Raw genomic sequence first — 144,179 nt, forward strand, 5'->3', positions numbered from 1 at the left:
TTAAATAAGTTAACGTCTGTAAAGCTCATAGAACCAAATCTAGCCCAGTGAAAGGCATTTAAGTGTTTATTACCATTACTGTTATTGATATTACTATTGTCATTTCTACTATTACCACCATGCTTCAGGCACTTAAGTAAAAGTGTTCTTCTTAGAGGTAAGAGTCTAACTGAATCTCTGCCTTCTTCCTTTACTATTGATCTCCAACTGCTCGATGTTTACTACTGGATATCACAAGTGCCAATTGCCTCTCTGTCTAAACTCTCTTAGTTTTTTCTGCTGAAAATTATCCTCAAGTACTTCCAATATCCTGAAGTTAGTCTGTCTTTATTTCAGGATCTATTGACTACATTCTTTGTCTACCCCATTTTGAGCTATATAGATTTTGACCGTTCCAAAATTAAACGGTCCCTAGATCAGTGTGTGTGTGTGTGTGTGTATGAATACATATTACCTCTGCTGTCATATGTTTTGTTACTCTCTGCTGTGAACAGTCATTTCTCATTTCCAGATAGCAGCCCTTCCTCTTCCAATTCATTGTCTCTAATCTGCTGTGGTTCTGTCAACCAGGAAAACCTAGCTTCTTTGAATTATGAATATAGTAAATATAAAGAGACTCTTACAGAGAGCCTCTGGGGATCTCCCATGAATCAAGTGAGCGAGTGTCAGTGTGTGAACATTGTAACATATAGTGTGGCAGCTTAGAGGATTCTTCTTAGCTCACTTTCTTATTCTTGGTTGTGGTCCAAGAGAGGTGAGCCTTTTCAGGTATTTGAGTCTTAAAGAGGTGGAGCATCATCCCTTGTCTACAGCATCCAGATGTTCTGGGCCATATAAGAGCATAGGAAGTGTACTGTACACTTGCTGGGTGGAGGTGTGTGAGAGTGAGGTGTGTGAGAGTTTTAACCATCTGACTTCTGAACCTCCTTCTAGTGTTTAGAAAGCTCTGTACTACCTGAATCTAGATGCAGGACAGATAGTCACTCTCCCTGACTTCCTGGCCTCAGAATCCAGAGTGAAGATTACAGGGCAATAGTGATAGCAACGTCTAGTGCCAAGTGGCCAGCGGTGCCAGTGGTGGTATCCAGAGAATGGTACTGGTGGTGGCAGGGGTGCACTGCAGTGTTCAGGCTGCAGCAGCAGCAGTGTCAGTGCTGTCCCAGGTGTGTTTTTGTGACACTTTAGGTTGTCAATGAGCTGACCTCTTCTGGTCCCCTCCCATTTTCCAAGTCTGGTTCTTCATCCCTCCCAACAATATTATTACTATCCAAGAATTTTCCAGATAATTGCTTATATGCTTAAGCCAATCAGCACCAGTTCTGTTGTTTTCCACCAAAAACCCTGTGTTGGACACATGGCTGATTTATTATTTTTCTGTCAAACTATACGTAAAGGAAACAATTTCAAATGATAGTTTATTCTTTGAATTGAATTAGACCACATATTGGACTATGGTCAGTAAATTTAATTGTCATATCCTTATTAACATAATTATTCAGAGAAGGTGACAAAATTCAGTTTTGACTTACCACTTCCTACTTAGTTTTACTCCCCTGAGTATCTTATAACCTAGCAAATAGTGTTCAAATCATTTTTAAAATTCACTTTTTCCCTCTGTTTTCTCCTAGGGCTTTTACAATTTCAGGTCTTAGGATTAATTCATTTTGAGTTGATTTTTCTTCATGGTGTAAGATAAAGGGACATTTTCATTCTTCTGCCTATGGATATCTAATTTTCCTAACACTATTGAAGAGACTATCCTTTCTTCATTTTGTATTCTTGGCACCCTTGTTGAAGATTAGTGGACTGTGTGTACATGGGTTTATTTCTGGGCTCTCTATTTTGTTCCATTAGTTGAATGTGTCTGTTTTTATGCCAGTGCTGTACTGTTTTGATTACTACAGTTTTGTATTATAATTTGAAATCAGCAAATGTGATTTGAAAAACAAATGTGCTTTGTTTTTCTTGCTCAAAATTGCTTTGGCTTTTTGGAGTATTTTGTGCTTCTATATGAATTTTAGGATTGTTTTATCTATTAATCTCAACAATGGTTTTTTTGCATATGATGGCAAAAACACAGGCAACAAAAGCAAAAATAAACGTGAGATTACATTAAACTAAAAACTTTTGCACAGCGAAGGAAATCATCAACAAACCAACAGAATGGGAGAAAATATTTGTAGGCCGTATATCTCATAAGGGATTAATACCCCAAATATATAAGGAACTCATACAACTTAATTGCAAAAAACAAATAAATAAATAACCCAATTAAAACATGGACAAAGGAACTAAATCAATAGTTCTCCAAAGAAGACATACAAATGGCCAACAGATATATGAAAACATGCTCAAACTCATTAATTATCAGGGAAATGTGAATCGAAACTACAATGAAATATCACCTCACACCTATTAGGGAGGTTGCCATTTTAAAAACAAAAGACAAGTGTTAGCAAGGATGTGGAGAAAAGAGAATCCTTGTACACTATTGGTAGGAAGGTGTAGTGGTACAGCTTTTCTGGAAACTGATATGGAGGATCCTCAAAAGATTAAAAATAGAACTATCGTATGATCCAGCAATCCCACTCCTGGGTATATATTCAAACAAATTTATTTAAACTCTCTGAGCCTCTTGTACCCATCTCCAAAACTGAGATGTTAATAGAACTAAAGGATATGGAATTTAGCTTCTGCTCAGTAAAAATGTAAAAATCAATGTAAATAGGCAATGTAGCTAACATTGCCATCCAAGTAGAATGTTTTATACCCCGTGTTATTTGGTTTTCCTAACAACTAGCATAGAATGTATAGAAAATACAAATGATGTTCATCGATTTGGCCAAATGATCTTGTTATACATTGGTAGCCACGGGATATATTGTAATTAATCTATAGTTTGGTGTTCAAAGATCTAGTTTTGAGACTCGTCCTGCCATCCAGCAACTGAATAAACTTGGACATAACATTCAAATTGCTTGACCCGCTTTTTTAATATTAGAAAAATGGTGACGGGGGTGGAGTATAGTTAATCCAGAACCTACCTCATGGGTAGAATCAAAATGAGTTAACAGATATGAAAGTGCTTTGTAAAAAGTAATTCTCCAAATAGGTATCAGATGATGGAAGAAGAGAGAAGAAGGTGTCTAAAGTTACTGTATTTGTGACTAATGTCATGAGGTAGAAAAAATGTGGTGATCATAAAACAAAAATAAAATAATTTAGAAATATTAAATAACCTACAAATTTTTATTAAGAAACTTACCTTACTTTCTTCTACTTTGTATGATGCTCATAGTGCTCCCATAACAATGTAATTGTTTAGAAGGTTGTAAGAAGCAGACTGCTCAAAAAATACATTAAACAGATTTGGAAGGGGGTGGATATAAAGTTAGAATTTCTGAGTCATGAAAACATCAGATAGCAATTTCAGAAAGGTGTAACTTTATTTAAAACCAAGCTGCTGTGAATTCTTTCATGCTGCAGACACCTCTGAATCAACAATCTCTGTTGGCAAATTGTTATGCTGACAAATTCTCACATAAACTGAAAATTTCCATTTTGGTAAACAAGTAAGTGGGTTCCTGATGGTCTGCATTATATTCTGAGCTGGAACTTTGGAAAACGGACTCTGCTTGAGTGGCCCTGTATAATCCATTTCTCATTTTAGCAAAAAGGTTCAAATATTTATCACCCATATCAGGGAGCCACTGTGAACATTAATGTAACATGAAGTCTAATACTCTTCTACACAAAAACACAAGGTTGGCTTCACTGGCTAGATTTTATAAAATAGAGTAGTATGGTGTGTTAATTTGGTCATCTTTATAACACTAGGGGCTCTATTTCCACTTCTATCCACAACAGGACAAATGCAAAACTCTAGTCCAGAAGAATCCAGGCCATAATATTTGATGTATAGAAATGTGAGTGTACATGCAGGTAAGTACAGTTTGAATGATGGATCTTCCTTCTGCTGGTCTGAGTCAGTCACAGGAACTCTGGTTATGTCCTTCACGATCACCACCCCCATCATCTCAGCAGAATGAACTGAACATGTGACGCAGCGATGCAGCTGGGTGAAAAATCAACAGCCTTCACAGGGAAGGGAAGTAGGTGAAGCACATTTGCATACCATGGACTTTGGAACAAGCAACGTGCACGTACATCACAAGAGGTATACAATGGACAACAGTGTCCAAGAAGGGGCATCAAGTTGGAAGACAAGAGGTGTTTGGCCCAGACCCCAGATACAGTGGGATTACATGAGATACCTATTAAAAGCCTTATACAGTGTCTAGCTTACAGATGTTTAACATATTAATATTATTAGACGTTAGTTTTCTTTCCTCCTGTTTTATAAAATTACTTTGTGGAAAGGGCATTATCTATAAACTAAGGGGAGTTGGATTCCTTGACTATAAGGAATCCTTCTAGCTCTATGAGTAGAATGAACCTGGCAGTAATTTTATCTTTCAGCAGCTCTGTTTTATCAAGGGCTGGCATCACTGTTTTATAAAGATAGGAACATCTTTGTGGTCCTCTGGCCTGCTAATTGGGGTGAGAGAGAGGATGGAGAGGGGAATACCTGTTCCTGATCACAAGCTTGGCCCCAAGCCCATTTTTCATGTACTTTTATTTTCCTATTTCTATTTCTAGGTGCTTTTCTAGATGCTCCAGCCAACTTCAGGGATGATATGGGTTTACTTGCGATCTTATGAATAAAGACCAGGACCCAAGAAATACAAGGAATTTGGACGTTTTTGTTTTCAGATCAATATCCTACAAGTTGGAAGAGTCTAGTCTTGTGTGATCTTGTGGCAGACCTTTTTTCCTATTTTCCCTATGATAACCAGCCTTCCACACCTGTGAACACAGGCCTGAACACTTATTTTTCAGGTTACTAATGATATCAGCCAGGGCCAGACCTGGGCAAAACTAGAAAACAGAGGTGGTGTATTGCAAAAACTACCGAGACTGGGGCCCCAATACCCAGATCTCAGCTGAAGCATTACTAGTTATATGACCTTAGACAAGTCGTTTCTCTTTTTTGAGCCTTGGTTTTCATGTGTGTAAAATGGGAGTAATACTAACATGTTTGTAAAGTGTTTAAAACAGATAAAAACAAAGCAGTCTCCACACTATAAGTCAGGGCCTGCCTTCCACATTCATACCCACTCCTTCCCTTCCCTTTCCAGTTTCTCTCCCTCCCCACACTCCATTTGTATAGCCTAAAGTTCCTCAGGGTGAGAAATACATCTAGTTAATTCATAACAAAGTGTTAGCACCATGAGTGACTCTTCCTTTATGCCATTTGCATGTTAATGAATGAATCTCTGTTTTTAGGCTATCCGATGTTAGCAAGAGACAGGATGGAAGAAGGTAGGTGTGTGTGTGTGTGTGTGTCTGTCTGTCTGTCTGTCTGTCTAGGGGCGAGGTCGGGTATCCTTAGGTAGAAACCTCCTTGGTAACCAAAAGACAGCAGTCTGCTCTACCTGACACAAAGATGGCTGTGCTGGGAGCCTTCTGAATCTTGGCCCGACAGATAATGTGAAACTCTCTCTCCTCTGCATCCTTGGTCTGCAGTGACACTGGCAGATGCTAAACTTCGACCTGTCTAGAACAGCTAATTAGGTTACAGAGGCTGCCAAAAATCCCAAAGTCATCCTAAGAAAGTGAAACACTTTGAGATCTGAAGCAAAGGTCAGAAGACACAAACACTAATTTGATTTTTAAGAGAGACACCAACAAATTGGGGGGCGGGGGGGGGGGCGCGTGAGAAAGAAAGAAAGGCAGGAAGGTCCATGACAATCTGGCAAACTCATTAGTCTCATAAACAACGTTGAGATCAGGCATAAAGTGGTCCTGGCTCCTTTCTCCAGTAACAAATATTGCATGTTCATAAAGAATGGTACTGTAATAGACACTCTATATTCATAACCTCTTCCAGAGAGCCCAGTCCCCTCCTGGGACATCAGGAGCGGTTTCAGCTAGTTTTTCTTCCTGCTGGAGAAAGTTCCCACCAGGGAGTAATGAGGCTGGAGCGAGGAAGGAGATAATCTGCTACATGGAATCAGTTGAACTAATACATGGGCATGTTCAAAGTTTCTTTATTGGTTGCATCAAATTACTGCAAAGTAAGAGCTGCTGTCTGTCCCCTGGTTCTCAGTACTGAAGAAGCAGCCTTAAAAACCTAGAGACCCAATTCTCCAAAAAGGTTACCCCAGGAAAGTGTGTATTGGTGATACGGTGGGGTAACAAAATAAACAGCAGTGCGTAGGACTTCACTGCCACCAGCAGGGCCCAGAAGAAGTGCAGGCCAGGAGGAGGCCAGGAGCTGCCTACAGCAGAAGCCCCAACCGAGAGGCTAAAACTAGCAGCTGAGCTGCCTTCACCCCCACCCACAGCACAATCACACTTACTTCGTGCCCTGGGATTTACAGGATTTTGGAGGTGCGGTGAAGTGTGGCCCAGAGACGGCAATTTTATGGCTCAGTCCCTTTACATCTCACGTTACCCTGGAAGTGGACCAGACCCCTTGCACTGTGCACCTGACGCCCCGACCCCAGGTAACAGTCCCGCATCCGCTCTGGCCACGTTGGATCAGCATCAGGTGGAGCCAACTCACGCTCTGCATGGACTTGGAAAAAGCTGCTCCACGCGGACTCTGATCGCTCGCACCTGGCTCCAATCCGTGGCCACCTGCACTTTGAGGGACGTTGCGCCGGGCGGCGCTCCCCGGGGCCCGCACTGGCCCGCGGGGCTCCAGACATTCTCCCTTCCGGCGGGCGCCGGAGCCTCCGGGCTGGCGGAATGGCCCGGGGATGCGCCGGGGCGGGAGCAGGAAGTCCCCCCAGGGAGCCTTAGACACCCCGGGAGGGCTCCCCGCGGAGATCGGCTCTAGGAAAGGTTCCGTGACCACGCGGCCAGGAGCACGTGAGCGGCGCGCTTAGCTATAAAAACCCCCGCTCTGCCGCGCGTGGGGAGTGAACAGAGCTGCAGGACGCGGCCACCTGCGCCAAGAGAAACGGCGGCGGTGACACTCCCTCCGGGACGCCCGAGACGGTCCCGAGTTTTGGTGCTTTCGCCCCTGGGAGTCCAGGCTCCGTGGCGCGTCTAACTTTGAGGCGGAATTCCCAGCACTTGGGCAAAAACGCGCAGACGCCGGCACGCGTGCGTTTTTGAAAATGCTCAGGGCTTGCTTGACCTTTAGTAGAGTTGGAGGAGGAGCAGCAGAAGCCTCGGGCTAGTTTCTTTCCTGTCCTCCCCCGAGGAACAGCCAGGAGCACCCAGGCTCGTCCTCAGAGAAGCCCGGGAGACCCCTGGCAGCCCTAGGCCCCCGCGCCCCAGCCGCCCTTTCATTAAGTCGCAGCATCTTCCTGCGCCCCGTCGGAGGCAGCTGGCGATAAACCCCGGACACTTCCTGTAGACAAAGTTTGGCCCGCTCCACCGGGCAGCCCCGTCCCGGCCGCGCGGACGGCCCCCTCCCACAGCGGCGGGCGCGGGCGGGGAGATGGCCGCGGGCTCGGCGACCGGCGCGGGCGCATCCCGGCGCAAAGGGGCGCCGCGCGCGTAGCCGCCGCCACGCTGACCTCCCGCTCCCGCCCGCTCCTGCCCGCTCCTGCGCGGAGCCCCAGCAGCCAGCGGAGGCGGACGCCCGGAGGGGCAGGAGGCGGCGGCCAGCGGGGTCCGAGGGTCCGTATGGCCGCTCTCCGCCGGCCGGCGCTGTGCGCCACGGAGCTCGCCCGCGTCGCCTCGGGCTGGGAGCGGCTCTGAGCCGCGCCGCCTGCGGGGATCGACCCAGCCGTTCCGCGGAGCCGCGGGCAGGAACCCGAGGAGCAGGAGTCGGCGGCTGTTCCTCGCTGAGGGCGATGTGGCCGGCCGGCGCGGGCACCAGGCTGCCCTGTCCCCGGGACTCTGCGCTCCGGCGGGCGGCTTTCTCTGGGAACCTCACCGCCCTGCCTTCTCACCTCGTGCCAGCCGGCCGCAGCGTCCGGGTCTTCATCAGCGCCAACCCTGAAGGTAAGTCCCTCGCCTGCGCTTGTCCGTCTGTCCTTCTGTCCGTCTGCGCGGCGGGAGCCAGAGAGAGAGGCATGGCACAGCCGGGTGCGCCGTGCGTCCTCCGCGCTCCCTTTCTCTAATACCGAGGCTGTCCTGAGCGCGTGGGACTTTCATTTGAATCACTTTCCTTCTTCCCTCTCTCATTCCTTCTGCCTGCTGACTTCCCCTAGGACACCCCTTTCTCGCCCCCTGGGTTATTTTCCCCGGTCGGTCTAAGAAATGTCCGAGGTATTAACAGACGCTTCTGGAAGCTTCATCCTGCTGCTCCCCACCCCCACCCCGTTTTTCTTCCCTTCAGCGGCTTTTTCTCCGGGGTTATCATAAAACGTAAATAGTAGATCCTCTCCCAATCTTGGCTCCGCGGCACATTCCTGAATGGGGGCTCCCTCCTTTGCCCCATGTTCGGGCCAGACGAAGTGAGAGCGTGGAGTTCCCTGAGGCTCGCCTCTTGCGGGTGTGCTAGTGGTACCCTTTGCCTTCGGAGCTAAGGAGACCCTTGTGAACCCAAGATCCGCGGAGATCGAGGGGAAACGCTCTGCGCAGTCCCGAAGCAGGCTGGCGCTCAGCCGAGCACTGGTTTCCGAGGTGGAGCGTTCAGGATGAGCTCATCTCTACAGTCGGGTCTTGGGCTAGATCGCCCCAGTCTAGAACTTGGCCTTCTCAGTCGTGTTCCTGCTAAAGGCTGGGCACCTGGTAGCTGCAAAATGAAAACTTGTTGATTTATTGTATTCACAAACCACATCGGCTGAGCGCTGGTGGTCAATGTCTGCTCATCCCCACCTTTCAATTCTCAGTCCTGAATGTTGTTAACTTTCATTCCCCGTAAGTGAAGAAAAAGTAGGATGAATTTGACTTGGGCTGGATAAAACTGTAAGAATTGCTCTTTTCTAGAAAAACGTTTGGCCCTAAGATGAGTTTATAGGAGACTGAAATAGACGTGTGCGATCGGAAATTTACTTGTGCCGCGCTGTAACAAGCTTGGGGTCTGACAAAGAAGTAAAACGAAAAAAGAAAGTTAATAATCATTGGATAGAATCATCATTTGAAAACCCAAAGCTCTGGTTGCTTGTGAAAAGTATTCAGAGGACCAATAAAAATTGGTTTTCTTTTAAAAAAAAGTATTGTTTCAAAAAAACACTAGCAGAAATTTCAGGTAAAATTCACCTTATGACAACGGGATTGGGAAAAGAACAAGATAACCCACCGTGATTAGCATTGAAGGGGTATATACTTTTGACGGAGGGCATGACTGTCTTTTTATCAGTTAACTCAGATTCACTGAACTTAGTAATTAAGGAGGCTTTTCGGAAGTTGCAGTACATTCTTTAAAATTCCTTTCATCTGAAATATGTCTTACAGGATTTTTTCACTGAAATCTGGATAAAGAAAACTATGGAGCTGTGCAGCCGGTTGAAAGACCTAAGGAAGTTTGCCACCTAAGTTTTCAGTGTTTTTAAAAATGTTGCTAGAACAGTTTTAGAACATTTGAGAGAATTTAATTTTCCTGAGCTAAAAGAAACCTCATGAGATGTGTTCAAGTCTGCTGATGTAAAACCAGCTAAATAACACTTTAAACAAGTTGTTTTTAAAATACAGGGGAAAATCTGTTAATATCATAAGTAGTTTATTTTTCTTTAAATTTGTGATTTCTGGGATAAAAATCAGTGACAATGAATTTATATCAAGTCAGCTTCATATTGAATTAATGTTCAGGATTAATGTCATTTTTCTTAAGCCTGTACATGTGATTCTATAAAGTCTCCAGTTTCTTGAAATACAGTAGAAGCTTTAGCATATATTAATCTTAGGACAACAAACAAGAGGGGGTGGGCAGATCGTGTGTCCAGTCACTGAGCTGGGCAGCTTGCATATTGATCTTAAAAGACCAGAAATGTGAATCTTACCTGAGAAATCGCAGTAGGGGCAGGACTTCAAGTTTTATCCCAAATGGAGAGCCGAGGGTATGTTAAATAGGAAAGATGGAGATGGGTATTTTTTTAGAGCCTGAACATGAAGCTTTGCAATCTCCGTAAACGCTCAGTCAGACAGCACTTTACCGCAAGATCTTTATGGATATGACTAAGGAAGCAAATGACTGTGTTTTGGTGCCAGCAAATATTAGATTGTTGGCCAATACTCAAGAGCCTCTACACTGTCAAACTGAGACAAAGAATATTATCTCGTGCTTTCCTTTACAAGTGGAAATCCAATTTATGCCCTAAATAAAAGCTTCTCTGTGTAGAACTCATGGCAGTACTTTTAAGAAACCAGTAAGGGTCTCCCTTAGATTGCTTTACAAGGCTTATATGGAATTTTGCTATCAGTAATTAAGATAATACATGTCTTTAGGACATAGATTAGCTCATTCAGTATTTCAGTTTTCATCCTCAAACCCTGTGAGGATAGCTGACCAGAGGATGTTCTCCCTATAGATGATAAAACTGAGGCACCAGGTTAATCTAGTAGCCTGAACTCATGCAGCAGAATGAAACAAGCTAGAGCCTGCAGAGGCTTCAAAACATCTCTCTTGGTACTCTTTTTGGCCCAGTCTAGGTTCTTGCCTGATTTCCATAAATGTCTTACACCAGATGGTCAAGAAAATCAGCTGGCTGTAGTCAACAATGCTGGCCTTCCTGTTGAAGCCTGACAGCCACAAGAAGCTGAGTAGCAGGAAGGGGCCATGGCTCCCCTGACCCACTTCACCCCCATGAAAAGGTAGCCATAGGAGCATTCAAGGAAACGTCACGATTTTCTAAACTCTAATGGACACATTCCTATTCAAAAGTATATCTACATCTGACCTGTCTCCACTGTATGATAGACTCTGGAGAAGAGCCAGTGTGGAGGAGGCAGTCACTGTCCCCGATTCTCTTACGTGGATAGGCCTTGGACTTCATCTAGTCCCACTTCCCACCAGTGTAGCAGTCCCATCTGTGGCATCTTTATTAATCCTTGGAATTTTTCTAGTCACTTAACCACTGTCTCTCTGCCAGAACGGCACTTATACCTCCTTGGAACAGTGGTTCTAAAACACGTAATAAAATTCTCCACTGTGATTAGCCTGAATTGAATTGTCCATGAAAATGTGGAGCCTGCACAGTTCTCTCCCTATGATTGAAACTGAGAGGGCCTGTTAAATAATATTCCTGTTTTCTGCTTCAGTTCTTACCCAAGGCTCCTTTTCTTATAAGGACACTAATCTCACCTTGGGGACTCCACTTTCATCATCTCCTCTAAACCTGATTTTACCTCCCAAAGGCCCCACCTCCAAACATGATCACATTGGGGGTTGGGGCTTTAACATATGAACGAGGGGGGGGGGGGCGGGCAAATGTTCAATCCGTAACATTCTGCCTCTGACCCCCCAAAATTCATGTCCTCCTTGCATGCCAAATACATTTATTTTATCCCAACAACTGTAAAAGTCTTGTCTTGTTATAGCATCAGCTGTGAAGTCTAAAGCCCAAAGTCTCTTCTACATAATATGTGGGTGAGACTCCAGATAGGATTCATCCTGAAGCAAAATTCCCCTCTCGCTGTGACGCTGTAAGATAAGGTATGTGCTTCCAAAGTACAGTGAGGGACAGGCATTGGTTAAAGTTTTTCATTCCAAAAGTAATGAGAAAACTGGAAAAATTGGAAGGAAGAAAGGGATGAAGGGTTCCAAGCAAGTCCAAAACCTAGCAAGGCAAATACCATTAGGTTTTAAGGCGCTAGAATAATCCTTTTTGATTTGATGCTCTGCCTTCTGGACCTGCTGGGGTGGCAGTCTCACCTTTGTGGCTCTGCAGGGAGGGAGTCACCCATCGAGGCTCCGGGAGGCCCTGCCCCCAAGGCTTTAGGTAGAGGCCATCTCCCCTGTTGAAGCCCAGGTGATGCCCTCCCCCAACTTTGAAACCAAGGAGGCAGCCCAGATAATCTCTGAATCTTTGAGGTCATTCTTCCTTTGTCTTAAAGAATAATACATGTTCACAGGCAATAGACCTGTGTTTCTAGTCCTGTAGGACCTAAGATATCTGACAGCCTTTCTTTCTGTCATCCTGTCTCCTCCAGTTCACATTGGCTGTTTTTCTGCTTTGGGTGGGGCTGGTGCCGCGGGGAAGAGGGTGGGCGGAGGTAGTCCATGGTTCACACCCATACTCATTTCTTTACCAAATGGTGGTGACCAACTCCTTACTGTTCTTTTCAGAACAAACCTCCACATGTTCTTCGCAATATGAATAGGCTGAGAGCTTTCAAGATAATCAAGTTCTGCTTCCTTTTTGCTTAATAATTATTTCTTCAATTCATCTCTTTTTCTCCTTTTACTGTATACAGGAGAAACCAAGCCACTCCTGCAATACTTTCTAAGAAATCTCCTCAGCTGAATATCCAGTTTCATTGGTTCTAAATTCTACCTTTCACAGAACACTAAAACACTGTTCAGCCAGTTCTTTGCTACTCTGTCACTTTTTCTCCATTGTCCAGTAACATGTTTCTCATTTCTGTCGGAGAGTCACCAGAAGGCCTTTGTCATTCATAGTGTGGTCATGATTGTTTATGTATTCTCCGAGAAGCTGTCTCTCCAGCTCTCCTCTTTTCTTTCTGAGCTCTCACCAGGGTTGCCTTTAAAGTCCCTTCGTGGCATCCTTGGCTTTTTCTAGCACGCACCTCAAAACTCTTCCAGCCTTTGCCCAGTTCCAGAGCTGTTTCTCCATTCTTAGATATTCGTTACAGCAGCACCCCACTTCTTGGTACCAAAATCTGTCTTAATTTCCTAGAGCTGCCATAACACATTACCACAGATTGGGCTTTAAACAACAGAAATCTACAGTCTTATGATTCTGGAGCCTAGAGCCTGAAACCAAGGTGTTAGCAGGGCTGTGCTCCCACTGAAAGCTCTAGGGAAGAAACTTTCTCTGCCTCTTCCTACTTTCATGCCAATCCTTGGTGTCCGTGGGCTTGTGGCTTTATCACTGCCGTCTCCGCCTTGTCCTCAGATGGTAGAGAGAGAACTCTTGTGTCTCTTCTTCTAAGGACAGTAATTCCACCATAGGGTCCCACCCTCATGACCTCATCTAAACCTAATTATCTCCCAGTGGCTTTACTGCAGAATATCACATTGGCGATTAGGACTTCAACATGTGAATGTGGGGGGATACAACCCTTCAGTCCATAATAGGTAAAGTCTAAAGCTGAAGAGAGACCAAAATATTGCCTTTATTACTAATAAAAGCTAAAGCAAGCCAGTACTCCTTATCTGTGACCCTTCAGGCCAGATGTGATTTTGCAGTTTCACATTTTTTAGGTTTAGGGGGAAAGTGGTGCGTATACTGTTTATTATTATTAATATCCGAGAACCAGATATGAATATGTTTATAGGAAAACATGACTAAGTCAGGGCTGTACAGTAGAACTTTCTGCAGTACTGAGGGTTTTCACCTGCATTATCCTCTGTGAGCACACTAGTTACGTATGGCTGTTGAGCTTTTGAAACGTGGCTAGTATGACAAAGAATCTGAATTTTTTAATATCATTTCGTAGTAATCGTCTTAAATTTAAACAGACTTGGCTACTGTATTGGACACAAAGCTCTAGGTGGGGGTAATAAGGACTGTAAGTGGCTTCATGTCCTTCAGGGTCAGGTTTTGCCACCCGGGACTCAGGTTACTTCAGGTTTTACTGCCAGATAAATTGGGGAAAAAATCTGTTTTTACACTTGGGGGATTTTTTAATTGCAGGTAAGGGCTGTGGATCTTTATTGGGGAACATGGCTTTTAACTTTAGGCAAGTGAGTTTCCCAGTACTGAACCTCAGAATCATGCAGACTTACCTTCCCTGTCACATCAGCAGTGGACAAAGTCTAGACCCCACCTCATGGACAGAGTTAACCCCTTTAAAATTTAAGACATAGAGGAGCCGGGAAGAATGACAGGTTTACTTACAAGAGAAAAGAAGGGACTGGGCTATTTGTGCTCAGATTTTCCTTCCAAATGCATCCATCAGATAGACACTTGTCCCCTGAGGAATAAGTGCCAGCCCTGTCCAGGGCTACGGGTGGATCCCTCTGTGTGTCAAGAGACATCTGGAGTGGAGAAAAAAGATAGTGCTAATGCCTTTTTTGCCTTTTTCCCTCAGACACACACACACACACACACACACACACACACACACACACACACACACACACACACACACACACACACACACACGTTTATGCACTGATCATCTCTGAAGATTGTGCACTTTTGTCCACAATGTTAATAATCAGATGTTGATTCCCGCTTAAATTTTTTACTAATCTTTGCATCTTCTCTTTCTTCTCCATTCCTTTGGAGTCTCAGTAGGAAAGCTTATTCTCAAATTGGCAGAAGCCACAGTAACAAGAGAGAGAGATTCCCTACAGTTGCTGCAACCAGTGGCCGTGGGCTTTAGCTTGTGCTCCCAGACGAGAGGCAGAACAGTGTGCGTTAAGAAATGCACAAGAAGCCTGTGAACATTCTTCACCACAGTTCTTCTTACCTTTCCTGCAGTGCTCATTCCCAAGCTCCCTATTTTCTCATTGTTTTTTATGAGTCATTGGAAGAAATACAGTTAAGTGCAGTAAGAAGCACATATATATATACTCTTTGGATACTCCAAGAACATCTTTCAAAGTTAAGAGTCTTAAGCATATGGTGAACTACTATTTTACGATAAATGCACACAGGACATTCATGAGTTTTAAAAGAAATGTTTTAAAATTTTAGTGGTTGAATATTCGAGTCCTTCCGCAAATATTATTCAGGCAGGAGAGAATATTAGATACAAGTACAGACTTGAGAGCAAGACTAGCAAGGTTTGACTCCTCCTCAGTCTGCCATGTAATGCAGTGGTTTCTTAAGTTATTTAACTTCTTTGTTCTCGGTTTCATAATCTCTAAAAGAGGACAGTAGCACCTGCCTCACAGGGTTATAAGATTAACTAAGCTAATGGAACAGCTAATAGAATAACTAAAGCACTTAGAACAGTGCTGGACACTTAGTAAACATCGTTTGCTATTATTATCCTTAGTCTGTGTATCACTTTCCGCTGTGATCCAGACCCTGTGCAGGTGTGGATACGCTGAGAGGAACAAGGCATTTCCTGCCCTCAAGGAATGCCGTCTGCGGAGGCGTCAGCTAGAACTCAGTAGTAAAAACAAAAACCATTCCAGATACTTTAGGGAACTAGAAGTTCCCTCCAAAACATTGCAAGCATTGGAGGAGTGAAGGTCAGAGGCATTTAGGTCACATTGCCAAAGCTGTCACCCAGAGGGCAGGGAAATGTAGAGGCCACTGCCGGGGTCACAGCTCTCATGGGGTAGCTGGCTGGCTTCTTCAAGCACACGCATCTGCTAAACCCGCGTGTCCAGATCTCATACAGGTCATCTCTCTAGCAGAACACCGTTGCATTTGGAACCAGGCAACAAGTAGGACTAGGAACCTCCAGGCTCCCAGCCCCTACACCACAAGGGAGAGAGTGAAAGAAGTTGTAACAAATGCTCACCCCCAAGAAACAGTGTGTGGCCTGGGGCCCGGGGTGGGGGTGTAGTGGGAGGGAAGACACATTTGCTTATTCAACCTGCAGGTATTCACGAAGCACGCACTCCATGTGGGTGCTGTGCTGGTGCTTAGAATTCAGCAGTAATAAAACAGGCCAGGTCTCTGCTCTCACAGAGTTTACATGAATCATAAATTATATGTGCTGGGCACTGAGCTAAAATATGAGCAGAGCATTAAAGAGACACTGAGGAGGAGTAAGCCAGCTTGGGGCTGAGAACTAGGGGTTGGGACGGCTTCCCAGAGGAAGGGGTAGAGCCAGGGTGTAGAAACGGTTCTACACGATAATTGAATGTGAGTCAAAGAGATGGTGAGATCGCTACAGGGAATAGAGAGGGATAATCTTGGTTATTCAACACAGAGCTTTTATCCTTTTGAATGAGCAGAGCTGATGGTATCGTTTGTCCCTTGAAATCGGCTCATTTAGAATGACATTTAAGAAAGTATGGCTTGGACCACATAGGTATTTTGTGTCCAAATAGGTCATGACTTTATGGTTTAATAAATCATCTACCAATCTTTAAAAATTCTTGTTACACCATAGCAATGATGCTCTTTGCTGTCTTAAAGGGTGTCTGCAAGTTTGCATCTTGTTTCAGTTGTCTGTTGCCGTGTATCAACTCGCCTCAAAACTCAGTGACTTAAACCAGCGATTTACCATTTCTCACTCCTGTGTCCGGCTCCTCTGTGCTCCTCCATGAGGGCTCACTCACTCCAGCTTTTTCTCCTCATTTAGGATTCATTGTAGGGGATTGGCTTCCCTAGAGGAAAAAAATGGAAGCCGCCAGGCCTCTTCGGGCCTGGGCTTGGAAGTCCCAGAATGTCACTTTCCCTAACCATGTCCTGTCTACGGGAGTCATTAAGGTGAGCCTGGAGTCAAAGGGAGGGGAAGTAGACCCCGTCTCACGATGTGAGGCGAGGCATGTGTTTGCAGGGAGGGGAGGATTTCTTGATGCTTAACTATGAAAGCGACTGAAACCCCCAGTTATACTGTGTGGTGTCTTTGGCTTGTCTTGGTCATAATTTGATTAAATGAGATAATGCATGAAAATGTGATAAACGGATAGCCTGACACATAGCAAGTGCTCAACGAGCGTTACTAGTAATAGTAGTTGTTGTGATGATGATGATGGAGTTGTTGAGGCTTGACAGTGACTCTATAAATTATACCCTTCTAGACCCTCCCAAATTCTGAACTGAGGGGAAAAAAGACCAAAGAGTTTACAGATAGGAAATGAAATCACCACCACTTTTGCTGATAAAGATAACAGAGGAGGCTTTTGTGCGTTCCTCACACTGAACACCGGAATGAGACAATCTTCCACCCCCACCACTGGCAGCGGGGCTGCGGAGGGTGGGATGGAGGGTCTGCTCGGGTAAACATGGAGCCTGGAGCACAGCCATGCTCTCTGTGGACGGACAGGTCAGTTCCGCAGGGGAGGGGCGAGCAGGTGGGTTGAGCTTGCCTGGTTTATCCTTCCCACATTTTCCAGTCAAATGAGTCACCCTTTAACTTCCCACCTGAGTTCTAGGGAGGGTAAGTGAGGCAGTAAGGAGAGTCCAGGAGTCTTCTGCTCCAGAAGAACCTTCCAACTGGGGGAAGAAGGGGCTTCTCCCTTAGCACAAATATTCACTTATTTCGATTTTAACATTTGTACGTGGTGGAAGCCTTCAGTTTTCAGGATCATTTAAATTAGATATCTGGTTTGACATAACCCAGATTACATCACAGTGAAATCTCTTAATACAAAGGAGACAGTGAGCTATAGGGTGTTTCATACCTTATATATAAAAGCAGAAATTACATGCAAATGTTCATATCAGAATACTTTTATAGGATAAGTACTTAGCATGGCTTTGGGAAAAGTCACTTTATTGCTGTGGAAATAATTTGTTTTAAACCACTGAGTTTTGTGGTACCTTGACGTCACAAAAGGCAACTCAAAAGAAAAAAGTACAAACTCACAGACACCTTTTAAAATGGCAAATGATAGAATTCCTACGGAGTAATAGGAACTCAGGTACAAAGCAGTTGGGTTTGATAAAGTGAGCAGACAGTGCTTTTCAACTCAGAAAATTCCTTTAAGTCTTGTTCTTAATGGTCATATGATTTAAATAAAAGTAAAAGTTACAGTAGACGGCTCACAAGAATACACAGGTGCTGAGTTATGTACAATCTAAAAGACAATGTGATATTAACTGAAAGATTCCTTTGTGTAATGTCCTCAGAGCTTTAGTTTCCTTCATACTTTTGTGGTAATTAAATAGAATTCATTCTATAAGCTAAAGTGTGTTGAGTTGTATAATTAGAAAAAAGGTTTATGTGATGCTAAGTTAATGAAAGGATAAAAAACTGCAGCTTTGGATGCAATTCAAAGGGGGCAATACCTACTTCCAATGAAATACTTCCTTGAAATCTCATTTCCAATCCAGAATATTTCAAAGACTTTAACATGGAAACACTCAAAACAGAGAGCAAAGCCCAGATGTCAGGTGTCTTATTCCAAGAGTGATTACAGAATCTACCTCAGAAATGAAATCACAACATCGAAAGGGTGTTCTTCATAATGCTTAATCTGATCCATTATGTAAAGTGTCATTCAGAGAGATTCTTGCCACTGACTATATTTTCTTCAGGTTTTATTTTGAGCATCAGCTGCAATATTTACCAGATTGACATTATATACACCAAACTCCTAACTGATTGGTGTGGAGAGTTACGAAGGAAGTAAGAGATACTGATACATACTGCTACCTTTATTTTCTTAGACTCATCCATCTAGGAGGCGGGACCAACACAACTGCCAAAAATATCAGTACTAACACCGGCTGTGAGAGGGATGTTTATGTGCAAAGGTCAATTGGAATAATTGGAATCAAACTATCATCTCTGATATCCCAGGCAGACATGAGTTGGTCAAATTTAGTTAAAAGGGAAAGGCCAAGATGTATCAAATCTGAGAAAGAGACCTCTCCACTGTAGTGGAGTGGCCAGCGGGGAAACGGGTCCAGCTGCAGCTGATGAGAACCAGTCTCTCTGCTGAGAGCACTGCAAAGAAGACAGGAAAATAAAAGTTCTCTCTTAAGCCCAGGGTCACTCTCTTCGGAAGCCCAAATAATCTATATAGAGAATCAACTATAATAACAATAAAAGGAACATGTAGGGAAAATGTAAAAAATCCAAACCTTCCTGCCTCTGAGAAGCTACCATTTGTAGGTATATATCTGCAAACTTGTGAGGGATGACTGCATTCATAAAACAGGAATTTCACAATTTAATCAAATCACTCTGAACTAGAAAATCTTATAAAATGTGAGGCTATTGTCACATGGCCCCGAAATTTTTTGGCACACCTCCCATTGACAGGTGGAATCTATGACTTCTCTCCTTGAATCTGGGCTCTCTGACTGGTTTTGGCCAATGGGATACAGAAGAAATGGAACAGCATCTGTTTCTGGGCCCAGGCTTCTAGGAATTGGTCACTTCATTTTCTGTCTTTGAAACACTTGTTCTTCAGACCCCAGCCACCCTTGGAAAGATCACTTAAGAGAAGTGAGCGGTAGCACCACGTTGCCAGCAAGAAGGAGCTATCTTGGAAGATCTCCACCCTGCTTTCCATGCCACCCCACCCCTGCACCCTCCCAACACAGAGTCCTCCCAGCTGACAGACGTTGTATGGAGCAGAAACCCCTTCCCCACCAAACCCCGGCCAAACTGCAGATCTAAGAGAAGAATGAATGATCATTGTTTTAAGCCAGTGATTTTTATTTGTCATGCAGTGATAAGTAGAAGTAAAATGAAACAAATGCACTGTAGTGTGGACTGGCTAAGGTGAAAGAATTTGGCAGGGGGGAGGGGGGAGCAGATCTGGAGTTGCATCCAGAGATTTGTTATAATCTTGGGAAAGCATTTAATTTCCTCAAGCTTCTGAATGTTGAGCATAATGTTGGGTTGACCAAAAAGTTCATTTGGGTTTTTTCCATAGCATCTTACAGAATAGTAACAACTACCTTACAGGGCTAGCATGAGGAATAAATGAATTATACATAAGCACCTAAGGCAATGCCTGAAAGATAGGGAGGACCTCAGCATTCTAGATCAGAATTTGCTAAAAGCCCTCGGCAGTACAGAAAAGAAGAGGTATAAGGTTACAAGGGAATGAGAGTTACTTGGATAACTGCATTTTTGTAAATTGTGGCGTGAAATGGGTCATTATTCCCAAATTATGCCACCTATATAATCGTGTACGCTTTTAGCTAGAGGGGATGATGTTAAACAGAGTATTTTTTAAATGTTGGTTTAACACATAAATATAAATTCAGCCCAAATTATGAGGTTATTAAGTTAATAAGTTCTATCTTTAAATAATAAAGCAGCCACACTTTGTAACTTATTTTCAAAAAACATTATCTGGCAAAAAAAACCTCTTTTGAAACCAGAGGTAGCAAGCAGATTTCAATAAAATGACATTCAGAGAGAAAAAAAGTTAGCACTTTCTCCTTTTAATGTAAGATATGCTAAAATCTTATACTAAAAATCGTCATTTCTTTCACACATTGAGTCCCTTTAATGTTGCTTTAAATCTACATGAGGGTTCATAGGTCATTTTTTTTAACTCCTGTTAATCTTTTAGACCTTGATGCACAGTTTGCTTGCCACAGATGTTCCAGAGAGCATGTGGTGCCCACATTTGTGTAGGAAGGACCACTCTTGTTAAAAAATGAGCAGCTGTCTTTATCCAGGAAAGATTTCAATGCACATCTCATGTATGATTGAAAACTGTCTCATTCCAAGTGGCCACTGTGGTAGGATGGCCCAACCCTTATGTAAGTTGATCATTCTTGTGTGCCTGGAATGGTTATTGTAAGCCCACATTATACTGAGGAATTAATGTAGATGTTCCTGTCGATGTTTGGGGTGGAGAAGACTAGAGAGGAGGCATGAAGAGAAGGGAGGAGATGGAGTTCTTGGGTGAATCAGTGTATAAATACAGCCAGGGGTAGATGGATGATAACTTGAATCTGGAAAGGGTTAATTCATCTGATCACTGATTCTACCCTGTAACGATGAGAGTAGAATGGAATTGAGAGAGAGGGCCCTGGCATCTAAGAATTTTGAGAGAAACAGTTTTTGTTTGGTGCTGCTTGGAAAGAGCTAGGTCCTTCGGCAGTCTGGTCCCGCTGGGGGCAAGGCAGCCAGAAGGCTGAGCATCAGCAGGGCGGAGGGAGGCCAGGAGCCTGCCGTCCTGGATGGACCTCGTAAGATTATTTAAGGAAAAGGAAATGGAGGGCTTAGCCAAGTGCTTTGGTTCTTCTACCGAGATTTTTAAATACTTGAAACTCATTCTTTGGATTCAGTACTTATTTTCCAATCTTTTCTTTTTGTTGTTCCTGACCTTTTTCCTTTTGGAAACTTACAGTCTATCTCAACTGTGTCCAAAAGTAAAAGGTTTCACTTTTGCTGGTAATCATGAGTCGGATCAGAGCAGACCCCTGCTCTGCGGGCAGCTCCAGTGGGTGTATAAGCAGGAGGGAGGGGTCCCTGTTTACACTCTACTGACCTCAAAATGCGTATGTAAATTGCCTCTCTGCCAGCACCTGCTCCTGGAGGGAGGGCAGTACAGGTTTCTAGGCCACGAGTTTCATTTGCTACCAGGGCATCCAAGAATCACAACACTAGCATCCTAGATTCAGTACTGCCACGTGTTTACCAGCTGTGACCTGGGGCAGGTTCTAGAATGTCAGTTTTCATTTCTGTCAGAACAAAAACACCTACATTGTGTAACGGACGGAGTTCTGAGGATTCAATTCTAATGTCGTATACACACAGTGAGCCCTACATAGAAACAAAGCAGCTTTCTTTTTTTTTTTTTTTTAATTAATTAATTAATTTATTTATTTATTTATTTATTTATTTTTTTGGGGGGGGGTACACCAGGTTCAATCATCCGTTTTTATACACATATCCCCATCTTCCCTCCCTTCCTTGACGCCCCCCCCCAAGCCCCCCCCACCCTCCCCGCCCCAGTCCTCAAAGGCATCTTCCATCCTCGAGTTGGACTCCCTTTGTTATACAACAACTTCCCACTGACTATTTTACAGTTGGTAGTATATATATGTCTGTGTTACTCTCTCGCTTCGTCTCAGTTTCCCCTTCACCCCCCGCCCCCTCCCATACCTCGAGTTCTCCAGTCCATTCTCTGTATCTGCATCCTTGTTCTGGTCACTGAGTCCAACAGTACCATTTTTAGATTCCATATATGTGAGTTAGCATACAATATTTGTCCTTCTCTTTCTGACTTACTTCACTCTGTATGACAGACTGTAGTTCTATCCACCTCATTATATATAGCTCCATCTCATCCCTTTTTATAGCTGAGTAATATTCCATTGTATATATATGCAACATCTTCTGTATCCATTCATTTGTTGATGGGCATTTCGGTTGCTTCCATGTCCTGGCTATTGTAAATAGTGCTGCAATAAACATTATGGTACAAGTTTCTTTTGGGATTATGGTTTTCTTTGGGTATATGCCCAGTAGTGGGATTACTGGATCATATGGTAGTTCTATTTGTAGTTTTTTAAGGAACCTCCAAATTGTTTTCCATAGTGGCTGTACCAATTTACAGTCCCACCAACAGTGCAGGAGAGTTCCTTTTTCTCCACACCCTCTCCAACATTTGTTGTTTCCAGACTTTGTGATGATGGCCATTCTGACTGGTGTGAGGTGATACCTCATTGTGGCTTTGACTTGCATTTCTCTGATGATGAGTGATGTTGAGCATCTTTTCATGTGTTTGTTGGCCATCTGGATGTCTTCTTTGGAGAAATGTCTATTTAGGTCTTCTGCCCATTTGTGGATTGGGTTATTTGCTTTTTTGGTATTAAGCTTCATGAGCTGCTTTTATATTTTGGAGGTTAATCCTTTGTCCGTTGTTTCATAGGCAATTATTTTTTCCCACTCTGAGGGTTGCCTTTTAGTCTTGTTTATGGTTTCTTTCACTGTGCAAAAGCTTTTAAGTTTCATGAGGTCCCATTCATTTATTCTTGATTTTCTTTCCATGATTCTAGGAGGTGGGTCAAAAAGGATCTAGCTTTGATGGATGTCAAAGAGTGTTCTGCCTATGTTTTCCTCTAGGAGTTTGATAGTGTCTGGCCTTACATGCAGGTCTTTAATCCATTTGGAGTTTACTTTTGTGTATGGTGTTAGGAAGTGTTCTAATTTCATTCTTTTGCATGTTGCTGCCCAGTTCTCCCAGCACCACTTATGGAAGAGGCTGTCTTTTTTCCATTGTATATTCTTGCCTCCTTTGTCAAAGATAAGGTGCCCATATGTGTTTGGGCTTACTTCTGAGTTCTCTATTCTATTCCATTGATCTTCCTTTCTATTTTTGTGCCAGTACCATACTGTCTTGATCACTATGGCCTTGTAGTATAGTTTGAAGTCAGGAAGCCTGATTCCACCAACTCCATTTTTCCTTCCCAAGATTGCTTTGGCTATTCGGGGTCTTTTGCGTTTCCATACAAATCGTAAGATTTCTTGCTCTAGTTCTGTGAAAAATGCCATTGGTAATTTAATCGGGATTGCATTGAATCTGTAAATTGCTTTGGGTAGTACAGACATTTTCACGATGTTGATTCTTCCAATCCAGGAACATGGTATGTCCCTCCATCTGTTTGTGTCGTCTTTGATTTCTTTCATCAATGTCTTAAAGTTTTCTGCATACAGATCTTTTGCCTCCTTAGGCAGGTTTATTCCTAGGTATTTTATTCTTTTGGTTGCAATGGTGAATGGGAGAGTTTCCTTAATTTCTCTTTCTGCTCTTCCGTTGTTAGTGTATAGGAATGCAAGAGATTTCTGTGCATTAATTTTGTATCCTGCTACTTTACTAAACTCATCAATTAGTGCTAGCAGTTTTCTGGTAGAGTCTTTAGGGTTTTCTGTATATAATATCATGTCATCTGCAAAGAGTGACAATTTTACTTCTTCTTTTCCAATTTGGATTCCTTTTATTTCTTTTTCTTCTCTGATTGCTGTGGCTAAAACTTCCAAAACTATGTTGAATAATAGTGGTGAGAGTGGACACCCTTGTCTTGTTCCTGTTCTTAGAGGGAATTCTTCCAGTTTTTCTCCATTGAGAACAATGTTGATTTTTGGTTTTGCATATATGGCTTTTATTATGTTGAGGTAATTTCCTTCTATGCCCATTTTCTGGAGAGCTTTTATCATAAATGGATGTTGAACTTTGTCAAAAGCTTTTTCTGCATCTATTGAAATGATCATATGGTTTTTATCCTTCAATTTGTTGATATGATGTATCACATTGATTGATTTGCGTATATTGAAGAATCCTTGCATCCCAGGGATAAACCCCACTTGATCATGGTGTATGATTTTTTTAATGCGCTGTTGCAGTCTGTTAGCTAGTATTTTGTTGAGGATTTTTGCATCTATATTCATCAGTGATATTGGTCTATAGTTTTCTTTTTTTGTGACATCTTTGCCTGGTTTTGGTATCAGGGTGATGGTAGCCTCGTAGAATGAGTTTGGGAGTGCTCCGCCTTCTGCAATATTTTGGAAGAGTTTGAGAAGGATAGGTGTTAACTCTTCTCGAAATGTTTGATAGAATTCGCCCGTGAACCCATCTGGTCCTGGGCTTTTGTGTGTTGGGAGATTTTTAATCACTGCCTCAATTTCCGTACTTGTGATTGGTCTGTTCATGGTTTCTATTTCTTCCTGGTTCAGTCTTGGAAGATTGTATTTTTCTAAGAATGTATCCATTTCTTCCAGGTTATCCAATTGATTGGCATAGAGTTGCTTGTAGTAGTCTCTCATGATGTTTTGTATTTCTGAGGTGTCCGTTGTGACTTCTCCTTTTTCATTTCTAATTCTGTTGATTTGCATCTTCTCCCTTTTTTTCTTGATGAGTCTGGCTAATGGTTTATCAATTTTGTTAATCTTCTCAAAGAACCAGCTTTTAGTTTTATTTATTTTTGCTATGGTTTCTTTCCTTTCTTTTTCATTTATTTCTGCTCTGATCTTTATGATTTCTTTTCTTCTGCTCACTTTAGGGTTTCTTTGTTCTTCTTTCTCTAGTTGTTGTAGGTGTAAGGTTAGGTTGTTTATTCGATCATTTTCTTGTTTCTTAAGGTAGGACTGTATTGCTATAAACTTCCCCCTTAGAACTGCTTTTGCTGCATCCCATAGGTTTTGGGTTGTTGTGTTTTAAAGAAGCTTTCTTAAAACTCTTCTAAATACAATGAGCCTTGAACTGAGTCTAAGCCGATATTAAATAATTAAGTTCCAGTAAAATAACTAACATTTGGTACTCACACAGAGTTCAGTGCTCAAGAAAGACTTGTGGAATTCAAAGATGTCTTTAAGAGAAGTGAAAGTGGGGGCAGTCTACCCGCAGACCCAGCCTTCCCAGGCATTCCTGCAGGGACCCGCTCTGCCAGGACCAACTCTAGTTCACAGAACCCATCCCCACCCCGCTTGATCCAGTCCCTGTCATCTCCCACTCCCACCGCCAGCAGCGCTAACCCTCTGTCTGTCAATATAACCAAACTCCTCATACCTGTATGACAGCGGCCCCCAACCTTTTCGGCACCAGGGACCGTTTTCCTGGGAGACAGTTTTCCCACGGAGGGGGGTGGGGTGGATGGTTCAGGCAGTAATGCAAGAGATGGGGGGTGATGGGGAGTTGCAGATGAAGCTTCACCGGCTCTCCAGCCACTCACCTCCTGCTCTGCGGCCCAGTTCCTAACAGGCCACAGGTGGGTATTGGTCCACAGCCCTGGAGTTGGGGACCCCTGCTGTATGGCTCCCCTGCTCCTCTGGGTGAGACTAGATCCCCACAGGGATGGTTGTAGAGACCCAGCCATAGAGACCCCGTCCCCCAGGCTAGAGCTTCCATTAAGCCACATTGCATGAATACAGCTCCTGATTTTTCGCTGTAGCCACCCAGGGGAGAGGAAAGTTGGTGGAGAAGGGCATCTTCCTCTCAGGAAGGCAGGAAGCTGCAGGATGATGAGGTGAGAAGAGATTTCTGCCCTGAAACCAGACAACAGCAGTGCAGTTTTATATTCCCGTTCAATTCTCATAAAAAACATGAGAAATCAAATGCTGCTGATGTTATGGTCTAGCTGCATTTTGACTTTGGGGACCAGTTAAGAACGTTGCCACTTTCTGTAACATTATCTTTGTGGCAGGTTTCACTTTGTGTTCCCTTTAGATCATGTGCAGTCAGGCTTGTTTATCAGTCATTTAGAAGTTGGAGAGATTTGAGCATTTTTGTTAGAGAACTTTCTCGTTTTCTAATAGCCTTGTGTGTGTGTGTGGTATAACATTTGTGTCCTAGAGGTGACATGAGGTGGTAAGGGGGCATGAAATGGACTGAAACGTCTTGCCTTCTGCTTTTGGTTTAGACAGTACCTCTGTGCCCTTGGGCAGTTCTCTCTGGGACTCTTTTCCTCATCTGTAGAATGAGGTGGATGAAAAACAGGACTTCCGGGACCTCTTCCAACTTCAATATTGCATCACTCCATTTCTTTGAAACTCCCCAACAGCTCCATTTTGTGTTATTTCTTTTTTGAGAAGAGGAAGTGTGCCTCTAGCTCTTCCTCCTGCCTTTGTGAACAATTACTCTATCGTCTGAAAAATGATCAAAGCATTGTCCTCCTTGACTCAGAAGTTTGTCATGGTAATGGATGGAAAAACACTTCTGAAACCGCAGTGTACGACAGAAATGAACACTTGATTGTTTGAATGTGGAAAGTACAACAGAGGACAACCAAGTCAGTGGGAAACATCACTGAATTAAGAAACCTTTCCCAATTGTTCAGTATTAAAACTGGAGATGATGAGTAGGATGAAATAAGCATAAAGGTCCTCTTCTTCAGGCCTGCAAATGAGACTTTTAGGTTGACAGACTTGTTGGGCCTTTGGGTGGGGTGGTTGAACATAAACTTCTGGATGGAAGAGGCTGCATCGCTACCCTGAGTGTGTGATGAGATTCACCCTGTGTGTACACCCTACACATGATGTACATGGGGACTAGTGAGTAATCGAGGTTAAAGGTTCAGAATCTGGAGTTGGAAACACTTGGGTTTGAGACCTTGCTCTGTGCCATTTTCTGACTCAGTGACCTTAAGCAAGTTAGTTAAGCAAATCTACAATTAGAGAAATTCTCTCTAAAATTGAACATATCACAGGATTCTTATGAGGCTTAAATGAGATAAAGCTTGTGAAATGCTTATCACCTGCCTGGCACATAATAAGCTCTCATTGTATTAACTAGGTTTTTCTTTTTTTAATCATTGTTATTTATTACCTCCATTGTTTCCTGGAAGATGCTGACCACTCAGCTAGTTAAAGAGGTGACATCAAGCCTGGCTCAACTAGTTAGCAATTATTTAAAAAAAAAATACTCATCTGCCAGTGGTATCTTTGTTGCCCACTCAATTAGAAGAGGGAAAGATATGTGACATGATGATACAGTTGGGAAACATTTGTTTTCTACTTGTTTGTATTAAGCCAGAATGTTTATTTCCAACTGTCTGTCAAGGTTGACATTTTAAGAGGCCATGATTGTTATAAACAGTTTAAAAAGTGCTTTTATAGAATTATCATCAGAAATAAGTGTATGAGCTAGGAGACTAGGCATGCCTCCTTACTTTACAGTCAGACCCTGTTTTTAATCAGAAATTCACAACAGTCATTTAACAAGTATTTATTGAGGGCTTTCTACATGCAAGACACTGTTCTAAGCCCAGAGGATATAGAATTTAACTGTGTTAAATAACTATGTTTATTTAATGTACACATCACCCCTACTGTCATGGATTTCATGTTCTAATGGAGGAATCATGAAAAAAGCAAATTTAAATATCTTTAAGTATCTTTGTAAACTCTGTAAACTCCTTGGGGTGACATATACTATGAAGAAAAATGAAGCAAGGTAAGGAGAAAGAGTAATGGGCAGAAGTACTCTTTCCCAGTAGTGAGTGGACAGAGAGGGTCTGCCTGACACTTGAACAGAGACACGCACGGAAGGGAAGAAGAGAGCCAGTGAGATAACGTGGAGGACAAGTATTTCTGCCAAGAAGTGTGTGCAAAGAAGAAGTAGTACGTGCAAAGGTCCTGAGGCAGAGCATGCCTTAGGCGCCCAAGGAGCAACAAGGTCAGTGTGGTGGGGAATAGAGGGAGACAGAGCACTTTTCACAAAATGTAACACCCCGGTATAGCAGATACCGACCCGACCAACCAGAACAGATGCTGTCTATCAGCAGCCAGTAAGCTGCTGCTGTGTGTGTCCCTGCTGAGCGTCAGCCTTGGTAGAAAATGAGATCGGGAAACATAAGGAGGCAAGATCACATGCAGCCAGCGTGTTCTCTCTCGCTGTCGTTTCTAGAGGTGGTTCCTTATACCAACTCTACCCACAAAAGATGAGGATTTTCACTATTTGGATAGTATCTCATCCATTGAGTCTACTTATTTTTAAAAGTGATTCTAAGAGAAGGTTCCAAAAGTATCTCCAGCATTGTTAGAAAAGACTGATCACCTGGGTGTATGTGTAGGTTTGTTAAAAATGAACCTGATCGGTGTTTTGTTATAAATTCAGCAGTTGTTCAGTGTCCTAATGAGGTAGAAAGATGTGGAGCCTAACCCATGTCTCCTGGCTGCCTGGGTCCCTGAGAACCAGAATGGAAAGAGATGAGAGACACAGTAATCAGATCTTTAGAGGAAGCAGGTGGCAACTGGCCAAAACCTTGGAAATAATACCCATACAAGAGAGGAAAAAGCCACGAGCACATATGGGACCTGGTAGACAGGGCATCCTCTCTGAGGTGGCAGAGGGTGGGGCCAACCTTAGTCTCTGGGCGCTAGAAAATGGCATTGGCTCTGCTTGGTGTAGCTCCAGGTGGATCCCTTAACCAAGGCTCCTAGGAAATCTGTTACAAATTCTTTAAAGAGGGGAAGCAGAAGCAACAATTCTGGAGCCCATTATAAAGTTGTTGGGGCAAGGACCACCAGCACTGTCTTGTATACCTCAGTGTGGGCAGCAGTAGCAGTGAGATGGACGGGGGTCAGTAGCTGAGGCTTAAGCTGTTGGGTTCACCTGGGGCAGCTTACAGCCCAGCAGTGGCAGCCGCTGTGATGTGACCTCCATCAGGAACAGTGGGCGTGCATGTTACAGCTTTCACAGCGGCTAACAGTGCACTGTGTACACATTGGAACCTGTACGTGCAGCAGCAAGATGTAATGACACACAAAGAGAACGTGTGTCACATGTTTCGTGGCAGATCCCCAAGATATTCAAGAGTCTCATACTAGCTATACATGTTTTCACTCCAGCATGCGTCCATTCACTCAAGGAACAGCGGGTGCGTGATGGGAGCTGTCCACTGCTTCCCCTCCCCCAGGCTGGTTTGGAAGCCAAGGGAGCGTGGTTTACACACACTTTCAAGATGTTAACAGTGGACTGGAGAACTCGAGGTATGGGAGGGGGCGGGGGGTGAAGGGGAAACTGAGTCGAAGCGAGAGAGTAGCACAGACATATATATACTACCAACTGTAAAATAGATAGTCAGTGGGAAGTTGTTGGATAACAAAGGGAGTCCAACTGGAGGATGGAAGATGCCTTAGAGGACTGGGGCGGGGAGGGTGGGGGGGACTCCGGCGGGGGGGGGGGAGTCAAGGAAGGGAGGGAATACGGGGATATGTGTATAAAAACAGATGATTGAACTTGGTGTACCCCCAAAAAAATAATAATAATAAAAAAAAAGATGTTAACAGTAACAAAGGATTGTGTGGCTTTGGGCTCTGGAATCCGGAAGTGCCAGGTCTGGTATCTGAATTTCACCACTTTGTAGCCGTGTGTCTTCTTTCTGTGAGTCTTGGTTTTCCCATCTTTTAAATGGGACTAGTAATAGTATTGACTTAAATAATATTTGACTTGTAAGGTTCTTATGAGAATTAATTAGATAATATGTGAAAAGCACTTAGCTCTGTGCCTGGCTAAGTGCTTTTCATATATTCAAGATGAAAATAGAATTCAAAATGGAAATAGAATTATAAACTGGGGAGGGTGGGGGAAGAGGAGGAGAAAGAAGAAGAAGAATAGAAGGAGGAAAAAAGGAGGAGAAGCAGAGGGAGGAAAGGAGGGTGGAAGAGAACATGCAGGGAAAAAATAGCCAAGGCAGAAAAATCAAATGAGTGTGCCAAGCTATGTGAAGACAAAGCATTCAAGTTCCCTATAAATTTTAACAGAGTTAGAGAAATTAAGAACAGAAAAGTGATAGCCTGGAAGGCCTTAAATTATTATTATTTTTAAAAAAGAGGAGGAGGTAGAAGAAAAAATGATTTTAACAGTAGGATTTTGGATGGTCATTGGAATCAAATGATGATTGCCTTTATTCCTGACCATTTGCTGAGTTCCTGTAAACAGATGAATAATACTTTCTGAGCATCCCTTCAACAGGATAGCCATTAAAGACAGCACTAAGGTTGTACCTGATGGTTATTAAGATGGAGATTCCAGAGTACAATTAATAGCCATTCCATTTATTTTAGATTGGACTAACCGAGCCATTCCGAACCAGAGGAGATTTTGGACCTAAACTCCTTCAATCTATCTATCCACTCCCGATTCTAAGAGGCAGCTGTCAGCTTAAAATTCAGTACCAGGCTGAATTCAGATGTGATAGGTGATTATTTTTTTTACCAGTCCCTTCCTACGTAAGAGAAAGACATGGAGAACTTGAGTGGCTTACTGAAAGTTAAATAGCTGGCATAAACCTCATTCGTTAGTAGTGTTTCAGAAGATCTTGCTTTATTCTGAATTGGTAGTTTCTCCTCCTTAGGTAAAATGATGTCTCTCTGTCCCCCCCTCATCCTAGAGTTGTTTTATCATTTTGGTTTTTTACAACTCGCTGACCTTTCTCCTATATAGGTCATTTGGTTGTACAACCAGTAAATTTCGTGTTCTGGAGATTTTTGCCCAAGGAGGTTGAATATATTTATATCTGGATGTGTCCATATTTTTCAGTCTGTATTTGAAAGCTGCTAAGGTTATATAGCGCTATGAAATTTCCTGTTCCACAAAATAAAATGAAAACAAATGCCCTTATCCTGTAACAAGACATTTTCAAAAGTTCAAAAGATGTAAAAATGAAGCTTTATTCTGTAAGAAGTAAAATCAGAAATACAGCATCTAGCCCTTTTTCATTAATGCTATTCTGTGTACATATGTAATTTCCCATTTATGTTCTATGAAAGACTGATCATATTTAGATGTTTGTAGTATGAGGGTGAGTCAAAAATTATCCGCACTCTGGCTGTAGAGTTTATTTTAATTAACTTTTAGAAAAGACAAATACATCATTTTCAACATAATCTCCAGACTTTGTCCATCCATCAACAAGCTTTTGTATTCTCTCATTAAAAAATGTTTTAGGCTGAGCTGCGAGCCACGAATGCACCACTCTCTTCACTTCTTCATCAGAAGTGAATCTGGCTTCTTCTTCATGGCTTACTCCTGTGCAGCCTTCCTTGAACTTCTCTATCCATTCATACACACTTATTCATGACAAAACACTTTCTCCATACTGCACACAAAATCTTCGATAAATAATGGCAGCAGGTACACCCTCAGGCCACAAAAAACGAACCACTGCACGCTGCTGTTCTTTCGTGCAAATCAAAAGTGGGGCATCCATTTTTGCTTGTGCCACAGTTACACATGAACTGATGTAACACATTCACACCTGCACAGCAGTGACTGGGGAGACAGTAGCCTTGAACGGAAAGTGCTGATAAGACAGTGTTAATATAACCTGAGTGCAGATAATTTTTGACTCAGCCTCATATATGTTTTTAAACACTTTAGCCACTTAATACCATTTTCTAATCAATGAAATCTGCAAGATAAAAATAAAATTTAGAACGTTTGTTTTTGAAATAGCCTTTCTGCCATTATAGCTATACTATCAAAATATGCTGGAGGTGTTTACTGCAGAATCTATAGGGTAGACTGAACCTCAGGATAGGTCTGCCAGCCATACATTAACACAAATTTCAGAAATATTCAAAACAGATCATACTTAAGATCTCAAGCCCAAGTCCAGACTTCTGTGACAGTCCAGACTATTCTATGACTTGACTGTAAACTTTTCTACCCCTCCAAAACAAGTGGGGAGGCAGAAGAAAAGTAGTTTGATAGTAGTGACAATACTACTTAATTTTAAAAAGGGGGGCAGAATCAAACCTCAAGATCCAGATATAAAATGATATGCAGCTGACCCTTAACACAGATTTGAACTGCAAGGGTCCACTTATACATGGACATTTTTCAGTAGTAGATACTACAGTACTGCGCAGGCAGTGGTTGGTTAAATCTGTAGATGCAGAAGACCTGCAGACATGAAGGGCAGACTGTCATACATAGATTAAATCGCCGTGTTGTTCAAGGGGCAGCTGTACTTCTAAGAGGGTGACCTGCGGTAAATTACACAAACTAGTAAGATTTAATTGACCCTACTCTGCACAGTCTTTGTAAAGTCATACGGAAGTTTGAGACATGGGATCTACACCCAGGAACTTACAAAACAGCTACTGGTATTGACATTTGAAAAGTTAGGAAGCCTCTAACAAACATAAAACACTTGTATTAGTTTCATATTGCTTCCATAACAAGTTACTTCAAATGTAGTGGCCTAATACAACACAAATTGACTACCTTATAGTCCTAGAGATTAGAAGTCTGAATTACTTGCCCTGGGCTGAAGTCAGGGCATTGCAGGCTTGCATTCTTTCTGGAGGTTCTAGTGGAGAATCTGTTTCCTTGCTTTTTTCCAGCTTCTAAAGTCTGCCTGTATTTCTTGGGTCATGTTCAAAGCCAGTAGTGTAGCATCGTCCACATCTCTATGACCTCTGTTTCCATTGTCATGTCTCCTCTGATTCGGCTTTCACTTCATTTCCTTCTCTCCCACTGACCTCTCATTCTGGTCTTACTGTGTTTTTTGAAAACACAGCTTTGAGTTTTTAACTTGTACCAGGAATTATTATTATTATAACATAACTAAAAGAGTAACTGATAACAATTACAACAATTAATGATAAGTGGGCTCTGCCCCCAAGGACTTCATGTCTGATAAGGGAGAGAAACACAGAAACAGAAAATAATTATTGGATGTAATGAGACTTGTGAAAGCTGCTTGACCTGGGTATTATGGGACCGCAGCATGCCTGTCTGCAGTCCTGATTCCTCAACCATCGTCTACTCTTCTTAATCTGCTTCTGCCTTACCTGCTCCTGTGACCTGTCTTATTTCTTACAGGAGCCCTCTGTGCAAAGACAACAGCTTTGAAGTCAGAACTTAACCAGGTGCTCCTCATCAACCCAGAAACATCTACCCTATCCCTTAATCACCTGTGGGGTAAAGTCTCTAAGAGCCTGATTTGCCAACCCTTGGATGATTTGGCATTATCCTACCAGCCAGCTGATTTCTTTCTGTACCTTCCTCTCACATATCCCCCCCAAATGAAGCCTTTGTGTTTCAGTTTTAAGGTTGACCATCTAGGGGAATTATTCAATATCGATTTTTTTTTAATCATAGGTATTTCATGTTATTGCTTCACTTTAATGTCTATGCCTTGCTTCCCAATTCATTGTCAACTAATTAAGGACTAGGACTCTGTTATAGTCATCTGTCAATTCTGAGCACCTTGGACAGTGCCTGGCCAGCCAGGCACCTAGCATGTGAATGTCCAGTATTACGATATGTAGCTTGAATGTTGATAAGACAATTACAAATGTAGATTGCAATATGGTCTTTTTATACAGTAAGATCGTTCAGCAGCATTAGCAATATGTTCTGTAATTATTAAGAGCTTTTAAAAGACTATTTAATAATACTTAGGGGAAAAAGCAGACCATTGGCATGGGGAAGTCAGTTTTTAAGAGAATTATTCTGACAACCATATACATGAGGGGTGGAAGAGGTGAGGGAAACTGGAGGCATGTAGACAAGCCGTAAGGCAGATGCAGTAAATCAAGCATAAGAGGTGAATGAGTATCTGGGACAGGAGTTTCCCAAACACCTAGCATAGCCTGTTAACATCTATTATTATTTTAATGTTGCTAAAGCTTATTTGACAAATGAAAATAAGTCATCGGGCTTTATTCCATTAAATGATCAAAATAAGTCCATTTTTAGCCAGGCAAGATCAGAGTGAATTCCAGATTTCCTACAGCAGTGATTTTGAAGCCTAATCTTCAAAGAATTCTTTTGCCATTATGAGGTTTATTTTTATTAGCATTACTTGGATGTGTACATCAATGGTTTTATAGGAATTAAATATCCTGCATCTTTGGCTAGAAAAAGAACACATAATTATACAACGATCATCACAAATAAGATTTTTAGAATAAAAATTGAACATATTGACCATGGGGATGCCAGTCATAACTTGGTTTGATTTTGAAGACGGCCAGATGCTTGTCTCTTTTCATGCTGTTCTCAATGGTTGGTTGTACTTTTTAATTAGGGAGAATGTGAGCTGTGCAAAACTGATGTCTAGAATAGTAAAGTAAAAAAAAAAAAAAGGCAGGTTTAGCCACAGTCTTCTTAACAATAATCTTTTTATGAAATAAAATTTATATATAATGAAACACACAGATCTTAATGTGCAATTTGAATTTTGCCAGTGGACTCACTTGTGCATCCCCACCGTAATAAAGCTGTGGAACACTTCCATCACCTGGAAGGCTACCCACCTGTGCCCACCTGTCAATCTCCACCCTACACAAGCATCATTCTTCTGGTTTCCATCACCATAGATTAGTTTTATTTTTGAACTTCATTTCCAGTGGAATCATATAGTAGGTACTTGATCTGGGTCCTGTCACTCAGCATGAGGTCTTGGAGATTCATCCTTATTGCGTTTGTATCAGTAGTTCATTCTTTTTTTTATTGTTGAGTCCTATTCTGTTTTGTAAACATACCACAAGTTGTTTGTACCTTATCCTTTTGATGGACATTTAAGTCATATACAGTTTTTTGCTCTTAAGAATTAAGCTGCTAAGGAAGTTTTTAAGTGTGTCTCTATATTTTTTCATTGTTGATTAAATACCTAAGAGTAGAATTGCTGGCTCAAAGGCTGGCTGGATGCTTAACCTTATAAACTGTCAGTTTCTGAAAATAGTTGTACCGTTTTACACTGCCATCAGCAACAGATGAGCAGTTAATATGCTTTACATAATTTGGTGTTGTCAGTCTCCTGGTGCATGTGAAGTAGTACCTCACTGAGGCTTTACTTTGCATCTTTCTGAGTACAATTGATATTGAGCATATTTTCCTATGCCTATTGGATGTTCACATATTTTTTGTGAGGTTTTTTCAAGTTTTTAACTGATTTTTCATTGGGTTGTTTGTCTTTTATTATTGATTGGTAGAATTATATATTCTGGATTCAAGTCCTTAGTCAAATATACGTACTACAAATATTTTTTCACAGTCTGTACCATGCCCCTTTTATTTCCTGAACTGTCTTTCGTTGAGCAGAAGTTTTCAATTTTGGTAAAATTCTACTTTATTAATTTTTTTATGTTTAAAGAAGTCTTTTTTTTCTCTCTGTGTCCATAGAAATCTTTTCTGTGTCCAAAGACATCTTTTCCTGGTCCAAGATAGCAGTTATTCTCCCATGTTTTCTTTTCATAACAATGTAAATTTAGCTTTTCAGTTTAGGTCTCTGATGCAGTTTGAGTTGATTTTTATATATGGTATGAGACAGGGGTTGGGATTCATTTTCTACACATTATCCAGTTGCCCTTGTGCCATTTGTTTAAAAGACTTTCTTTTCTCACATTGAATTGCTTTGACGAACTTGTTGAAAAATCAGTGAACCATAAATGTGGATCCATTTTTGGACTGTGTTCTGTTTCATTGGTCACTTTGTCCATCCTTACTCCAGTACCACACTGCCCTGATTACTGTACCTTTACAGTAAGCCTGGAAATTGGGTAGTTTGTCTTCCAGCTATGTTTTTCTTTTTCAAGATTCTTTTGGCTAGTTCAGATCTTTCTAATTTCCATGTAAATATTTTAATCAGTCCATTACAGCCCCCTGGGATTTTGGTTGGGCTTCCAAGGAATCTGTAGATGAATCTGGAGATAATTTGACATCCTAACAATAATGAGTCTTCCAGTCCATGAGCATGGATATCTCAACAGTGTGTAGTAGACTTCAGTGAAGAGGTCTTACACATCTTTTGTTAAATTATTTCCTAAGTATTTTAAATTTTGTATGCTATTTTAAGTGGAATTGTTTTATGTGATTTTCTAATTGCTGCTAGTATATAGAAATACAATTGATGTTTTATATTGACTTTATGCCCTGTGATTTTACCAGTTTCACTTGTTTGAATAATTCTTTTGTAAATTCCTTAGCATTTTCTAGACAGATATAACTTTTATTTCAAAAAGATATGGTTATCTCTGCCTTTAGGTCATTACATTTTCTTTCTATTTCTTACCTTATTGTGCAAGCTTATGGTTCTCCAGAATAAGTTGTTGAACAAAAGTGATAAGAGCGGATATTTCCTTGTTTCTGATCTTAGGGAGAAAGTGAATATTCCTAATCTTAGGGAGAAAACATTCAATACTTCACTATTAGATATTATGTTAGGTCTAGGGGTTTTTTGCCGTTGCCTTTTATCAGATTGAGAATGTTCCAATCTATTCCTAATTTTCTGAGGACTTTTATTATGACTAGGTTTGAATTTTAAAGGCTTTTTCTGCATCATTTGAAATAATCTTATGCGGTTTTCTCCTTAATTCTGTTATTGTGGTAAATTTTATTGTTTATTTTCAAATGTTAAACCAATCTTTCCTTCCTGGGATAAACCTAACTTGCTTGTGATATATTACCTTCTTATATATTGCTGAATTTGATTTGCTAATATTTTAAGGATACTCATGAAGGATATTGATCTGTAGTTTTCTTGTAATTTATTTGTCTGATTTGAATATTGGTACTACTGGCCTCATAAAAGTAGTTGAGAATTGTGCCCACCACCTCGGTTTTTTAAAATCGTTTAAGATTGATAGTCTTTCTTCACTAAATGGTTGACAGAGTATGCCACTGAAGCCATGTGGGCCAGTGTTTCTTTTGAGGGAACAATTTATAATTCAGTTCTCTTTAATAGATACAGGACAATTAATCGTTTTTATTTTATCTGTTTCATATCTGCTCTAGTAGATTGGGGTTTTCAAGGAATTTGTGTATTTAATTGGAGTTGAATTTATTAGCATAAAATTGTGCATGATATTCTGTTATTATTTTATTGATATCTGTATGATGCCTGGTGGTATCCCCTCTGTTCCTGAAAATAATAATTTGAGTCTTCTCCCTTTTTTGCTTAATCAATTTTGCTAATATTAATCATCTTAGCATGCATTAATCTTATTAATCTCTCAGACAGCCATCTTTTAGCTATGTTAATCTCCTTTGCTTTCTTCTTCATTGTTTTCTGCTCTTATTTCCTACACTTTACTTACTTGGGATCAATTTACACCTTTCCTGTTTTCTTACAGTGGGACTTAAATTACTGATTTTAAACCACTCTTGTGATCCAAGCATTTATGGCATAGCATATGGTCTGTCCTGGAGAATGCTCCAGGTAAGCTTAAAGAGAGTGTGTGTTCTGCATACACTGGGGAAAGTGTTCCATAAATGTCAGTTAGATTGAGGTGGTTGATAAGTATTGTATATCACTGCTGCTGTTCTGCCCAGTTGTTCTATCAGTTATTGAAATCTCCAGCTAATATCTATTTTTCCTTTAAATTCTCTCCTTTTTTGCCCTGTTGTTAGGTACACATATTTATCATTGTTAAGTTCTTTTGATGTATTGACCCTATTACTTAAAACAACTCTCTTTGTCTTCAGTAATAGTTCTTGATCTGGAGTCTGTTTTGCCTGATGTTAATGTAGCCTCTCTAGCTCTCTCATGCTTAGTATTTGCATTCATATCTGTTTTCATACTTTCACATTCAACTCAATTGTGTCCTTGACTCTAGAGGGTGTCTCTAATATTATATTCATGTATAATGTAATAGTCATATAGTTGGATTTAATATAGTTCAGGTTTTCCGTTTGACTGTTTTTTCTGTGTGCCTTCTTGTTCTTCTGTTCTTTGACTGCCTTCTTTTGTCATAATTAAATGTTTTTAGTATAACATTTTCATTCCTCTGTTGATTTTTAAACTATATTTTTATTGAGATATAACTAACATACAGCATTATGTTAGTTTCATGCATACAACACAGCAATTCAATAGTTGTATATACTGTGAAGAGATCACCATAATAAATCTAGTTAACATCTAGCTGCACCATACACAGTGACAGATTTTTTTCTTGTGATGAGAACTTGTAAGGTTTATTCTCTTAGCAATTTTCAAATATACAATGCAGTATTATTAGCTATAGTCACCATGTGGTGCATCATATCCCTATGACTTGTATAATTGGAAATTTGTACCTTTTAATCACCTCACCCATAATGTCCACCCTAAACTATATTTTAAAAATTATTTTCCTGGTAATTGATTTAGAGATTGTAACATTTTTCACAGTCTCCTTCAGATTAACACTAACTTAATTCAGTAAAATATAGAAATTTGTTTCAAAATGACTCCATTCCCTCCCCTTCTGTGTTAATATTGTCATATATGGTTATAACTATATAAGTAATAAGACCAGTAAAATAGTCCTATGTTTTTCTCATTTCCCATCTAAGTTCTTTAAAAGACATAAGTTACATAAAGCAATAATCATATGTCTATAGAGTATTTTATATTAACACATATATTTACCATTTCTAGTGCTTTTCCTTTTACCCACTGGATTCAAGTCACTGTCTAGAGTCAGTCCCTTTAAGCCCAATGGGCTCTTCAGTATTTTTATAAGGCCAAGACTACTAGCAACGAATTCTCTCAGTCTTTATCTGTGAATTTCACTTTCATTTTTGAGGAATAGTTTTTCTGCATATATAGTTATTGGTTTATAGGGTTTTTTAAAAAATTCTTTTCAACATTTTGATTTTGTCATTCCATGCGTTCTGGTATCCATTGTTTCTGGTGAGAAGTCTGCCGATTTTTAAAATAAATCATTTCTAGACATCCTTCAATTGTTATAAAAATATTAAACATTTTAAAGTTATCTAAATTTAAAAATGGTTGGATTTTGAATGTGCAAAACCTAACTATCACATAGAGTGAGGCTATTCCATTTACAAAGAAAAAGGCCGAGAGAGAAGATAGTCAATTTACATATTGAGATAAAGCATTTAAAAAATAAGTAATACATATTTTAGAAAGAAGCTGGTCATAATATAACAAAAGGATTGTCAGAGAATACTTACAATAGGTGCAAATACATTTCATAAGAAGCAAATAAGAAACTTTCCTGGTATTGACAAAAACCTGAGAAGAGGAGAGATTATTTGTTTTCTAGTTGTTGCCACCTAGCTGTATAATGATGAGCAAGTGCCTTCATGCCTTTGAATCATTTCTAAGGGGGAAGGGTAAGAGGATCATTAACTGCAAATATTTGGTTAGAACCAGCAACCCTCCCCTTCAATGCCATCCCTGGGCGGCCACTATTATCTTTTTATGGTTTTGCTTATTTTGGACATTTCATATAAATGGAATCCTACAATATATGGTCTTTTGTGACTGGCTTCTTTCACCTAGCAGAATGTTTTCAACGTTCATCCATGTCGTAGCATGTATCGATACTTTTTCCTTTTGTACAGATATGCCACATTTTGTTCATTAATTGATGGATGTCCCGGTAGCTTCTGCTTTTTGGCTACTATGAACAATACTGCTATGAGCATTCTGTCCAACTTTTTGTGTGTAAATATGTTTTTATTTTCATAATTACTTTTTAAAAAGTTTTTATTGGAGTACAGTTGATTTACAGTGTTGTGTTAGTTTCAGGTATGCAGCAGAGTCAATCAGTTACACATATATATATATATTCACTCTTTCTTTTTTTAGATTCTTTTCCCATATAGGTCATTACAGAGTGTTGAGTAGAGTTCCCTGTGCTATACAGCAGGTTCTTATGAGTTATCTCTTTTATTTATAGTAGTGTGTATATATGTCTATCCCAGTCTCCCAGTTTATCTCTCCCACCCCATCTCCTGGTATCCATAAGTTTGTTTTCTACCTCTGTGACTCTACTTCTGCTTTGTAAATAAGTTCATTTGTAGCTTTTTTTTTTTGATTCCACATATAAGTGATATATATTTGTCTTCCTGTGTCTGACTTACTTCACTGAGTGTGACAATGTCTAGGTCCATCCATGTTGTTGTAAATGGCATTATTTTGTTCCCGTTTATGGCTAGTAATATTCCATTGTATATATGTGCCGCATCTTCTTTATCCATTCCTCCTGCTGATGGACATTTAGGTTGCTTCCATGTCCTGGCTGTTGTAAATAATGCTGCAGTAAACATTGGAGTGCATGTATCTTTTCGAATTACGGTTTTCTCCAGGTATATGCCCAGGAGTGGGATTGCTGGCTCATATGGTAGTTCTATTTTCAGTTTTTTAAGGAACCTCCATACTGTTCTCCATAGTGCCTATACCAGTTTATATTCCCACCAACAGTGTAGGAGGGTTCCCTTTTCTCCACACTGTCTCCAGCCTTTATTGTTTGTAGATTTTCTGATGATGCCCATTCTGACTGGTGTGAGGTAATAGCTCATTGCAGTTTTGATTTACATTTCTCAAATAATTAGTGATGTTGAGCAACTTCTCATGTGCTTTTTGGCCATCTGTATGTCTTCTTTGGAGAAATGTCTATTTAGATCTTTTGCCCATTTTTTTATTGCGTTACCTGGTTTGTTTGGGTTTTTTGATATTGAGCTGCGTGAGCTGTTTATATATTTGGGGGATTAATCCCTTGTTGGTTGCTTCATTTGCAAATATTTTCTTTCATTTTGAGGGTCGTCTTTTTGTTTTGTTATTTATCCTTTGCTGTATGGAATTATTTGTTTTTCTCTTCCTGTGTTTAGAATTCTCTCTTTGGCTTTCCACACTTTTAATGTGATGTGTCCAGGTGTGAATCTCTTTGTATTTATTTTATTTGCATCTTGCTGAGCTTCTTGGATGTGTAAATTAAGAGTCTGCATCAGATTTGGGAAGTTTCAACTATTATTTCTCCAAGAATTTTTCTGCCTTTGCCTTTTTCTCTCCTTTCCTCCTGGGGCTCTCACATATGTTTGTATGCTTGACATCCCACAGGTCTCTAAGGATCTGTTCATTTATCTTTATTCTCAGCTCTTCAGATTGGATTTTCTGTTGATCAGCTGTCAATTGCACTGATTCTTCTGCCATTTCACAGCTATTATTACTTCCTGGTGAATTTTTATTTCAGTTATTATACTTTTCAACTCCGGAATTCTTTTTATAATTTCTCTTTCTTGATAATCTCTATTTGTTCATTCACTGTTGTCATACTTTTCTGTAATTCATTAAATATGGTTTCCTTTACACTTCGAACACGTAATAGCTTCTTTGAAGCCTTTGTCTGCTTTACCATCAGGGAACATTAGAGATGCTTTCTAATGACTACTTTTTTCTGTGAGTATGTGTCACACTTTCCTGATTCTTTACATGTGTCACAGGTTTTTCTGTTGAAAACTAGATAATATAGCAACTCTGAATTCTGATATTTTCCCTGAAGATTATTATTATTGCTGTTTTTTGTTTGTTTCGCTCTTTAGTAATTTGCCTGAGCTAATTCTGTGAAATCTGTCTCCCCTGTAGTGTGCTTCTACTGATCTCTCTGCTCAGATTGTATATAGACACATACATAGGTTTGTTTTCATTTTAGGTCTCACATTTTGAGAGTCATCCCATATGTCTTTGTAGCTTGGTCATGAGAGGTTGTGTTCAACACTTTGCCAGTAAGTCAGTCCTCTGTTCACAATTTATGAATCTCTATATGGGATGGGTAGTGCATTTAAACCTCAGGCTATTTTAAATTCTGCTCTGGTCTTTATCTGGGCCCTCTGAGGTATTGTACGTATATTTGCATAGCCTTAGATGTGGTTAGGAGTGTGAATAGCTTGGATCCTCTCTGGTGTTTTCTGCATGTACATGTAGCCTTGGCCATAATGATACTTTCCCCAACCATTACTGTATCCTCAGGACAGTGGAACTACTTGGCCTTCCCACTTGCCCACCGCTGAGATCATCATTTCTACCAAACATGCCACTGGGAATGGGCATTGCCCACCATTCCAAATCAAGTGAACCCCTTTCTGCAGCAGATAAAATGCCAACCCCAAGGCCTGGCCTGGCCTGCCCTGGCAGAATCTCCATGTCAGCCTTGCTGGCCAGCAGCAATTGTGAGACACCAATAATTGTTAGTGACATTTCTTCAAATATGCAACTAGAAATTGATGAAACGTGATTCTGTCAGTTGGGAAAGCTGCAAAGCAGCACTTACATGAATCTGGAAATGCATTGCTGCCCTTGTGAGGGCTTGATCATCACCTATCCCCTGAAACTTCACGGAAACGAACACCTACTTCCTTGACCATTTCAGTGTAGTTAAATGGACCCAGCCACGACAACAGAGAAATAGGCTATTTCCCAAAACACACACACCTGCAAGGTAAACATTTAATCCATTTCTGATTTTACTACCGTCTTCACCCATTACAGCCCCCTCCCTGAAAGAGGAGGGTACACAACCAGTTTTGCTAAATGCAGCTTATTGACCCTCTGAAAAAGATCTTCTGTTATTGTAAATTCTATCAAAACATTAGGAAAAGACAGAATAAAACTCACTGACTTGGTATAGGTATTTACCCCTGTTGCATTTGGCTGTTTTAAAACATCCAGAATAATGGGCACAAAAAGACAGAATGCAAGGGAAGATGAAAATAAGATGAGAAATACAGATGGTTAATATCAAACCATATTTTTAAATAGAAAAGATGTAGCTTTCACTGCTAAGCTTTCCTGGGTTTAGGTGTATTTGTGGGAAGGAGCTTTATCATCACTCTGTTTTACAGGTTTCTAGCTCCCCTATTCTGTTGTTTATGTTCTTGAATATCAGTCCCTTTGGAAGCCAAAATACATAGAAGTAGAATAAAGGCTTTGGTGGAAAATCCTCCTCACCAAATGGAAATATTGATTTACAAACAACAAGGAGTTGTGTAACAATAAGACTGCACCCGCAGAAGAAAAAAATTAACAGGGTAATTTGCTGTATGCTTTCATAATTCTGTAGCGAAATCTCCAGAAATAATATGTATGCACAGAAGTTTGTTGTAAATGAATATCAGTTGCTTACTCCCAAATGTATTTAAAAGTTGCTATAACATCTGGGCTAGAGTGCAGGAAATACATGGTGAAAAGTAGAAGCATTTCTGTTATATCTGTATTATCTCAAAAGTTATATTACATTATACTTAATGTAATGTAATTGTTAACGGCATGTTTCTAAGTCTATTTTAAACTCACTCTTATTCACTTATTTTCTTTAAAAAAAATCAGTTAAGAGCAAAATCTCTTTTGAAAAATTTACTACTTTATACTCACATTGTATTATCACCTGTAGCTAATGTTAAACATGGACAGCAGAATAAAATCAAGTGAGATGATGCCTCTAAAAAGCACAAAAGAAAACCAAAAATAAAAACAAGAAACAGAAAATTATCCCTAAGTTATAGCAGAGATTTTTTCTCTTGAAAGAATTTCCTAAGGAAAAGAATGAGATGCCTTTGTCATTTCAGAATTCAGGGAGAGATTTATATAGGAATCATTTAGGAGCAGTGAGGGCAAAGCATTTGGGTCCCAGCTGGGCATAAAAGAGGAAAAGTAGTTGCTCTCTGGCCGTGTAGTTGTTTCAGGGTTCTCGCCTTGTATGTCTGCAGTACTGCACCCATCAGGGCTCCAGCAGGAGACAGATGGCACTTGCAAACTCGATTATTTCTAGAGGGTTTAAGAAAGGGACTTTCAGCAAAACTGTGGGGAGAGTGGAGGGAAATTACAGCACCCTGGGATCCGTAAGAATAGAGCTGTTAACCACCCCAGGTCCAAAGGACCCAGAAGAAAGCATATTTACAGAGTCCTAGAGAGAAGGCTCTCTTAAGGGGACCCTACATGGCAGATCCCTGGGGAATAGAGACCCTGTCTTCTCTTTCCTTGCTGCTTCTGGCCTCATGCTGCGGCTCCCAGGGCCCACACATCACAGGAAGCTGGAGGACGAGGGGACCCATTGATAGAGCTTCTACGTATCAGCCTCCTGGCTGAGAGGAGAGAAGGTAGAGAAGGGCAGGAGCGGAGCTGGAGGGGCAAATGGAAGAAAGCTGACCCCTGTGTTACTTTAGAATGCTGCTCATATGGAACTTCTAGTCCAGTGGGGAGACGTGATTTAAAAGCAACCGCAGTAAAATTCAATATGAACACCAAAGAGAAAAGCATAAATGCAGTACTCTAATCCAAACTTCTTATGAAGGACCTTCCTCCTATCTCAGATGAACTACCTGAAGTATTCCCATGGGGCAGCCTGTGGTCCTGTTGCCATAATAACGGCTACGCTGTGCACCGAGGCCAAATAGAAATATGCAGACAGATTTTGGAGGAAGAGAGAGGTCGCTTTATTTTTCTGCCAGGCTGAAGGGAAGACACAGCAGGCTAGCGCCTCAAGAACTGTGCCCCACTCCCTCGGGAGTCGGGGAAGATTTTATATGTGTGGCTCAAAGTCCAGGTAAATGATAAGAGTCCAGGTGGTGAGGATCTTGCATTCTTTTCTTCTGCAAACTCATGGCCAAAGCTGGCATCAGGCAGCGCAGCAACCGGATCTGTTGTCCCTGAAGTTATCCGCCCATGACCTTCTTTCTGAAATGAAGAGGGCTGCAAAGGAGTGTAAGGGAAGAAATGCCAAGTGCACAGTGTAATTCATATGGAGTCAGAGAGTAATCAGCTTTGTGAAGGACAAGTCTAGCTACAAGTGTTTGTTAGTAGTAACGGCTAAAGAATAACCAAGGTTGTTTAACTCTTTCAGGCCAGGTTATCTTTCTGCTCTAGCCTGTTCCATGTTCTCTTTGATTTCCTTGCTCTCGAGAGGAAAAAGAACAACCATTTCTATTTGTATTGCAACAGTCCCCTCTCTTTTGAACGCCACCTATTTCTGGGAACAGTTGAGTTTAGTAGAATTCTACATTTTTTGAAAAGCTACTATGTGCCAGACATATGGTTTAGAAAAGGTAATATAAAGTTGGTAAAATACTTAATGCCAGCTCTCAAGGGCCTGGTAGGATGAGAAGAAAGAAAGGCATGTTTTAACATTGTCTGGATGGACCTGTCAAGGGAGACCTGAGGGGGGTGGGGGGAGGACTGGGACTTATTGCTCTTCTTAAAGCACTTTGTATGTATAAATTCCTTCTTCCCCTCACTAACCCTAGGGGATTTCTTCTTTCGTCATCTTCATTTTACATATGAGAAAGCCGAGGCACACAAAGTGAAAAGCTCGAGGTCACACAGTAAGGAAGCAGTGGAGGTGGAGGTGGAGGCGGGACGGGAGCTAGGTACTGTGGCTCTAGTCCGCAGTCACTTCTAAGCCTTCCACTGCTCCCCCAGCCACTTCCCTGCTCTGAAAGGTAACAGAAAGAGGAGGGATGGGAGGAGGGAAGTGTTTTTAATGATGATGATAGCTGTCATTTAAGGAGGAACTACAGGCATACCTTGGAGATACTGTGGGTTCGGTTGCAGACCACCGCAATAACACGAATATCGCCGTAAAGCCAGTCATATGAATTTTTTGGTTTCTCAGTGTATGTAAAAGTTTATACTGTAGTCTGTTAAGTCCAAAGTAGCATTATGTTTAAAAATGTACATACCCTAATGAAAAAATACTTTATGGCTAACTGTCATCTGAGCCTTGAGTGAGTCATAATCTTCTTGCTGGCGGAGGGTCCTGCCTCGATGTTGACGGCGGCTGACCGACCTGGGCGGTGGTTGCTGAAGGTTGGCGTGGCTGTGGCCGTTTCTTCAAATAAGACAATGAAGTTTGCTGCATCAATCGACTCTTCCTTTCATGAACAATTTCTCAAGTAGCTTGCAGTGCTGTTTGATAGCATTTTATCCTCAGAACTTCCTTCAAAATTTTAAGTCCTCTCAAACCCTGCCACTGCTTTATCAACTAAGTTTATGTAAGATTCTAAATCCTTCCTTGTCATTTCAACAATCTTCACAGCATCTTCACCAGGAGTAGATTCCATCTCAAGAATCCACTTTCTTTGCTCATCCATAAAAGCATTTCCTCATCTGTTAGTTTTATCATGAGATTGCAGCAACCCAGTCACCTCTGCAGGCTCCACATCTAATTCTACTTCTCTTATCATTTCCACCATATCTGCAGTTCTTCCTCTGCTGACGTCTTACACCTCTCAAAGTCATCCATGAAGGTTGGAATCAGCTTCTTCCAAACTCCTGTTAATATTGATATTTTGACCTCTTCCCATGAATCTCAAAATGTTCTTAATGACATCTAGAATGGTAAATATTTTCTAGAGGCTTTCAACTGACTTTGCCCAGATCCGTGAGAGGAATCACTATCTATGGCAGCTATAACCTTACAAAATGTATTTCTTTATTTTTGTGTGTGTGAATATTTGTTCTTTTTTTCCTTCCATTTTTATTGGGAGATAATTGACATACAGCATTATAAGTTTAAGGTGCACAGCATAATGATTTGACTTCCATACATCCATCATGAAATGATTATCACAGTAAATTTAGTGAACATCCATTATCTCATATAGATACATAAAAAATTAAACAATTTTTTTCCTGTGATGAAAATGCTTAGGATTTATTTTCAACAAATTTCATATATAAAATACAGCAGTGTTAATTATCATGTTGTACATTACATCCCTAGTCCTTATTTATCTTATAACTTCAAGTTTCTGCCCTTTGACTGCCTTCACCCAGTACCCCATCTCCCCACCCCTGCCTCTGGTAACCATAAATCTCATCTTTTTCTAAGTTTGTTTATTTTTGAAGTATAATTGACCTACCACACTATGTTAGTTCCTGTTACACAACATAGTGATTCGCTATTTCTGTACATTTCAAACTGATCACCATGCTAAGTCTAGTTACAGTACATCACCATGCAAAGATATTACATAGTTACTGACTGTATTCCTCACACTGCACATTTTATTCCACTGACTCATTGATTTTGCAACTGGAAGTTTGCACCTCTTAATCTCCTATTTCTTTCCTTGCCCTAACCCCCTCTGTTCTGGTAAATACCTGTTTGTTCTCTGTGTCTAGGGCTGTTTCTGTTTTGTTATGTTTGTTCTTTTTTTTAGATTTCACATATCAGTGGAATCATACAGTATTTATCTTTCTCTGTTTGACTTATTTCAGTTAGCATAATACCCTCTAGGTCCATCCATTTTGTTGCAAATGGCATTATTTCATTCTTTTTTATGCCTGTTTATATACAGTCTTCTATCGTATATACATGTACCACATCATCTTTATCCATTCATCTGCTGATGGAAGCTTGGGTTGCTCCCATATCTTGCCTGTTGTAAATATTGCTGCAGTAAACATAGGGGTGCATATATCTTTTCTAATTAGTGTTTTCATTTTCTTTGGATATAAACTCAGAAGTGAAATTGCTGGGTCATATGGTAATTCTGTTTTTTGAGGAATGTCCACAGTGTTTTCCAGTGTTCAGCTGCAAAAAATTACATTTCCACCAACAATGCCCAAGGGTTCCCTTTTTGCCACGTCCTTGCCAATACTTTTTTTTTTGTCTTTTTTTTATAATAGCCACTCTAACAGGTGTGAAGTGGTATCTCATTGTGGTTTTGATTTGCATTTCCCTGATAATTAGTGATGTTGAGCATCTTTTCATGGGCCTGTTGGCCATCTGTATATCTTCTTTGGAAAAATGTCTGTTCAGATCTTCTGCCCATTTTTTAATCAGGTGGTTTGTATTTTTTGATGTTGAGTTGTATGAGTTATTTGTATATTTTGTGTATATTTTGGATATTAACCCCTTCTCAGATATATTGTTTGCAGATTTCTTCTCTCTTTTAATAAGTGGCCTTTTCATTTTGTTAATAGTTTCCTTCTCTGTGCAAAATCTTTTTAGTTTTATTAGGTCCAATTTGTTTATTTTTGCTTTTGTTTACCTGGCCTGAGGAGACATATCCCCCCAAAATATTACTAAGACTGATGTCAAAGAGCTTACAGCCTATGTTTTCTTTTAGAAGTTTTATGGTTTCAGGTCTTACTAAGTCTTTAATCCATTTTGAATTTCTTTTTGTCCATGCTATAAGAGAGTAGTCCAGTTTGATTCTTTTGCATGTAGCCATCCAGTTTTCCCAACACCATTTATTAAAAAGGCTGTCTTTCCCCCATTGTGTATTCTTCCCTTTGTTGTCATGGATTAATTGCCCATATAAGTGTGGGTTCATTCTGGGCTCTGTATTCTGTTCCATAGATCTATGTGTCTGTTTTTGTGCCAGTACCATACTGTTTTTTTTTTTTTTAATCTTTATTGAGTTTGTTACAATGTTGCTTCTGTTTTATGTTTTTGGTTTGTTTGTTTTTTTCTTTTGGCTGTGAAGCATGTGGGATCTTAGCTCCCTGATCATGGATCGAACCCACAGCCCCCTGCATTGGAAGGCGAAGTCTTAATCGCTGGACTGCCAGGGACGTCCCAGTCCCATACTGTTTTGATTACATAGCTTTGGAGTATAGTTTTATTTATTTATTTATTTATTTTTATTTTTTTGGGGTACACCAGGTTCAATCAACTGTTTTTATACACATATCCCCATATTCCCTCCCTTCCTTGACGCCCCCCCCCTCGAATCCCCCCCACCCTCCCTGCCCCAGTCCTCTAAGGCATCTTCCATCCTCGAGTTGGACTCCCTTTGTTATACAACAACTTCCCACTGACTATTTTACAGTTGGTAGTATATATATGTCTGTGCTAGTATAGTTTTAAATCAGGGCGCATGATAGCTCCAGTTTTGTTCTTTCTTTAGATTGTTCTGGCTATTTGGGGACTTTTGTGTTTCCATACAAATTTGGGAATTATTTTTACACTTACCAAGCCTTCTCCATGAGAGGAATCACTAGGAGCTATAGCCTTACAGAATGTATTTCTGAAGTAATAAAACTCGAAAATCAAAATTCCTACTTGATCGATGGGCTGTAGAATGGATGTTGTGTTAGCAGATGTGAAAACAACATTAATCTCATTGTATATCTCCATCATAGCTCTTGGGTGACCAGGTACCTTATCAGTGAGCAGGAATATTTTGAAAGAAATCTGTTTTTCTGGGGAGTCTGTCTCAATAGTAGGCTTAAAATATTCAGTAAACCATGATATAAACAGATGTGCTCTCATCCAGGCTTTGTTGATCCATTTATAGAGCACACACAGAGCAGGCTGAGCCTAATTCTTAAGGGCCCTAGGATTCTAAGAATGGTAAGTGAGCATTGGCTTCAACTTAAAGTCACCAGCTCCATTAGCCCCTGTAAGAGAGGCAGCCTGTCCTCTGAAGCTTTGAATCCAGGCATTGACTTCTCACTAGCTATGAAAGTCCTATATGGCATCTTCTTCCAATGTAAAGCTGTTTCATCTGTGTTGAAAGTCTGGTGTTTAGTGTGGCCACTTTCATTAAGTATCTTAGCTAGATCTTCTGGATCACTTGCAGCAGCCTCTGTATCATCACTTGCTGCCTCACCTTGTACTTTTATGTTATGGAGATGGCTTCTTTCCTAAAGCTCATGAACCAGCCCCTGCTAGCTTCAAACTTTTCTTCTGCAGCATCCTCACCTCTCTCAGCCTTCATCCAACTGAAGAGAGTTAGGACCTTGCTCTGGCTTTGGCTTTGGCTTAAAAGTATGTTGTGTCTGATTCAGTCTTCTATTCTAACCATTAAAACTTTCTCCATAGCACAGACATATATATACTACCAACTGTAAAATAGATAGTCAGTGGGAAGTTGTTGTATAACAAAGGGAGTCCAACTCGAGGATGGAAGATGCCTTAGAGGACTGGGGCGGGGAGGGTGGGGGGGACTCGGTGGGGGGGAGTCAAGGAAGGGAGGGAATACGGGGATATGTGTATAAAAACAGTTGATTGAACTTGGTGTACCCCCCAAAAAATAATAAATAAATAAAATTTAAAAAAAAAAAACAACTTTCTCCATATCAGCAATAAGGCTGTTTCTCTTTCTTATTTGTGTGTTCACTGCAGTAGCACTTCTAATTTCCTTCAGGGTGTTTCTTTTGCATCTATAGCTTAGCTAATTGTTTGGTGCAAGAGACCTAGATTTCAACATGCCTTCCTCACTAAGCTTAATTGTTTCTAGTTTTTGATTTAAAGTATGACTCTTTCTTTCACCTGAACACTTAGAGGCCATTTTAGGGTTATTAATTGGTCTGATTTCAATATTTTTGTGTTTCAGGGAATAGGGAGGCCCAAGAAAAGGGAGAGAGATAGCGGAGTGGCTGGTTGATGCGGCTTTCAGAACACACACATTTATTAAGTTCATTGTTGTTTGGGCAAGATTCGTGGCTCCCCCAAAACAAGTAAATACTAACATTAAAGATCACAGATCACCTATCAAATATAATGAAAAAGTTTGAAATATTGTGAGAATTACCAAAATGTAACACAGAGACATGAAATTTGCAACTGCTTTTGGAAAAATGGTGTGGATAGATTTGATCAATGTAGGGTTGCCACAAACCTTCAATTTATAAAAACATGTAGTATCTTTGAAGCACAGTAAAGCAAAGCACAATAAAACGAGGTCTGCCTGTACTGTGTCCCAGCATTCTGTTAACCACTTTATACTCCTTTAACCAGTACTAAATAATTGGTTAATGTTTATTTAATCTTTTCAAACTACACCTGCTACTATAAGCAAGTTAAAAACGTGGAGTAATGATTCTCTGAAGCCTCCCATCTTTGCACTGGGTACCTTCTGTCTATCATACATGTTGATACAATCAAATTCATCACTGTCTAAAAATAGGAAAAATTATAGAATAGTAAGATCGGTATAAAAACTTTCATTATACTATGGTTTTATTATGTCCTATTATCTTATATTTTAATCATCTGATATAAAATATTTTTATTTTAAACTAACTTATGGGTATAAGAATCATAACTTAAACTCTCTCCTTTACACAAAGACAGTAACATTCTTATAACTAAATCAAAGTGGTCTGACTAAACATAGCTTCCTAAAGTCCCTACAACAGGGGTCCCCAGCATCCGGGATCTAATGCCTGATGATCTGAGGTGGAGCTGATGTAATAATAATAGAAATAAAGTGCACAATAAATGTAATGCGCTCAAATCATCCCAAAACCACCCCCCCCCCGACCCCTGGTGTGTGGAAAAATGGTCTTCCAGGAAACCAGTCCCTGGTGCCAAAAAGGTTGGGGACTGCTGTTCTACAACATTGTTAATTCCCTAGGCAGAAATTGAAAGCTCTGTCTTTTCCATGCAATTTCTCTTCAGTACAGTGAGTAGAATGTTGCTTATATCAGGTAGTATTTTAGAGCAGTTAGGCCTAGACTTTTGTATTCAATAACATAAGTTAATAGTCTCTCAATTTAAAATCACCAGCCTATTTCTTGTAGAAGCCACAGTTCTTTTAATGGAAGGCTATTAAAAATGAGAAAAACAAAAAAAGACATCCCAAGACCTTAAGCATAGGATGTGTAATCTCTTGCTCAGACTGGAAAAAAAATATTGCTTATAAAATGATTACATTATGGCCATATTTTTATTTCTTAAGTAGGAAAAAAATTGCAGAATAACAATGGTTTTTCTCCTTGCTTTTTCCTGGCTTTTCTCCTGAGCCTTGCTTTATTTCCTGCCTTTGAAGTAATTTAGGTGCTTATGAAAGCCTATTGAGAACTTTAGTCTACTTGGATACTATTTCTTGCACAGTGAATGCAGTTTGGGCTGTAAAAATAGTAAAGCCTCTCTCCATTAAACATCAGTAATTCTTTAAGCCAGACTTGTTGACCTTTCTGGTCAGTCTGAATCCTTGCACAGTTTGAATTGTGGAAATATTCGGGTGCAGTCCCATCGTTCATACTCACCATTTATTGGATTTGTATTTGGCTCTTATACTAGGTATGTTCACATACTACCTCTCTGTTTTAGGTTTTGAGGTGTTGATTTCTCCTTCCCAGGGTTCTACTTGTATGGCATTTATTGATAGTGTGAGTAAAGTTGCACCATGAGTATCCTTGGAAAATTACTTTCCCTCTCAAGACTCCCATTTCCATAACTGTAGAAGTTGTTTCATAGTTCCTCTTGTTAGAACTGTTGTGAGAAAGTGATGGATGTCAATAATGTAATTATAACAGATACCCTCTAATTAACCCTTACACAGGACCTTGCATGATTACTAAATTATTTTCAGGTTATTAGGAACGCACTACTATCACTTCTCTTTTACTGGTAAGGAAAGCTAAGCTCAGAGAGGTTTGGTAACTTGCCCAGCGTCACACAGCTGGTGTGTGCCGGAGGCAGAACTCACATCCTCATCTGCCTGCCTCCAAAACTCCTAACTACTTGCTGTGCTGCACTGCAATCATTATAGAATCACCTACTGAGCTTGCCTCAAATCCAGCCACTGGCAATCAGTGAAAAACCTTTCTCCTACCCAAAATGTGTAAACTATCAGAATTTATATTGGTAATATTTTAATGTAGAAAAATCTGTTTTATCCAACTATGGAAGAATGTTAGGCTCAATACATGTGGCTTTAGGGAGAATTCTCGATGAGGACCAACCAGCTTTTTTAACAGACAAAATAATTTCTAAAAGATAGCACTTATGTTCTCTTTAATGTGTTTACTTTTAATTCCATGTGCTTGTATATGTCACCTGAGTTCTTAATGACACTGGAAGATTTTAGTTCTATATTATGATAATCATAGTGGTCAATGTTTTAATCAATTACAAATGTAGGATTGTATTGTTGCCACAGTTTATTGAAATCCTAATCTTCCTGTTTAGGGGTATCACATCTTTTTAGAGACCTGGTGTATTTGAGTGATCTGACACTTAACAGGATAAGATTCAGCAATGTATAAGTCTTAAGATTTTTGTAGTATTCCTAAAGAATTGGAGCTTAAGTGTTACTAATGGGAATCATATGGAAATGTACATGTAGTGGAGGAATCAGATAATTTGACAAAGATTTTTCTTGATACCTCGATAGTATTTGAAGAGTATAAAGTGATCAAGAAAACTGTCATCTCTGGGAAGGGTATTTGGGATCCTTCTATGAGCTCTTGAGTGGGGTTAGGAGATGAAGATTCTGGAAAATGTCCTCATTTTAAGCTCTTGGGGCTTAAGTTTTCTCATTTAAACTAAGAAGTTGGCTCTTAATCAGTTTACGTATTCTATGAGACTGAAGGATCTCTGCAAATGTTTTATTTAAATTCCTTTAAAATATATTTTGGCAACATCCTCTGGAAGGCCATTAGCGCTGAGTTACTCTAAATTAATATAGCCCCTCCAATCCATAGCCTAAAATGCTCCTCCAGCCTCAGGACCTCACAGTCCATCTTGGGGGACTTCCCTCAATTCCTTGGCTCTACTAGTGTCTGTTGGACTCCTTTTTAGGGCCCCAGACCTCCAGGTTCTCCTTCAGCCAGAGTGACCCCATGCATCTGATGGCCCTATCTCTACAGCTCATTTATAGGAAATTTCCTCTTGTCACGAACCATATAAAAGTAGGGAGTGAAAGAAGACAATTCAGTTGGAAGCGTAGAATGGGAATGAGGTACACATACCTCTGCCCAACACCGCGAGTATCTGGTACTCGGCTTGCTGTGATATCGCTTGGGGTTGGCTGTCACCTAGAACCAAGGCTGCACATTTGTCTTTGCAGCCATGCACTCTCCTTGTATCCCTTCAATGACTAGAGACCTGTGGTTGGGGATATCAGGGAGGGTTGTAGACAGAAATATTGGGAGCTTGTTTGCCTTCAGGGATGACACTCTTAATAGTTGTTCACTAGTGAGGTACCTCTCTCTGCCAACTCCACTGTTAGAGATTTTCTTCCATGCCTAATGATGGGCAGGACTGATTTAAAAAAAAAAAAAAAAAAAACCTTGGAACTGTACATGATCTTGGATACCATCTTGGATACCGTTTAATTTAATACTCCTTCACATACCACCCCCCCCCACCCCACAATACATTCATTTTATCAGTGAGGAACAGAAGCCTATTGAAGCTACAGTCATTATTGCAGAACTTGAATTTAGTTCATGGGTCTTTCTAGCCAGCTTTACAGCACACTGTGTAACTTTTAAGGAAGTAAACGTTGTATTTTGTGGGGTTTCTTTTAATGATCTCTGATAACGTGTTCCCTGTAATTCAGTCACATTTGTTTATTTTTCCAAAGCTCTGAAATCATTAGAAAAAAGGTGGCTAAAACAAATTTATAAATAATTATCCTAAAAGTTTCTCCTATATTTTGAAATATGATTTAATTGGTTAATCTCTAAGACATTCTGTAATGTACGATAATGTATTTGTAGTAGTATAGAAGAGACCAATAAGGGCATCCCGATTTATAATATTTATAAGTACCCAAGAATCAAATCAAAAAGATACTTTGGCATTTTCACAAATTCATTTTTATTATATTAACTGATATGCTGTCTGCATGATGGATGCTATTTCCTAACATTTAATTTTCTTTGAGAAAGCATACGTGGTTTTTTAAATTTTTCAACCCTCAAATTTGTTTTATTTGATTATAAAAGTAGTACATGCTAGGTATGGGAGGGGGCGGTGGGTGAAGGGGAAACTGAGACAAAGTGAGAGAGTAGCACAGACATATATATACTACCAACTGTAAAATAGATAGTCAGTGGGAAGTTGTTGTATAACAAAGGGAGTCCAACTCGAGGATGGAAGATGCCTTAGAGGACTGGGGCGGGGAGGGTGGGGGGGACTCGAGGTGGGGGAGTCAAGGAAGGGAGGGAATACGGGGATGTGTGTATAAAAACAGATGATTGAACTTGGTGTACCCCCCCCCCAAAAAAAAAAGTAGTACATGCTTGCTTTAAAACATTTTAAGACACTACAGAAATATGCAAGGTAAAAATGTAAGTTTCTTCTCCCCACTCCCTTCTAGGAGTATCTACTGTTAATAGTTAAGTATTCTTCTAGACTTTCTTACTTTTCATACAAACAAAAGTAAGCAATGTTTGGCTTTTAACTCTTTTACCAAAATGAGGTGATAGTACAGTGTAACATGATTCTGCAACTTTTTTCAACCAACAGTGTATCATGGTACTTTTATCAAGGTATAGTTTTTTTTAATGACTGCATAGTATTCCAGTAGTATGGCTCAATACTGTATTGATTAACATTTAGGTTTTTTCACCCAATTTTCAACTTTTATTTTTGTTCATTTGTCTTAACTGTTTTGTAAATTGAAGTATAGTTGATTTACAGTGCTGTTAATTTCTGCTGTATAAAACAGTGATTCAGTTATACACACACATGCACACATTCTTTTTCATGTTCTTTTCCACTGTGGTTTATTACAGAATATTAAGTATAATTCCCTGTGCTATACAGTAGACCTTGTTGTTTATCCATTCTATATACAATAGTTTCCATCTGCTAATCCCAAATTCCAACTCCATTCCTCCCCCATCTCCCTTCTCCTTTGGCAGCCACGAGTCTATTCTCTGTCTGTGAGTCTGTTTCTGTTTTGTAGATAAGTTCATTTGTGTAACATTTTAGATTCCATATATAAGTTATATCATATGGTATTTATCTTACTTTTTCTCACTTCACTTAGGATGATAATATCTAGGTCCATTGATGTTGCTGCAAATGGTATTGTTTTGTTCTTTCTTTATGGCTGAGTAATATTCCTTTGTATATATGTACCACTTCTTCTTTATCCATTCATCTGTTGATGGACATTTACATTGCTTCCATGTCTTGGCTATTATAAATAGCTCTGCAGTGAACACTGGGGTACGTGTATCTTTTTGAACTATGGTTTTGTCGGGATATATGCACAGGAGAGGGATTGCTGGATCATTTGGCACCTCGATTTTTAGTTTTTTTGAGGAACCTCTCTACTGTTTTCCATAGTGGCTACACCAACTTACATTCCCACCAACAGTGTAGGAGGGTTTCCTTTTCTCCAGTACCCTCTCCAGCATTTATTTGTTGACTTTTTAATGATGGCCGTTCTGACCATTGTGAAGTGGTACCTCACTGTAGTTTTGATTTGCATTTCTCTTACAATTAGTGATGTTGAGCATCTTTTCATGTGCTTATTGGCCATCAGTGTATCTTCTTTGGAGAAATGTCTGTTCAGATCCGCTGCCCATTTTTTTAACCAAGTTGTTTGTTTGTTTTTGTTATTGAGTTGTATATGTTTGTATATTTCAGAAATTAAGCCCCTGTCAGTTGCGTCATTTGCAGTATTTTCTCCCATTCTGTAGGTTGTCTTTTCATTTTATGGTTTCCTTTGCTGTGCAAAAGCTTGTAAGTTTGATTAGGTCTCATTTGTTTATTTTTGCAAGAAAGCATCTATATTTTGGTTTCATTTGGACTTAATAATATTTTCTAAATTATCTTTAGTTAACCATATTTTTACTTTATTTGAGATTCTAGTATATATCTCTGTATTTTATCATATCATTCTGTTGAAAGTTTTATGCAGAAATTTAGAGTAAGCTGATTTTTTCCATCAAAACTTTTATATGCAGAAAATTCTCTCCCCTTTAATGCTCAGAATATAGGGCATTCTGTTTATTAGTGTCACTATTTATACCAGTCAAGTGATAGCACTTAAAAAAATTACTTTATCAAACCTATGCTGAACAGAATTTCACTCTGATTTTTTGAAGACTCATCAGGTATATGTAAGGATTTTGAAGCAGCCTCTTAGAATCATGACATCAACTGGCCTTAGGCTGTATGTGTTGAGGAGAGTCAATTAGAGGTATTGTCCATAGAAATCTGCAGAGAACAGTTTTCTGTATTTAGTTGACTGAACAATAGGAAATAGTGTCTGAGTATTATTTAATACATAGTGGCTGTTTTCAAATAAAACTTTTATTGCCATCTATAAGAAAAATTCTTAACTTTCAAGTATGATTGGTAAGTTCTTCATTATTATGTAGTGTTTTGTTTTCTCTAGCATCAGCTTTAGAGACTCCTTTACTTAGCACTTTTGTTAACAAGAACAGCAGTGATGATGAAATCCCCAAGATACCCTAGTGTTGAAATATCATCCAAATCACACAGGTGCTTATTGAGTCAGGTTCCCCCCACTGTCAGAGTTGGAGAAGTACATTACCTTTTTCCTGCCTTGTTATATTACTGTGAAGAGGCCCTTGCATTCTGGAACATGAAAGTAGCTTCATAAGATACTTACTAAGATGTTAATCAGTTGCCGTTGCCATTGAGCTGTGCATGTGCAAAGACAGTTACATGGGGTAGAAAGGGTGAATTAGAATCAGCATTGTGTGGCCGTAGAAAGAGTGTGGACTCTGGAGTGTGTAGCTCGGATTAAACTGCATTGGCCAGTACGACTTTTGTGTACTCGGGCAAGTTTCTTAGCAACTTTGAGTTTCCTTGTGTGTGAAGTAGAGATCATGATACCTACTTCAGGTGTTATTGTGAGGTGTGGTGAAACAATATATGTCACAGCAGCTGAGCATTACTGAGGAGATCTTAATAAATGTTAGTTAAAAATGAATCTTTACTCCTTGTATTCTCGCAAAGCTTAACTTGGTTTAATGACACTGAAAGAAAAAAAAATCAGTATAAAATCAGATTTTCTAGTGTGCAGTGTTTTGTGTGGATCCTTTATGTCAACAGGAATAAAGCCAGTGCGAGGAAAATTAATTTCACACATTAGCCTTCTGCAAATGCCTCCTGTTCCATGATCTCTTTGGCCAGTATCACTGAACCCTGAGGTGAAAATGAACATAGTAAGAGGGAGAAACAGTTGTTCAATTTATTACAGTAGCCAAGCTATCAAATTAAACACGTTATTTATAGTGTTTCTAATTGTCAGCCTAATTTGTATATTAATTTTTCAGGCTAGCATGTGCAGAATTTAAGCAGCAGCCCATTATTTCCATGGAGGCTTAGTGATTGTATTCTGGACAAGAATTCAGGCATCAGAATCTCTTCTGCGTCCTCTGGTGGGCTCCACGTGCACAGCAGCAGGGTTCGTAGAAATTGCTGTAAGCTGTCCATTTGCATTTGTTACACAATACCAAACAATAGAACTAATTTGTGGTTGGTTTTCATGGGATTAACTGAGCCCAGTTGTTTTAGGAACATAAAGGAATGGACATGATTACACTAGATGAATCGTTTGCTAGCAATTTAAATAAAACTGAGCTCTAGAAAAAAAAATTATAAATTTGTGATAAATTATTAGTAGCTGGTTTTTATATTTTATGTTAATTGCACATATGGTTTGCATCAGTATTTTAGCCTTGGCTTATTTTCTTTCTAATCCCTGAGGTTTCCAGTGACTATTCATGATGAGTCTCTTAACCTAGAATTCAAGCTGGTGCCTAAATATTGATGGATTTTTGGATACATACCTCCAATATATTTCCATTATTTCAATTTTACTACCTCAATTAATATACTCTAGCTTTGGATGCTGTAAATTGGAAATTTCCACATAACTTCTATATTTTTTCATGAGTCATCAACAGTTTTCATTTGGAATATGCTTATACCACATATTTGTACAAAAGCACCATTTTTCAAAAATAACCAATTTACTAAGAAACTAATACTTCGATTTAATTCATTTATGTCAGAAATTCCAACACTAGTGAGAATTCTTTCCTGAATAAATAGGGTCATTTCATCCATTTTTTTCCAGTATATTGTTTTGTATGAAGAAGTACTTTTGTAAGTGAATTGATTAAGATAAACAGTTTTATTCAGGAGACAGGTTATTTTGATAGTTGCATTTTTCTTTCATTTTTTCTTCCCTCGCTTCCTTAAGTGCATTCCAGAAAACACCATATAGTCTGTGATTAATTGATGTCATTAGTACTCCATGGTTTGTCAACTTTTCCTTCTTTAATTATAAAATTGTAAAATTTTTAATTCTGAAAAATTTTAGATATGCCAAAAATGCACTAACGTTTAACCAATGTTTTGCCATATAGGCTTCAGATATTTTTTTAGAGGAAATGTTATTCACTCTTCCAAAAAATTGCAGAGGAAGGAACACTCCCAAACTCATTTTATGAGGCCACCATCACCCTGATACCAAAACCAGACAAAGATACTACAGAAAAAGAAAATTACAGGCCAATATCACTGATGAACTCAGATGCACAAATCCTCAACAAAATACTAGCCAACAGAATCCAACAACACATTAAAAGGATCATACACCATGATCAAGTGGGGTTTATCCCTGGAATGCAAGGATTCTTCAATATATGCAAATCAATCAATGTGATACACCATATTAACAAATTGAAGGATAAAAACCAAATGATCATCTCAATACATGCAGAAAAAGCTTTTGACAAAATTCAACAGCCATTTATGATAAAAACTCTCCAGAAGGTGGGCATAGAGGGAACCTACCTCAACATAATAAAGGCCATATACGACAAACCCACAGCAAACATCATTCTCAATGGTGAAAAACTGCAAGTATTCCCTCTAAGATCAGGAACAAGACAAGGATGTCCACTCTTGCCACTACTATTCAACATAGTTTTGGAAGTCCTTGGCACAGCAGTCAGAGAAGAAAAAGAAATAAAAGGAATCCAAATTGGAAAAGAAGTCAAACTGTCACTGTTCACAGATGACATGATACTATACATAGAAAATCCTAAAGATGCCACCAGAAAACTACTTGAGCTGATCAGTAAATTTGGTAAAGTTGCAAGATATAAAATAAACACACAGAAATCTCTTGCATTTCTATACACTAACAATGAAAGATCAGAAAGAGAAATTAAGGGAACAATCCCATTCACCACTGCAACAAAAAGAATAAAATACTTAGGAATAAACCTAACTAAGGAGGTAAAACACCTGTACTCAGAAAACCGTAAGATACTAATGAAAGAAATCAAAGACGACACAAGCAGATGGAGAGATATACCATGTTCTTGGATCAGAAGAATCAACATTGTGAAAATGACTAAACTACCCAAAGCAATTTACAGATTCAGTGTAATCCCTATCAAATTACCAATGGCATTTTTCACAGAACTAGAACAAGAAATTTTACGATTTGTATGGAAACGCAAAAGACCCCAAATAACCAAAGCATTATTGAGAAGGAAAGCCAGAGTTGGTGTAATCAGGCTTCCTGACTTCAAACTATACTACAAGGCTACAGTGATCATGACAGTATGGTACTGGCCCAAAAACAGAAATATAGATCAATGGGACAGGATAGAATGCCCAGAGATAAACTGTGGTCAACTAATCTATGACAAAGGAGGCAAGGATATACAATGGAGAAATGGCAGTCTCTTCAATAAGTGGTGCTGGGAAAACTGGACAGCTACATGGAAAAGAATGAAATTAGAACACTCCTTAACACCATCCACAAAAATAAACTCCAAATGGATTAAAGACCTAAATGTAAGGCCAGACACTATAAAACTCCTAGAGGAAAACATAGGAAGAACACTCTTTGACATAAATCACAGCAAGATCTTTTTTGATCCACTCCCTAGAGTAATGGAAATAAAAACAAAAATAAGTGGGACCTAATGAAACTTCAAAGCTTCTGCACAGCAAAGGAAACTATAAGCAAGATGAAAAGACAGCCCTCAAAATGGGAGAAAATATTTGCAAATGAATCAACAAAGGATTAATCTTTGAAATATATAAACAGTTCATCCAGCTCAATATCAAAAAAACAAACAACCCAATCAAAAAATGGACAGAAGACCTAAATAGGCATTTCTCCAAAGAAGACATACAGATGGCCAAGAGGCACATGAAAAGCTGCTCAACATCACTAATTATTAGAGAAATGCAAATCAAAATGACAATGAGGTATCACCTCACACTGGTTAGAATGGGCATCATCAGAAAATCTACAAACAGTAAATGCTGGAGAGTGCATGGAGAAAAGGGAACGCTCTTGCACTGTTGGTGGGAATAAAATTGATACAGCCACTATGGAGAACAGTATGGAGGTTCCTTGCAAAACTACAAACAGAGTTACCATATGAACCAGCAATCCCACTGCTGGGCATATACCCAGAGAACACCATAATTCAAAAAGACACATGCACCCCAATGTTCATTGCAGCAGTATTTACAACAGCCAGGACATGGAAGCAACCTAAGTGTCCATCAGCAGTAGAATGGATAAAGAATATGTGGTATATACACACAATGGAATATTACTTAGCCATAAAAAGGAATGAAACTGGGACATTTGTAGAGACATGGATGGACCTAGAGGCTGTCATACAGAGTGAAGTAAGTCAGAAAGAGAAAAACAAATATCGTTAATTAACACGTGTATGCGGAATATAGAAAAATGGTACAAATCAACCAGTTTGCAAGGCAGAAATAGAGACACAGATGTAGAGAACAAACATATGGATACCAAGTAGGGAAAGTGGGGAGGGTTGGGGGGGAATGAATTGGGAGATTGGGATTGCCAGATATACATTACTAATAAGAAAAAAAAATACCAAATTGTACACTTTAAATATATGCAGTTTATTGTATGTTAACTGTATCTCAATAAAAGTTCTAAAAGAATAAAAAATAACGGAAAAAAAATATTCATGCGGTGAAACCCTGACCACTGCTCTCTGCCCCCTTCCTTAGAGGGAGCAGAGCATGAGTTTGTATATGGTGTAGTATTTTTTAAAAGGCTGCAAGATCTAGGTGTTCTATACACTGTAGAGCTAAGAAAATCAAAGGCACTGATTTTTTTTTCCTTTGAAAGGCATGCTGATGCCCCACCATGAAATAAATGTGGCTTCAGCTGAAGATGCTCTTATCCTAAGTGGATTTTCATTCCGTTCCAGCTCACAGTGCCTTGATCCATTATATGTCCACATGTGTCATTCCTGGCGAAGGATGGTCGTAGCCCTGAAACAGGAACAGAACTGCCACTTTGCTGCTGACCCCTCCCCCCACCACCACCGCCTTTCTTCCCACGTTTGGAGGAATCCACTTCGAATCATGATGAAAATCTGAAATTCTAAGAGGACCCAGACTTTTATCTGTTTTATTTAGTGTGTCTAAAACAGTTTCTGGTATACACTAGAAATTCCATAAATATTGATTGATTGAATGAATGTCACAGATAATGAGAACTTTTCCCATCTTCCTGAGATTTTCAGAGTTTCTTCATTACTCCATCCTAACCTTTTATCCATGACCTTAATGTGTAACTTTGCATAGCCAAAGGTCTCCCCAGAGGCAGCTCTGTACTTCAGTTTTGGGTGCTAACATACCTGCATCCAAATAGAGGCCAAGCAACCATTTTCTCCAACATCGTATGATGAAAATTTTTGAAAATAAAGGAATGTTGAGAGAATTGTAAACAATCATATGCCTACCACCTAGATTCTACAATTCATATCATATTATATTTGCTTTACCGTATGTTTCTCCACCCCTTTTTTTATCATATGCATTTCAAAGTAAATTGCAGTCATCAGTACACTTCACCCTTAACATATCATGAATATCATTAAATAGAGTTCAGTACTTGACAGATCTTTCACTTGCTTTTTGAGGTAAAATTTACATGCAGTGAAATGTATAAATCCTCAGTGCACCATTTGATGCATTTTGACAAATGCCTGCATCAGTATGGAATAAACCTTAAACTAAGTATAGAACACTTTCATCCCCTGAAAGTTCCCTCATTTCCCTTCCCAGTCAACTGATTTACTGGTACCCACCCCCAGAGGCAACCACTGTTCTGATTTTTTTCCACCGCAGGTTAGTTTCAAGCAACTAGTTATTGGCAAATGCTTGTTTCCCCATTAAAAAGCATTGGTTGGATTTGGCCACATGCGTAGGTACCCTGCCCGAAGGTGGAATGAGCAATCCATTGTCACATCCTGCAGTTTTCTGAGGCTGTAATTTCTGCCTCTCTTCTGATGGCTCACTTGCCCTTCTCCCTAATAATTTAACCACCTTCTAATTCCTTTCTCACAATTACAGGTAAGCTAAGGGAAGAAGTTGTTCTTAGAAAGTTAGATAAACACACCATTTCAGAAACAGTATCAGCCAGCATTTATTAACAGCATACTTTGTAGCAGGTACTGGTCTAGATATAGAGGATGCCAGGATGAATAAAACATGTAGAAGTAACAGCACAGGAGATTGACGCAAGTAACTATTAGTCATTTGTTTACTATGTTCCAAAAGCAGTTATTGAGCCTGTCCTGTGTGCCATGCAGTGGGGATATGGCCTGAACAAGACAAACATGGTTCCTGCCCTCAAGAGCTACAGCCTAGAGTTGAAGGCAAGCCTTAGTGACTTTAAATGTGCTGAGTATCCCACGTCAGAAGTGCAGTGCGTTACGGGAGTGTAGAGCAGGTAGATGGAACTTAGGCCTTCTGGGAGGTTGTAGGTAGTCAGACTTCCTAGAAGAAATTGCCTTAAGCTGATATCTAGAGGACAAGCAGGAGGTAAAACAGGTTACCTGCAGGAGTTAGATTACAGGCATGTGGAAACAGCATGAGAAAAACAAATGGCAGGTTGTAAAATGGAAATAAGGTATAGAGAGCAAGGAGGAAAGTGCCAGAAAGCGAAAGCCGGAGGAGATGAAGCAAATCCGTCTTGGATTCCTGCAGCATTTTCAGGGGAAGGTAAAGGTATTTGACGTTCCGAGCCACCGTCATCTTCACTCTTCACACCCTAGATAAAATTATTGATTTATTGGATTAGTTTTTGAGTGTCATCTAGAATTGGCTGCATGGTTGTTTCAGAAAGAAGCAATTCTAAGAGGAAGAGTTAAAGAGTCCTAGAGTTAATAAATGATATGATTAAAAGAATTAAATACTTGGAAATATATTTCACTAAGGACGTGAAGAAAAAAAATGATATGACAGAGTTTTGTGTTAATCAACTTCTTAAAGTATGCAGCTCTGTCTCGTCTGGAACCCTGAGACCAAACCTGAAAGGGATTGCAGGGATTCTTTGACCAAAGGCCTAAATTCAGCCATCAGAGGCCCGAGATCAGCCCAGGGCGTGCTGCAAGGGTAACCATTCTCATGAGCAGGCCTTCCCTGAGTAGTTGGTTCAGCAATTTAAAAATAGCTAAATGTGGCCAAATTCTCACTTTCGTATCATTTTTATTTTCTTGCATTTTTTAATACCTTGTAATAAAATTGAGATGCTATAACAAAAATAATAGTCCAGTCTAACAATTGCTGTGAGATAGTGAAAGAAAAAAACCTTAAATTCAACATTGTGTTCATCCCAGATTATAAAGGGAAAAAAAACACAATGACTCGGCTGTTGCATTGAACTGCATGCTATTGCTGATAAAATCTCCATTACCTTTTTGTAAATTCAATTTTAATTACATCAGCCTAGTGGGCTCCATGCAGATATTTACTTTTAGTATAATGGATTTTTAAGGGAAAATGTTCCGTGAGAGCATTGAGCGTTGAATATTTCATTTGAAAGCAAATGCTAGAAGTATTTTTATAACATTCAATATTGATACTTTGGGAAAAAGTGAAGTAAAAACATCCTTTAAAGGATTAAGAGGAAACTTTTACAGCCTTTGGCTATGAGTATTTAGAATTTCATGCTACTACTACTAATAATATATTATCAATAAATGCATTAGTGAGTGATAACTCTACTCACACTTTGGCTGATTTTTTTTCCTGTGTGAAGTTATATTAATGTTCTTCATATGGTGTGACCTGACTGAGATAGCTCACCCCTTTAGTGATGAGACCAGATGAACAGATCCATAAATACAGGAGGGTCAAGTTATTTAAATGTATCTGAAGACAAAATTAAAGCACCATCCAACCTATGCCTTTGGTATAGGTAGCACATTAAACTCTGCTGGAATTCTCAGTTCTGGAAAACATGGAAAAATTGTCTGAATGTGTGCTGACTCCTTAGACACTGAAGGGCCTCTAACTGAAGATCAGTTTGGCTTAATTATAGTCACAGGATCACACAGCATTAGATTTGAAATGTGTGTATGTATGTATATGTATGGGTGCGTATCTGTGTACGGATATACGTGTGTCTAGATATGTATATGTTGCTAAAGACCAGACATAATGATTCTTAAATATTTCAGAGGGCCTTGCTTTAGTGCATTTGGTGACTTCTTTCCGTAGCCCCACCGGGGAGGTCTATATTCCCTTAGAAGGTCATTGCTAGTGGGTGCAAATTCTTAGATGCTCCAAAGGTGCATGCAGTTCTCCAAAGAAAACTGGGGCCAGTGAGTCTTAACCTGATTCACCCCCTGCCCCAAACTCCTACCCAAACTTGTATTAAGACACTGAGGTGTCCTGACATACACGAAGATCCAAACTGCATTCTCTAAAATATCTGTGCCTATTAAACATAGATTAAATCTGTTTCTGAAAGTGTTTTTTCAGATGATCAGTTGCTACTGGTCAGTGTCCAGTCAGTTGTCAATAGGCCAGTTCTGGGACTAATGTTAGCACCAACGCTGCCAACAAAACGGTTTGTGCGAACAAGTCAATATTTTCCCCAGTTTTCACATGGAATCAGTCAAAATCTCTCCCCCTCTCTCCCTCTCCCTCACTCTTTCCCATAAAAAAACATTATTTTTACCTTTTAAACATCACATGCTGTTGATTTACGGATGTTTGTATCAATGTCTGTCTTTCTGTTAGCTGTTACACTGCCTGACTGCAGGGGTGGGGCTGATTTCCCATGTCCTCTGTACCTCTGGGACAGTGCTTTATACATAGCAAGGGAGCAGTACGTATTTGCTAATAATTTAATTCATTAGCAGTATCTAGTGAATCCACGTTTGTCCCTAAAAGCAGTCATTATGCGAGCTCTTTTGATCCCTATTTGATGTCTTCATGAGGAATACTTTTTAGAACAAAAATGTCGATTTAAATAAAATCTTCCAATTTGCCAATTTTTGATGAACATCAACTATGACACGTGAATGTTTATCACTTTTGCATTTCCTATGTTGCCAAAATGGATTAATTACCTTCCTTTCTCATAGCTGTGTATAGTACATTGTTAACTCCCTTTAAAATGTTATTTCTCTTATACATTTGTACATTTAGTTTATTTTGTAACCAGATGGTGGATTATATGTTTATTTGGAGGATGGTGTTGATAGTGTGTAACCAGAGCAATTTATATGAATGAATATCTGTTTTTTACTAATGATAGTAAGAATTTAAAGTGCTTTCTTACTAATGTGGAAGGAACCTTCATCTATTTTTATTCCTACCATTTCTTGCAAACCATGTATTATTGGTTAGTACCTAACAAATGTTAAGCCTGGGACACTATGCATTAAAAAAAAAAAAAAAAAAGATTTGGACTTCAGAAAACCAAAGAGGGCCTGTCATTGAACATTCTAAACTAATCAAAGGCACAGTAAAAGGCTTATAGGTAAATGTGAGAAGACAGGTCAAGAGTGTTCCACAAGTCACAGGAAGTCTCCCCCTGCCCCACACGCTCATGGAGGGGAGGTTTTCTCTGTTGTCAGGTGGGAAGGTAATGAAAGGGGAACGACAGAGCTGGCGCAATAAGACAGGGATGAGAGCTTCCAATTTTGTTGCTGTAACAACCACTAATGTCCCCAGGGCTCCCACACACGGGTGAAAGAGAAGGTATACAACAGTTTGGGACTGAGTATTATGCTCTCTACAGTTTTAACTTTAGCCTACCACTAACCAGCAGTTGATGCCATGCTACTTCAGAGAAGTCCTTGTTACCAAAGACCACAACCTATGGAATTCCCAGGACTGAATGCTTTTTTTTTTTTTCTCCCTCAAATATGCTTCCCCTCCTCAAGCCCCAAGTACTCATTTCCTGCTTTGTAGAACTCATTTCATGCTGACATTCCATAAGGAGCAGCTAAGAAGGGTGTGTCCCAGGCCCCAAATGTACATCTCAACTGTTGCATATATGAAAGATAGCAGCAAACTAAGGGAGAGTGTGGACAGCGTTGGTGAAGATATAGCTTCTGCCTTTATCTCCATGTTCTGGATATTCCAGTGAAATAGATTGTGGTGTTCTCCATGAAAACAGTTTTTTGCCTATGACAAAAAACTTTTGCTTTAATAGGTTTGATTATTTTTAAGGATATGAGACCTGCGTCATGATTGATGAAATATATGGGAATCATTTAAGACTCTGAAGAGAAGAGTCAGGAAAAATTAGAATATTGGAATCGTACAGGTCTTAAAAGATCATCCAATCAAAGTATTCCATAATGCTCCCATTCCCGGTAAATGACCTACACCCTGTGTTTGAATACCTCCAATAGCAACGAATCTGTCTTTTTAAGCAACCCATTGGATCTGGAAAGCTCTGTCTAGTCAAATCTTATTTATTTATTTAGGATTGAAACTGCCTCACTGAAACTGTCTGCTGCTCTTTAGTGCATGCATTTTAAGAGCTTTGCCAAAACACAGGCAGGTGTTACTGTGTGTCCCTTTCCTGACTCAATAGCCTTGGGTCTGCATTTCTTCACTGTAATTATTTAATCCCCACTTGTCTTACGTGTTAGGCACAAAATCTGAGTCTTCCTTTGCTCTGATTAGGGCTTCAGTTATCTCTACTGTGTAACCAATAATTCCCATAAATTTCATCTCCTACTCTAATTTGGCTGTGATCAGCTCCTGGATTTCCAGATGTATCTGATGCATTTCTGGGACAGCCTTCCAAACCTATAATATCCTGAATTAAATAGTATCTTCCCTCCCAGAACAACTCCCCTACCCAAAGACCATAACTCATTTTATTGTACTACCATTTTGCTAGTCTTCCAGGTTGAAAGTGTATTTCCTTAACGTTTTATTTTGATATAGTCAATCAGTCCTCATTATTCAGAGACTCCATGTTAATAAATTTGTCCACTGGCTAAAATTTGTAAACCACCCCCCCCCCCTCCAGCCCCAAATCAATACTCACGGTGCTTTTGTGGTTGTTGTGGACACGTGCAGATGGGTGAGACATTTGAGTCGCCCAGTGTGCATAGTTCCCTGCCGAGGTCAGACAGGGGGACACTGTGCCTTCTTGTCTCAACTTAGTACTACAAACAAGTATTCTTTTCACAATCTATTCAGTGCCACATTTTCCAGATTTTTGTGTTTTTTTTTCTTGCGGCTTTTGCTATCCAAAATGGCCCCAAAGTACAGTGTCAAGGTGTATGTGCATCGTGTTCCTGAGCGCAAGAGGGCCGCAAAGCGCATTAGGGAGAAAACCTATGCGCTAACGTGCTTCGCTCAGGCATGAGGCATGAGTCGTAGTGCTGTGGGCCAGTGTGAGTGAATCATTGATGTCTATTAAAGAAGGTCTTTAAATTGAATGCACATAAAACAGATTTGTATTGATGGGTTGAAAAAAATACTGTGACCAGAGGCTCGCAGGAACCCAACCTTGTATCTCTCTTAGGAGCAAGGCTTCAGTGTCCCCTAATTGTGTGTTGACAGCAACATTGTAGAACTTTACTGCAGATAATGAGAATGGACTGCAATGGCAGACTTACAGAAAAGTTGCAAGAAAAGTAAAGTGAATTTCATATGCCCTTCATCTAAATTCCCCAAATGTCAGTATTTTGCCACATTTGCTTTATCCCTCCCTCCCACCCTCTCTATATTTATGTGTGTTTTTGCTGTCTACACACACGTATAATTCTAACATAAATGTGTATCCTTTGCACTTAAATGCTTCAACGTGTATTTCCTAAAAATAAGGACATTTCCTTGTATGACAATACGGTTATCAATTAGGAAACTAACATGAATTCAGTATTACCTAATCTTAGACCCTAATTTACCACTTGCTGCAGTAATACTGGGTCATGGGTTGCATTCAGCTGTCATGTCTCTATAGCCATCTTTAATTCAGTGCCGTTCCTTAGTCCTTGACATTAATGTTTTTGAGGAGCATACATCAGTTAGTTTGTAAAATGTCTTCAGTGTGGTTTGATGTTTCTTCATGATTAAATTTATATTATTCTTTTTTGGCAAGAATATTATGAAATTGATGAGTTTCCCTCAGGACATAGTACCAAGAGGTATAGGTTGTTGACTTGTTCCATTTCTCACAATGTTAGTTGACCACTTATTTAAGGTGGTGTCTGCCAGGTTTCTCCATTGCAAAATTATTGTTACTGTCCTAGAGCCAGGGACCACCCCCCCACCCCAGGAATACACCTCTGGTTAAACAAAGTTGGGTTTGCTGGCTCAGGGTAACAAGGGAGCGTGCACACCATGGGGAACCATGGGGCATCTCAGTAAGAGTGCAGTAAAAGGTGCTCATTAAGAGATTTGGACTTACATGTGCAGTTATTGGGGGGAGCTTTCAAGGAAGTGTGGTTTTACTTTAAAGTGGGTACTATCAAAATGTGCAGTTTCACTGTTGGTTACATTGATAATTTGTATATAGAAGGCAAGAGGAATGGAGCAGATCTAAATAACTGGTGTTTGATGAAGAAGCAACAGTCACTCACATCAGTGGGGAGAAAGGAATATTAGTCATCTTTTGTGGTTTGGACAGTATTCTTGGTTTTGTTTTTCTGTATCCACATGTGATTATGGAGTGGTTCTGTGTTTGTTTCATTCCAACATAGTCACAGAGCGTCTAATGTTGGCATTATGTGAAATTCTTTACATTCAGCAAGAGAACACTATCACTAGGTGGGAGAGCCAGATCTTCTGCTGTTTGATAATAGTCAGGGACTGATTTTTTTGTTTATTACTATTTTCTCCCTTTGTTAATTAATGTAAGCATCCCTGCTGAAGTAGGTAGATGGGTAGACAGATGGGTGGGTGCGTGGGTGAATGAAAGTATAGACGGATGGGAACGGAGAGAGCTCTTCCTCACAATAGAAAGTTAATTGATAAATGTAAAAGGTGATGGAAATAGAAAAGCCTTACTTGCCAACTGTAATAATTTGAGGCAAGGATCTTCAATAGAGGCTCTAACTAGTAGGTGAAAGGTCGAGGAACATTTATAGTCTCAAAGTATTTCCATACAAGATACCTATCAATTGCAAAAGAAAAATAGCTATTTTACAGAGCATAAAAATTGTAATCACTCTGGTGTGATGCTGATGGTGGTGCAACCAACTTTTAGTGAGAAGTTACGGTGTGAGAAGTACTTTATATTGGCTTAATCCCAATGAGGAGATAGTGTGGACATTCTGAGGTTTTTAAAGGCTTATGCTCTAGGCCTGGGACATGCACTTGATGTTTAATCAAGTCTATTCAAACGCAGGATCCCTCTTAACAGCCGTACTCTGCCAGCTCTTTCTCATTGTGCATAAAATCTGTCACTCAGTTTCCTGTTAAATGTCTCCTTTGCACCCTTTCTCTTCCTGCTGTAATCAGGGCGTAAGCTCTCTTTACCTCGTGTTTTGATTACTGCAGCTATTTTCAAGCAGTCCTCCCTGCTCCTGTTTCTTCTTTGTCAAATCTGCCATATAGGGTGTTTCCCTTTGTATCTTTCTGTAAGATCACATTTATCACGTCATCACCCTGACCGCATCATCAGTTCCAGGCTTCTCGTTTTCAAGACCCTTAGTAATTTGGTCCCATTACTATAACTTGTTTCCCTATCCCATTAGGAAGTTTTGTCCACCGACCCCTGCCCCTTTCTATAATAAGCTCTAGGTCTTCTTCTCCATCAGGAAAACTCTCTTTGCTACCCTGTTCTTTTTCTGAACTCTACTCATTTTCAAGCCATAGCTTCCCCAAAACTCTTCCCTAACTTGGACCTCAAAATTAGTCTGGTATCTAGAATGTGTTCCATTCGGTTTAGTATGAAATCATTTTCTGTTTTCTACAGATACCTTAGTTTTGACTCTGTCTAAAGCAAGTTCCTTTGCGTTGGGGACCATGCAGTGTTTCCTTTGTTTCCCTGACACCCAGCTGAGTGTTGAGTACATGGTAGAGTCTGGACAGACAGAGAAGTGGCTGACTGATGAATTACTCTGAACAGACAGGTCAGCCAGGTGCAGGAGGCCCCTGTAAGTAAGCGACAGCTGCACTTTGGACGTGGTATGAAAATGTTTTTCTTGTAGTTGACGGAAGTGGACGATGAACTGCTTTTGTTCTGTATGTTCCTCTGTATGTATTCTTTCCTCTCCCATTTGATTGTGAGAAATAATTGCTGTTACACCGCCAAGATTCCCAGCACACAGAGGAACGGGAAGAGGCTTATAATTTATAGACTAATGATAATATAACCCCATACATCGTACAACAAATTACACTACTTGATGTTCCTCTAACACATCATGAACTTCTTAAGCCATCCTCGTTTTCTTTGTGCTATTCTTTGCTAGGAGATATTTCTTCCTTTCTGTCTGAGAAAATCTTGTCTATATTTCAAGTCCTAGCTTAATTGTCATCCTCTCTGATAAACTCTCCCTGATCATTAGACAGAATTACTCATTCCTCTCTTTCTGCTTCAGTAGCATTTTGCTTATCCCTCTATTCTAGCACTTGTGATGCATTAGTGGGAACGCCATTCTTAGCTGACTGCTGTCTGGTCCCAATATATTGTGAATGCTGAGGGCAGGGCTGTGCCTTAGGAGTCTTTTATTTTGAAAGAAACACCACAGCAACCAATAATTTTAGTGTGGCTAGCTGTTGTTGAGAACTGTATGTGAATGAAGTCATACTAGTGGAGTGTGAAATTCAAATTATATTTGAATGAGTAGATCTGAGATGCCACATATAGTTCTTACTGAGTGTTCTTTAAATAGACTTTAACATGAAGGAAAAAGAATAGAGATGAATTATGCTAATTTAAAGAAATTTGTTCTCAAAATTACAAAGAAATTGAAAACTCTGAATTTACCAATTTTGCAGTAACTTCATTTACTGTGAATCATATTTTGTAATAAAGATTTTGTTTTGTTATAATAAGTACAAAGAAGTATTTAGGTTTTTTCAACAATATGCATGGCTGTAACATTAATAGCTAAGGTGTCATGGTGACCTTGGAAATTTTAACAAGCAGAGTGAACAAAGAAAAAAGACACTTAAAACATTGTTATTCTCCAGAAAACATAAGGATCTAAGATTTTGATTCTCATCACACTATTTTTATCTAGGATTTTTTTTTTTTAATTGTTGCACTGGGTCTTAGTTGCAGCACTCTGACTCCTCAGTTGTGGCATGCAAACTCTTAGTTGCAGCATGCATGTGGGATCTAGTTCCCTGACCAGGGATCGAACCTGGGCTCCATGCATTGGGAGCACAGAGTCTTAACCACTGCACCACCAGGGAAGTCCCTATCTAAGATTTTTTAATTCTATCTGTTTAAGCCCCAAAATTAAACGTTATTATTTTATGTTACCAGTTTTTAAAGTATAATTGACATACAACATTATTATTTTCATAGATATAATACTCTATTATTTTCTTTGTTTATATACCCAGAAGTGGAGTTGTTGGGTCATATAGTAGTTCTATTTTTAATTTTTTGAGAAACCTTCATTTTGTTTTCCATGGCTGCACCAGTTTACATTCCCACCAACAGTGCATAAGGGTTCTTTTTTTCTAGACATCCTCACCAACACTTGTAATCTCTTGTCATTTTGACAAAAGCCATTCTGACAGGTGTGAGATAACTCACTATGGTTTTTGATTTGTGTTTCCCTGATGATGAGTGATGCTGAGCATCTTCTCATGAGCCCGTTGGCCATCTGTATGTCTTCTTTGGAAAAATAGCTATTCAGATTCTCTGCCCATTTTTTAATTGGATTGCTTGTTCTTTTGTTGTTGAGCTGTATGAGTTCTTTATATAGTTTAGATATTAACCTTTTATTGGATATGTGATTTGCAAATATCCTCTCTTTTTGTTTTGTTGTTGGTTTCCTTTGCTGTGCAGAAGCTTTTTAGTTTGCTCTAGCAACTAATTTATTTTTAGGTTTAGCTGTATATTTACCAGTTTATTTGTACACCAATACTTCTTGCATTTCAAATTTTCTTCCACCTGAAATAAATCCTTTAGAATTTCTTTCTAAAGAAATAAGGCACAGAACGGAGAGCCCAGAAATGAACCAGCATTTATGTGGGCAATTAATCTACAACAGAGGAGGGAAGGATATACGGTGGGGAAAAAGACGTTTGGGAAAACTGGACAGCTACATGCAAAAGAATCAGACTGGACTACTCTCTCACACCATGCCCCAAAATAAGTTCACAATGGATTAAAGACTTACATGCAAGACCGGAAACCATAAAGCGTATAGAAGAAAACATAGGCAATAACTCTTAGTAGTGTTTGGGGGGGGGGGGTTCTTAGTAATGTTGTTTTGAATAAGTTGCCTCAGGCAAGTGAAACAAAAGCAAAAATAAACAAATGAGACTACATTCAAACTAAAAGTCTTTTGCACAGTGAAGGGAACTATCAACAAAATGAAAAGGCCACCTACTGAATGGGAGAAGATATTTACTGACAGTACATCCAATAAGGGGTTAATATCCAAAATATATTAAAAAAAAAAAAAAAAACTTGTACAACTCAACATCAAAAAAAACAAATAACCTGATTAAAATGGGAAGAGGATCTGGACATTTTCCAAAGAAGACATACAGATGGGCAGCAGGCACATGAAGAGATGCTCAACATCGCTAATCATCAGGGAAATGCACATCGCAACCACAGCGAGAGCTCTCCTCACACCTGTCGGAATGGCTGTTATCAAAAAGACCGGTGTTGGTGAGGATGTGAAGAAAAGGGCACACTCGTGCACTGTTGGTGGGGATGTAAACTGGTGCAGCCACTAGGGAAAACAGTATGGAGGTTCCACACAAAATTAAAAATACAACGACCTTAGGATCCAGCAATTTCATTTCTGGCTGTTTTACACAGAGAAAATGAAAACACTAATTAGAAAAGATATATGCACCTCTGTGCCCATGGCACCATTATTTGCAATAGGCAAGATACAGAAGCAAACCAAGCACCCATCAGTAGATGAATGGATAAAGAAGATATGGGGGGGGGGTGTATATACATATATGTATATCCTAAGTAAAATAAGTCAGATAGAGAAAGACAAGTACTGTCTGACTTCACTCACAGTGTGACATCTGAGAAACAAATGAACAAACGTAAGAAAACATATAGATACAGAGAACAAACAGTTTGCTAGAGAGGAGGGGTGTGGGGAAAGGAAAGAAATAGGTAAGGGAGATTAAGAGGTACCAACTTACAGTTGCAAAGGTATGAAATGTGCAGTGTGGGGAATATAGTCAGAAAGTATGTAATATCTTTGTGTGGTGATGTATTGTAACTAGACTTATCGTGGTGATCATTTTGAAATGTATAGAAATGTTACGCTGTGTAACAGGAACTAACATGGGGTTGTAGGTCCAAAAACAAACTCACTCGCTCATAGAAAAGGAGACCAGATATGTGGTCCTCAGAGGCAGAGGTGAGCAATGGATGACGACAGTCAAAATGTAGAAACTTGTAAGATACATAAATGCTAGAGATGTAACGTACAACCTGATAAATACAATTAACACTTATATATGAAAGTTGAAAGTAAATCCAAAGAGTTCTCATTTCACACACACATTTTTTTCTACTTCATTTTGTGTCTGTATGAGATGATGGGTGTTCCGCACACTTGTGGTTGTCATGATATATGCCGGTCACAGCATTCTGCACACCGTAAACCTGTACGTTGCTATATGTCAATTATGTCTCAATGAAACTGGAAAAAATAAGATAGTTGATAGAAAAAAGGAAGGCAGGAAACTCTCTGTTTTTCTAAAAATATCCTCTTTGGCCCTTTTTTCTGAAAGACTATTTTGTTGCATATTTAATTCTAGGCTGACAGTTGATACTTCAGTCTAGTAAAGATAACATTCCAGTCTTTGGCTTCTATTGATGGAGTCATGTCAGTTGAAAATATAATTGTCATTATGTTGTAGATTATCTGTCTTTTTTTTTTCTCTACTGTTTTTAAGATCCTCTCTTTTGGTGTTCTTCATTTTCACTATGAAATTGAATTTCTGTATTTGTATGAAATTCTTTATATTTATTATGCCTGGAATTTGTTGGCCTTCCTGAATATGAAGACTGGAATCTTTCAACAAATCTGGGAAAATATTTAGCCATTATTTATTCAAGTACTGACTCTTTCTGAGCTTTCTTGCCCATCCTTCTGGAACTTGAAAGATGAATGTTAGATTTTAGTGTATTATCTAATCTGCTAACCTCCCTGATTTTTCATTCCTTTCTCTCTACTACATTCTGGATAATTTGTTCCCATGTGTCTTTCTGTTCACTTAGTCTTTTTCAGCTCTTTAACTATTCCAGTGATTTTCAATTTAAATGTTTTTTATTTCTAGAAGTGGTACTGAGTTATTCGTCAAGTCTGCTTTATTGATTTTTTTTTTTTTTGGTGTCTTGTTCATATTTTGTTTTGTTTAATGCTGACTTCATTTCTTTAAGCACTTATATTCGAGATAATTCAGTAGTTCTCCTGTGTGGGTGTGATTTAGCTACTTTTTTTGTTTCAGCTGGCTCTAACTCATGGTGCTTTGTTTTCTTGTGTGTTCATTGGTGTGTGTGTGTGTGCATGTGCATATGTGGCTTAATATTCTTTGAAACTTTTCATTTGCTGAAATTGATTAGGCCTTGTTAGAAATTATGCTTCTCAAGCACCAGAGGTCACTACCAAAACAGGGCTATTTTTAAATAAATTATGGGCTTGATATTTGTCAGACTTTTTTGGGGGGCGGGGGGGGGTTGGCCGCAGCATGCAGGATCTTATTCATAGTTCCCCGCCCGAGCAGGGGGTGGAACCTGTGCCCCCTGTAGTGGAAGAATGGAGTCCTAACCAGTGGACCACCAGGGGCTTCCCTGTCAGACTCTAAATAAGATGAATGTGCACTGCTAACCCCCAAGAGGCCAAGCTTGTGATTACAGATATCAAGGAGGTTGTTTTCTCTTTCACCTAGTGCAAATGGTCTAGCAGCAGGTTTTCTTGGTGATGGAGATGGATTTCTGCTTCACCTGTACACTGAAGGTCTTAGCTTTTTGGGGTCACAGCCTTTTGCAAGGATTTGCTGTTAAACTCATCACGTTGGGGCTCTATGCTTTGGCTCCCGTCTACCCTGCACCCACAGAAGACACAGATCTGCACTGGAGGTCACCAGGGTTTAGTAGAAAATAACCAAAAGCTGGCCTCAGAGGTCGCTTATTTTCTGAGCTTACTGCTTTCACTGTGTCTTGGGCCTCTGTGCATTGCTTAGTTTCATTCAAACTATGTGACACCTTTTTAGTATGTATTTTAAAATATTCATATACCATATTTGGGTTGTTCTAGTGTCATGTTTGTGCAGGTTGCTTTTCCTCAATATTACCAGAAATAAGCCCAGCATTGTTATCTTAAGCCCAGTGAATTCCTTCTGGGAACTTTTAAGAGTATTTGGATTAACTGGTGATATTTTTTAAATTACATTTTAACTATGGTTTTCCCTAAACCTTTGAAAAAAATCTTGAAATTTTAATCATTTTAAGAAATACAGTGTGGGACAAGATCATGATTGTTTTAGCTACTTTACTATAAATCTTTTAGTGTTAAAAATTCTCATAAGTAATAAAAGATGCTTTAATCTTTGATTCCCCAAATTGTTTGATAGAATAGTTGCAACATTTATTGAGTATTTACCACATACCAGGTGGTATTGAAAGACTCCATCTAATCTTCACAACAGCCTCACAAGCTGGGTACCAGTAATTTTGATTCCACATGACAAATGAAAAAATAAAAAATGAGGTCTAGTAATTTGCCTGAGATCACACAGTTGGCAGGTGAGGGAGCTGGGATTCAGACATGGGGAGTTTGGCTCTAGAACCACACTCAGTCCCTCTACTGTCTTTTCTGTTTGATACCAGTTGGTGTACTTAACAAATCAGAGAGTGAGCAAGATTGACCAACATGTGCTTTAAAACTTCATTTACATAATGGCACTGAAAAAATAGTTGCAGAATGTGCTGGGGTTTTGACAGGGGCTGTGTTGGATCTGTAGATCAGTTTGGAGAATCTCAAGCCTGTAATTGGTGAGGATTGCCACGCCAACAATACTGAGTCTTCCCATCCATGAAGATGTTATTTCTCTCCTTTTAGGTCTTTCCCTCAGCAAGGTCTTATAGTTTACAGTGTATGTCTTGCATTGCTTTTGTTAAATTTGTTTTTCAGTATTTTATTATTTTAATGCTATTGTAAATGAGGTTTGTCTATTTCATCTTTGGATTGTTGGTTGTGAGTACAAAGAATTACTGTTGATTTGTATACTCTATCCACAGCCACCTTGTTGAAATCGTTCATTAGTCATTGTATTTTTTCTCTGGATTTTCTACATACAAGACCTTGTCATCTGAGAATAATTTGTTTTTCCTTTTCAGTCTAGATGTCTTTATTTTTAGTTTTTTCTTCACTGCACTGACTACAACCTCCAGTAAAATGTTGAATAGGAGTGATAATATGTTCCTGATCATAGGTGGAAAATATTCAGTCTTAACCCATGAAGCATGGTGCTAATTGTAGGGTTTTGTGTAAGTGCCCTTTATCAGGGCAAAGAAATTGCTTTCTGTTCCCCATGGCTGAGTTGGTTTTTTTGTTTGTTTTGGTTTTGTGTGTGTGTGTGTGTGTGTGTGTGTGTGTTTTTAATCCTGAATGTGTATAATATTTTGGCAAAAGTTTTTCCTGCATCTTTGGAGTGATCATATGGTTATGTCCTCTATTAACGTGGCATATTACATTAATTGATTTTCAGATGTTAAACTAACCTATCATTTTTGTAATATATCCCCTTTGGTGATGGTGTATATGTTGCTGGACTCAGTTTGCTAGTATTAAGAGTTTTTGCCGCAGTGTTCCTGAGGAATATATATTGGTCTGCAGTTTTTGTTTTGTGTTTTTTTTAATTATTTATTTATTGGCTGCATTGGGTCTTCATTGCTGTGCACAGGCTTTCTCTAGTTTCGGCGAGCGGGGGATACTCTTTTTTGTAGTGCACAGGCTTCTCATTGCGGTGGCTTCTCTTTTGTTGTGGAGCACAGGCTCTAGGCACACAGGCTTCAGTAGTTGTGGCACACGGGCTCTAGAGCGCAGCCTCAGTAGTTGTGGCGCATGGGCTTAGTTGCTCCACGGCATGTGGGATCTTCCCAGACCAGGGATCAAACCCGTGTTCCCTGCATTGGCAGGCGGATTCTTAACCACTGCGCCACCAGGGAAGTCCCTGTGTTTTTTCTTTTGATGTTATTGTCTTTTTTGGGGTTTAGGGTAATGTAGATTTAAAGAATGAGTTGAAGTGTTTTTTCTACTTTATTTTCTGAAATTGTAAGGGATTATTTCCTTAAATATTGATATAATATATCACTTAAATACTCTCGGCTGGTGATTTTCTTTGGTAAGATTTTTAATAACTAAGTCAAACTTTTTAGCTTTTTCAGATCTCTTCAGATTTTCTTTTCCTTGAGTCATTTTCAACAATTTTTGTTTTTAGAATTCATTCATCTCACCCAAGTTTTCTAATTTCTTAGAAATAAAGTTATTGTCCATGGTATACCCTGATAATTTTTTTTGACTTCTGTAGCATCAGTATGCTACATGGGGCATTTCATTCCTCATTATGATAATTATATGTGAGGAAGTATCTGCCTTCTGTGAATTCACAAGTCTGATGGAGACAGACTAAAGATAAATAAATTATAGATATTATAATAAAGTAAAATACGTGATGTTATATAGGGGTGAGCAAAGTGCTGTGGGGTGACCAGGCCATGCCTGTGTCTGTCTAGTAAGAATTCACAAACTGTACTGCCTTTGACTGGGACTCAGGAGGGTTGGAGTCTGCCAGGCAGAGGGGATGCAGTAGATAGGAGATTCTCAGCATAGAACGCAGTCTGTGTAAAGACAAGGCTCAGGTTCAAGTAATATCTGAAGACCCTAGAGGGTGTATGATAAAGAGCAGTAGAAGACAGAACTTCGGTCAAAGATACATTTACAGCTGCTGAATATCCTGGCCTTCATCCTCTGGGCCATCAGATGCCAGCCAAGGTCTTTAACGATCAAATTAGTTTTCACTTTTGTTTTGTCTTAGAATTTATCTCCAGCAGCTCTGTGGAGCATCAGACTGCAATAAGGAGAGAGGGTGAGTCCAAAAACAGAAAGTAGACAAAAAAGCATAGCCAGATTCAAAAGATAGTTATGATAAAATGGACAGGATTTGGTGATAGTGAAATAAGGAATGGTGAGAGTGAGTGGTTGGGCAGAGAGGACCTGGAGGGCACGAAGAGGAGGCCGCCTCTGGGAAGCTGCCAAACAACAACCAAAGTCAGATAGGATCCAGATGAATCACTGGCTAAGGGGCCAGGTAAAGAGGGAGAACCCAGGCGAGAGCAAACCTACAGGAACTTGGGAACCCGAGCTGCAATGACAGCTGTTGGGGGATCCTAAATAAGTTTTCTGAGCTGCCAAGAGGGCAATGACTTCATCTAAAGTCCGCACTCTTCAGTCTGGGTGAGGTGGGGACAGTAAGAACTTCTAACCCAAGGTGGTCGTTTTGGCACTCTTACTTTTAATAAAAATTTGGAATTAATCTAAACCCTGCTTGAAGTAGGATAATCATATTGACTCATAATTCTCTGCCAACTAATGTTCTTCCCGCAGGTAACTCTGATACTGCAGAGATCGTCATTAATTCTTAAATCATAGAGGAATTACTGAGAAAGCAACTCTTTAAAAACCTCTTTAGTACTGCAAAAGTGTTAATGCATCTTTTCGAAGCATTAAGGAACTGGGCAGATACAAATGGATGCAGTGACTGTGGAGAATAAATGACATACATTGTCTTGATCTGCACTTCTATAAGAGGTCCCTTTTTATGTGTGACATCCTGTAACTTAATTTTTCCTGTCCATGACATTCTAGTGTTTTCTAATTGCCAACCATCCCGATGTGCCGTCAGTATGAATCAGGTTTTTTGCATAATTAAGGCAGCTTATCTGTCAGCCAGCATAATTAATCCATTCTATTTTAATTACTTTTCCATTTCCAGAGCCAATCATCCTATATTAATACAAATATAGGAAAAACTGAGTCACTTTTGTAATATAAGTAATAACACAAAATGCCTGTCATACACTTCCCTCACATTTTTAGAAACGTTTAACCTAATTTGTTAAAATATTTGTATTTTGCCAGAAACACAGAAACCAGGAAAGACATCAGTATTTCAGTTCATTCGCTTACTTCGTGAAGCCAACTTCCTAAACCTGATCATGTATTTCCCAGAATTTCACAGTCTTGATGCTGTATCCAGCCAATGGCACATTGTCATGTAAGAAGGCTTTCTGTTTCTGGAGGTAATTGCAGAGAAGCATTGCCTGTCAGCTCATTTTTATCACTGGTGCCTGTGTGGGTCTTTTCATTTACTCCTTCCTTCATTGAGTGTGACTCTAGTCACTGGGGACGCAGCAGTGAAAGAGAGAGAAGAAGGTTCTGAGTCCCACCGAGCTCATGTGGCCGTAAGGGAGACACACAGTAAACATAGCTATCCCCAGGAGCAGTGAGTACCAAGCAAAGCGTTTGAAGAAGGTGGGGTGATAGAGAGGCGTTCTGTAGCCGGAGGGCTCAGAGGAGGCCTCTCTGAGGAGGTGACGTTAAAGCTGACACGTGAATGACAGGAGATGCCGTGAGATGATCATGGGACAAAGCATTTCAGGAGGAAGTCGCGGCTAGCGCAAAGGTCACCAGTGAGAACGTGATCCAGGAACCAGATGAACACCGGCGCTGCCGGAGTGACATGAACAGGGTGAGTGGCAAGAAGTGAGCTTAGAGAGGGAGAGAACATTCAAGGTGAGGAATGGGGATTTCATTCCAAGTTCCATGAAATGCTGCTGGAGGGTTTTAAGCAAGAGAGTGATGTGATCGGGTTTATGTTTTTACAAGATCAGTCTGGCAGCTCTGTGGAGGATGGATTGCACGTATGGAAACAGTGAGAGAGGGTCCAGATGAGAGATGAGTTTGGCTTGTACCAGAGGTGCAGAGAAGTAGATTCATTCAGGATTTGTTTAGAGATAGATGGAGCAAGAGAACTTATTGATGGGTTGACTGTTGAAGGACATATTATAGAAAAGGAAAAATCTGTCATGGATAACTCAGATTTTTTTGTTGCTGTTTCGTAACTATTAAGACTTCAGTTGTTGTATAACAAAGGGAGTCCAACTCGAGGATGGAAGATGCCTTAGAGGACTGGGGCAGGGAGGGTGGGGGGGACTTGAGGGAGGGAGTCAAGGAAGGGAGGGAATACGGGGATATGTGTATAAAAACAGATGATTGAACCTGGTGTACCCCCCAAAAAAATAAAAAATAAAAAATAAATTAAAAAAAAAAGACTTCAGCATCCCTTAACCATTCTGGGAAGTTACTACATTTGTCATTTTCGAAGATTGATTCTTTGCACAGTTGCATGTTTTTAATGGTTAGAGCAAACTATGGCATTCGGCTTTCTAAATTCAAGTCCAAGTTCTCCAACTTAGTGGTCATGTGACCTCAGGCGTGTCTCTTAACCCCTTTATATTTGCCTCCTCTGATTTTAAAAATGGACTAATAGTCTTACCTATTTTAAAGGGTTGTTGACAGAAGTGACTAAGAAAATACACATAGAAATACTTAGCACACTACTAGTCTACAGTAAGCACTTTGTAAATGTTAGTAATTAGATATTGTATTTCTGCCTAAGTTTCCTTACTAAGACACATTCAGTTCTCAGTACCCAGTAATAAGTTACAGTAACATTTTTAAGAAGCACATTTCTGCTCCTCATTTCATAATTTTTTATGTATTATTTGAATACTGGTTTTTTTTTTAAGAATATCTTACCAATAATCCTTTTTTAATATATTCCCAAATTCCACATCTGGTAGTACTTCATTTTTAAAATGATTTTTTGTTATTTGGGTTTTAAAACTCTGTAGCCTTTTAGAGAGATTGAATGTTATCAGCTTTACTTCAGAGTTGGTTTGTTCAGCCCTTAAAATGGGTTGAGGGAGGATGGGCATCTGATTCCAAGATTATATAAATCATGTGAAAGCTTAATCTTCTGCCTCCACTGGTGCGGTAACAGCACAGGGGCACTGCTCAGGTGTACCCTCCTCAGCGTGGTCCTCCTTTGCCTTTGGACTTAGGTCCATGTTAGATCTATGGCGGGAAAAGACCCTTTCTGTTTGGATCACAGGGTAATCTCGAAGACCTTGTATTGAATCTTTGGTTCCCATGTAAACACTGGTTCCTGTCGCTCTGTCAAGCTGCTCCTGCATCTCAGACTCTCAAGATTAGTTGTTTGCCTCTCACAACAGGCTTGAGAACGGTAGGAAAGGAGAGTAGGTCAACACGGCATATGGTTGAGTTTGCGTGGACAGATGTGCTTGAGAATAACAAGGACAGTCTTTTAAATTGGTTCCCTAGTTATAAAGGTGGTATGCAGATGTTTCATGGTTACAGCTGGGATTGAGGTACACTTAGCAAATGGTCTTTTTCATGGGATGACACATTAACCTAATTTTTAAAAGCTCTGGTTCTCATCTCTCTCTGAAGTTAGTTGGGCGAGGACCAGCCTGTCTTTGCTGTCAGCATCTTACAGCGTCATGATTAATGTGGAGCACTGTCCAGCACAGGTGGCTCCAGAGTCCCTTTCTGTGCAGAACATTCAACCTTGAATACTCACATATTTTGTGGTTCTCCTGGTTTCAGGTTCTCTGTTTCTTCGTGTATTTTTAAACGACTTGGATAACTTTCAAATATTTTATTTCCAAGCTTGTACACACTGTGGCACATGTAAAACGATCCCCTCTCTGATATCCCGGGTCCCTAAGCCCAGGGTGAGAGATGTTACTGTTGAATTGCTGGCCGGTTGAATCTAGCGTGTGTGGGATCTGCTGGTTTTGGATGCTGACTCCTACAGTTTCTCCCTCCTAACTGTTGTGCTGATCGCACAGATGCTGCATTGAATCTTGTAAAAGCAGCATTATTTCTCAATGCTTTAGGAAATGATAGAGTCTGGATGTTTTTGGAAAGCAGTAACTAATCAGTGTGTGTGTGTTTTGAAACATTCACAGTCAATGGAGCTACACCTGATAGCCCTACAATTTTTCCTTCTACCTCTTGGAAAGACAGTGTGGTTGTGGCTGTTTAGACCCTCCATGTGAGGGTCTACATGGGCATAAAGAATCAGCTGTGAATCCCCAGCTCTGCCATCACCCACAGAACTTACCGGGGGCTCCCATTCGTCCTGCGTGCCTGGTAGAGGGATCTCAGCTGCCGCTGCTCTGTTAAGAGCACATCTCCTCCGTGGTAGCCTAAATGGGAGGGGAAGGCCAAAAGGGAGGGGATATCAGGATGTGTATGGCTGATTCATTTGTTGCGCAGTGGAGGCTAACACAACATCGTAAAGCAACCATACTCCAATAAAAATTAAAAAAAAAAAAAAAAAAGCAAGTCTCCTCCACCAGGCAAATATCCCATCTCACAGTGCTGCACCCCAGCTTGATTTATTAATGTTAATGTTTATTTGTAAGCCTTTTTTTTTTCCAGAAATATGTACATATGTGGACGTAACTCACTTTCTGTGTGTTTGCTCTTCTACCACAGACACGGGAGCAGAAAGACAGGCACTAAGAGAAAATGTGTATCCCAAATTGAGAGAATTCTGCAGAGAAAACTATGGATTAGAATTTCAGGTAACGCTGATATTAATTTCATATTTAATTATGTCAGCCAAATAACTAATGTTTGTTTCTTCTCACAATTTGGGTGTTATGAAAGATAAGTTTTAAGCCCCCCAAAATTTCATTTCTTTAAATGTGAGTGAAAAGAAACACTGGAAAATGGAAATGAAATATTTCGTCATTTTTGATATTTTGGACTTCGGTGCACTGCTTCTTGGACCCTACCTGCTATAGGTTCATCTTTTTCTTCGAACCATGTTTATTTGGTTTTTTTTTTTTTTTTTTTTTTGCTAACTTATACTAAGATCAAAAAGGGGAAGGTTACTGAGCACCTGCCTTTAAGCTGGCATCTCTAGAAATGTTTTACATCAAAAAATTGGGACCTAGAGTCTGCATACAGAGTGAAGTAAGTCAGAAAGAGAAAGACAAATATTGTATGCTAACTCATATATATGGAATCTAAAAATGGTACTGATGAACTCAGTGACAAGACAAGAACAAGGACACAGATACAGAGAATGGACTGGAGACCTCGAGGTTTGGGGGGGCGGGGGATGAAGGGGAAGCTGAGATGAAGTGAGAGAGTAGCATAGACATATATATACTACCAACTGTAAAACAGATAGCCAGTGGGAAGCTGCTGTATATAACAAAGGGAGTTCAGCTCGAGGATGGATGATGCCTTAGAGGACTGGGATGGGGAGGGTGGCGGGGGGAGTCGAGGGAGGGAGGGAATATGGGAAAATGTGTATAAATACAGATGATTGAACTTGGTGTACCTCAAAAAAAAAAAAAATGGGACCAACCCTCTCATGAGTATTTCTTTTTAGCAGCTTGGCCAGTCCTTGCCATCTATCCTACCTTTTAGTTTTTGTTTGCATTGAAGAATGTCCTTTTCCCAAGCATTTTGGGAATTTACCATTTACAAAAAACAAAAGAAACCATCAGCCTTTCAAGAGACATTAATTGTGCATGTCATTGCTAAAATTCATAAACATCCTGGCATTTGTAGACAGTGTTGATTTGGCCACCTAACAGAAAAGTACTAGAAGACGTTGGGCATATCTTAGACATCCAAAAAAATTTTTTACGTAAATGGCTCCTGCAACAGATAGCGTTATTTGGTCCTAATTTGTCATCCTCATTTGCAATGGACACCGTAACTCTCCAGTGCTATCCTAACTACATGTTTTACATGTAAGGACTATGGACTAGAGGTTTGTGGTGTAAGAGTACAAAATGGAAGGAATTTCCATTCTGTTGTTAATGGAAGAAAACGTCACCCTTTGTTTCCAATCCTGAATACAGTTGACCCTTGAATAATGAGGGGGTTGGGGTGCTGACCCTCTTCGTAGTTGAAAACCCACGTATAACTTTAGTCAGCCCTCTGTATCTGTGGTCCCTCCACATCCACGGATTCAACCAACCATGGATCATTTCATACAGAAGTATTTACTACTGAAAAAATCCACACATGAGTGGACCCACACAGTTCAAACCCGTGTTATTCAAGGATCAGCTGTAAATATTTTGTCTTGGTATACTCCGTAGAGCCTTCTAATATGATGTATGGAATAGTAGTTTCAAAATGGCTTTAATCTCAATGCATAGTGTCTGTCAGCAGCAAGCCATTATCATACACACATGGAATAGTTACTCATACGTCACTATTTAATTGAAAAATTATGAACTGAATTCCTCGTTGTAAAGTCAGCACTACCTTCTCCGAGGAATCTCGTTCTACTGATGACAAAGCCTCAACTGTTAAAGATATGTCAGGATTCCCAAAGACTTAGACATTCCTGGGAGACTCAGTGACTGTAAAGAAATGTGTCCAAGCATATTAATCCCATCTCTGAGTTAATCTGGGTTTGCATCCCTTTTGTCAGTAGAAGAAGGCTGAGCTACAGAGCAGCCTCCGTAAAACATGGAATTGATTAGAATTAGCTGAGGGGAGAAAAAGAAAAACATATTTTCTAAATTTTAAGTAGGTACAGGAGAAGATAGATGAAGCCCAAGGAAAAGTGTAGAAGGCAAGGTCCATAGAAGAAACTGATGGTAAAGATCATGCAGGCAGGTGTATTAAAATAGTCAACGAGCTGCTGGACAGCAGGGGGAACAGCACTGGGTAGAGCATGACATGGAATTGAGCCCCAGCTCTTGACTGCACGTGACTTAACCCACCCACTGATCCTTTAGTGTCTAAAATGGAGGTGGTCAGACTTCTCTGGCAGTCCAGTGGTTAAGACTCCAGTCTCCCAATGCAAGGGGCATAGGTTCTATCCCTGGCTGGGGAACTAAGATTCCACATGCTGTGCAGCCTTGAAAAAAGAAAGAAAAAAGTTTAATAAAATAAAATGGGGGTGGTGACAGCTTACACAGCTGAGGTTGCATTTAGAATAAAATATGCAAGGTTGCATTTGCTCCCCACCTTCCAAGGTAGGTTGATTATAGATCTCCCTGAGGCTGTGTTTACTAAAGAGATGGTTCTCTTTTCTCAGCTGCAGCAAAATGTGCCAGAAGCTTCATGGAAAAACCAGTTTACCCACACAGTGTTCTGGGTTCCATCTTTGTACATTGGACTCAGGCGAAATGCATTTCCTAGAGTTACTCAAACATACCAGTCTATTTCATGCTTTCTTGCCTTTGCTGTTCTTACCACCTACAATACTTTTCCGTCTGGTTCTTCCCCTGCTTCACCTCCTAAGTCCTGCTCATTCCCAAGACTCTTGCTATCTGATCTTAAGTCACGCCTCTCTTCTCCTTGCCCACCTTTCTGCAGCTGCGTGTCCTCCGTTTGGTTCCTTGAACACGTCAAGCCTATTCCATTTAAGGATTTTGCCCTGGCTGTTCATTTGCATAGCATGTGTCAGTGCTGGATATTTTTCTTGTTTACACATGTATTGGCTTGTTTCTTGTCTTTCTCCCAACACTATAAGTTCCACAAGAACAGGGACTTGTCTGCCTTTATGACAGATCCACACCTGACCCTAGAATAGTGCCTGGTACATACTAAAACTCCAAAAGAATGTGTTGAATGAATGAAGTCTCAGCCCAAACATTATTTGCTTAAAGCATTGTTCTCTGATCCCCCCATTCCTCCCAGGTTATGCCACATACCCTGCCCCCCTAAAGTCCTGTGCATAACTCCCAGTCCTCCTTCCAGTTCATTCAAGAAGTGTTTGTTGACCATTGACAATGTGCCAGTCAACTTTCCAAGTGCTGGGAGCATAGGGAAAAAACCATCAGACCCTCTTCTTGTGGAGCTTCTAATATTGTTGAGAGAGAGACAATAAATGGTACATTGCAGTAGTAATAGATGGCATTTTACTGAGTAAATGCTTTTAAAAAACGTAAAACATGAAAAAGGGAGGTAGGGAATGCCAGGTAGTCAGAGAAGGACTCAGTAATAAGACAGCATTTGAGCAGAGATCTGCAGAAAGTAATGGAGTAAATCATGCAGATGTTCTGGGAGGAGAATTCCAGGCACAGGCAACCAGGGAAAGGGTCTGGGGTGGGAATGTGTTTAGAATATTCTAGGCACAGTAAAGAAGCCAAGTGGGAGCGGAGTAGAATGGAGTAATGAGTAAGAGAAGTAGGAGATGACATCAAAGGCAGATCACCCCTTATGGACTAAGATTAAGGACTAAGAATGTTACTGAGTAAGAAGGGAAAGAGTGACATGATATAATTTATGTTTAAGACGTTCACGCAAGCTTTGTGAGGGGATGCGTGGGGGTGGGGAGAGACGGCAGAAGCAGAAAGGTAGTGCAGGTGGGAAGTGATCCTGGTGCAAGCTGGAAGGAGCGGCGAAGGTGAGAAGACATCTGGCTAGGTACATTTTTCATCACCTGTCTATAGAGTCTAAAAGTTCTCAGGGCTGGAATCGTGTCTTATTCAGCTCATCCCAATGATTAGTCAAGTACTTGGCACATAGTAGGCCATTTAGTTAAATCTTTATTGGACTAAGTTGATAGACTGCAGAGTTACACGTTAAGCAAGGCTATATATGTTTATCTCTATGCCTGTTTGGCAGACTGTTTTCTAATATTTCCTTTATCTTTTCATTTTAAACTAAGAATTTTAATGAAAATGCAGCAGCCTCTCTGATTATGTGAACTTCAACTAATTCCATGTGTGATATACATGATGGATTGCTCAGAGATGGGAACATTAAATGGAAAGAATGTCAAGCCTACTCTGAGCAGAAAACACACATGGCTCAGAGAAAGACAAGGTATTTAAGACGTGTGATTTGCCGGTGTTCCGTAAGTGCCCTTGGCTACAGAGAAGAGGACTGAAAGGAAGAACAGGGGAATAAGCTGGGAAAAATAAAGACAGGTTAGGGTAAAAGCGGGTGGTGCAGGACCCAATAAGTAAAGGGCTTGTAATTATCTGCACAGGGGCCATCCATCCTGCTTTCAGATGTTTCCTCTCCATTTTCACTGCTGAGTCCCTGATCTAACCTTAATTGCTTGAAAAAATTAGGAAAACAAAGAGGATCTGAACTGATCTTGTTCTCTGCTTACCTGCAGTAGGTTGCAAGTCCTGGAGAAAGAGACTAGTCCTCACTTATTTTTAATTCCCCAGGCCCTGGAAGAGTGCTTGACATTTACTGGGTTTAGTAAAAGTGTAGCAAGCAGAACTGCCTACCCCATCACCCTACTTCAGTTTTTCTGTACATCACAAGAGTAACCTTACCTAAATGCCAGGTTGTCATCTCCTTTGCTTAAAACCTTATAATGGGTCCCTGCTTCCTACGGGGTCCATCTTTAATATGATCCCAGCTGTCTCCCCAGCTCCACCTGCCATGCTTCCCAAAATAAACACTCCAGGCCAGTGAGGCCATCCTCGGCCTGTCCTTGGAGCACATCTTGCTGATCACTCATCCCTGACTTGAAAATTTCATTTGCTCTGTCTAAATATTGCAGTCCTCCCCTCTTACCAGAAATACCCTTTCTCCTCTACCGCCTGCCCTTTAAAATCCAACTCAAGATCTTGCTTTCTAAGAAGTCTTTTCTGATTCCCAAATATTCCCCCTCTACTCCCTGGACACTTATAATCTGCCCCACCCCACCCCCGCGGGTACCCTGAGCAGGAGTAAGGCTGCTTAGGGCGGGGCCTCTGACAGGGTACTTGATCTGGGTGCTTCGCTGCTGCTCCGTTTTGAAAGCAATTTCATTTCAGCCCAGCCACTCAACGTAGTATCATTCCTTAAGAATACCTTCCGGAAGCAAACATTGTTAGTGAGCATCTAGTGTTTCTCTCACATCATCTTAGTCACCAAAGTTCACAACCCTGTTCCTTTTTCTTCACCCTTAACATCCACTAAATGCCGAAGACCTGTGGATTCTACCTCCTAAATATTTATCCCATCTACCCCGTTTGTTCAGGTCTATATGGCTATCATCTTGACTACTGCAGTAGCTCTGCTGGCCTGTTTACCTTCATGTCCTCCTTCTTCTCCCCAACATCAGCCTCTCCACCCACCTGGAGCACCTGGTCCACCCTCCATCATATTGCTGCGGTGGTATTTCTGAAATACAGATCTGACTTTTCATCCCCAAGATACATTCTGCACGTCTCAGCCTGGCACGCAAGGTTCTCCTTTCCACCCCCGTCTACCACTGAGGGCTTGTCTGTCCCCTCCCCCACAAGCAGCTTGTTTTGGCCTTTCTAACCTATATTCAGCAAACAGGTTCTTTTTTTTTTTCCCTCTGAGTCTTCAGACCCACTGTGCCCTCTGTGTGGGGTGCCCTTAAATTGCCCCCCATGTCGGTGATTAGAAAATTTTCTAGTCATCCTTTAAGAAACAGTGAATTTCCTTCTTTAAGATTCCATAGTGCTTTGTTCCTGATCTTTAATAGCATCTGTCATATTGTTTTAATTACTTTTAAAATGCCATTCCCCCACTAACCAGAAGCTCATCAACGTCAGAAGTCATATTTATTTATATCTTTTTATCACCAGTTTTTTTAAGAGTACCTGGTTCATATTATCTACATAATAACTGTTGGTTAAAGTGAATTTTTTGATGAAATGAGTAAGACCCACAAGCTGAGACCAGTGCTAGGCAAAAAAAAAAGTATAATGGGAGTCACAGATGCAAGCTACAAATGCAATTAAATTTTCTAACTACGTTTTAAAAAGTAAAAGGAAACAGAAAAAAATATTTAAGAGCATTTTATTTAAGCCTTTTTATATCTAACATTTCAACAGGTAATCAACATAAACATTATTGAGTTGTTTTACAGTCTTTTTTTCATACTAAGTTTTCAAAGTCCAGTGTATATTTTACACTCACAACACATCCCAGTTCAGACTGGCCACACTTCAGGTGCTCAACAATCAAATGCTTCCGTGCTGAACTGTGACGTTCTAGGTGGGAGTGCTCAGGTTGAGGCCATTCCAACAGGGATGAGAGCCTGACTGCCCAATGACAGGTGTCCTGCTGCAAGTGATAGAGAGACTTAATTAGAGGGGCTTCAGTGGGGATGGAAATTCATTTGTACGTGTGGAAAAAGAAAAACAAATCCAGTTAGTGATTAAGAAAATAATTTTTCACTAGTCGATAGTAACTTTTCCTTTTACTTGATCACTTTGGACATTGCATTAGTAGGGTGTGTCAACTAAAATAAACAAACAGACAACACAGTGTGAAAGCTGTGAGTCAAGTGTTTTGGTGTCGTACTGAGGACGACAGCCCGGGAGACAGACCCTCGGAGAGCTCTGAGACGCTGGTCCGAGAGGTAAGGGGGAGGCCAGCACACACGGGACTCTGGCAGAGGGGGCGCGTGCAGCAGAGCACACGTCTCGGTGGCAGGCTGCGGCTAGTCAGGAGGGACACTGTGTTAGCTAACGGTGTCGGCGCTTTTCCGAGGGTGGGAAGAAGCCAGAACCCAGGGTCAGAAAAATTCTCTCCTGCAGATAACCACCTGAAGGCCCGTTCCTCCAGGTTTCCCAGAGCAGAGAGGGCCTCATTCCTGATCGCGGCCCTGAGCTCCCTTGAGGGCGTGTTGAAGGTCAGCGGCGGCAGTGACGGGGGACTTGCCTCTCGTAGCGCCGGAGGGTGAGCGGCATCCTTTAGCCGACAGGTACATGACATGAAACAGTTAACGCAGCTTTCGGAAGTGCTCTGGAATCGAGGCTGAGTAACTGTGTGAGGCGGTGGGCTAAAACGTATGGTCAAGCAGTTCATGCGCCTGATGTCTTAAGACGTAAACGTGCCTTGAAATAAAGAGAGGAAGGTGATGGAAACCTTATTTCCCGATATCAGATGAACAGCCCTTGTCTTGATGGGTGCCTTTTGTTGCCTTTTGCAACTGTGCTAAATGTAGGTTTTTTAAAGTGCCCCCATAAGCCCTTGCAATTAAGTATAACAAGTTGGTCTCAAAGCAGGAACTCCTGTGCTGGCCCAGACCTTTTCCTTCTCTCCGGCAAGCAAGTGTCGAGTCCCTAGGTGTGTAGACAAGTGTGAGTGAAAGCTGCAGCTCCAGCAGCAGGAAGATCTTGCCAGACCTGCTCTCTGCCTCACGGTGACATCATGGTGCCTCCTGAAGGCACCAGAGAGGAAGATGCTCATCCTTGGTGAACATGCCTCCTGAGGCCCCTCTGGTCTAGAATTTTTCTTCTTTGCTTGAGGTTCCATCTCTGCATGTTTCCTTTGGCAGCACAGGTCCAGACCTGTCCACCTGGTTTTTTTCGGGGACCCCTAGACCCCCAAGTAGATGTCATCTTCTGAAGCTGGTGCCTGTGTGTGGATGAGCCCCAGGTCAGCATCTCTGGCCCTGTCCAGGGTTACATGAACATAGTTGTTTTTTGAATGTTAAAATATCTGAAATGGAACCCATCCTTCTCCGTTTTCCCAATTTCTCAATTGCTACTATTCCCCAGTCTTCCAGACTGTAAAATTGTGGCTCATAGTCCATTCTTCACCCTTTACAACCTAGATCCAAACTGTACTGTTCCCCGTTGATTCATCTGCCACAGTGTTTCCTGGAAGTTCGCCTGGCCTTCCAGTTTCACAAGGCTCCGTCTTTACTCAGGCTTCTGTTTCTTGATAGCTGAATGACTATGGCAACGTTTTCTTCATCTTTCCTTGCCCTGGGAGTTTTTGTGTTCTGGTCCAGCCTGTACATAGCACAGCAGCTGCTCAAATAATCTCTAAACCGTAAATCTTTACCAGATTTCATTCATTCTAAGATGCATGGGGTTTGGTTTTTTTTTGTTTTTGTTTTTTGTTTTACATTTTTACATCTCAGAAATCAGGATTCATCTTAAAAACAAATGGTGTGTCATGGTGTAATTGGCAGTGTATTTCTTTTTTAGTGGAATGTACAATATTAGAGCAGCCTACTACTGACGATATTTTAGATTCAATAAAATGCAGCACATTATGTAATTTATGGGGAACAATGGAAACAGTGTTAAGTTTTTCTGTTAGAAAGACTAGGATTCAAATTCTGGGTCTGCAAATTTACCAGTCTTGTGACTCTGGGCAAATTGCTTGATTTCCTTGACCCACAGCTGAAGTGTAAGATGTGTGGGATAGTATTTATCTTCCAGCATTGTTACAAGAATTCAGTGAGATAACATAACATGCCTGGTGCGTGGAAGGCACACCAATGTTCATTTCTTTCTTTCACCTTTAAGTCTTCCTCCTAATCAAGAACCTAGTGTCATAAAATTATTCATATGCATTTTTCTTTTGCCTTTTTGAGTATGGTAAAAGACTTTGGATCAAGGAATCTATCTGTTTGAGGGGTGCTTCGTGTCTGGTGCAGAAGGAATGTGAATGGAAAGAATATTCAGGAAATATTGTCATGCACACAAGAAAGGATTATGCAGACAAAAACCTTGGAGCTTGTGAGATTTCTCTAAATTCCTTAAATCACTTCTTTAGCATATCAGCCAGCACTTAGGACTCTGACCCTGGAGATCTAATATGTAGAGAGAGGGACTAGCTCATCAATAAGACAGAGCCAGGACCTACCAACGTGGTCTCTAGGAAAAGGGTGGAAGGAGACAGAGAGGGGCAGAGTTCAGTAGGCTTGCTTCCCCATCCCCTTTATCCAAGTTCTGCTTCAGAAAAGGGGAGGTGGGTTAGATAAGTGAAAACAGGTGGGTGCATGGATAACACTGAGGGCAGCTTGCCTCTGCTCTCTACTTAGGACTCTGGAAAGAGATGGCCTTACAACAGTAACCCCCTCCCTTACCTCTGCCAACAGACCTGAGTGTGGCCACATCGTGGCCATGGCAGCAAGAGACCATGAGGTCTCACTTTCCAAGCTGCCCTCAATTACTGTGTGTCACATATGCCGAGTTAAGAGCCACTGTTAGTCTCCACGACAGGGAGAGGTGACCACACAGAAGGCCTAGGGTGGAAAAACTGGGTGGAGTGTGGGCCCAAGGCCTGGGACTTCTCATCCCCAGCGGGGGAGAGTGGCCCTAGTTGGCTGCAGAGCAACACTGGGCTCTGACCGAGCTGAGAGAGAAAGGCCAATCCTTGGGTTAAAACTGTGCCAAGCCCAGCCATGCTACCAGCAACCAGGTGGGCAGTGGGCATCACCTGGGAGACTGTGCCCTAGCAATCCATTTCCCCTTCAACATATGGGGCCACCCAGATATTATCTTAGGAAGAGAAAGAGGGGATAGGGAAGCTGCAGCTTTTGCAAGAGTTGGCATCTTGACTCAGCAGAGAATAAGCGCTTAATAAAGAGTCCTTGGAAACATCAGTTCAGACTAAGGTTTAAACTGGTTAGAACTGGAGGCTTATTCTATCCTTGATAACAAGAGGATAGAGACTTAGGCAGGAGACCCAAACCAGCTTTAGACAAAGAAGCTACATTCTCTATGTACATCCAAGTTGTAGGTCTAGTGAAATGATGTGTCTTATATTAGCTTGACCTTGCTAATTAGTACTGAACCAAACAACCTCTTAGCCTGATGCTGAAGGTCCGTCATCAGTTCTGTCCCCCTGCTTTTCCTCTACCGCGTTTTCTCCCACCACCATCCTCCTGTTCTGTTGAGCCCAGTCTCCTTTTCTGGATTCATTTTTTCTTCCCCACTGTCTGCCTGCTCAGAAATCTCAAAATGCGTTTTGCCTCCTAAGTTGCCAAAATACATCACTGGCTTTATAATTGACAGGATATGTTATCATGCCCTTGGTCTTTTCTCCACATTGTCAACTAATCACTCCTTTTCCATTTTCTATCAATCAATTGTGTGCTTCTTTCTAAAGTGAAACGCATCTCCCCTCATTGAATCACACATCATTTCACTCAGACCAGCACTTCAATTTGTCTAGCTCACTTCACATTTCGGTTCTGTCCATCAAAGCCTGGACAGGTCTTAGCAAGTTGCTATTCTGTAAAAGTCTAGTAAGCGTGTTACATCACCCTGCTCCCATCCATGAGCCAGTTTATAAAAAGGGGGAGGAAAATTAATAGAGAAGATAAGAGGGAAGGAAAGCATTATGTCATCATTGACCTTCCTTGCGCCAGCTGAGCTGTAAATATTGGCTCAGCATTTCTGCAGCACGGAATGGCTCTTCTTAGGATTTCTCGGGCCTGACCTCCCAAGGCAGTATTTTTGTTCCTCTTTTACTTCGTGCACATAGGCAGTCTTGTATAGAGCAGTAACATCATGGGAAACTCAAGAATTTACTGGAAGAGCTATACTTTGTTGAACATTTAATTCTGCTAAATTGTGGCCATCGATAACACCAACTCTGAAAATCACCCAAGAGGATTAGTCCTTCAATAAACAGAATATGAGATCCCCATTTGCAGGTGACATTTAAGTATTCAGGTTGGGTCCAATCACCACAATGTCTTTCTCCGATTCGGAACACAGGGTAGCTATTTGTTTCCATCCTCATTTTCTATTTCTTATAGGAAGGAGAGAAGACCTTATAGCAAGTCTTTGCAGTTAAAGAACACTCATTTAAGAGGTCTGCTTTGTCAATAATTAGTTATAAACCGCTGAAAAAGTAACTTAGACCCATTTTTCTTATCTGTAAAGCAGAGTGTTTCTTCAGCCTAATCTTGTTTCCTTTCAGCTCCCAAAATTATGATGCTGTGACCTTATCTCTACAGGGGAGGCCATGTCACATTTCTGTCTTTGCAGTGCTGTTCTATCTAGAAGTGCCTCTTACCCTCTCTGAAGAACAGTCTCCTATGCATGTATCCTTCAGATCCAGACTCCTGTCTTACTTCTTCACTGATGTCTACCCCAGATCCCCAGGGCATGTTAAGGTGCTTGGTCCCATAGGCTTCATTTATTCACAGACATATATTGAGCTTCTGCTTTGCATAGGCTGTGTTCTGGGTGCAGTGGATACCTCAGTGTTGAAAACGAACAAAAACCCTGCCCTCACGGAGTTTACAGTCTCACAGAGAATAGAGTCATCAACAGCAGTGACCAGGGTGGTGCTTGCCTCAGAGGAAATACAGGGAGCTCTGGGCTTGCATGTGGTGGGGTGCGGAGTGGCTCTTCGAAACTAGAGGCATCAGGAAGGCCTGCCGAAGAGCTGATGTCTACACTGAATGTTGAACAATGGGTAGATGGAGATAGCCAGGTTAAACAGAAGAATGTTTCAGGCAGAAGAAACACACTTACCTAAGCAAATTTGGGAAGGAACTTTAACATTATGTAGTACTCACTGCCCGCCAGGCACTTATTCTAAGTGCAGTGTATACATTAACTTGCTTAATCTTTGCTATAAGCCTGGGAGGTAATTCTATCTTCTACATTTTATTACATAAGGACACTTAGAAATACAGAAGTAAATAACTGCTAGAGATCCCATAGCTAATAAGTGGCAGACTCAGCATTCAAACCACTGCAGTTTGGCTGCAGTGTCTGTGCTCTTAATTACTGCACCAAAAATCCTCTTACATTCACACATTCATGAAAATTTCTATAGATATGTATAGGTATGTAACTATAAACATACGTGTATATATGTAAATCTATATGCATATGTAAATACACACTCACATATACACATGTTGTGCAGGTATGTGTGAGGAGTATAACACAGCTGGAGCATGACCCATGAGCGAGAACATGGTATGAGGTGAGGTTGGAGAGTTTGGCTGGCACTAGGTCATGGAGGATCTCATAAAGCAGGTCATAGATTCTAGATGCTATCTTTGGGTGATGGGAAGTTTAAGGATGGAAAGTGCTGTAAAATAATATTAAGAGTCCAGGTTCAAATCCCACCTCTACTACTTGCTATCTGTGTGATTTCAAGCAAGTTATTTCTCTATGCCTCAGCTTTTTTTGTTTTTTTTAGAGGACTTTTATTGAGATATAATTGACATAATAAACTGCATATATTTAAAGTGTACAATTTGATATTTTTTCTTATTAGTAATGTATATATGGCAATCCCAATCTCCCAATTCAACCCAACCCAACCCAACCCCCCACCCCGCTTTCCCCTGTTGTGTCCAGATGTTTGTTCTCTACATCTGTGTCTCTGTTTCTGGTATAGATCAAATTGGTTGATCTATACCATTTTTCTAGATTCTGATATATGCGTTAATATACAATATTTGTTTCTCTCTTTCAAACTTACTTCAGTCTGTATGACAGTCTCTAGGTCCATCCACATCTCTACAAGTGTCCCAATTTCATTCCTTTTTATGGCTGAGTAATATTCCACGGTATATACGTACCACCTCTTCTTTATCCATTCCTCTGTTGATGGACATTTAGGTTGCTTCCATGACCTGGCTGTTGTAAATAGTGCTGCAGTAAACATTGGGTTGCATGTGTCTTTTTGAATTATGGTTTTCTCTGGGTATGTGCCCAGGAGTGGGATTGCTGGGTCATATGGTAATTCCATCTTTAGATTTTTTTTTTTTTTTTTTTTTGGCACACAGGCTTAGTTGCTCTGTGGCATGTGGGATCTTCCTGGAGCTGGGATCGAACCCGTGACCTCTGCATTGGCAGGCGGATTCTTAACCATTATGCCACCTAGGAAGCCCCATCTTTAGATTTTTAAGGGAACCTCCATACTGTTCTCCACAGTGGCTGTATCAATTTACACTCCCACCAACAGTGAAAAAGGTTCCCTTTTCTGCACACTGTCTCCAGCATTTATTGTTTGCAGATTTTCTGCTGATGCCCATTCTAACTGGTGAGGTGATACCTCATTGTAGTTTTGATTTGCATTTCTCTAATAGTTAGTGATGCTGAGCAGATTTTCATGTGCCTCTTGGCCATCTGTAAATCTTCTTTGGAGAAATGCTTATTTAGGTCTTCTGTTCATTTTTGGATTGGGTTGTTTGTTTGTTTTTTTGACACTGAGCTGCATGAACTATTTATATATTCTGGAGATTAATCCATTCTGAGGGTTGTCTTATCTTGTTTATAGTTTCCTTTGCTGTGCAAAAGCTTTTAAGTTTAATTAGGTCCCATTTGTTTATTTTTGGTTTTATTTGCTTTACTCTAGAAGGTGGGTATAAAAAGATCTTGCTGTGATTTATGTCCAAGAATGTTCTTCCTGTGTTTTCCTCTAGGAGTTTTATAGTGTCTGGCCTTACATTTAGGTCTTTAATCCATTTTGAGTTTATTTTTGTGTATGGTGTTAGGGAGTGTTCGAATTTCATTCTTTTCCATGTAGCTGTCCAGTTTTCCCAGCGCCACTTATTGAAGAGGCTATCTTTTCTCCATCGTATATCCTTGCCTCCTTTGTCATAGATTAGTTGACCACAGCTTATCTCTGGGCTTTCTATCCTGTTTCATTGATCTGTATTTCTGTTTTTGTGCCAGTACCATATTGTCTTGATTACTGTAGCTTTGTAGTGCAGTCTGAAGTCAGGGAGTCTGATTCCTCCAGCTCCGTTTTTTTCCCTCAAGAGTGCTTTGGCTATTTGGGGTCTTTTGTGTCTCCATACAAATTTTAGGACTTTTTGTTCTAGTTCTGTAAAAAATGCCATTGGTAATTTGATTGGGGTTGCATTGAATCTTAGATTACTTTGGGTAATATAGTCATTTTCACAATGTTGACTCTTCCAGTCCAAGAATATGGTATATCTCTCCATCTGCTTGTGTCTCTTTGATTTCTTTCATCAGTGTCTTATAGTTTTCTGAGTACAGGTGTTTTACCTCCTTGGTTAGGTTTATTCCTAGGTATTTTCTTCTTTTTGTTGCAATAGTGAATAGTGTTGTTTCTTTAATTTCTCTTTCTGATCTTTCATTGTTCGTGTATAGGAATGTAAGAGATTTCTGTGTGTTAATTTTGTATCCTGCAACTTTACCAAATTCATTGATAAGCTCAAGTTGTTTTCTGGTGGCATCTTTATGTATAGTATCATATATACTATCATGTCATCTCCAAACAGTGACAGTTTTACTCCTTTTCCAATTTGGATTGCTTTTATTTTTTTTCTTCTCTGATTGCCATGGCAAGGACTTCCAAAACTGTGTTGAATAGTAGTGGTGAGAGTGGACATCCTTGTCTTGTTCCTGATCTCAGAGGGAATGCTTTCAGTTTCTGACCATTGAGAATGATATTTGCTGTGGGTTTGTCATATATGGTCTTTATTATGTTGAGGTAGTTTCCCTCTATGCCCACCTTCTGGAGAGTTTTTATCATAAATGGCTGTTGAATTTTGTCAAAAGCTTTTTCTGCATGTATTGAGATGATCATTTGGTTTTTATTCTTCAGTTTGTTAATATGGTGTATCACATTGATTGATTTCCATGTATTGAAGAATCCTTGCATTCCTGGGATAAATCCCACTTGATCATGGTATATAATCCTTTTGTGTTGTTGGATTCTGTTGGCTAGTATTTTGTTGAGGATTTTTGCATCTAAATTCATCAGTGATGTTGGCCTGTAATTTTCTTTTTTTGTAGTATCTTTGTCTGGTTTTGGTATCAGGGTGATGGTGGCCTCGTTGAATGAGTCTGCGAATGTTCCTTCCTCTGCAATTTTTTGGAAGAGGTTGAGAAGGATGGGTGTTAGCTCGTCTCTAAATGTTTGATAGAATTCACCTGTGAAGCCGTCTGGTCCTGGACTTTTGTTTATTGGAAGATTTTTAATCACAGTTTCAATTTCATTACTTGTGATTGTTCTGTTCATATTTCCTATTTCTTCCTGATTCACTCTTCGAAGGTTGTACCTATCTAAGAATTTGTCCATTTCTTCCAGGTTGTCCATTTTATTGGCATATAGTTGCTTGTAGTAGTCTCTCTTATTTCTGCTTTTTATTTCTGCAGTGTCCATTGTAACTTCTCCTATTTCATTTCTATGCCTTAGCTTTTTCATCTATAAAATAGGGATAATATTTCTGTCAGGTCATAAGTTTGAATAAATAAGTTACTCTATGTAGTGTCTGATGGAATGAAAGGAAATCTTAATGATGGCAATCAGATTTGCAGTTTAAAAAGATCCTTCTGCCTGCAGTGTTATGAGTAGATTAGAAGGAGCAAGAACAGAAGCAAGGAGATGATTTGGGAAGCTGCAGCAGTGATGCAGGCATAGGTACATGAAGCAGTCACTCCCATACAGTGGTTGCTGAAAGCCCACTGACAGGAACATAGCCAACTTTGGGTTTTTCAACCAGGCACATTGTCTGTTTGTGATCAGGTGCCCTGCCCCTGAAGAAAATTGGCACCTAGTTGCAGCCTGGCTAAAGGTGTATGCAGTTTGAATTTCCCCAGCTCAGACTCAACATAGATGCATGTGGCTCCTGACTTGCAGCTTCTTCTCTACCTCCAACAACTGCTGGTACCTTCTTTCTGTCCCCAAGTTCATTAAGCCTTAATAGTCATAGGTGCTGCCTCAGTTAAGGGTTCAGTTCTTTCTTACCATCATATTACAGTTTTTAGAGCTGTCCAGAGGCTGACTCTCCCAAGACACAGAGGCATCAGGTCTGAACAGTGAGTCGTCTTTATGAGGCTTTGGATGAAGCATTATCCTAACTCACACTGTTGGATCCTCTTTCTTTCCAGTGATCTGTAAGACCGCTGAGGCCAGGTAGTTCTTTCTGGGCTTGATTTAGGACCTGATTTTCCCAGAAATTTCTTAGTCATGCTCCCATATATCCTAGTCAGATATCTCATGACCAAGAGAATAATTGCAGGTGACCTAAAGTCATCAGTATTTGCAATAGTTCTAGTAAAAGTGTGGCCAAAGGTTTTTGTTTGTTTTTTGTTTGTTTGTTTTTTTCTTATATCCCATGCATCTGGGGAAAGTCATTCTAAGCAGAGTAAGATTTCCAGATCTATAAACAATAACTTATCACTGGTAAACAGTATCTGAAATACCTAGTCTGAGGTTTAAGGCTCCCTCTGCTTATTTTCTCTTGTGAGATGAACATTCTAGTAACAGGACACGGTTACTAAGCTACATTCAAATGAATACTGTTTGCACTTCTGTACTAACCTTAAAAGTTATGTCCATAGCGCAATAATATTGTTGCTGTTCGAAACTTTCTGAACCTGTTCTGTTCTTTTGAATGTTTTTAATGGTAACACATCAATCCCTTTTAAGAACAGATTTGACTTTTTAAAAGCGCTAAAGATCTTTTCAAAGCCATGTCTTATAAATATAAAGGCTAATAAGGTGCTGGAGAAATACCATTTTAATATAAACAAACTCCCAACTATAAAGTGATGAGTTTTTTCAATACGAAATGAGATAATTGCTACAGAGGAAATGCCCTGGGCAAAGACAGAATCATTAGAATGTGTGTAGCAGCCTCCCATGGCAGTAAACTCTAAGGAACAGCCATCATCTTAGTACCATGTTTGTTCAAAAACAAAATCAGTTATATTGTCTCTATAGTCACATTGTTTTGCATTCAGATAGTGTCATATATATAGCATGGGAAAATTGAGAAGGAAAATATTTTGGAAAATATTTAGATTTCAAAGTGTCTTTCTGAAGAAATGATCATGTGAAACAATTATGAATTGAAATTTAACCTGTTTTTGTTTTATTTTGGTAAAGCATAAGATTATTAGTTGTTTCTTGCAGGTTGTTTTACTGTTTGTTCAGTAATCCTTTGGTATTTAAATGATTGGTCTGATTTCAAGTGGTAAAATTTGTTAGGGCTTTTATTTGCTGGCTTTTTGTTTTCAGACCAATTCGGCACATTATAATGAGCATGATAAATTAGCTTCCCTAAGAATATTTTTAAACAAGTTAGATAGTTTCAAGTGAAAAAAGATAAAATCAAATTACTTTCCTGAGCTTTTATACTTAATCATGAAATAAGTAAAGGCACATAAAATGTGCTGTCAACAAGGTAGTATTCTAATAAATAGTAAATTAGATTCCAGTGTCTGCAGTGCCTGAACATTAAACCAAAAGCTAAACTTAATTTTTGTAAAGTATATAATAAATCTTGTCTTGTTGAGCACTTTGGGTTCCAGCCACTCCTTGCCAGTTATTGCTCATGTGGATATATGGCATTTTTGTTTGCCCATAATATTGTTTTGTGTTGCATAAGCGAAATGTTTCATCTATTTCCTCCTTGTCTTCACGGTTGCTTGATTTTATTTTTCATCATTTTCTGCTCATGAAGGCATCCTGGAAAGAACAGTTTAAATATTCTCTTCCTTCCAGCTTTTCTTCTTTAAACAAAGCACTAAAGTAAGGACACATGGAGTTATGAAGGCCTGGATGAAGGCAGTGGTGGTCAAATACTAAGGAAATAACAAACACAAAAACTATTATAAAAGACTCCCAATGGTACAAATCAGCCAGTTTGCAAGGCAGTAATAGAGACAAAGATGTAGAGAACAAACATATGGACACCAAGTGGGGAAAGCGGGGAGGGTTGGGTGGGAATGAATTGGGAGATTGGGATTACCATATATACATTACTAATAAGAAAAAAAATACCAAATTGTACACTCTAAATATATGCAGTTTATTGTATGTTAACTGTATCTCAATAAAAGTTCTTAATAAATAAATAAAGGACTCCCCATAGGTGGCAAATAAATCTTGTGACACTTAGGCTTCTATTTAAAAATGTAAGTGAAAGCCTTGTTTTTACTTTTACCCTGATCATTTAGTTCAGTGTATTTAGTTAGATCTTATCATTTAGCTCTTAATATACTGCATGCTTCATTTAAACATTCTGTTCTTGCTCTTAATTCTTTGAGTTGGAGATGTAAGACCTGTAGCAAATTACAGTCCAAGCTAGATATGCAGAGTGTCATTAAGATATAATTCAGTTCACATAGCATAAAATTTGCCTACTTAAAGTGTACAATGCAGTGGTTTTACTGTATTCACAGCTGTGTAAGCATTACCAAAATTAATTTTAGAACTTTTTCATCACCCAAAGAAGAAATTCTGTCCCCTTTGGCTATCACTCCCTAACTGCCCTATTCCCCTCCCTCCCAGCCCTAGGCAACCACTAATCTACTTTTCAACCCTGTAGATTTGCCTATTCTAGACATTTCATGTAAACAGAATCATACAACAGGTGATCTTTTGTGACTGCCTTCTTTCACTTAGGATAGCATTTTCAAGGCTCATCCATGTTTTAATGTGGATCAGTATTTCGTTACTTTTTATTGCAAGAAAATATTATATTGTGTGGATGTATACCACATGTTATTTATCCAGTGATCACTTGATGGACTTTTGGGTTGTTCCCACTTTTTGGCTATTATGAATAATGGTGTTATAAACATTCATGTACAAGTTTTTGTCTAGACATAGGTTTTCATCTCTTTTGGGTGTATACCTAGAAGAATCACTGAATCGTGTAGTAACTCTGTGTTTAACCATTTGGGGAACTGCCAGGTTGTTTTCTAAAGTGGCTGCACGATTTCATATTCCCAACCAGCAGTGCATCAGGTTTCCAATTGCTCCACATCCTCATCAACACTTATTATCAGCCTTTTTGATTATAGCCATCCTAGTGGGTGTGAAGTGTTATCTCATAGTTTTGATTTGCAATCACCTGATGACTAATGACATTATCATGGGATAACATTATCTTTTATTAGCAGTCTGTATCTATTTTGTGAAGAAATGTCTACTCAGATCTTTCGTCCCTTTTTAATTGGGTTATTTGAGTTGTAGGAGTTCCTTATGTATTCTAGATATAAATCTATTGTCATATGATTTGCAAATATTTTCTTCATTTTGAGGGTGTCCTCTTCGCTTTCTTGATAGAATCTTTTGAAGCATAATTTTTTATTAATTTTGCGGAAGTCCAATTTATCTATTTCTTTGGTTACTTTTACTTTGCTACCATATCTAAGAAACCCTTGGTAAATCCAAGGTCACAGGTTTCCTATAAAAATAGTGTTATAGTTTTAACTCTTAATTTATGTCCGTGAGGTAGGGATTAAACTTTGTTTTTTTGCATGTAGATGTCCAGTTGTCTCAATACCGTTAATTCCTCATTGATTGTTTTGGTACCCTTGTTGAAATCAGTTGACCATAAGTGTGAGAATTTATTTTTGGATTTTCAATTTTATTCCATTGAATATACTTATGCCAGTATCACACTGTCTTAATTATTGTAGCTTTGTACTAAGTTTGAAATCTGGAAGTGTGAGTCCTCCAACTTTGTTCTCCTTTTGCAAGATTATTTTGGCTCTTCTGGGTCTCTTGAGTTCCCATGTGAATTTCACATTCCGTAAGCCAGCTGGGAGTCTTTAGTGATTGCACTGAATCTATAATTTACTTGGGGAGTCTTGCCACCTTTATTAATATTTAGTCTCCCAATACACTTATAGGGGATGTCTTCCGGTGGTGTTTTGTAACTTTCAAAGTGTAAATGTTGCATTTCTTTTGTTAAATTTATTCCTAAGCTTTTTATTCTTTCTGATGCTCTTTTAAATGGACTTCATAAAATTTATCTTGGATTGCTCATTGCTAGCATATAGAAGTACAGTTGGGCTTTGTAGATCAATTCTGTATCCTACAACCTTGCACAACTCATTAGTTCCAGCAGCTTTTTAGTGGTTTCCTTAGAATTTTCAATATACAGAATCTTATAGTCTGTGAATAAAGGTGGATCTACCTTTTTCATTCCTATATGGATGCATTTTATTTCTTGTCAAGTTGCCCTGGCTGGAATCTCCAATATAGTGTTGAATGAAAGTGGTGAGAGTGGATATCTTTCTCTTGTTCCTAATCTTAGGGGGAAAGCTTTCAGTCTTCATTAAGTATGATGTTAGATGTGTTTTTTTCATACATGCCCTTTATTCAGGTTGAAGATGTTAAACTTTCTATTCCTAGTTTGTTGAGTGTTTTTTTTATCATGAGGAGATGTTGGATTTTGTCAGACTTTTTTCTGTCTGTTGAGACTGACAATGTGGTTTTGTCCTTTTTTCTATTAATATATAGTGTCCTCCATTAGTTGATTTTCTGATGCTAAAGCAACCCTGCATTCCTGGAATAAATCCCACTTAATTGTGTTGTATAATCCTTTTTTAATGTTGCCAGGTTAGAGTTTTTAGTATTTTTGTTGATGTTTATTTTTGATGAGATGTTGCTTTGTATTTTCTGTGTAATATTTTTGTCTGGCTTTGGTACCAGGATCATACTGTTCTCATAGGATAAGTTAGGAAGTGTTCTCTTGTAATTTTTGGAAGACTGAATAATTGGTATTAATTCATTTGTAAATATTTGGCAGAGTTCACCAGTACATCCATCTGGACCTAGGCTTTTCTTTTTTATGCAGCTTTTTAAAAATTACTATTTAACCTCTTTACTTGTTAAAAATGTCTTCACAGTTTCTGTTCTGAGTGTCAATTTATGTAACTTGTGTCTAGAAATTTTACATTTCATCTGAGTGTTCTAATTCACTGGCATACAGTTGTCCGTAGTATTCTCTAATAATCCTTTTATTTTTGTAAGGTTAGTAGTAATGGCCTCTTTCACCCCAGATTTTAGGAATTTGAGGGGTTTTTTTTCTTTTTGGTCAATCCAGTTAGTTTTGTCCATTTTGTTGATCTCTTTGAAGAACTAATTTTTGGTTTCATTGGTTTTTTCCATTAATTTCCATTGTAATCTGTTATTTCCTTCCTTCTGCTTGCTTTGGCTTGGCCTTGATGCTTTTTCTGTTGTCTTCAGTTAAATTATTGAAATCTTCATTTTTAATATAGGTGTTTACAGCTCTAAATTCCCTCTAAGTACTACTTTACCTGTATCACATGGATTTTGGAATGTTGTATCTTCATTCTTTTTTATCTCAAAGTAGTTTTTAATTTCTCTTGTGATTTTGTCTTTGATTCATTGGTTATTTAGGAGTGTGTTAATTTCCATATACTTGTGAATTTTCCAAGTTTCTATTAGTGATTTCCGATATCATTGCATTGTTTTCAGAGGACATACCTTATACGATTTAAATCCATTTAAGGTTATTGAAACTTGTTTTATGATCTAACATATGTTCCATCCTGGAGAATGTTCTGTGTGGACTTGAGAAGAATGTATATTATGTTGCTGGGTAGATTGTCCTAAGACATGTTAGAACTAGTTTGTTTATAATATTGCCGCAGTCTTCCAGGTTTTTGTTCTTCCCATTATTGAATGAGATATTCAAGTCTCCAACTATTATAGTTGAATCGTCTACTTCTCCTTCATTTCTCTCAGTTTGTGCTTCATGTATTTTAAGGCTTTGTTGTTCTTTGCATATACATTTATGATCGTTATATCCTCCTGATGGATTGACCCTTTTATCATTATAAAATGTCCCTCTTCATCACTAGTTATATTGTTTTAAAATTTCTTTTGTCTGATATTAGTATATATTTGTCTGATATTGGTATAGCCCCGTGAGCTTTCGTATGGTTGCTGTTTGAGTGATAGATCTTTTTACATCTGATTTTTTTTGAAATATTACATTTAACATAAATTCTTATACATATATGAATTGTTTTATTGATTTTGTCTATTCTCATGCTAGTTCTACACTATTTTAACACTTAATTCTTAAGTGAACTTTTTAAAAATTTTTATTGCAGTATAGTTGATTTACGTTGTGTTAGTTTCTACTGTACAGCAAAGTGAATCAGTTATACATATACATGTATCCACTCTTTTTTAGATTCTTTTCTCATATAGGCCATTACAGAGTATTGAGTAGGTTTCCCTGTGCTGTACTGTAGGTCCTTATTAGTTATCTATTTTATATATAGTAGTGTGTATCTATCAGTCCCAATCTCTCAACTCATTCCTCCCCCCTTACCTCCTAGTAACCACAGTTTGTTTCCTACATCTGTAACTGTATTTCTGTTTTGTAAATAAATTCATTTGTACCTTTTTAGATTCCACATATAAGCAATAACATATGATATTTGTCTTTGTCTGACTTACTTCACTCAGTATGACAATCTCTAGGTCCATCCATGTTGATGCAAATAGGATTATTTCAGTCTTTTTTATGACTGAGTAATATTCCATTGTATGTATGTACCACATCTTTATCCATTTCTCTGTTGATGGACATTTAGGTTGCTTCCATTGTAAACAGTGCTGCAGTGAACATTGGGGTGCATGTATCTTTTAGAATTTCTCAGGATATATGCCCAGGAGTGGGATTGTTGGATCATATGGTAGTTCTATTTTTAGTTTTTTAAGGAACCTCCATACTATTCTCCATAGTGGCTGTATCAATTTACATTCCCACCAGCAGTGTAGGAGGATTCCCTTTTCTCCACACCCTCTTCAGCATTTACTGTTTGTAGATTTTTTGATGATGGCCACTCTGACTGGTGTGAGGTGATACCTCATTGTAGTTTTGATTTGTATCTCTCTACTAATTAGTGATGTTAGCATCTTTTCATGTGCTTTTTGGCCATCTGTATGTCTGCTTTGGAGAAATGTCTTTTTAGATCTTTTACCAATTTTTTTGAATGTTTTTTTATATTGAGTTGCATGAGCTGTTGTATATTTTGTAGATTAATCGCTTGTCGGTTGCTTCATTTGCAAATATTTTCTCCCATTCTGAGGGTTGTCTTTTCATTTTGTTTATGATTTCCTTTGCTGTACAAAAGCTTTTAAGTTTAATTAGGTCCCATTTGTTTATTTTTGTTTTTATTTGCTTTATTCTAGGAGGTGGGTGTAAAAAGATCTTGCTGTGATTTATGTCAAAGAGTGTTCTGCCTGTTTTCTTCTAAGAATTTTACAGGATCCAGCCTTACATTTAGGTCTTTAATCCATTTTGAGTTTATTTTTGTGCATGGTGTTAGAGAGTGTTCTAATTTCATTCTTTTACATGTAGCTCTCCAGTTTTTCCAGCATTGCTTATTAAAGAGACTGTCTTTTCTCCATTGTATGTTCTTGCCTCCTTTGTCATTTTTTTCTATCCTTTTAACCTATTTGAATCTAAAGTGTACTCCTGTAGAAGCACATACTTGGATCTTGTTTTTATCCAGTCTGATAGTCTCTGTGTTTGGATTAATTTAATCTGTTGACACTTAATGGTATTATTGACATAGTTACTTCTGCCATTTTACTTTTATTCTATATGTCTGTCATTTGTGTTCCTCTGTTCCTCTTTTACTTCTTTGCTTTGTAGTATGTAAATATTTTCTAGTTTAACATTTTAATTCCTTTAATGATTTTTTTCATTATATTTTTGAGTTATTTTCTTTGTAGTTATTTTAAGGCATATACATTTTAAGTTAGTATAAATTGTAAGCAGAGTCTGATAAGTTAATTCCAGTGAGCTATAGAAAAACTACTCCTATATAGCTGTAATCCCTTTTCTTGCCTTTTGTGCTATTATTATCATATATGCCGCATGTAATAAGTTACAATGATGTAATTACTTATATAATTTTATATCACTTAAAAGATGATGTGAGAGGAATAGCAGGTATATATTTATAGCTTTTGTTACATTACCTTTCATTTTTACCATTTCTATTTCTCATGTATTCTAAATCATACCTTTGCTCAGCTCTTCAAACAGTGTCAGTTGAAAGGACGGGGGGACCAGGCTCTGTGTATGGTTGTTAGCTTGTGGATGGCAAAACTAAGAGTTACCATTCACATTGCAGATATGTGTTTGACATTTATTGGCAGATGGCCAAAAATGTCTTGTTCTAGAAATTTCAGTATATGAAGTTCAGTAATTTACAGTTCCATCCAGTTAAACTTTCTGTGATGGTGAAGTATTCTGTATCTGCACTTTCCAACATGGGAGTCAGTAACCACATGTGACTATTGAGCATTTGGACTGAATTTTTAATTCTAATTTATATTTAGTTTTAGATAACCACAGCTAAGGGCTCTCATATTGGACAGTAAAATTATAATATCAGATGTCCCCCTTTCTTAATATTGTGATTAAACTTTGAAAGGTAGATTAAAGGAAAGAACCCCCAAAATCCGTGCTAATAGTTTAATATGTTATAAAACTCATGGACTGGGCCAAGGGAATATTTTTTAAAGAACTGTTATATCTATCAGCCATCTAAAAACTCAAATGCAGATAGACAAAGATTTGATACAAACATACTTGTGTGTGGCATTTGCCAAGAGGTGGGAAGTACACAGAGCACTTGGGGCACAGTGGGGGACCCCATGCTCTGTGCCTGCATTTCACTAAATGCCATGCAAACAGCCAGCATGGAGAGGTTCTTTTTTTCTGCTTGTGGGAAATAAGGAAAAGAAGAAATCTTCAAAGCTGCAATTAGAAACATTTACCTTATGCAGATAGCAGTTGAGTAAAGGGAATGAAACCCATACTGCTCTCTATGGCAAATCTTTCAAAGACTGACTTGTAAAAGTTTTTTACAGACTCTCAGAATCTTTCCTTGTCATCTTTGAAGTAAGGAGATAGAGAATCCTATTATCCTCACTTCTCAGTAAGGCATGCCTTTCATTGTTTTCCATACATGGTTTTCCCAGATACGTACTGATGAAAGCCAAGCTGCTTAGAGATAACAGATATAAACAAAATGTCCCCATGGGATAACAGCTTTCTTTTTCTTTTTCATTTTTTTAAAGAAATGCAGCTATTTAACTTTGGGTCAGTGTATGTGAATGCCCACTGTGGTTTTCCCTACTCACATTGAGACAAACAGTAATATTATACACTGTTGTTTGTCTCAGTGTAGTGACTATATCCCACTGCTTTCAGACTTCTAAAATCCTGTTACCATTTCAATATAATGAAAGCCTGCATTGCAAATCCTCTGACATTTAACATTTCATTTTCTCTGGGCCCATGTCAACAGTATAATCAGGAACAAAAGAGAAATTATAGTGTTCATCCCCAAACTATAATGGGATTGAAAAAAAATACCTCCTTAGATCTGAAAAATCATTTTCCCTCTCTAAGGGAAAACATGCTGCAAAGAGAAAAGTTGGAAGTCACATTAGCTTAATGTTACGAATAAGAATAAAGCCTAGACGTCAATTGAGTTTTCCCACAGGTGAATTAACACTGCCTCATCCATTGGTCCCCAGGTCATAGATCTGTACTGGGGAATTGAAGAAGATGAATGGGACAGCCCTGAGCTCCAGAGGACCCGGATGAAGCTACTGGAGGACTGTTTGAAAACTTCTGCAGGTCCATGTTTTGTTGTGGGTATAAAAACACTAATGCTTTATATTAAATTCTAGATGAATGTGAGAATTCTTGATTTGTGACTTTTAAGGGGCTTTTAGAAAGGGGGAAAAACACTTGCTTTTTTTATATTTATTTAAAATTCTTAAACTGTCTCCTTGCCCGCAATGTGTGAGGACAACATCCTCCACTTTCCATAAGAAGCACTGCAGATTTGAGGTGGTAATCAAAGGGATGACTTGGGGTTGACAACTTCCACAGCACCTTGTGGTCAGCAGTAAGGATTACTGTGTCAGTCCTCCAATAATTATCCTAATTTTCCTTATATTTTATCATGTAGTATTCCATCCTAGTATGTTTCTCAACATTAGAATTTCTGGCATGTTGTTTTAAAATACTGTGGCAGAAACATTGTTAAAGTAAACCAAACATACTGTGTCAGATCCGCCAATAGGGATTGCTACCCTGTGGAAAAAATTTGTTTTTGCAGTGATTTTCAGCTGGAGATGCTCAAGTGAAACATTATTGTTAGTTTGTCATTATTTTCTAAAGAATATCCACTCCTCTGGGTAAACACAGTGGTAGTAAGAGAAGCAGGTCACTCTGTGGCTGGTGACATGCATAATTTAGCTGAAGACAGACCTTATCCTGGATCCAAACATCTCCTACCAATTGATAGGGAAGTTGGCCCTTTTGACACAGGATGTTTTGAGACTGAGGGATGACTGTTAAAACTACTAGTGAAGAAAATGTCATATCATATAATTAAATGCTAGGTTTAGTGTATCAATAAAAGTTTTTAATATTTATTTGCATGTTCATCTATATTCAAGTCCACATAAGATGTAAAGTACATAAAGTCTCTATAATATTTTTGGTATGTGGATAAATTATTCATTTATCCACCAACTACTTACTGAATGCTGTTCTGTGCTGGGGCAAGTTGACCCATATGAAATGGTCATTTTGTAGGCCAGTTTCTTATGATTTAACCTTAGAATTGAACCAAAAGGTAAGACTTTCTACCCTCATGGAGCTTGTGTCATGTGGGACTAAGAGGAGAGGACAGGCAAAAATCAAAGAAATAAGTAAAATAAACAATAATCAGATGGTGACAAGAGCTATGGAGAAAAATACAAAAAGGAAGGAGGAAAGGGAAGAGCAGTGAGGGGAGAGAATTCTTATTTTCAGTAGAGTAGGTGGAAGAGGCCTCGCTGATCAAGTGACTAGGGAGGGGAGGCAGGAGGAGGGACAGGGAAGAACCAAGTGGATATTCCAGCTCAGAGCTTTCCAGGGAGAGGAGTGGGGAACATACTTGGCACATGTAGGGAACAGGAAGCAGGCGGGTGTGCCGAAAGCAGTGTGAACAGGAAGGGAGAGTGTGGGAGTGGGGGCCACAGCATGGGGCTCTGTCATCTTGAAGTTGGCTGTAAAGATTTTACTTGTACTTTGACATGAGAAGCCAGAGCGCGTTGAGCCGAGGACTGAAGAGATCTGACTCGTTTTAAAACCTGCCGTGGCTTCTGGGGGCAGGACAGAAGGCAGAGCATGAAGACACCCCTTAGAAAGCTAATGCAATATGCAAAACAAGAAGAATACATCCTCAGTGGGGGGCTGAGGAACGGATATCTCAAAACAGTGTCCTGTTGTCTGAACAGAATGCAGAGCGTCCTGAAAGCCATGTATCAATAGGTACCTGAAGAGCTAGTAGTGGAAGAGGAATTAAGATTTTTTTTCCATGACTGTTCAGAGGACAGAACTAGACCAGTGGGTGGAAATTACAAGGAGATAGATTGTGGCTCCAGCTTAAGAGGTTAGAGGCTATAGCTTCCTCTCGGGTTTTGGGGTCGCAGATCCCTGGGTCTGACTGACATTTCACAGCTGTGGGACACTGGAGGAACTTCTTTACTATTCTGAGCCTTGGCTTAGCTCCTGGGGTCATTCTGGGAATGAACTGAATTTACAGGACACTTGTATAGTGCCTCACATATAGTAACCCACAAAAAGTTTGAGAGACAGTGTCTCTCCAAACTAAGTTGTTGATGATGCACTCATTACAACGTTGTCATCACACTAAAGAAAACAAATCACTCTGGCAGAGGTGCTGTAGGAGAGATTCAAACATTGGAGGACAAGTTAGACCAGATTCCATCATGCTTAGAAAGCCAGACTCAGGAGGCATAAAGAGCTCTGTGCATGCCCTGGGGCATCTCTGTTGCTATAATCTCCATAGCTTTATCCTGATCCAGCCTCAGAAATCCAGGAAGGAGAGAGACATTCTCCTCCTTTTATCACCCTGTAGAGTGTCATACCCAAACTAATATTAGTCATGGCCATTAATCTCTATAATTTGCTGATGGGGAAGTGAATAATTTGACTCTGCAAGTTCATGCAGGTTCTGAGAGTAAAGGTGTAACTGATTGATAGAACATAAATAACTTCACTGAGCGTAAACAAATCATTTATCCCTCCTTCTGTTCCCTGTTACACCTTAAAACTCAAGGCAACCAGGATAAAACCCTGTGGACAGGGCCAGGATTATTCACCCCAGTGATCCTAAATCCTGCAAGGCTTATTTCACTGCTTATAGGAAAAAGTACGTCTTTTATGCTCTTTCCTGCTGTAGCTATGGTAACAGCGGGAGTATGCGTGTGGCTTTTGAGCTCCAGTTTCCTTGCCCACTGCTCCCTTGTGATATTTCCACAAGTCATGATGGACCCCCCTGGGCTGCAGAGCATGGCATATTACGTCCCCTAATGCTGAAGTCTTTGGCAAGAAAATTCACCATTGCTGAATGAAAGAAAGGTTTTTATATCTTCAGAGCCTTCAATCAGGACCAAAACATTTAAGTACTCAGGGGACTGAAGTTCAAAGGGAGCTTGGTCTTAAACACTGTATGCAGATGGCTCTTTTCAACTTCATTTCCTAAAAGTTGTCCTTTGGGATATGGCCTGAGATCCTTGAGACACACAAGACTGTGCCTGCGAATCCCAGGTGATGCTTTGTACAGATGCTTTTGGTCACAAGGAGAACAGAGTGATAGAGTAAGGTACGGGGACACGTGCCCAGCTTCACGCTCGGGATTAACTTGAGAGACACATTACACTAAAATACATCATCTCTACTGAGGAAGAACAGTATTTGTAGACATGTGTTTAGAGGAAGGCTCAGCCAGTGGGAAAAACACAGAATTTTTATTTCACAGTTGGAGGTAGAACCCTAGTTCTGACAAGGCACGTCACTGACCTCACCACGCTTTAATTCTCACATCCATAAAATGGGAAAAAATAACAGTAAACTGTAAGTAAATGTTGAATAAATATCAAAGGTTTGTTGTGGAAACCAAATGTGATGCTGTATATGGGAGTTCTCTGTAAACTATAAAGGGCTAAACAACCATTAGTTATTATTAAATTGTGATTTCAGTTATTTTCAAATGAGAATAATATGTTTTTATTCATACGGGGCATTTATGTGACACTGGAAAATTTTCCCTTTGAAAATGTTGACGATAGTCTTGATGTAGAAAGTGTTAAGTCTTGATTCAGAGAGTCAAATACCAAAGGGTTTTTGAGTTCATACTTAACACTGTGAAATGTAGAGAGTATATATCAATTTGCTGAAATTTACTTAGTAAGACCTTAGCCTGCTCCCAAGGAGGGATTTTGACCAGGACTGCAGTTAACAGGGAGACAGCTCACAGTTGAGTCCAAAGACACTATCTGTTTCTCCTTTAAAGTGCAGAGAATTGCCTCAGCCTTCACAAAGTGTGAAAGCTTCAGCAGAATCTTTCCCCACCAATTTGTCCCACCCACTTAGTTCATAAAAAATCTTTATGAAGGGGAGAAGAATATTACCTGTTGGAGAGAGCAGATTTCATGTACATGTTACCTATCACATCCCCATTCCTCTTCACAATGTGTGTTTAAGTGGGTAGGGGGTTTTCTTCTTATCATCCCTCTATATTCGGAGTACCCCCAGAGAATTGCTTGTGGAGTTTGGGCATTGACTCTGGACCTTGAGCAAAGGCCCATCTCTTGGCAGAAGTTGATTAAAGTAAGTGCTCTGCTGGCTTGAAGAACTGGAATTAGAAAAGCTTAGATGACTTTGAGAAGCTGCCCCCAAGTGTGTGGGTGCTCTGAGGGGTGAAGACAGTATCTCATTACATTCCCTAAATCCAAACTGTGGATGATGTGATTTACTGAGGGAAAGATATTGGCAGTTTACTCTAGGAGAGCCAGGCCAGGCCCATGCACCCAGTAAAAAGAGCACCAGTTAGAGACAGGTAAGAGGAGATTCCATGACTTCACATTCACGGGGGTGTTCTCCTTATCTTAGAGTCAGGACAGAGAATGCTATCTGCTGTTTCGTTCATTGCTGTCCATTCCCAGGAGTCTCAGGAAGCCAGAGCCCACACAGCATTCTCACTGGGGCTACCAGATTGCACAGATATGATATGTTGGCATTGGAGAGAGAGAAAGCGAAGACCAAAAGAACGGGACTATTGCCATCATTCTTACCTGAGTGTAAGCAGATGCAGAAGCAGCCTCCCCACCCACCCCCCCACATACACACACGCTGCCATCAGTGGCACTGGACAGAGAAAGAGCAGGCCATGCTCTTGCCTACCACAGGCAGCTCCGGGAAGCCTCTCTTAAAACCAGTATGCACAAAGGGAGACGAAGGAAGCTCAAAGGGCTAGACTTTAAGCCAGCAACATGAAATCTTAAGGAATTAGACTGAGAAGTCTATTATTCAGGAAATTTAACTTTTTCCACTAGCCAGAAGAGTAAAGACAAAGCCACAGCTGTTGTTGGTAAAAATTAAACCATTCCGTATTTGTACATCACTGAGTGACATTAGTGAATTAAACCTACAACATGTAGGTCAGTTCATCATCACCTGTGTCACCAGTCAGCTTTAGAGTTAAATTATGCCTGCTTGACAGTTCAAGTTTAGTTTCTTACATTAAATAATTTTAAGACAATAATACAGTACGAGTTCTTAAATAATTGAATTTGAAGAATCAGTTTTTATAACACGTTAGCTTTGGAAAATAGTTCATTTTATCCACATTTCAACTTATGATTAATTTACCATTTTAGGTACACTAAATTAAAATACACACATGAAAATTAAAACAAGTGCTTAATTTAGTTTGTACTTTAACAAAATGTACAGATTTTTTGTATGATTTTTATAAGTACATATTTACTAAAAAAGAAAAAAAGTACTAAAATGTGAACACAGATTTGAACTGGAAAATCTTCTAAACAATCTGGACATTTTTTAAAGTCCTTTTATTAAAAAATTTAAATAAAAAGTAATCTACAACCTCAGATATTCTAGATATATTTTGCTTGCACAATCAGTAATTCTTTCCATATAATTAAGCTTGCCAGTTGAAATCAGCTAGACATCATAATTCTAAGACAGGTTCCATTAATAAATTGTTTCCAATAATAAATCACCACCAAAGAAAAAGAAAGGCAAACATTAAAAAATATATTGTTTAAAAGAAAAAAAAATAGCTAGTTATATCACTGGTATAAGCCAAGATACAGCCATTTAGTTAATTGCTGCTAATATAGCAAATGTTTCCACAATAAATTTTTATTACTACATAAGCTATTTTCATAGTTTAACTCACTATTTCACAGCTTATGTAAAACAGCACATTTTTTTGTGGTAAAAAGTATTATAGAAAAAAGAAGGTGGGCACTTCCCTGGTGGTTCAGTGGTTAAGAATCTGCCTTCCGTGCAGGGAACGCAGCTTTGGTCCCTGGTTGGGGAACTAAGATCCCACATGCTGGGGGCACCTAAGCCTGCATGCCACAACTACCGAGCACATGGGCCACAGCTAGAGAGCCCTCATGCCATGACTACAGAGTCCACACACTCTGGAGCCCACGCTCCACAACTAGAGAAGCCCACGCACTGCAGTGAGGAGCCCACATGCTGCAACTAAGACCCAATGCAGTCAAAAATAAGAATAAAGAAAAAAAAAGTGAACTGGAGAGCAATTAACCTCCTTATAACTTAACTGGTAAGAAAAATGTTCATTAAAAGTAGGACTGTAACGACTTAAAGAGCTAGTAGAGCTATGGAGACAAAAATGATTAAGATTTCCAGAGAGAAGAGTGCTCCCTTGGTGAGCTGGCTTTACAGACAGAGGTGTCCCAAAAGCATCAGCAGTTGTCATCATGAGACATTTACTGGGCATTGGGCAACATGGGATGTAGAAAGCTGGGATGGAAAAGCAGAGTAAAGTCTTCCACAATCTCTTGGTATTTAGGAGACAAAGTCCGCTAGAACCTAACAAGAGTATTCAGAACTCTTGCCATTGAAACTTGAATCAAAGAAAATTCAATCAAACTATAACTTAGTTGCACCCAGTTCAAAGAAAATTGAATCAAACTATAACTTAGCTGCACCCAGTTCCAGTACTGAATGTACTGCCATGATTAGCCTCTCACCCTGTGGGTCTAACAAATGAACCCCTAAATAAGAGCTCTTTTAAATACAATGCCCAGAATACAATGAAAATTATAAGACATGCAAAGGATCAAGAAAATATGATTAATAAATGAGAAAAAGTAGACAATAGAAGTCAACCCCCCAGATGAGCAAGATGATATGGGCAATCAAAAAAGGTTAAAAAACAAAATGTCAATGAAAACAAAAGGCAGGTAAATGAGAAGATAATTTCAACAAAGATGAAATCTATAAAAAAATTGACATCTTAGAACTAAAAGATATAAGATCTAAAATTAAAAACTCATTTGATGGGCTTAATAGGAGACTGAACATAATATGAGCCTGGATTAATGAACTCAAAGAGAACTCAATAGAAAATATCCAAACTGAAGCACAGATTTTAAAAAATAGGGAAAAACAGAATGGAGCAGAAGAAGTATGTGAACCGCAGTCAGCCTCGCATAAGTGTAACTGGAGTCCCAGAAAGAGACAAAGAAAGAGGATGGTAAAAGAAGTAACAAGTGGGACTTCCCTGGTGGTGCAGTGGTTAAGAATCTGCCAATGCAGGGGACAGAGGTTCAGTCCCTGGTCCAGGAAGATCCCACATGCCACAGAGCACCTAAGCCCATGCACCACAGCTACTGAGCCTATCTTCTAGAGCCCACAAGGCACAACTACTGAAGCCAGCATGCCTAGAGCCCATGCTCCACAACAAGAGAAGCCACTGCAATGAGAAGCCTGCACACCACAACCAAGAGTAGCCCCTGCTCACCACAACTAGAGAAAGCCTGCCCATAGCAGTGAAGCCCCAATGCAGCCAATAAATAAATTAAGAAAAAAAAGAACAAGTGAGAATTTTCCAAACTGTTGAAAGACATCAACCCACACAGATTCAAAAAGCTCAGTAAACTGCAAGCAAGAAAATTGCATTTGAGTGCATTGCAGTTTTGGGAAAAAATCATTATTTTCAGAAAAACCACATTTTCAGCTGATTTTTAATAGAGAAGCTCTGGAAATCAAAAGACAATGGAAAGTCCTGAAGATTGGAGACAAGATGGCAGAATAAAAGGACTTCCTTTCCCAAGCACACCAAAATCACAACTGACTTCTGAATAACTATCGATAAGAAAAGACTGGAACCTACAAAAAAAGATATTCTACATCCAGAGACAGAAAGAAGAAACCATGAGCTGGTAGGAGGGGTGCACTCAAAATATAATCAAATCCTATACGAGCCTGGGGGGTTGACCCACAAACTGGAGAATAATTATATCACACAAGTTCTAACACAGGAGTGAGAGCTCTGAGCCTCATACCAGGCTCCCCAGCCTAGAGATCTGGCATCAGGAAGAGGAGCTCCCAGAGTATTTGGCTTTGAAGGCTAGTAGGGCTTGATTGCAGGAGCTCCACAGGACGGGGGAATTAGAGACTCCACTCTTGGAGGGTGCACACAAGGTCTCGCATGCATCAGGACCCAGAACAAAAGCAGTAACTCTGTAGAAGCCTGGGCCAGATCTACCTGCTGGTCTTGGAGAGTCTCCTGGGGATGCAGGGGGTGGGGTGGCTATGGCTCTCTGGGGTCATAAAAGCTGGAGGCAGACATAGCAGGTACCTACGTGAACTCTGGCTGGAGGCAGACATTTTGGGTCCTTGGTGCTGAGACCTTGCCCCACCCAACAGCCTATAAGCTCCAGTGCTGGGACATCTCAGGCCACACAACCAACAGAGTGAGAACAAAGCCCCACTCATCAGCAGACAGACTGCCTAAAGACTTCCTGAGCCCACAACCACCTCTAGACACACCCATTGACACGACCCTGCCCACCAGAGACCAAGACCCAACTCCACCCATCAGTGTGCAGGCACAACCCTCCCACCCCACCCCAGCCAGGAAGCCTTCACAGGCCTCTAGACCAGCCTTACCCACCAGAGGCCAGACACCAGAAGCAAGAAAACTGCAATCCTGCAGAACTGAGTCCAGAACCTACCCTGGGACAAGCTGGTCTCTGGTCCTAGGGTGACAAGAGAGGAGTGTTCTGCTAGGACACATAGGACATCCCCTAGAGAGGGCCACTTCTCTAAGAAGTGGTCCAGACACATAACTAAGCTATTACTTACATAAAGATACAAATAGAAATTTAAACAAAATGAGACAGCAAAGGAATATGTTCCAGATGAAGGAATAAGATAAAACCCCCAAAAGAGCAACTCAGTGAAGTGGAGATAGACAGTCTACCGGAGAAAGGGTTCAGAGTAGTGATTGTAAAGATGATCCAAGAATTCAAGCAAAAGAACAATGCATAAAGCAAGAAGTTGGAAACGTTTTTAGCAGAGTTAGAAAATGTAAAGAATAACAAAACAGACTTGAAGAATACAGTAACTGAAAAGAAAAATACACTAGAGAGAATAAATAGCAGGATAAATGAGGCAGAAGAATGACTCAGTGAGTTGGAAGACAGAGTGGTGTAAATCACTGCCATGAAACAGGATAAAGAAAAAAGAATGAAAAGAAATGAGAACAATTTAAGAGACCTCTGAGACAACATCAAATGCATCAACATTCACATTATAGGGGTGCCAGAAGAGAATAGGGAGAGAAAGGGCCTGAGAAAATATTTGAAGAGATAATAGCTGAAAAATTCCTTAATGTGGGAAAGGAAACAGTCACCCAAATCCAGGAAGCACAGAATCTCATAGAGGATTAACCCAAGGAGGAACACACTGAGACACATAGTAATCAAATTGACAAAAATTAAAGACAGAAAATATTAGAAGCAAAAAGGGAAAAGCAACAAATAACATACAAGGGAATCCGCATAATAATATCAGCTGATTTTTCGGCAGAAACTCTGCAGGCCAAAAGGGAGTGGCATTATATATTTAAAGTGGTAAAAGGGAAAAACCTACAACCAAGAATACTCTACCCAGCAAGGATCTAGTTCAGATGTGAAAGAGAAATCAAATAGACCAGCAAAAGCTAAAAGAATTCACCAAACCAGCTTTACAACAAATGCTAAAGGAACTTCTCTAAGCAGAAGAGAAAAGGCCACAACTAGAAACAGGAAAATTATGAAGATGTGAAAGCTCACCAGTAAAGGTAAACATACAGTAAAGGTAGGAGACTATCCACATACAAATATCATATCAAAACTAGTAATCATGAGAAGAGGAGAGTACAAATGCAAGATATTTGAAATGCATTTGAAATTAAGAGATCAGCAACCTAAAACAATCATGTATATATATAGACTGCTATATCTAAACCTCATGGTAACCACAAATGAAAAATCAATAATAGATATAAAAAGAAAAAAAAAGGAATCCAAACACAACACTAAAGATAATCATCAAATCACAAGAGAACATAAGAGGAAAGGAAGAAAAAAAGACCTACAAAACAAATCCAAAACAAGTAACAAAATGGCAGTAAAAACATATATATCAACAGTTACCTTAAATGTAAACAAATTAAATGCTCCAACCAAAAGACACAGACTGGCTGAATGGGTACAAAAGCAAGACCCATCTATATGCTGTCTATAAGAGACCTGCTTCAGATTTCGAGACATACAGACTGAAATTGAGGGGCTGGAAAAAGGTATTCCATGCAAATGGACATCAAAAGAAACCTGTCCCTCAAGAGGGAGGGGATATGGGGATATATGTATAAATACAGCTGATTTGCTTTGTTGTATAGCAGAAACCGACACAGCAGTGTAAAGCTATTATACTCCAATAAAGATTGGGGGAAAAAAAGAAGCCTGTCATATCAGACAAAATAAACTTTAAAGTATTGTTTCAAGAGACAAAGAAGGACACTATATTATTATCAAGGTATCAATCCAAGAAGAGGATATAACAATTGTAAATTTATATGCACCCAACACAGGAGCACCTCAATATGTAAGGCATATGTTAAAAGACATAAAAAGAGAAACTGACAATAAAACAATAATAGTGGGGGATTTTAACACCCTACTTATATCAATGGACAGATCATCCAGGCAGAAAATCAGAGGAAACAGAGGGCTTAAATGACACATTAGACCAGATAGACTTAATTGATATTTGCAGAGCATTCAGTCTGAAAGAAGTAAAACAGACATTCTTTTCAAGTGCACGTGGAACATTTTCCAAAATAGATTACATGCTGGACCACAAAGCAAGTCTCAGTAAACTTAAGAAAAGTGAATCATATCAATCATTTTTTTTGGACCACAATCTATGAGATTAGAAATCAACTACAAGGAAAAAAAAATGTAAAAAAACACAAACACATGTAGGCTAAACAATATGCTACTAAACAACCAATGTATCACTTAAGAAATCAAAGAGGAAATCAAAAAATACCTGGAGACAAATGAAAACGAAAACGCAATGATCCAAAACCTGTGGGATGCAACAAAAGAAGTTCTAAAAGGGAGAGGTAAAGCGATACAGGCTTACCTCAGGAAACAAGAAAAATCTCAAATAAACCACCTAACCCTACACCTAAAACAACTAGCGAAAAAAGAACAAAACCCAAAGTTAGTAGAAGGAACAAAATCATAAAGATCAGAGAAGAAGTAAATGAAATAGAGACCAAGAAAACAATACAAAAGATCAATGAAACTAAAAGCTGGTTTTTTGAAAAACTAAAATTGATAAACCTTTAGCCAGACTCATTAAGAAAAAAAGGGAGAGGGCCCAAATCAAAATTAGAAATGAAAAAGAAGTTACATCTGACACCACAGAAATACAAAGGACCATAAGAGACTACTTAAGGCAACTATATGCCAATAAAATTGACAACCTAAAAGAAATGGACAAATTCTTGGAAAAGTACAATCTCCCAAGACTGAACCAGGAAGAAATAGAAAATATGAACAGACCAATTACAAGAACTGAAATTAAATTGGTGATTTAAAAATCCTCAACAGGGGTGGGGGTGGGGAGTGAAGGGGAAGCCAGGATGAAGTGAGAGAGTAGCATTGACATATATACACTACCAAATGTAAGATAGATAGCTAGTGGGAAGTTGGTGCATAACACAGGGAGATAAACTCAGTGATGGGTGATGACTTAGAGGGCTAGGATAGAGAGGGTGGGAGGGAGTTGAGGGAAGGAGGGGATATGGGGATATATGTATAAATACAGCTGATTCACTTTGGTGTACCTCAAAAACTGGCACAACAGTGTAAAGCAGTTATATTCCAATAAAGAGCTTAGAAATAAATAAAATTTAAATAATTAATTAATTAATTAAAAGATAAAAATCCTCAACAAACAAAAGTTCAGGACCAGATGGCTTCACAGGCAAATTCTATTAAACATGTAGAGAAGAGTTAACATCTATCCTTCTGAAACTATTTCAAAAAACTGCATAGGAAGGAACATTTCCAAACTCATTCTGTGAGACCACCATCACCCTGATACCAAAACCAGACAAAGATACCACAAAAAAAGAAAATTACAGGCCAATATAACTGATGAACATAGACGCAAAAATCCTCAACTAAATACTAGCAAACCTAATCCAACAATACATTAAAAGAATCATACACCATAAACAACTGGGATTTATCCCAGGGATGCAAGGACTTTTCAATATCTGCAAATCAGTTGGTCTGATACACCACATTAACAAATTGAAGAATAAAAACCATATGATCATCTCAATAGATGCAGAAAAAACTTTTGATAAAATTCAACATATATTTATGATAAAAATTCTCCAGAAAGTGGCCATAGAAGGAACCTACCTCAACATAATAAAGGCCATATATGACACAGCTAACATCACACTCAACAGTGAAAAGCTAAAGTATTTCCTCTACGATCAGAAGCAAGACAGGGATGTCCACTCTCGCCACTTTCATTCAATATAGTTTTGGAAGTCCTAGCCACAACAATCAGAGAAGAAAAAGGAAATAAAAGGGATACAAATTGGAAAAGAAGTAAAACTGTCACTCTTTGTGGATATCATGATACTATACATAGAAAATCCTAAAGATGCAACCAGAGAACTACTAGGACTTGTCAATGAATTCAGTAAAGTTACAGGATACAAAATTAATGCACAGAAATCTTTTGCATTTCTATTCGCTAACAATGAAAGATCATGAAAGAAAAATTAAGAAAACAATCCCACTTAAAATGGCATCAGAAAGAGTAAAATACCTAGGAATAAACCTACCTAAGGAGGCAAAAGACCTGTACTTCAAAAATTATAAGACACTGATAAAAGAAATTGAAGATGATACAAACATGGAGAAATATACTGTGTTCTTAGATTGGAAGAATCAATATTGTCAAAATGACTATACTACCCAAGGCAATCTACAGATTCAGTGCAATTCCTATCAAATTACTAGTGGCATTTTTCACAGAATTAGAACAAAAAAATTTTAAACTTGTATGGAAACACAAAAGACTCCAAATATCCAAAGCAATGTTGAGAAAGAAAAATGCAACTGGAGGAATCAGGCTCCCTGACTTCAGACTACACTACAAAGCCATAGTCATCAAAACAGTATGGTACTGGCACAAAAGTAGAAATATAGATCAATGGACAGGATAGAAAGCCCAGAAATAAACCCATGCACCTATGGTCAATTAATCTATGACAAAGGAAGCAAGGATATATAATGGAGAAAAGACAATCTCATCAATAAGTGGTGCTGGGAAAACTGGACCACTACATGTAAAAGAATGAAATTATAACACTACCTAACACTATACACAAAAATAAACTCAAAATGGTTAAAGATCTAAATGTAAGACCAGATACTATAAAACTCCTAGAGGAAAGCATAGGCAGAACACTCTGACATAAATCACACCAATATCTTTTTGGATCCATCTCTTAGAGTAATGGAAATAAAAACAAAAATAAACAAATGGGAGTTAATCAAACTTAAAAGGTTCTACCCAGCATAAGAAACCATAAGCAAAATGAAAAGAAAACCCTCAGAAAGGGAGACAATATTTGCAACTGATGCAACTGACAAGGGATTAGTTTCCAAAATATACAAACAGCTTATACAGCTCAATATCAAAAAAAAAAAAAAAAATCGAAAAATGGGCAGAAGACCTAAATAGACATTTTTCCAAAGAAGACATACAAATGACCTAAAAGCACAGAAAAAGATGCTCAACATCACTAATTATTAGAGAAATGCAAATCAAAACTATAATGAGGAATCACCTCATACCGGTCAGAATGTCCATCATCAAAAAAGTCTACAAATAATAAATGCTAGAGAGGGTGTGGAAGAAAAAGAAACTCTCCTACACTGTTGGTGGGAATGTAAATTGGTACAGCCACTGTGTAGAACAGTATGGCGGTCCCTTAAAAAATTAAAAATAGAGCTATCATATGATCCTGTAATCCCACTCCTGGGCATATATCCAGAGAAAACCTTAGTTTGAAAAGATACATGCATGTTCACTGCAGCACTATATATTATAGCCAAGACATGGAAGCAACCCTAATGTCCATCAACAGATGAATGGATAAAGAAGATGTGACACATATATAAAATGGAATATTACTCAGCCATAAAGAGGAACAAAATAATGTCACTTGCAGCAACATGGACCTAGAAATTGTCATGCTTAGTGAAGTCAAGCAAAGACAAATATCATATGATATCACTTATATATGGAATCTAAAAAATGGTGCAAATGAACTTATTTACAAAACAGAAATAGGGTCACAGATGTAGAAAACTTATGGTTACCGGGGGGGGGGGAAGGAAGGGAGGGATAAATTGGGAGATTGTGATTGATATATATACACTACTATATATAAAATAACTTAATAAGGACCTACTGTATAGCACAGGGAACTCTACTTAATACTCTGTAATGACCTATATGGGAAAAGAATCTAAAAAAGAGTGTATATGTGTATAACTGATTCATGTTGCTGTACAGTAGAAACTAACACAACATTGTAAATCAATTATACTCCAATAAAAAAATTATTTTTAATTTAAAAGTCTAAAACAATAAATGCTGGAGAAGGTGTGGAGGGAAAGGATCCCTCCTACACTGTTGCTGGGAACGTAAATTGGTATAGCCAGTATGGATGTTCCTTAAAAAACTAAAAATAGAGCTACCATATGATCCTGCAGTCCCACTCCTGGGTATATGTCTGGAGAAAACCATAGTTTGAAAAGACACATGCACCCCAATGTTTATCACAGCACTATTTACAATAGCTAAGACATGGAAGCAACCTAAATGTCCATCAACAGAGGAATGGATAAAGAATGTTGTGGCAATATATACAATGGAATATTACTCAGCCATAAAAAAGGAAATAATGCCATTTGCAGCAACATGGATGGACCTAGAGATTATCATACTAAGTGAAGTAAATCAAACAGAGAAATACCAATCACATATGATATCACTTATACGTGGAATATTTTTTTAAAAGATACAAATGAACTTATTTCCAAAATAGAGACTCACAGACATAGAAAACAAACTTACCAAAGGGGAAAGGGAGATAGGGGAGGGATAATTGGGAAGTTAGGGTTAACATATACATATTACTGTATATAAAATAGATAACCAATAAGTACCTACTGTATAGCACAGGGAACTGTACTCAATATTTTCTAATAACCTATAAAGAAAGAATATCTGAAGAATATATACTTTCAGATAGATATATATATATCTAAATTGCTGTGCTACAGACCTGAAACTAACACAATATTGTAAATCAACTGTACTTCAATTTTTAAAAATACAATAAAATTAAAAAATAAATTAAAAAATCTAAAAAGAATGGAATGTCAGGTTTCAAGGGCTAAAAGAAAAAATCCAAGCTAGATTCCTATACCTAGTCAAAGTATCCTGCAAATGTGAAGACAAAACTAAGATATTTTCAGACAAAAACAAAGACTTTGTCATCAACTAACCGATTTTTCTCTTCATTTGTGAAAATGACCACAGATAGAAGCTCAAGTCCATAAGAAGGAACTAAAAGCACTAAGAACAGTAAATTGAAAGAATACTGACTGTGCTAAACTACACTAATAATGCTCTGTAGGGATTATAACATGCAAGGAAGCAAAATATAAAGGGCAAAAGGGATAAATATAGTTCACCTCTTTTAAAGATAGTCTTACATTATTTGGGAAATGACAACAGTACAGATTTAAGCTGAACTGTACTAACAATGAGTACTGTAATATCCCTATATATAGGAGAAACACTAAAGAAGAATACAAAAAGATATAAATAAAAAGGTCATGGCAGAGATAAAATAGAATAATAAAAATAATTTAAAAGAAGGCTGAAAAAGAATAAAGAATGGATGAAGAATTTGGAGGAGCGGGAAGACCCTGAGCTCACCTCCTCTCATGGACCTACCAGAATTACAGCTATTGATGAGAAAGACCAGTCTAGCAGAAAAGAACTTCTACAAAGAAAGGATAAAGAAGGAGCGACAATGAGTGGAATGGGTAGGTGCAGCATAGTGAAGACCCATTCCTCAGGGTGGGCAACTTACAAACAGGAGGTTAATTACAATTGCAGAGGTTCTCCCCAAGGAGCAATGGGTCTGAGCCCTGCATTGGCTCCCCATCCCAGGGGTCCTGCACCAGGAAGATGAGTCCCTAGAACAATTGGCTTTGAAGGACAATGGGGCTTAATTTGGGGAGGTCTAGAGGCCTGTGTGGGAAATAGACTCCACGCTTAAAGGTTGTATACAAAATCTCACATGCTCCAGCACCTGGGCAGAAGCAGTAATTTGAAAAAAGCCTGGGTCAGACCACATGCTGATCTTGGAGAGTATCCTGGAGAGGAGAAGGCAACTGAAGCTCACTCTGGGGACACAGACACTGGTGGCAGCCATTTTTAGGAGCTTGTTCTACCACATGTTCACTGGTGCTGGCAGGTGCCATTTTGTAATCCTCCTCTAGCTTATTAGCTTCAGCACCCAGCCCCACCAAGCAGCCTGTAGGTATCATAACTGGGATGCCTCAGGCCAAACAGCTAGCTAGGTGGGGACACAGGCACACTGGGCAGGACCAACCCCAGGAATACCTGGGATCTGACCATACCCACCAGCCTCAGGACCACCACAGCCCCACAGCCAGCCATGGCAGGACCCAGCCCACTTACTAGCTGACCAGCTCAAGAACCCCCAGGGCCTTGCAGCCAGAGAGCCCAGGAACAGACTTTGCCCAGTTAGCTGGCACTAACTGCAGAACACTCTGGCCCTCAGACCCCCATGCAAGCAGTCCAAACCAGCTCTAGGACCTCTAGGACCCTGGGCCCTACAAACCAGAGACCCCCGGATCCAGCTCTGCCTGCTACTGGGCTGTCACTAGCCCTGAGTCCCAGCTTCACCCACCAGTGGGCAGGTAATAGCCCTGGGATTCCCTGGGATCCCAACTCTGCCCACCAGCAGGTGGTCACCATCAGGACCACCACAGCCCCACAGCCTGCCTTGTTAAGACCTAACCAACATACCAGCAAGCTAGCACTATCCCAGGGACCTCCACAGCTCTGGCTCTGACCACAAGCAGGCCAACTCCAGCTTTGAGACACCTTGGGCCCCTCAGTAAGTGTCCTTGGGATCCAGCCCCACCTACCAGGGGCCTGATGCCAGCTTCAGGACCACCAGGGCCCTGCAGCCAGAGACCCTGGTACCCAGCGCCACCAAGCAGTGAGCCAGCACTGGGAACCCCTGCCCCAGTCCCTGGCCCTGCCCACCAGCAGGCCAGCACCAGCTCTGAGTTACCATGGACTCCTCACAGCTAACCACCCAGGGATCCAGTAACACTCACCAACACACCAGCATGAGCTTCAAGACACCCTGAAACCTTCAGCCAGAAGTGTCAGGAACCAGTCCCACCCATAAACAGGCCAACACTAGATCTGGGAACCCCTGCCCTGTAACCACCCACCCTCCCAAACCTGACTCTGCCCACCAGTGAATCACCACTATCCCAGGGACCCACCCCCGGGGTTTCATAGCCAGCCACCTCGTGACCCAGTCCTGCCAACCAGTGGCTGGTAGCCTCTGAACAAGGCAGGGCCTGGCAATCAACCAGACCAGGAGCCAGCCACAGCTACTAGACCTCCTACAGTAGTCAGCCCACCACAACAGAAGGACCATAAGCCCACATAGGGGTACCCCTAGAGCTTATAGCTTTGGTGACCAGAGAGGAGTGTACTGCTGGGAAGCATGTCTGCTACAAATGGCCATTTTTCCCAGGTGAGGAAGCATAACCAACCTACCAGATACATATAAATACAAACAGCATATTAGGCAAAACAAGAGGACAGAGGAACATGTTCCAAATGAAGAAACAAGATAAAACCCCAGAAGAACTAAGTGAAGTGGAGATAGGCAATCTACTCAGTAAAGAGTTCAAGGTAGTGATTTTAAAGATGATCAAAGAACTCAGGAGAAGAATGGATGAACAGAGTGAAAAGTTAGATGTTTTTAACACAGAGTTAGAAAACATGAAGAACCAAATGAATGAAAAATGCAATAACTGAAATCAAAAGTACACTAGAAGGGATCAACAGTAGATTAAATGGTACAGAGAAATGGATCAGTGAGCTTAAAGATAGAGTAATAGAAATCATTGAACAGAAAAAAGAATGAAAAGAAATGAGGACAGGTCAAGAGACTTCTAGCACAATACCAATTGTACTAACACTTGCATTATAGGGTTCCCAAAGGAGAAGTGAGAGAGAAAGGAGCAGAGAACATATTTGAAGACATAGTAGCTGAAAAGTTCCCTAACTTGGGAAAGAAAACAGATATCCAGGTCCAGAAATGACAGCACATCCCAGACAGGATCAACCCAAAAGGGCCAAATCAAGACACGTTCTAATTAAAACAGCAAAAATTAAAGATAAAGAGAGAATATTAAAAGCCGAAAGGGAAAAGTGACAACTTACATACAAGAGAACTCCCATAAGGCTGTCAGCTGACCTTTCAGCAGAAACTCTGCACGCCAGAAGGGAGTGGCACAACATATTTAAAGTGATGAAAGGGAAAAACCTACAACCAAGAATACTCTACCCAGCAAGGCTCTCATTCAGGTTTGATGGAGAGATAAAAAGTTTGACAGACAAGCAAAGGCTAAAAACGTTCAGGACCATCAAACCAGCTTGATAAGGAATGTTAAAGGGATTTCTCTAAGTGAAAAAGAAAAAGCCATAACTAGAGACTTGAAAATTACAAAAGGAAAAATCTCATTAGTAAAGGCAAATAAACAGTAAAGGTAGTAAATCAACCATGAGCAAAGCTTATAGGAAGCCTAAAAGAAAAAAGTAGTAAAATCATTTATACCCACAATAAGCAGTTAAGGCTACACAAACAAAATAATTCAAAATAATGACGTCAAGAACAGTAATCATGGGGGAAGAGGAGTAAAAATTCAGGGTTGTTAAAATGCGTTGTAGATAACTAGTAAGGAACCTACCGTATATAACACAGGGAACTCTTCTCAATACTCTGTAATGACGTATATGGGATAAGAATCTAAAAAAGAGTGGATATACATATAACTGATTCACCTTGCTGTACAGCAGAAACTAACACATTTTAAATTGCCTGTACTCCAATAAAAAATTTTTAAAAAACAGAGGAAGAACAAAAAAATGCATTGGAAAGTAAGAAATCAACTTAAAATTGTGTATGTGTGTGTATACACACACACACACACATATATATTGACATATTGCTATATATAAACATCATGGTAACCACAAACCAAAAATCTCTAATAGATACACACAAAAGAGAAAGGAATCTAAACATAATACTAAAGATAGACATCAAATCACAAGGGAAGAGAGGAAAACAAGAGGAAAGGAACAAAGAAAGAACTACAATACAACCCCAAAGAAATTAACAAAATGGTAATAAGTATACCCTACCAATAATTACTTTAAATATAAAAGGACTAAATACTCCAATCAAATAGAGTGGCTTAATGGATAGAAAAACAAGATGCCCAACATATATGCTGCCTACAAGAGACCCACTTCAGGTCTAAAAACACACAAAAAAGTGAAGACATGGAAAAAGGTATTCCATATAAATAGACAAAGAAGGAAATTACATAATGATCAAGGGATCAATCCAAGAAGATATAACAATTGTAAATATACAAGCACCAAATATAGGAGCACCTAAATACAAACATAAATGGAGAAGTTGACAATAACACAGTAATAGTAGGGGACTTGAACACCCCACTTACATCAATGGAGAGATCATTTAGACAGAAAATCAGTAAGGAAACTCTGGCCTTAAATGGGCTTAATAGATATATATAGAAAATTCCATCCAAAAGCAGCAGAATACACATTCTTTTCAAGTGCATGTGGAACATTCTCCAGGATGGGTCATATGCTAGGTCATAAAATAAATCTCAGTAAATTTAAGAAAATTGAAATCATATTAAGCATCTTTCCTGACCACAACACTATAAGAGTAAAAATAAACCACAAGGGGAAAACTGAAAAAACACAACCATGTGGAAGCTAAACAATATGCTACTAAATAACCAATGGATCACTGAAGAAATCAAAAAATACCTGGAAACAAATGAAAATGAAAACACAATGATCCAAAATCTAGGGCATGCAGCAAAAGCAGTTCTAAGAGGCAAGTTTGTAGCAATAAAAGCCTACCTCAGGAAACTCTCAAACAACCTAACTTTATATCTAAAAAAAACTAGAAAAAGAAGTAAAACCCAAAGTTAGTAGAAGGAAAAGTTAGTAGAAGGAAAGAAATCGTAAAGAACAAAGCAGAAATAAATGAAATGGAGACTGAAAAAAAAATAGAAAAGATCAAAGAAACTAAGAGCTGGTTCATTGAAAAGATAAAACTGATAAACCTTTAACCATACTCATTAAGAAAAAAGGAGAGAGTGCCCAAGTCAATAAAATCAGAAATGAAAAGGAGGAAATTACAACTGACACCATGTAAATACAAAAGATCATAAGAGATTACTACATAAAACCATACTCCAATGAAACAGACAACCTAGAAGAAATGGACAAATTCCTAGAAATGTACAATCTCCCAAAACTGAATCAGGAAGAAATAGAAAATATGAACAGACAAGTTACCAGTAATGAAACAGAATCAGGAATGAGAAAAACTCCCAACAAACAAAAGTCTGGGATCTGATGGCTTCACAGGTGAATTCCACCAAACATTTAGAGAAGAGTTAACACCTGTCCTTCTCAAACTATTCCAAAACATTGCAGAGGAAGGAATGCTTCTTAACTTATTCTATGAAGGCAGTATCCAAGCAAAGATATCACACAAAAAAGAAAATTAAAGGCCAGTATCACTGATGAACATGGATGTAAAAATACTCAATAAAATATTAGCAAAATGAATTCAATGATACATTAAAAGGATCATACACCATGATCAAGTGGGATTTATACCAGGGATGCAAGGAAGGTTCAATATACACAAATCAATTAATGTGATAAACCTTAACAGACAGGAGAATAAAAATCATATGATCAACTCAAAAGCTGTAGAAAAAGGGTTTTGACAAAATTCAACGTCCATTTATGATAAAAATTCTCCACAGCGCACGCAGGGTGGGGGGAGGGAGCGCACGACGTGCGCGCGCCCTCTCCCTCCTTCACCGCTGCCGCCTCCTTCTTCTGCCGCTCCTGGTGCTGCTTGTGTGCTCGTTCGGTGCGGACCTGGTACCTCTTTTGTGAAGCGGCAGCTGAGGAGACTCCGGCGCTCGCCATGGCCGACGAAAAGCCCAAGGAAGGAGTCAAGACTGAGAACAACGATCATATTAATTTGAAGGTGGCGGGGCAGGATGGTTCTGTGGTGCAGTTTAAGATTAAGAGGCATACACCACTTAGTAAACTAATGAAAGCCTATTGTGAACGACAGGGTTTGTCAATGAGGCAGATCAGATTCCGATTTGACGGGCAGCCAATCAATGAAACAGACACACCTGCACAGTTGGAAATGGAGGATGAAGATACAATTGATGTGTTCCAGCAGCAGACAGGAGGTGTCTACTAAAAAGGGAACGTGCTACTTTACTCCAGAATTCTGTTCCTCCAGACCAAGAAGACATTCTCAATTAGAAAACCGCAATTTGGTTCCATCACATCCTGACTACTGCAGTATAGTTTCTCTATTCTTTCATTTTCCCCTTCCCCATTCCTTTATTGTACATAAAGTAACTGGTGTATGTGCACAAGCATATTGCATTTTTTTTTTTAAACTAAATGGCCAATGGTATTTTGATCGACATCAAATGGAGATGGAATGGGGAAAAATACTGGTTCTGTGAAAATACCCCCTTTTCTCCATTAGTGGCATGCTCATCAGCTCTTATCTTTATATTCCAGTAAGTTATTTTGCTCTCACTGTTTAACAAAAAAAGAACAACATAAAAATTCTTGCATACCTTGTTCGATTGGAGAATTTTAATGTTTTTCATTTATCATTGTAAAACCAAGGACAATTTTATAACTTTTTTGTACGTAGCTGTTACATGTAGGGCAATCTGTCTTTAAGTAGGGATAAATTACTCTAAAAGAAATGAATCCTAGATAGTTTTCCCTTCAAGTCAAGTGTCTTGTTGTTTAAATAAACTTCTTGTTTAAAAAAAAAAAAAAAAAAAAAAAAAAAATTCTCCACAATGTGGGTATCAAGTGGAACGTGTCTCAACATAATAAAGGTCACATATGATAAGCCCACAGCTAACATCATACTCAGCAGTGAAAAGTTGAAAGCATTTCCACTAAGATCCAGGAACAAGACAAGGATGCCCACTCTTGCCACTTTTACTCAACACAGTATTGGAAGTCGTAGCTAAAACAATCAGACAAGAAAAATAAAAGGTATCCAAATTGGGAGGGAAGAGGTGAACCTGTCAAGAGGCTAGAAAAAGAGAAAATTAAACCTAAAGAGATTCAAATAAAAAGGCATATTCATCAGAATGTGAAAGCTTTTAAAACATTTTCAAATATTCTCAGTACCATTTGTATACCTTTAAGGATAAAAGAAAGATAGGACTTTAGAGCTGGAAAGAACCTTGAGATCAGTAAGTAATTATGTATTTAAAAATCCTACATTTTACACAGGTGAAAAATTGAGACCCAAAGAAGTGAAGGAATCCAGTATTTCCTGAGCTCCGAAAATACATCAGCGGCTGTTCTGAGCACTTTTCAACACACAGCCCATTGTGAGGCCATTATTCTTCCAGCTCTGTCAATGAGGATGCTGAGACTTAAGTAGTTTCTGAAATTGGCCTAAAGTCTTACAACTAGTAAGAAATGGAGCCAGGACCAACCTAGTCTCTTTAATTCCAAAACCCATACTCTTCCTACAACAAGACCCTAAATGGTTTAATTAGAAGCCATAGTGAGGTCTAGAACCCAAGTCCCTTTTTCCCAGTCTATTTTTACTTCCATTACAAAGTACAAAAAATGGAAAAATAATGCTGTTTGTTTTGTGGAATTGTTCTACATGCAGTTGAATGAGTCAGATAAAATTATCACTGATCTCGTATGCAGTGTGCTTTTCTCCAGTGGGCAATGAAGCTTTGTCGCCCAAGGCTTTATTAAGATTGTTTAAGCCAACCATTACATTCTGTAATAAACTTCGACTTTTTAAATCTTATTTCCCTCTACAGAGAAACTTGAAGCTGCCAAACTCTGTACTTGGAAATGCCATACATGCAAATTGTGAAAACAACATAAAGATTTCTCAGGGTTTTTTTTTTTCTCCTCACACTATCCAGTATCTACTCATAATACAAGGTCCATGTCTAGCATACCAAACCAAACTAAAGTCTCCATGTGATTCTGAATATGCACGTTTCCAGTGCTGTTCAATAAAACAAGCAGCAAATGTAGGTAGTGCCTATCATGCGTAAAAATAACATACTACCTCTATACTCTTAACTACCCACCTGAACAGAGAGGGAACAATAAAAGAGACGTGCATGCAGTTAAATGTTATACAACTTGACAAATTTGAAAATATGATACTAAACAAGTGCTGTGGGAGCCAGGTTGAGAAAGTTGTTCTGACTCTGTGGGTCAGAAGAAACCTCCAAAGGAAGTAAGGTTTGCAGTGAAGCTAGAAGGACTGCTTTCCATCTTTAGATCTAAGGCATGGGATATGAGGTGCCTTGGATGTCCAGAGACCAGCAGTTCCTGAATGTAGTTAGAACCCAGGCTTAATTACAGGGCATTGGAGAACATGAGGCAAGAAGTATAGTTTGAGTCCAGACCTTATAAGTAAGTTTCAGCTTACATTTTTAGCAGTGAGGAAGACTTTCTGTTCAGATGTGTTACTCTGAAAGTAGTGTTGTAAAGAGGCTGGAGGCGAGACACCTAACTAGGAGCCCAGTTAATGTCATGATCCAGGTGAAAGATAATCTGGTGTGGTGAGAGGTAAAATAGAGAGGAGGGCATAGATTAGAGACACTTCAGAAATAAAATTGATGTTGACTATTTAAAATGTGGGGGTTAAAGGAGAAGGATGAGTTAAAGGTGATTATGCCAATACCCAGGGTGTTGGCTTTTCCATCATCATAGATGCTTACGTATACACACAAATCATATTATAGAGGAACCCACAATCCATCTTTATAAAAGCTGATTATTTGCTGGAAATAAAGTCTATACTGACTAGCAAGAATGTATATATTCTTAGTTACTCACAATCTCTGTGTTTTCTGAGTCTTTTCTGTCTTAGTATGGGAAGAGAGTGAAAACGGTAACCAGGAATGAGTAAGGAGCAAGTTGGATCACAGTATCAGTGTGTACCATCAATATTCTATGAATACGTCTCATATTGGTTTTTAATTTTCTTTAAAGTATCAGGGACAGAGCAATTTTGTAAACATTTGTCATGGTTCCAATGCAGAGAAGACTCTGTGGAGTGGAGGTCAAAGCAGGTGTCCCAACTAGAAATATGCAGAGATATAGGACAGCCTTGTGGGTCTTCTGTTTTATGGCCTCTTCTGTATTCTCAGCTGTCCCTAGCAGCCATACAAGTACTAGGATGTGCTGCTTTTCTGCCTGTCCTTTCTCTTCCTTCCTTAGCATCTGAGGATGTGCAGATCTGATTGTGGGGTTATCACTGCTCCTGACTCCTTTCCTGCTTTATCATGACAAGTTGCAAAACCATCTTCCTAGCCATTCTGCAAACCTACTGAATGATTTGAGGCAATTTAAGTATTTTAGCATTTTTATTTATGTACACATGATATTGGAAGAGGTGATAGTTTTAATTATTTAACTTTAACTTGGAGAAAGGGAATCTCTGCTTATTTTTATTTAGTTCAGCATTTATACTTTGTCTACTATACAAAAACATATATTGTTATTAATAAATGCTGCAAGTTTTCCAAACCCACTGTTAAGATTAAATTTCTGGACTAGAATCAAATATTCATATACCACCAGCAATATTATACGTAATTTAAAGTGTATCTTGTCATGCAAATGGATTCACCATGGTGCTTTCCCTTAACTATAAAATTTTTTCTAGCCCCAATGGGAGCAGGCTTGTGGATTTTTACCCAGCATTAGAAGAGGCAGCTGAGTAATCATTTGGAAGATGCTTTGAATTTTGTCCTTGTGAAAATGGAATTAATTGGTCTCCAACTTGAATACATTATAAATATAGAGATGACCAAGATTAACCGACAGGGAAGCAATCATATCTTTAATTGCCTATAGCAGTCTCAGTGAAATATTGGGCTCAACTTTTTCCAGAATGTAGCAGATGAGATAAGTGTAAAAAGAATCTACAGTAGTCATTACATCCATCTCTATACCTCATTTCTTCAAGACAGGAAGAATAATGAGGCTAAATCTTGATTAAAAATGTTCAGCCTAAGCTTAGTTTTTACTAGTTTTGTAACTGTAATCTGGCACAAGCAAACCTACGGATTAAATGAAAGTAGTGTTTGTTTTTTAATCCTCCTGTGGGACCCTTTACACTGTAAGCCAAGAGTCTTGATATTCTCACATGAACCACCACATTTGCCTTTACTTTCTTATTAATCATAATTACTATGTTTTCTTTTCTAATTTCCTCTTAATAGGTGGCCAGAATAGACTGTGAAATAGCTTCTTTAATAAAGTTCAGAGAAAGCTGTTTCTGTATTCATCAATGATGTCATAATAATTTCTGCTTTTATTCTAATTCAACCTGTTGAATTTTCTCAGGAAATTAAGGAGGCAAGAGGCCTCACTTTTCTCATTTTATCATATATAACCGATAATTATGGTTGACACGAACTGGCTCATATTTACTTGAGGGTACCAGGTTTCCCACCCAATTCTCTTTTTTGACTTTACAAACCAGCCAGCTGAATTCAAGTTCCACCTTTTTATTCCCTTGAGAAAATATTAAAATATGTATTCCTATTCTATCTAATTTTGCCCTTTAGTTCAGAATAATTTTTCCTTTCTTAAAAGTTGTTCTAATGCAAATAAATGAATTTTTACAAAGGCAAACTTTTTTAATTTTAACACTGTCCTTCTAAATTGAAGCAGATCTATATTCATGGTAATGACATTCATAAAGTATAAAAAATGAATGCAATACACTTTAGTTTTATTTATTTTTCTTATGGTTTCTTTCCTTTCTTTTTCATTTATTTCTGCTCTGATCTTTACGATTTCTTTCCTTCTGCTCACTTTGGGGTTTCTTTGTTCTTCTTTCTCTAGTTGTTTGAGGTGTAAGGTTAGGTTGTTTATTCGATCATTTTCTTGTTTCTTAAGGTAGGACTGTATTGCTATAAACTTCCCTCTTAGAACTGCTTTTGCTGCGTCCCATAGGTTTTGGGTTGTTGTGTTTTCGTTGTCATTTGTTTCTAGATACTTTTTGATTTCCTCTTTGATTTCTGTAGTGATTCCTTGGTTGTTTAATAGTGAATTGTTTAGCCTCCATGTGTTTGTATTTTTTGCAGTTTTTTTCCTGTAATTGATATCTAGTCTCATGGCGTTGTGGTCTGAGAAGATGCTTGATATGATTTCAATTTTCTTGAATTTGCTGAGGTTTGATTTGTGACCCAAGATGTGATCTATCCTGGAAAATGTTCCGTGTGCACTTGAGAAGAAAGTGTAGTCTGTCGTTTTTGGATGGAATGTCCTATAAATATCAATTAAGTCGAGATGGTCTAATGTGTCATTTAAAGCTTGTGTGTCTTTATTTATTTTCTGTTTGGATGATCTGTCCATTGATGTAAGTGGGGTGTTCAAGTCTCCCACTATAATTGTGTTACTGTCGATGTTCCCTTTTATAGCTGTTAGCATTTGCCTTATGTATTGAGGTGCTCCTATATTGGGGGCATAGATATTTACCATTGTGATATGTTCTTCTTGGATGGATCCCTTGATCATTATGTAGTGCCCTTCCTTGTCTCTTTTAATAGTCTTTACTTTCAAGTCTAATTTGTCTGATATGAGTATTGCTACTCCAGCTTTCTTTTGACTTCCATTTGCATGGAATATCTTTTTCCATCCCTTCACTTTCAGTCTATATGTATCCCTTGGTCTGAAGTGGGTTTCTTGTAGGCAGCATATAGAAGGGTCTTGTTTTTGGATCCATTCAGCCAGTCTGTGTCTTTTGGTTGGAGCATTTAATCCATTGACATTTAAAGTGATTATTGACATGTGTGTTCCAATTACCATTTTCTTAATTGTTTTGGGTTTGTATTTGTAGGTGTTTTCCTTTTCTTGTGTTTCCTACTTAGAGAAGTTCCTTTAGCACTTGTTGTAAGGCTGGTTTGGTGGTGCTGAATTCTCTTAACTTTTGCTTGTCTGGAAAGCTTTTGATTTCTCCCTCAAATCTGAATGAGATTCTTGCTGGGTAAAGTATTCTTGGCTGTAGGTTTCTCTCTTTCAGGACTTTCAGTATATCCTGCCATTCCCTTCTGGCCTGCAGAGTTTCTGTAGAAAGGTCAGCTGTTATCCTGATGGGTTTTCCCTTATATGTTGTTTGTTGCTTTTCTCTTGCTGCTTTTAATATTTTTTCTTTGTGTTGAATTGTCGTTAGTTTGATTAATATGTGTCTTGGTGTATTTCTCCTTGGGTTTATTCTGTATGGGACTCTCTGTGCTTCTTGGACTTGGTGAATTATTTCCTTTCCCATGTTGGGGAAGTTTTCCACTAGAACCTCTTCAAATATTTTCACAGACCCTTTCTTGTTTTCTTCTTCTTCTGGGATGCCTATAATTCGAATGTTGGTACGTTTAAGGTTATCACTGAGGTCTCTGAGGCTGTCTTCTAGTCTTTTTATTTTTTTATCTTTTTCCTGCTCTGTGGCGTTTATTTCTTCCATTCTATCTTCCAACTCACTTATTCGTTCTTCTGCCTCAGTCATTCTGCTGGTTAGAGCATCTAGAGTATTTTTAATTTCAGTTATTTTGTTATCCATTGCTGTTTGTTTTTCTGAGTTCTTATGAACTGTTTCTTGTACTTTCTCTAATTTGTTATCGAGATTTTGTATCATTTTTACTATCATTACTCTAAATTCTTTTTCAGGCATTTTTCCTATTTCCTCCTCATTTATTTGGTCTTGTGGGTTTTTTTCCTGCTCCTTTGCCTGCATGGTGTTTCTTTGTTTCCTCATGGTTGTCCAAGCTTTTGGGGTTGCTTGTCCTGGTGATAGAGGTGTTTATAGAAGACTGTCCAAGCCTCAGACTAATGTCCAAGTATTGGAGTAGACGTATATTCAGTCTAGGAAACACATACATGTATAAGACACACAATTATTGAATCCGTTAGGACATAAGGCTCTAGAAAGACCTGACAGAACCCCAGTGTGCTATCAGATATTCAGAGAGAAACCCAGCAGAAATTGACAGCTGAAACAGAACAAATCAGAGACAAAAGCAAAAGCAAACAAACAACAAATAACACCCTACACATACAAACATCAATCCAGGGAGATTTTGTAAGCTAGGATCAAATATAGAAATGAGCTGGAGTACCACCAGAAAGAATGGAGATTCTCAGAATGTAATTAGACAACTGTACTAAGAACTAAGATAAAGACAAAAGCCTAATATTAATACCAAGGCAGTGCATCATCTGGAGAATAGAGCAAGGAGTCTGAGCAGACCGATAGTGTTGCTTATAAGTATGTTAAGATAAAATACACTTAAAATGGCTGGAAGAAAGGGGAACAGAAGAGCGTAATGTGGTTGGAAATATGCAAAGAAAAAGAAAGGAATAGAAGTGTATAAAAGAAAGGGATGAAAGGAAAGTATGAAAGATATTTTGTCCGTACTACCAAAAACTTAGCTAGATATAGAAGTATTTTAAAAGGCAAAAAAAAAAAAAAAAAAAAAAAAAAAAGAGTAAAAAATATCCTTATAAAATTATGTTGTAAAACTTGTAGATCCCTTAGGGCTAAGATCGTATTTAATAAATCAAAAAAAAAAAAAAAAAAAAGAGAAAGGAAAAAAAAAAAAAAAAAAAAATCCAGAACTGATCCCCGAATGGACCAGTTCAATAGGTATTGATACTACTATTTCTGTTTCCTTAGCGTCTCAGCTGTAAGTGTCCTTTTCCTTGCCTTGGGTTTTTTTTTTTTTGCGTTATTCTGTGACCAGCAGAGGTTCCTTTATTGTTCGTCTGTAAGCCTCGGTGTGTGGGGAGGGAGAGGGTGCAATAGTGGCTCCTTCTCCTGGGAGGGAGTGAGCAGTGGCGCACTGTTGCTTCAGTCAGGCTTGGAGGTGCCTGTTGCAGAGGGCGCTGGTGGCTCAGGCGTACACAGAAAGTCTTAGAGTTGGGCCTCTCTCGGGGTTTTTTCTTTTTGATGCTGGTTTTTTTTTTTTTTTTTCTCTCGGCAGCCTCCCTGCTGCTGGCGTTGCAAGGAGTTTTAATCTAGCCCCGCCCGAGCGCCTGAGGGTGCTTGTTATCCCTGAGCGCCTTATGTGGCCCCGCAGGGCGTCTCTCAGCTGCCTGTTGCAGAGGCGCAGAAAGAGAGAGAGAGGCTATGCGCGCGGCTCCTCCCCCCCGCCCGGGAGCCTGCAGCCTCCAGCCGCCATCATGGCCGGGCAGCTCTCAGGGATCGGCACTCCTCTCCATGGACCTCCTCCCTCCTGTCCTCTCGGTCCGTCACCCTACCGGCAACAATGTTTCTCCCCCGAACCAGCTCTCCGGTTCCCACGCTCCCGCTCCTGGACCCTCCGTTCAGCCGCGGATCGATGTCTCGGTCCGGGAACGCTGAGCTGCGCTGCGGACCCTCCGTATGTTTCTCACTCCCTCCCGTCTGCCACAGCTCCGCCGCTTCACCCTCTTTGAGCCCTTGTAGATGCCTCCCTACCGGCTATGTCAGGTTCTCCGCAGCCCTTTCCGGTGTCCGAGGCCGTCTGCTGGTGTTCAGCTGGTTCTCTGTGGGAATGACTGTGTCCTTCCGTGCATTCCCAATGCATCTGTGGAGAGGGATGCACTCCACGTCTCTCTACTTCGCCGCCATCTTTTTCTCCCGTGCAATACACTTTAGGGGATCAAAGTCATTTCTATTTTTTGAAGTATCATGTATTTAAATAAGGTAATTAATGGTATCATACTCACATACAGTATATTGAAAATTTACTACTAGGATTTCTTTCAAATCATTGTTAGGTGAAATTAAAATGAGTTTTATCTGAATATTAATTGTACATTTGAATAACTTTATTTGGATCTCATTTTACTTACTACCTTTATTATCTCTACCTCAAGACTGTTATTAAAACTAAACACATTTCTTTGACTCATAGTATTCATTTTTAAAAGTGTCCAGCTTCTTATATTTGGCGATTTGAGGTTCTACAGAAACATATAAAACATTAGTGAGATGTATGTAGATTGTACTGTGAGTACTTTATGCAGATAATTCATTCACTCTTCCCAATAGTTTATGAAGAACTTACTCTTGTTATAACCATTGTACAGACAAGGTAACTGAGGAGAAAAAGAGGATTCCTGACTGCTGCCAGGACATACTGCTAGTAAAGAACAACGCAGGACATTAACCTGGATGGTCTGGTGCTAGGATTCACACGTTAACCATTCCACAGTGTTGCTTCTCAATTTGTCTTCACTCAGCTTTTGTTTTCTCTGAATTAAGATGTGTTCGCTTCAGTGTACAAGGTCCCCTTAATCAAAGGGTCTTGAATTCCCCCTGGAGCACAGGCATCTATTAGTATCTCACCCTTTTTAGTGTGTTTTTAGCTCAGATATAGCAAGGTCAAAGAACAGCATTCCTGACTTCCACCCTTCCCCCAATATCAATCCATATTTTTCATTCCTCTTTAAGGCACACTCATGCTACAGCACAGAAAACTGTTCATTTCTAGGAGTGATTAGTTAGTTCATGTTTGTCTCCCGTAGAATCCATCGCCCTTCTAATCCTTGAGGAGAATGTGAATGAAAGAATACAGACTTATATTGTAAATACCCTCTGACTGTCTCAGCTTTACATTGAACTGTGAAGATACAAGGCAAAGAAAAAAATTTACAATACTAAAACCGAGACCAAATCAAGAAGGAAAGTCGACTAGCCATAAGACATGTAGAGTGAAATTAAAATTCACAAACTCAAGATATAATGTTAAGAGCAAACATTTAGTTGACATTATTTATGTGCCAGGCACTGTTCTGCATTGTACATACAGTAATTTGTGTAACCTCATAACAGTAGTAATGAGGTGAGGGTACTAATATTACCCCTATGTTACAGATAAGGAAACAAGCACACAGAGTTGGGATTTGAAGCCAGGCAGACTGACTCTGAAGTTCATGGTCTTAACCACTCTAAACATTTCTCCTGCCACTTGATGAGAGAGGCTTCATTTTGACCATACTACCTACTCTTTGCTTCAAAATCCAGTTCAGTTACATGCAGTACGCTGGGCAGTCATCCATGGCTGTGCACGTACAGCTTTCCAGAAGGGTTTTCCAAGTTCAGTCACTAAAAATTTGGGGGCTGCAAATGACCACAAACAGGAACATGATAGAGGTTTGGTAGCTTATTGTAATTTAGCATGGATATTCCCAATAAACTAGTTGCTGGCTGGAAACACCTTAAAGCACTGCATTCTGAGAATTCTAAATATTCATATACCCTATCACTAAAGACACATAGAGAATTAGCAACAGTTGTGGATAGTAGATCCAGCTCAAGCTACTAAATGCCTGTTAGACACTGGTTTCTAAATTAAAAGAAAGGAGATCAATTTGTTCTCCAGCAACAGATGGAGAAGGATAGTTGACCAACACCCAAATGGACAGAGATCAGGACAAAAGAGCAAGCCAGACATCCTGGATATTCACCAAATCAGGTTTGGGGAAAAAAGCTTTTGAAAAATATTTTACAGATTAATAAAAATGGATTAAGAAGAAGGTAATATATCTGAAAATGATTTTCTACAGAAAACAAAAGACTTTGCCAGAGACATTGGCATTTTAGTAGCATTGGAGACTGAAAAATCATATGAGGAGAACAGACTAACATGAAAATCAGCTAAATGGTAGGGATGGGTGACTTACAAGGAAAACAAAGACTAGAATTAACACAGTGAAAGTCAAGTCAGTCCAGTGACACAGAAAATAAACATGAGATGGTTTCTCGGTATTCAGAAGAAAGAGATTAAAAAATAAAAAGAAGAGAAAAAAAGAGAACAAGAGCAGAGAAAGGAATCCAAACCTAAAATTACAGGTATTTCCAGGAAGGAAAACACTAGAGTCAGAAGCAATAATCAGAAACAATATTGGAGAAAGAAAATCTGGGCAAATGATTTTTACTAGCAATAAAAACATAGATCTTTGACAAATGTAACAAAATCGGGAAAATACATAGAAGTAAAATTAGGAATAAAGAGTGATTTAGCCATAGATATAGAAATAATAACCAACAAAAACACTAATAGGTAGAACTGACTAGATGCCATGAATCTAAGAGTTCTATATATAGAATTTTAAACATTTTCATTCCAAGTAAGAAAACTTTTAAATTGAAAAGAAAATACTATGTAAAACTCAATGCTGAGACGGTTTCAAAGCTGAATATATGAATACTTCTCTGAGAAGTGTTAATTACCAAAGTAGATTCGAGATGATTTGGATAAACTGGTAGTTGTAAAGGAAATTGAAAGTTCATTAAAGCATAACTTCCAGAAATAAGCTTCCTTTTGCTTCCAAAAAAGAGAGAAAGAGAGAGTGAGAGAGAGAAAGGAAGAAACGTGGTTCTACCTGTGTATTCTTCTACGCTTTCAAGGAACATATTCCCATGCTAAATAAATTGTTCCATTGTGAAGACAGAAAAAGGTGTAAACCCATCCTGTTCACTTTTTTAAGCTCTTTATTGAAATATAATTGCTTTACACTCTTGTACCAGTTTTTGAGGTACACCATAGTGAATCAGCTGTATTTATACATATATCCCCATATCCCCTCCCTCCCACGACTTCCTCCCGCCCTCCCTGTCCTGGCCCTCGAAGGCATCACCCATCATCGGGTTGATCTCCCTTTGTTATACAGCAACTTCCTGCTAGCTATCTGTTTTACAGTTGGTAGTGTATATATGTCTATGCTACTCTCTCACTTTGTCCCAGCTTTCCCTTTGCCTCCCCCCACCCAACCCCATGTCCTCAGGTCCATTCTCTGCATCTGCATCTTTATTCTTGCCCTGTCACAGGGTTCATCTGTACCATTTTTTTAGATTCCATGTATATGGGTTAGCATATGGTATTTGTTTTTCCCTTTCTGGCTTACTTCACTCTGTATGACAGACTCTAGGTCTATCCACCTCATTACATATAGCTCCATTTCATTCCTTTTTATGACTGAGTAATATTCCATTGTATATATGTGCTACATCTTTTTTATCCATTCATCTGCTGATGGGCATTTAGGTTGCTTCCATGTCCTGGCTGTTGTAAATAGTGCAACTTAAAAGCTTTTGCACAGCGAAAGAAACCATAAACAAGACAAGAAGACACCCCTCAGAATGGGAGAAAATACTTGCCAATGAAGCAACTGACAAAGGATTAATCTCCAAAATATATAAGCAGCTTATGCAGCTTAATAGCAAGAGAGCAAATAACCCAATCCACAAATGGGCAGAAGACCTAAATAGACTTTTCTCCAAAGAAGACATGCAGATGGCTAACAAACACATGAAAACATGCTCAACATCACTAATCATTAGAGAAATGCAAGTCAAAGCCACAATGAAGTATCTCACACCGGTCAGAATGGCCATCATCAAAACATCTAGAAACAATAAATGTTGGAGAGGGTGTGGAGAAAAGGGAACTCTCCTGCACTGTTGGTGGGAATGTAAGTTGGTACAGCCACTATAGAAAACAGTTTGGAGGTTCCTTAAAAAACTAAAAATGGACCTACCATATGATCCAGTAATCCCACTCCTGGGCATATACCCAGAGAAAACCATAATCCAAGAAGAAACATGTACCATAATGTTCATTGCAGCCCTATTTACAATAGCCAGGATATGGAAGCAACCTATTCACTTTTTTTTTTTTTTTTTTGCAACCTATTCACTTTTTAAGCTGGCATAATCCTGACCCTAAACCTGACAGAGCACAAAAATTAATACCCCTTATCAATTTTAATATAGATTGAAAAATCCTTTGCAAAATAATTACTAAACCAAATTTAGAAGTATGTTTTTAAAAGTATTTGCCATACTTAGGGTTTACCCCAGAAAGAAACAAAGATTATTATTAGAAGGTCCATTAGTAAGTAAATCAATGCTAAAAAATGTTAACTTCAACTGATGCCAGGAAAGGAAGTTAATAAAATTCAACACCCTTTGCTACCAAGTAGTGAATTCTGTAAACCAACCCTGAGATTCTTCCTTTTATTTTAAGAATGTCTACCATACGTAAATAACCAACTCTGTGATTACTGTAGGCATGCCTGTGGCCTATGTCATAATTGTAAAATTAATGCTTATTGACAGGAATTTGCAGATGGCTATAAAATAAAATATAAAAATAACCCGTAATCTCACCATCCAGAGATACATATTTAACTAAGTTAGGGGCACCAACACTCTGCACAGTAGAAAGTCCACATATATAGTCTGCCCATGTATGTACCGTTCCTCCACATCTGCACTTTTGCGTCCATGGACTCAACCAGCCACGGATCATGTAGTAAGTACTATAGTACTTAAATGTTGAAAACAGATTTGTGTATAAGTGAGCCCATGCAGTTCAAACCTGTTTTAAGGGTCAACTAAACTTAACTTTGTTAAGAATATTCTGCCACAGGTATTATTGTTGTAATCCTCATTTTCCTGATGAGGAGACTGGCAGACAGAAAGATTAAGTAGTTTGCCCAAGGTTGCTGAGCAAGCAGTCACATAAGCGAGGTATAAATTCAAGAAGAGTTCCTCTAAAATTCACACCCTTAAACAATGTGCTAAATCGTCTCTTTAGAGAACTTTTTTCCAATATTTTATCATAAGCATTTTCTAATAAGATACAATGTTCTTAATTATTTTAATAACATCA

General features: G+C 39.3%; 2 protein-coding genes across 2 annotated transcripts; both read left to right on the top strand.

Annotated features, from left to right (window-relative positions):
- Nucleotides 1-7,795: 7,795 nt before the first annotated feature.
- LOC130849456 (NACHT and WD repeat domain-containing protein 2-like) lies at nt 7,796-109,260 on the top strand. Its single transcript, XM_057728349.1, has 3 exons — nt 7,796-8,022; nt 83,592-83,680; nt 109,083-109,260. Exons 1-3 carry the CDS (start codon nt 7,872-7,874, stop codon nt 109,236-109,238), a joined length of 396 nt encoding a protein of 131 aa, XP_057584332.1. The 5' UTR covers nt 7,796-7,871; the 3' UTR covers nt 109,239-109,260.
- Nucleotides 109,261-130,243: 20,983 nt separating this feature from the next.
- Nucleotides 130,244-131,288, top strand: LOC130849457 (small ubiquitin-related modifier 2). Its single transcript, XM_057728350.1, has one exon. The coding sequence runs from the start codon at nt 130,406-130,408 to the stop codon at nt 130,691-130,693; it is 288 nt and encodes a 95-aa protein (XP_057584333.1). The 5' UTR covers nt 130,244-130,405; the 3' UTR covers nt 130,694-131,288.
- The last annotated feature ends 12,891 nt before the right edge of the window (nt 131,289-144,179 follow it).

The sequence above is a fragment of the Hippopotamus amphibius genome, chromosome 3 (genome assembly GCF_030028045.1).
Source record: "Hippopotamus amphibius kiboko isolate mHipAmp2 chromosome 3, mHipAmp2.hap2, whole genome shotgun sequence".
Classification (NCBI taxonomy): domain Eukaryota; kingdom Metazoa; phylum Chordata; class Mammalia; order Artiodactyla; family Hippopotamidae; genus Hippopotamus; species Hippopotamus amphibius.

Coding starts and splice junctions, on each gene's coding strand:
- LOC130849456 (XM_057728349.1), top strand. CDS start 7,872: ATGTGGCCGGCCGGCGCGGGCACCAGGCTGCCCTGTCCCCGGGACTCT. Junction 8,023..83,591: donor CATCAGCGCCAACCCTGAAG/GTAAGTCCCTCG, acceptor CTTCTACCACAG/ACACGGGAGCAGAAAGACAG. Junction 83,681..109,082: donor ACTATGGATTAGAATTTCAG/GTAACGCTGATA, acceptor ATTGGTCCCCAG/GTCATAGATCTGTACTGGGG.
- LOC130849457 (XM_057728350.1), top strand. CDS start 130,406: ATGGCCGACGAAAAGCCCAAGGAAGGAGTCAAGACTGAGAACAACGAT.